The sequence below is a fragment of the Gigantopelta aegis genome, chromosome 6, assembly GCF_016097555.1.
Source record: "Gigantopelta aegis isolate Gae_Host chromosome 6, Gae_host_genome, whole genome shotgun sequence".
NCBI lineage: Eukaryota > Metazoa > Mollusca > Gastropoda > Neomphalida > Peltospiridae > Gigantopelta > Gigantopelta aegis.
Window position 1 is genome coordinate 62,359,724 of NC_054704.1, and position 144,179 is coordinate 62,503,902.

At 35.6% G+C, this 144,179-nt stretch overlaps 2 protein-coding genes across 5 annotated transcripts; one reads left to right on the forward strand and one right to left on the reverse strand.

Annotated features, from left to right (window-relative positions):
- The first annotated feature begins 14,262 nt into the window (after positions 1–14,262).
- LOC121374047 (protocadherin-9-like) lies at positions 14,263–36,533 on the forward strand. Its single transcript, XM_041500935.1, has 6 exons — positions 14,263–14,399; positions 25,802–28,910; positions 30,939–31,119; positions 32,029–32,076; positions 33,972–34,501; positions 36,296–36,533. The coding sequence occupies exons 2-4, from the start codon at positions 26,253–26,255 to the stop codon at positions 32,052–32,054; spliced, it is 2,865 nt and encodes a 954-aa protein (XP_041356869.1). The 5' UTR covers positions 14,263–14,399; positions 25,802–26,252; the 3' UTR covers positions 32,055–32,076; positions 33,972–34,501; positions 36,296–36,533.
- Positions 36,534–38,029: 1,496 nt separating this feature from the next.
- Positions 38,030–94,199, reverse strand: LOC121374906 (protocadherin-17-like). 4 transcript variants are annotated; one of them, XM_041502034.1, is made up of 6 exons: positions 93,895–94,030; positions 50,938–53,786; positions 45,073–45,252; positions 44,391–44,523; positions 42,044–42,086; positions 40,175–40,312 (listed from the first exon to the last, which is right to left on the reverse strand). In XM_041502034.1, the coding sequence occupies exons 2-5, from the start codon at positions 53,677–53,679 to the stop codon at positions 42,061–42,063; spliced, it is 3,081 nt and encodes a 1,026-aa protein (XP_041357968.1). In that variant the 5' UTR covers positions 53,680–53,786; positions 93,895–94,030; the 3' UTR covers positions 40,175–40,312; positions 42,044–42,060. The 4 variants fall into 4 exon arrangements, with proteins under 4 accessions (XP_041357966.1, XP_041357965.1, XP_041357967.1 ...); XM_041502032.1 differs by lacking the exons at positions 42,044–42,086; positions 93,895–94,030 and adding an exon at positions 94,049–94,199 and having other exon boundaries at positions 38,030–40,312; XM_041502031.1 differs by lacking the exon at positions 42,044–42,086 and having other exon boundaries at positions 38,030–40,312.
- Positions 94,200–144,179: the final 49,980 nt, after the last annotated feature.

Below are 144,179 nucleotides of genomic sequence, written 5' to 3' on the forward strand. Positions count from 1 at the left end.
CATCCATCTATAATCTCTCCCTCCATCCATCCATTTATAATCTCTCCCTCCATCCATCCATCTATAATCTCTACCTCCATCTATCCATCTATAATCTCTCTCTCCATCCATCCATCATCTCACCCTCCATCTATCCATCTGTACATCTATTCATCCATCACTTTTTCCAGCTGCCCATCCATCCATTCTTCCATTTGTCCATCCATCCATTCTTCCATTTTTCCATCCATCCATTCTTCCATTTTTCCATCCATCCATTTATCTCTCCCTCCATCCATCCATCCATCTATAATCTCTACCTCCATCCATCCATCTATAATCTCTCCCTCCATCCATCCATCTATCATCTCACCCTCCATCCATCCATCTGTACATCTATTCATCTATCACTTTTTCCAGCTGCCCATCCATCCATTCTTCCATTTGTCCATCCACCCATTCTTCCATTTGTCCATCCATCCATTCTTCCATCATCTATAATCCTTTTCTCCTTCCCGCCATTCTTCTATCTAGACATTCATCCATTAAGTGATCAATTTATTCATCCATCCATCCATACTTCAATTTGTACATCCATTTTTCTGTCCATCCATCCATCCATCCATCCATCCATCCATCCATCCATCCATCCATCCATCCATCCATCCATCCATCCATCCATCCATCCATCCATCCATCCATCCATCCATCCATCCATCCATCCATCCATCCATCCATCCATCCATCCATCCATCCATTTGTCCATCCATCCATTCTTCCATCATCTATAATCCTTTTTTCCCTCCCTCAATTCTTCTATCTAGACATTCATCCATTAAGTGATCAATTTATCCATCCATCCATACTTCAATTTGTACATCCATCCATCTATTCTTCCATCTGCACATTCATCCATTTTTTTCTGTCCATCCATTTATATGTTGTTCCATCTGTCCCATCCATCCATCCATCCATCCATCCATCCATCCATCCATCCATCCATCCATCCATCCATCCATCCATCCATCCATCCATCCATTCTTCCATCTGTACAGTGTACATCTATTCATCCATTCTTCCATCTGTACATCCATCCATCCATCCATTCTTCCATCTGTACATCCATCCATCCATTCTTCCAACTGTACATCCATCCATTCTTCCATCTGTACATCCATCCATTCTTCCATGTGTACATCTATTCATCCATTCTTCCATCTGTACATCCATCCATCCATCCATTCTTCCATCTGTACATCAATCCAACCATTCTTTCATCCATTCTTCTATCTGTACATCCATTCATCCATCCATCCATTAATCAGATATTTACTAGCACATTTTAATTAAGCTGCTTTACATTCTGTTTATTATTTTTCTCAATATAAGATGTTGGAATAAAATGCTTGTTCAATGCAGAGAATATTGTTATTTCTGTCAAAGCAGCTTTACTAATACAACACCGAATTTTGGTTCAGTTTATCAGTCACGGATGTGACTCACTAGACTCCAGTAAATGACCACAGAGTGACCACAAAGTGACCACAGAGAAGGTTAGTGTTGGCATTCAAACAGCCCCAGCTAAAACCAGTTGTATATGTTAGAAGTGTTTATGTCTTCATCTCTGACATGTGTCTGTGGGGGGATTTAGAGCTGACTTCACAATTTGGATTTGCTCTCTTAGACCGTCATGCTGGGAATCTAATGGATCACAGGCTTGTTAAGCTCTTCTAAAACTTGTTTAGATTTTTAAATATGTTTTGAACAGTGGGGAACATCCTTCCCAGTCATGTTAGTGGAAGTCGGTGGTACTGCATGTGGTTTCGAGTCAACACAGATTATCAGATTATCAAGCCGACATAGTGCATTTAATTAACTCTGAGTTTTCTTCACATTACTTAAAATGAAAAGAAATTATGGCAATTAAGCGTTAATCCTGTTTTTATGCATGTGATTGGTAGATGGTGAAGATAGTAAATGTGGAGTGAACACAAATATGCTCTAGGAAAAAAGGCTATGGAACAACAAATGATGTTAACTGAGAACTAAACACACGGTTAAAACTGGAGAGGTGTGATGTGGAATTCTATATTTCAAAACACATACCTGTATATTTGAAATTCAGAATATTTTACAATTTTTAAATAATTGTATCTGTAGGATATATGTACAGATATTTGTGTTGACCAGATACAGAAATTTATCTAGCAACCACTGTTTCTATTGGCTGCTTATGATGACTGATTAAAACAAAGTCATAAACATATACTAGCAGATTATGACTTGTGACGTCACTCATATGAGTGATGTCACATGCATAGCTACATTACAAAATCACTGATTTTACAATTATACGATTTTATAGGTCATCATACAATTCAGCTGAAATAACAGAAATAATAGATTTTTACCTTAATTTTTATGATCTGGAGGATAAAGATAATAACTAGTTAATGACGTAGAATATTGGCTTTATCCTGTTGAGGTTGAATGAGCTATTCCACTCAGCAAGCCTTGCGGAAATTCCCATTCTTACTTTCACAGGATAAAGCCAATATCCTACATCATAAACTAGTTATTCTCTATGTAAATATGGATGAGACATTCTCAACTTACTTAGTCTAAATTGAAGGATTTATTCATGATATTACAAGGTAAAAGTAGTTCAGTCAATAACAAGGTGTTTTATTTTCCAAACATCTGATCTTCATAAAAAAATAAATGGATATAAAAGCAAATGTTTGTTCAATTTTAATTATATGTACCAGTATGTTCCAGTATGAGAAGTACATATAAAAGATCACTTACTGTTGTTTTGGTTGACGCAGCCTACGTGATGAGAGCGAGCTTCCTTTTTCTTTCTCTTGACCAAGTGTTGTAATGACCCTATCTTAGACACCATCGGTCTACAGGCTGGTAGGTACTGGGTTCGGATCCCAGTCGAGGCATGGGATTTTTAATCCAGATACCGACTCCAAACCCTGAGTGAGTGCTCCGCAAGGCTCCGCAAGGCTCAATGGGTAGGTGTAAACCACTTGCACCGACCAGTGATCCATAACTGGTTCAACAAAGGCCATGGTTTGTGCTATCCTGCCTGTGGGAAGCGCAAATAAAAGATCCCTTGCTGCCAATCGGAAGAGTATCCCATGTAGTGGCGACAGCGGGTTTCCTCTCAAAATCTGTGTGGTCCTTAACCATATGTCTGACGCCATATAACCATAAATAAAATGTGTTGAGTGCGTCGTTAAATAAAACACTTCTTTCTTTCTTTAGACACCAAATAACCATAGTTTAAAATGTGCTCAGGTATTATTAAACACTTCTTTTCTTTCCCTTAGTTTTCAATTAATGATAAAAACATTAATACACTGACTGACATGATGTCTCAGGGCTTGATATTACATGTAATAGCAACCCGCAAAAAGCAAAAAGCCTTCCATTTTGAAGACCTAGTAGGTAAAACAGAAATTCACCCGTTAAAACGACCAAAAAATTGCAGGTCATATTTCAAAAGATAGATGTATGTATGATCATCTATTTAGCTTGTGTTTTTGGTAGCACTAAACCAATTAATTACCAGCTGGGTCAAAGTTCAAAGTGCACCAAAGTCCTGTGATTGGTTATAAATGTGAGTATGTGGGTTGCAAAAAAAATAGTTTCATCTGGGTTAAAAATGTATGCAATTTTATTTGATCTAGTACCACTGTGTCAAGTAGCCTTGTGCTTGGAACATGTATGGGGTACCTGTAAAAAAAAAGGTACTCAAATTTTGTGCGAAACTAGGGGTGTTGTAGAAACATTTGGTTATACCGAAAATTAGCCATGAAAGGTACCATTTTTTGCAGTAGGGGTTGTAGTACTGATATTTATGGGTCATAGTTTGGTTGATTTTTTGCACATAGTGTTTTTAAGCACAAACTTTAACATGGTCTTCTATGGGATTTTAATTGGTATAGTCCAACCTTCTGTTATTTTAATTCTATAATGCTCTAAAATATTCTCAGAGGTCCTATCTTTTCACACACTGTCTGAAACCTTTCCTTCACCCTATGCTGTCTTATTTCCAGCAGGTCATATTTTTTTGTTAGCAGGCCATATTTTTTTTAGTCTGTTATTTAACTAAACTAACAGCATGTCATTTTTTTACTTAGTATTTCAAGCCCTGTGTCTTATGCTATTACACTTGAATAATGAATGTAAACACTGAATCACATCATAATTGTTTGAAAGATCTCTTTTTAATTAAAGCCTGTCAGCTGATGTCTTGTTACTGTGAACAGTATCGGTGGTGGTGAACTGCCAGTTTGTGACTGAACCTTGCCACCAAGCAAACACTTGGTAACCTTCTCCACCATGTGTGGTCACAAAACTGTCACTTTTTTCTTCTTGATGCACGAGTTAATGGATTTGTACTGAGAGGGAGCATCACAATGGCGAAAACACAATAAGCTAAGTTTGTTTGCAAATACATGTCCTTGCAGATTTATTGTCATCACAATTTTGTATGTGGCTGATTAATTTCAGCGTCTATTAAAGTGTCATTTATTTGCAGGCCACACCGGCAGGAGACAGCCACATACAAGAGACCAGTGACATCTCCTCCCTGGCCAGTCAGTGACATGTCAGTCATAGTGGTCGGTCAGCTAAATACATTGTACTGGCTTTATGGCAGCAGGCCTTATCACGATGTCGACAACTCCACCCCTCCCTTTTCACAGCTGTCTTCTGGCCTGGTACTCGCCACTCACACTTAACATTATTAAAATCTGATTTACCAAGTATGTGGTTAATAAAAATCTGTATTTTTGTTCGTTCATTCATTCATTCTCTCGTTCTTTTGTTCTTTCATTCATTCATTCCTTCATTCTTTCATTCATTTGTTCTTTTGTTCATTCATTCATTCATTCATTCTTTCTTTCGTTTGTTCGTTCGTTTGTTCGTTTGTTCGTTCGTTCGTTTGTTCGTTCGTTCGTTCGTTCGTTCGTTCGTTCGTTCGTTCATTCATTCGTTCATTCATTCATTCATTCATTCATTCATTCATTTGTTCGTTCGTTCGTTCGTTCGTTCGTTCGTTCGTTCGTTCGTTCGTTCGTTCGTTCGTTCGTTCGTTCGTTCGTTCGTTTGTTCGTTCGTTCGTTTGTTGGTGAGCAAGAATGTTTGGTGAGCAAGAACTTGATGTAGTGGCCTTACACCTACCCATTGAGTAATAAAATGTTAATCTGGGTACACTACCTGAATGTAACAAATGTTCATAGGATAGAAATTGTGTACAGACTGAGCCCCGAAACGTTTTTTTATAGGAGGTCCACAGAACCACTGGTAAATATTTTACAGCTACATGTATAAACATTTTTAATAAGAGATCCAATGAGAAATATCTTACAATGTACTTTCAGCTGCACTGACACATCCTGGATTAGCAGCATGTATTAAGTTTTCATTATCAGGAACATTATACACAATTTAATTTTAGTAACTGCTGGAATGTTGATACCACATCCCGTTTACTTTGCCAATTATGCTGTCAGCAGAATGTGATAATAAACGTAAAATTTCAATAATAATTCACAGAGTCAGAAATTAAACATGTTGCCATTCACTAGGATTAACATGTCAAACTGGACATTACAACCCAAACTGTTGGAAACATGGGAGGTGACATGAAAATTGTCTTATGGAGAAAGTGAATAACTCTTGTTTGAAAACTGCCAGTGACAAGAAAGGCTTGCCGTGATGACTGGGTTATACAAGACAAGCTGTGAAATGCACTTTATTCCTTGTAAAGAGGAGCTGGGTGATAAACAGCAGCTAACAGTTATCATAGTTATTTAATGTTACCTCATATTTGTTGCTCACACAGGTCACAGTGGGTGGTGTCTTGTGAAAGGAATTCCTCAAAGGTTATGAGTTGAAACTGATACAACAGAGTGTTCTCCTTTCAGTAGGGCGGGACATAGCCCAGTGGTAGAGCGCTCGCTTGATGTGCAATTGGTCTGGGATCGATCCCTGTCGGTGGGCCCATTGGGCTATTTCTTGCTCCAGCCTGTGCACCACGACTGGTATATCAAAGGCCGTGGTATGTGTTATCCTGTCTGTGTGATGGTGCATATAAAAGATCCCTTGCTGCTAATCGAAAAGAGTAGCCCATGAAGTGGCGACAGCGGGTTTCCTCTCTCAATATCTGTGTGGTCCTTAACCATATGTCCAACGCCATATAACTGTAAATAAAATGTGTTGAGTGCGTCGTTAAATAAAACATTTCCTTCCTTCCTTCCTTTCAGTGTGTAGAGTGATGCTATTCATAGCAACATCCTTATCCTTATTAAAAAAAATTTTTTTTTACCCCAACGGGCACTCATAACTCGGGAAATAAAAATCATAATTTCTCACTGTGGATTAGCTGACTTTTTAAGCCTCTAAATACCATCTTAAGAAGAAGGGTCGGCCAATACATGGAGTCAACAAAAAATGTCTAATAAAATAAAATAAAATATTGGTGTGTATGGAAATACAATACTAACTAAAAATTGTCGGTCATTCTAGGCTTCAAAACCTTACCATTGCGTTATTTAACTAGTATTTTTAACAGTCTCTATTAAGTCACATACTAGAGTCCATTTGTTTGTTTAATACACACAATAAAAGTTATTATAGTTTATTTAAGAAATGAAATCAAATTTATTTTAGGTTTATCATGTCAACAATTTCTGGCAAAAGGCACCAATAAATGGTAGAAGTAGTTGTTAGAAAACCACAGTTATTCAGCTGTGATGTTTGCATTCCAGACCCTGGCATCCTAAATGCCCACCTATGATTTAAAAATAAAGAAAGATACAGCTATTTTAGTCTCAAGGAAATTACAAATAGGGTCATAATTATAAAGAGGTCTCATTTGAAATATTTTCAATTAAATGTTTATGTTACTTCCATCATAATATACCCAAAAATCCAAAATGTGTCCCTAAACTGCATTTTAGGTGCATTATTGACAATGTTCACACCCATACAAACTACACCCATGTGGGAGTTGGTGAAAATGATGCATATATTTATAGAAAGTTTGCTGAAGGTTTAGCTATTAAATTTTTCACAAAAGCAGCTTATTTGAAAATCACCCAAACTGGTTGCACCCCACTTTTGTCTTAAGTGAAACCCGTGCATGAATACCGAGCCTCATAATTACAATCAAACAGTTTGTACTCCTGGTGAAAAATCAAATGTAATTTTTAAAAATAACTCCTTGACGATCATTAAGTCTTTCTATGACTGCTGATATTTTGTCCTCAATTGCAGATTTAATTCCAATTCTTAACATTTCCATTGTGGTGGAGGTGGTGGATGGGACGGCCTAGGGAAATGAATTAAAAATGGGGCGGACCTTCCCGTCTACTCTCCTCCGATATAAATACCAGATTAACCAGACATATTTTATTGTAATTATTCTACTTTTTACGTAACATTTTTTATAAACACTTTTTATTTTTTTATTATTATTTTTTTTATTATTATTATTTTTTTTTTTTTACTAACACTCTCCCCACCCCTCTCGTTGTGAGCGTTATTGAACATTAAATTGATATAAGAACGTTAATTCCCGACATCTGACCTGACAGTCATTTGTGGGCATACATACATACATACAGATTTAATTGGTTAGAACTAATGATTTTTACTTACCATCATTGTTTATTCTACAATTACTAATAAATGATTAACTTTTAACATTATTATTAGTAAGTATGTTTTAAGTTTAATTCTAAGAATTGTCTGTTATTTCTTTTATGTTCATTGGGGTATATAACAAAATAAAATCATACGAAAACTGTGTGAATAGGTTTTGTGGATGTTTTTTGTTCATACCCAGATGAATGTAAAAGAAATAACAGACAATCCTTAAAATTAAATTTAAAACATACTTACTAATAATAACATAATAAGTTCATATTTTATTTTGATATATTTTTGGTCCATAAACAATAATGCTCAGTAAGACAAAATGCTCAGTAAGACAAAGACCAATATAAAATGACAAGTTGGATCAATTCGGCCGCAAATCAGATTCTGTTTACCAAGATTCAGGGAGACAATCAACTGCCTATTATAAAAAAAAAACCCACTGCCATGAAGGTGGCCCCAAGGTACCACGGGTGCCCCACCTGGTGGCAAAAGGAGAGGATTTACGAGCCTCACACCGCTTACCCATATTAAATAATCCACCTTTTCGGTTTCTTTGTAAAAAGCAACTCCAAAACGGTACCGTAATTGGAGTAGGATCCACAGATAACTAAAGTATCCCAATAACCATTTGTATTATAACCTAATACACCCTCCCCTCCACTATACATTGGTAGGGGTAGTATGGGTCAGTGTGATCATAACTCCATGTTGTGTCTCCCCAAAATCTCGTATACCCCAATCAAATCTCCCCGCTGCAACAAATCAACTATTTAATACAATTCAAAATATTCTCATTTTACATTCATGATACTGAAGGACCAATAGTTCTTTACTGTTTTCGTTTTGAAATGTCCATACGGTACCATATATGAAGAACAGGTCATTAAGCACATATGATGAACAAGTCATTAACTATCGCACCAATAAATCATCCTTCACCAAATCAATTGTCATTAAAGACCGTCGCTCAACTGGTTCTGTCTTTATAATGTCCACAGTCTTTATTGGCGAATTCTTCACAATTCAACTCTTTCCGGAGCTGAAAATATATTGTAAACAATTCAGCTGTACCACAATTTTAATAAAAAGGTAAAATAGAGTGACTAAAGTATGAGTTTAATTATAGCCAAACGGGATGGGTGGGTGGGTGTCGACTGAAAACAAGCGTGTTGTAACCTTGGCTCAGTTGAAGAAAGGACGTGGCAGCTTGTGATAAGTCAAGACGTAAACTTGCCCACAGGTGGTATAATACAGTGTATGATGATGTAAAAACAACCATGAGAACGAATTAATTAAAAACTACATTAATTTCAATTATCAGGTATCGCTGCTAATTGCTATTATTTCATGTGTTAAATACAATTTAACATTACAAATTAACAAGATAGCTATAATATTAAAGGTTTTAATAACCAAATATCAATCTATAACTGTTGTCTGATGATACCATATCACCAACTCCCCACAACATGATGTCAGATACATGATACCCATAATGTCATATATACAGCACAAATAATATTATTTTAATCAAAGTAAATTGATATATAGGGGAATTTCAAATTTTTACAAGTATAATTTCTTCTTTTTGTATTTAACAGTTGTCAAATCTGTAAACTTGTGATCTCAAAATTTAGAATTAGTATACTTAATCCTGTTTAAGAACCAGAAACAGTTCAAGAAACACAATTGGTGGAAAGAAACAGTTTTGGAAGACACAAATGTTCTTATATCATAAGTGATGCCATTTTATTGCCAAAACACTTTAAGCAGATCATTTTCTACTTAGTGGGGCCATTATGTGTTCCTAACCAGTGCTTATCTTCACTCGACTCATTAACTTTGAAACCTATGTTGCTGCTTAACAGTCACTCTGCAGTGTACTTCCAGCCAGCCAGCCTGTAATTAGGAAGACTTTGGTAACAAGAGACCATCTAATGGTTACAGTAATCACAGTTAACTGCCTTTAACATGCTGCAGCTAATGGTGCTGGACTGTTGGGCAATCCAAGGTGGAAATGGAGAACAATCCCAGGGACCTGCTGTTTGGCGGACACTGATCTGTGTGTAGCCAGATGGATGAGATACAGTTAAAGAGATTTTAATTTTGTTGATTAGAAAGTAGCAGCCGTGTGCCAGTGTGAGTGCTGTGTGGGGAAATCTCCTGTGGGGGGATTCTTGTTAACACTGGGGTGTAGAACACCAGTCCAGCCATGTTATCACATAAACACTGACTGTTATTCCACTTCTCTGTCTTTGATGTTCACAGCAAGTTGACAAATGTTTTATCACAGCATTAGATCCAAATTTAATGTAGACACCTTTTTTTCTTCACTTAAATGAAGTTTATAGATTACATAATACCTAAAATATATATTCAATTCAATCGGGTTTAATTTGTCATGGTATGTTTTGATAAATATTTAAAATTCTAAAAACTTTATAATGTTTTATATTATCACTTTAGCAATAGATAACTAATGAAAGAAAATGTTTCTTAAATGTAAGTACTGTTAACTTTAGTTAAGCATGTTGATCAGTGCACAATTAGGAAATCATAGGATAAACTGGTTATTAGCATAAATTTGACATGCACTGGGGCTATGCAATTAAGTGGATTTGACTGTAGTTTCAAAATAGATTCAGTACCTCATGTCTTTCTTTGTATATATTTGTTTCATAAATATAGTTTCTAAAAATCTGTTATAGTAAAATGTAATCTCTGGCTATTTTCTGTAAAGATATGTAACTTACATGTACAATTCACAAACATTTATAATACTTATTCGCAATGTTATATATCCAATTTACAACTTCTGTAATATTTGTCAGTTTAATTTCTCATCACTCTTTAAATCAGTTATCAGTATAGTAAAATGTAATTTCTGGGTATTTTCTGTAAAGATATGTAACTTACATGTGCATTTCACAAACATTTATAACATTGTAAGTGTTAGATCCAATTCACAACTCACGTAATATTAATTTTGTCAGTTTAATTTCTCACCACTCTTTATTATTACTTTGTTAGAAAGTTAACTCATGTACAGTGTATTTTTGGAATACTTTTCTTCCAACATTAATGACCGTTTGACAGAAAGGTGCAGTAAACAAGTCTGATCTTCCAGTGATGGTGTGCGCTATGCCCAACATTCCCTGCTGCTTTATAGGCTGTGACAAATCACCAGACCCAATAAAGGGAGAAAATAACGACGAAAAGTGAATTGTGTTTTCATCATAACTGATACAATTTTAATGATGTGTGCACTATAAAGTGTCTGAAGTGAGGCTACCTGCTGGTAGATGGTGTCGGTGCAAATGGAAGTTTATTGCTTTCCCAGTTTAATATGATAAAAAAACTTCATTTCTTTAAATACACAATGTCAGAATACTTCATTTAGAAAATGGAATGCCTCATTTAGTGAAGTGTAATGTATACAATTGGCTGAAAATGTACATTGACATCCATGAGGATTTTGATTTATGTTGAGAGTTATTGTTCTTTTCAGACTAATAACTTATAGTAGAATAGACTGGTTTCCACTTAGTGTCACAATACCTTTGTCCACCAGCATCTTATCAGTCATGCTTTCCTTTGGTTTGTGATGGATTTTTTCTTGTTTTTTTTTTCTTTTTGAAAAGAGAACTATTTGATGTGGTACCATTTACATCTACATGAACCAACTCAACTAAGTATATTGCTATAATGTGAAAGTAAGTAAAATAATATAAATGATAACAGTATATTGTAGTTTTTAAAAATTAAATTATAACTATTGGCGTTTTAAGTGTAAAATAAATGTAAGTTCCTTTATATTAGTTGCATTGTCTGTGTTTTTCTTGTTCCAGCCAGTGCACCATGACTGATATATCAAAGGCTGTGGTATGTGCTGTCCTATCTGTGGGATTGTGCATATAAAAGATCTCTTACTACTAATGGGGAAAATGTAGCGAGTTTTCTCTCTAAGACTATATTATGAAAAAATTACCAAGAGCCAATGATTAATATGTTGTTTTGTTTTGGTTTTGTTTAACAACACCACTAGAGCACATTGATTTCAATTATTAATAAATCAATGTGCTCTTGTGGTGTTGTTACACTTTAACTTTTGATTGTCTGTGTATAAGTTTTACAGTGCAGCACATACCATGGTCTTTAGTTACTGACTGAAATAATCTCACCAAGTGAGATATTGTGAGCAAGATCTTTTTTTATGATCAATGTTTTTTATTCTGACAATGTTTATATTATTTTAAGCGTTTAATAAATATATTAAAGTATGAACATATCTGTATTAATAATATTAAAAATAATACATAATTATATACTGCCAGTCTTTGAAGTTGAAAATTATAGGGGTTTTTTTGTTTTATTTTTCATAATAATATTGTTGATGCTAGTTTCAATTTGGAATAATTCTTTATACAACTGGTACAGATAATATGTTTAGTGCAATCATTTATTTAATTTAAAATTATTTAAAAATTACTATGTATAAACAAAAGTTATATAAATGACAGTTTCAATTCTTCTGTGTAAGAAATGGAATCTTCTAAATTATTCAATACATCTGTGAACAATAATCAAAGCCAAAAAATCATATTCAGTACTATCTGGGAGTATCCCTATCTATCACAGAGCCCTTTCTAACCTAAAATACTTAGGAGATTGTGGGGATGGGGAGTGAAAAGAGAATCGGCAACCAAATATAACAATTTATCACCTTTTTTTTTATTTACCCTAACACCCCTTTTTACATATTGGCCTGTACCACATCAAATAAGCTAAACTAATAATAAAAAAGTGTAATTGTTTAATTAAGAGTTTTATGACTTTGATGTGATAAGACAGCTGATTGGTGTGTTGTGTCACTTGCTTCCTGTGCTGGGTGACATAGTATATGACCTGCCACTGGTCAACCTGCTGCTAGCTCTGTAAGCTGATTGGCCGACAGTTGTTATCTCTGTAAGCTGATTGGCTGACAGATGTTATCTCTATAATCTGGTTGGCTGGCAGGGTATTATGGCCTGGTGGATCTACCTGTAATGCTATTAGTGAATTAGTATAATGAAGTAAGTGATAGGGCTGTGTGCTTTATGGCTGTCTGATTACTCTGTGTTGACATGCTGTTGTTTCTAAAGATCACACAGATATAGATAACACTGTACCTAGACAGTGAATGATATCTCTGTTAATTGTACACTCTACAGAAAATAAAAGTACACACACTTTACTTATAGCACTTATCTGCAGTTTCATGATATAACATCGTGAATATTGTCTATTAATTTGGGGTTTTACTTACAGTGAAACCTGATGTTATTGACATGTCTGCACGAGAGGAAAACTTAACTAACAATAACTTAGTAGCTCTAACCCCTAACAACTTGCTGTTAAAGGGGAGGCAGGGGGTGGGGGGGGATGTAGCTCAGTAGTAGAATATTTGTCCGATATGTGATGGGTTGCAGGATCAATGATCCTCAGTGCAGTCTAGCTTTTTCCTATAAATTTCTCGACTGGTACATCAAAGGCTGTGGTATGTGCTATCCTGTCTATTGGATGGTACATATACAAGAATCCTTGCTGCTAATCGAAAAAGAGTAGCCCATGAAGTGGTGACAGCAGGTTTCCTCCCTCAATATCTGTGTGGTCCTTAACCATATATCCAACACCATATAAAAGTAAATAAAATGTGTTGAGTGCGTCGTTAAATAAACCATTTTCTTCCTTCCTTCCTTTTCCTATAAAGCCAGGATAAAGACTGATACATCAAATGGTGTGGTATGTATTGTCCTGCCTATCGAAAAATACATATACTAGTGATGAAATGTAGAAATAACCAAACATTAAACTCCAAATAACTATAGTTTAAAATGTGCTGTTTTGTCATGGATAATGTCATATTATTCATCTTTCCTTTATATTAATCACCATCTCATTCTCTGGAAAATATCTTAATTGGATGTCTAACAGCCACTGATTAACAAATATAAAGGGGGTGAATTTCATGTTTTAATAATATAATAAACATATTTAATTTCAGGCAGTACAAAATATATTTCAATACTTCATATGCTTTGCATACATGTATATGTAATCAGCAAACTTTGCTGATTTAAAAAATCTAATGCTGACTTTTTTTAATGAAAATATTTCTGTTAGCACATATGTAAGATGATAAATGGCTATAAAGTAACTGTAAAATGGGACAGAACACACACTGCACACTATAGTTTGGTTGCCCATTTTATTGGCGTCCGTTATGACCTTTATTTGCCAGGTTTGTCTGTGCTGTGTTGTTCTCCATAGCCCATAGCCGTGACGGCCAAGTGAACATTTCACCTGCTAGCTGGACATGTTGCCACCATCACAATCCCACCCCTTAGGCATCTCTCTCTCTCTCATCCCTGCTGTCAACGGCTGTCAATCATCCGCCTAGACAGTTGATTATCATTCATTCCATTCGACTCCTGCCCATCCATCAGTGAAAGAAAGTGTGGCTCTGTGGCTAGGTGGGTGTGACTTATCATGAAATGGGTGTGTCTTTGGCAGTCACTTTTGTCTGTCTTTTCATGTGACAGAAGAGTGAGAAAAAGTGTTTGATAGTAAAGCTTGGCAGATGGGTTAAGATTTTGAGCGGATTTGGTAGTTTTATATCTGGTCTGGTGTTGTATTTTGACATTAGTGGATTATCTTACTATAAGGTGTTTCAACTGGGAAAGGCACTGAAGCAAGAAGGAAGGGTGAGTGAAAAACGTGGCTAGTTACACTTGTTGATTAAAGTTCTCATTAGCATACTCAATGTGCATAATTAATAATGCAGATTTGATGGATAAATTATTTAAATTATTACTGTATAATGCAAATGTAGTTTTACACATATATTTTGCATTAATTTTTAGTTCTCTAATAGTAATACATAACACTGGCGTAGGAAATGGGGGTGGGGGGCAAGGGGGCATGTGCCCCCCACTTTTCAGATAATTTGCTTTATAATAGTGTAAAAATGTGTAAATATAAAAGTGTGCCCCCTACTTTTTGGTACCTTCCTATGCCACTGCATAAATTTTTTTATCATTAGAAATTTAATATTTAAAACTAAAACTAGTGAAGGAAGGAAATGTTTTATTTAACAACACACTCAACACATTTTATTTACGGTTATATGGCATCAGACATATGGTCAAGAACCACACAGATATTGAGAGAGAAAACCTGTCACCACTTCATGGGCTACTCTTTTTGATTAGCAGCAAGGGATCTTTTATATGCACCATCCCACACCGGATAGTACATACCACACCCTTTGTTACACCAATTGTGGAGCACTGGCTGGAACGAGAAATAGCCCAATGGGTCCACTGACGGGGATCGATCCTAGACCGATCGTGCATCAAGCAAACGCTTTACCACTGGGCTACATCCCACCCCCTAAAACTAGAGATTAAATGAAATAAGTTTTAAAATGTATGACTTTTTTTATGCATTTATTTAATCATCCATATATATGTTCATTAATACATGCAGCCATGCATGCATGCATGCATTCATCCATCCATCCATCCATCCAACCATGCATGCATGCATCCATCCATCCATGCATCCAACCATCCATGCATCCATGCATGCATCCAGTCCAAATAAATGTTAAAGGGATGGTCCTGTCCATTGTAAGATATTTCCAACAGTATTTTTTGGTGCCTTAAACTACATATTAAATACATTTTTGTGTTCTGAATACCAGTGTCTGTGTAAGTTTGTGGTCACGTTCTAGTGTTTTTAGCAGTCACTTTTCATTAATATATATATTTTTCATACACACAAAATTATTGCAAGGCAAAATCCAGTTTGGGCTTCTGCAAATAGTATGATGACAACAAACATATGGTTTATACAGACACTGGTACTCTAACCATTAAACTAATGTAAATATGTCATTTCAGTCTCTGTTAGTTGGAAACATCTTACAATGGAAGCAAACTGAGCACACTCCATTTAATTAATTAATGTTTGTATTATTATTATTATTATTATTATCATCATTTCTTTTACATGTTTTAAAGTCTAAGCTATATTATTTTAGTGAACCACCAACCAGAATAGATTAAGATACACTGATCTATCTGATTAAAACATTGTTTTATTTTATAATACAATATATGTTTAGGCAACTGCTATTAGAAATTATATTAAGAATTTATGTTCTGGTTTTAAAGAAATAAAGAATATTATATGTTTAAAATGTGATTGAACAAATTGGTGTAACTGTCACAAAATTACTTATTTACACCTTTGCACTTTAGTAGACATTTTTTCACTGGCATAAACAAATATCAAGAGACACTATGCAAATTACTGGGTTTGCAAAACAACAAAGCCATGGCAATTACTTTTTGCATTCTTACATGTACAGCATTTCTGACTGGAGGTGTTCCGTACACATTCTTCTAAGATGTTTGTTATAACAAAGCAGTTGACAACTTACAGAAATGGGGTGAAATCTATGTTCTTACTGGCTATTCAGACTGACAGCAAAACTAAATATATTTATTATAGAAAGATTACTCATGGATGTTTGTTATAACAAAACAGTTGACCACTTTCAGAAATGGGGTGAAATCTATGTTCTTACTAGCTATTCAGACTGTGACAGCAAAACTAAATATATTTATTATAGAAAGATTACTCATGGATGTTTGTTATAACAAAACAGTTGACCACTTTCAGAAATGGGGTGAAATCTATGTTCTTACTAGCTATTCAGACTGTGACAGCAAAACTAAATATATTTATTATACAAAAATTACTCACGGATGTTTGTTATAACAAAACAGTTGACCACTTTCAGAAATGGGGTGAAATCTATGTTCTTACTGGCTATTCAGACTGTGTCAGCAAAACTAAATATATTTATTATAGAAAGATTACTCATGGATGTTTGTTATAACAAAACAGTTGACAACTTACAGAAATGGGGTGAAATCTATGTTCTTACTGGCTATTCAGACTGTGTCAGCAAAACTAAATATATTTATTATAGAAAGATTACTCATGGATGTTTGTTATAACAAAGCAGTTGACAACTTACAGAAATGGGGTGAAATCTATGTTCTTACTGGCTATTCAGACTGACAGCAAAACTAAATATATTTATTATAGAAAGATTACTCATGGATGTTTGTTATAACAAAGCAGTTGACCACTTACAGAAATGGGGTGAAATCTATGTTCTTACTAGCTATTCAGACTGTGACAGCAAAACTAAATATATTTATTATACAAAAATTACTCACGGATGTTTGTTATAACAAAACAGTTGACCACTTTCAGAAATGGGGTGAAATCTATGTTCTTACTAGCTATTCAGACTGTGTCAGCAAAACTAAATATATTTATTATAGAAAGATTACTCATGGATGTTTGTTATAACAAAACAGTTGACCACTTTCAGAAATGGGGTGAAATCTATGTTCTTACTGGCTATTCAGACTGTGTCAGCAAAACTAAATATATTTATTATACAAAGATTACTCATGGATGTGTAACCCTTAAACAGAGTGACTAAAGATTACTGAGGTTATACAGTGCACTGTCTATAAATTGACATCTCTAAAGATAGGAATCTAAACCATACATTTCTGGTTTTATACACCTATAGTTCGTTTGAGTTAAGAGGGAACCAATGAATTGGCCTGTAACACCATAATGAATAACATGAAAACTCATGTAGAAACATATTATTAAGTTATAAACCAAACCAACTCACATATTATTTTTAGAAAAAAAAACAAAAAAACATTTGTTAACAAATTACCATCACATTTCATAGGATAAATCTCCCTATTTGACACAGGTTTGAAGGTAACTGATTACCTGACTAGGTAAAGCATACACAATTCTACCTTCAGTATCTATTAAATAGTTACATTTCTGCCTACTGTTGCTGTTTCAGCATTTTGTCTTTACCCCTGTATTAAAAAAGAGATTTAATCTACACAATTTGATGGTAATTTGTTTAAAACTTTTTATTGACATATAGAGATGTTTTGTTAAAAGTATTATGGGAGTTCAGTGTTCGATATTAACGGTATTCTAGTATCCTGGGGATACCAGAATTTAATTTTGGATACCAGACTTCAAGAACCCAGTATCCCACCGGGATACCATATACAGTTCTTGGTTTTTTTAATCCTGCATTTTAATTTTTTATTGAAACAGTGAAAGTCGTCATTTACTGGTGAAGTTAAGTAACAGTATTACTCAGTCTAATGATATGCTGTAACAATATCTCCCCCAACTCGTACTCAGTCTAATGCTGGGAACTGTTAAATCACTATTGTTCTTGTTGGATGTTTCCTCCCTTCAAATTTTATTTGAGATATTGATCTGCAGAAAATTGATACAGGTAGGTTTATCATTAGTAATGTCAGAAACACTTATTGATTACTGCTAAATATTAATTTATGTCAATATTACGCAAAAATAGATGCAGCAAATCTTTTTGCCAATTCTGTTTGATTGCGAATTTCACGAATTCTGCGATTTTGATTGTGGTGTAGCAATAGATTGGGAACGAGGACGGTGTCGTCCAAATTTGTTATGATGTTATTTATGAATTTCATTTAAGTGGGATACTAAATTCTCAGGTGGGATACCAGATTTTGAATTGTTAGTATCCAACTAGGATACTGCCCAAAACTTTTAATCTCGAACACTGGAGTTAGTATGGGTTTGAAAGTTAATAATATGTTTTTATATTAATTTTGGCATTATTCATTATAGAATTACATTCCCTTTTCAAGCAAACAGCTGACTATTAGTTGGGTTATGATACCATGAAAGGTTGTCCAAAACTATAATCTGTGTAAACCAGATTGTTTTATAACAGAAACAAAAATTGTCCAATCTACCTTTTATTTTATCATAAAAAGACCCACTTTTTATTATTTGTTTTGTTTTTTTGCCTTCATTATATATTGTCTATTACCATAGCTTTTGAAAACAGTTTTACAAATATTGATGTAGCATATCCAAAATTATAATATCTTCCAAATATATTATTACTATTATTACTATCTACTAAAATCTGAGGTGTTTATGTGGTCTAGATATTAGAACCACTAAAGAGTCGCCTGTCTAACTTTTGTTAATGTGATACCTAAAAAGATATTGTCAGCTGGTAACATTCGTAATGCCCAGTATTACTACATGTAATTGTCATTGAAAATCAGATAACTTGTTATTCAAAATAACAAACAGTTGAAATTAGATAATGGATAACTCTATAGTGCTTTCTTTTACTGTTGCTGATTTCCTGTTATATTGACTCTTCTGCTTGTAAAACTAAAATTGCAACAGTTAAACCACAGATCACTATATACAGTATGGTTATCCACTAATTATTAATAGCAAAGCCTTCACATTTTTATCATTATTGATAATATTCAACTTATTTTCTTCAAACTTGGAAATATTGGATCTATGAATGTTATTATGCTGTTATTATAGTCTATACAAAACAAAACAACAACAAACAAACAAAAAACCAAACCCTAAACAAACCCCCACCTCATGCACTGGGTGTAAATTAAGTTTTAAATTTCTTTATAAATGCAAGTTTATTAAACAATTTTACTAATTATAAATTTTTGCAATTAACACTAGATTCACTGACTTGGAAAGTTCATTACTAATTTGCCACAGAAGACACTGATTGTTGAGTGAGGCATGAAACAGACGATGGAAGAGTGAAACGAGAGCTGTAATAATTAAATAGTTGTCATTTCATCTGCAACAATTCACTGGCAGAGAAATGAAATTGGTTTCTGCCAGCTGAGTCCACTGACTAATGATTTCATCTGTTTGATTGTTACTGATATCTAGAGAGATTTTTAGTCTAAATGAATATTTATAACTTACTCTTTACAAACCTGATAACTTGAAGTCGCTGACGCTAGTTTCAACCCGTGAAAATGGACACTAAGTTTGGTTAATCTACAATCTACCTGTAACATAGTTAGATAAAGTTACAATAGAGTTAAACACCAGTCTGCATCTCTGTGACCCTGAAATGGTGAAATACCCTTAAAAATAGACTAAAACTTAACTCTGTAACTTTTACTTGTCAGACGCATGAAATATGCATTTTGTGATATCCAAAACACTGGGATGACCAGAAACATTTTGGTTGTATGGAAGTGGATAATCTAAACAATAAAATGTAAGTATAGTATGATTTCAGTTATCAAAGACGGCTCTAATAGTTAACAACATGCCACAGTGTTTAAAAACTAGGGTCTTTTTTTTTTATTTGTTATAAAGATAAATGCAAAAATGTAATATGTAAAAAAGTTATATATTATTTTACAATCCTGATTGTCAAAAATACAGTGCTGTTTAATAATAAAGAACTAGAAAGTCTCCCCCACCATTAACAAGAAGACTCTGTCTCATCCTTTAAGACTATAAGAGTGGAGAGAGTTGATACGTTTCAGACAGTGACTGATATATTTGGTGATACACTTGGTGACGTGATGACATGGAGTCACTGCTTCTCCCCCTGTCTCCCACAAAGCTGGTGGACACAAATGGAGCATATGTTGGAGGAAACTCAAGTCGAAACACTACCCAAACCACACAGTGGTCGAATGATTAGGCATCATTATACTATCTTCTTTCTCTGTCCATGAGAGGAACCAGCATTTCAGGACATCAGATATGATTGATACGCAAAGTCACAGGTAATTGTAAGTCGTGCTGCCTTTTGTGGTCACTGGCACTTTTTGAAATGTGCGCACGCCTTGAGATTTCATCAGAGAACGCCAGACAATCAGAGTTTGTGTGCTATCACCACAATCAAGTCTAGAAGGTTGTGTTACCTGATATACGTTTTACTAGCATTTATTCTTTAAACTTTGCTGATTTTGGAATGAATCTTCTTTCTTTACACAAAAGCCTCCCTGGAGGTAAAATATTAGTAAGAACTTCAGCAAATTTCCATGCTCTTTGTTATAAAATTGTTGTTGTCATATTTTTCACAGTCATTTTGTAGAAATTCTTGAAAATAAAAATATTTCTTACAGAAATTTTACATATATCACAAAGGTATTACAAACCAGTTGGCTAATAGCTACAAGTTTATGATGTAACCACTGAAATATAGCATATGTTGAACTTGCAAAATACAAATTTTGTAAGTAACCAAATAACATTTCTTAGCCAGCACAAACTATTTTTAAAAACCTGTAAAATATAAATACTCATAATTTTACAACTGGTAAAAAAGAAATCCATAAAATTATATAGTTTAGCAAACAAGTTTATAATGGTAAATGTATTCCATTCCATTGCAATGTCATACTAAATATATAAAGTAAAATTATTAACAAAATTATTATTTTATAAAAATTAACTTTAGTAATATTAAAATTGTATTTGTTTAGAATCAGAATAATATATGTAGATAAAACATAACATTGTATACACTGGAATTCAGCATATTAAAAAACAAATATTTTCAGTAGCTATGAAAATTAATGAATGAGATAAGCTATTGGGTGTCATTCTAAAGGTGGAATACCTAAACTATGTGTACTTATAATAGTTATTAATTCTCTTATTTTAACAAATCAATGTATTTTCAACAACTAACAGTAAACTAATCTCAAACTAGTGTTTTTAATTTAATATATACATTGCTAGTGTGGTCTGATAACTTGATGACCAGAAACATCACCTCATTCTTGAGTCATGTCATCAGAACACTATACACTTTGACACACAGTATGACTTCTGAAGACGTTTTTTTTCACTATATTTAACAATTATGGGTTTAGAATTTCCCTCTCTTTGGATACATTCTTTTGTATATTTATTGCCCTGGAATATATATAAAACCGAACAAAAAGTTGAAAAAGTCATTTTTTCTGCTTCATTTGTGTCTTGAAAACAAATAAGACACACTTTATAGCCAGTTTGTGTCACACTTGTCTTCACTGTGAAAGGAAAATCCTTTACTACAGGATTAGCAGTTCAATAAAATCAGGCAGAGGTCTAGATAATTGAGGTCCTGTCTTGCCCTCCATCATTGTCCTGGATCCCAGAGGATAATGTGCAGCTCCTGAAGGCATCATTTAAAACATGCTTTCGGGTGATATGGGGAAGTCTTCAGTTGGGAGCAAGTCTACTGTTAAATTTGTTATTTGAGACCATCTTAATTGATTGGCTTCATAAACACGATTTTGTAAAGCTGAGTCATTTCACTTGAGCAAGTCTGTCCTCCATCTGAGAAGTGGTGTCTTTGAATCTACAGTTAATTGCAACAGTCAAACATTGGTCGGATGGAAACCTTTAATGCTCCACAATAGACCGAAAAATGTTGATCCCTTAGGCTTAAATCAAGATACATGAATATCCTAAAAACATTTTTTTTTTTTTCTTTTTTTTTTTTACTTTATACAAATACTGTGGTCAGATGTTAAAAATAAAATAAAAACATTTCTCATTAAATTATGTGTCTAGTAAGCACTTTTATTTAATTCTAAATTAATATGACTCCTTCTGGTAAAGCACTCGCTTGATGTGTGGTTGGTCTGGGATCGATCCCCATCGGTGGGCCCATTGGGTTATTTCTCATTCCAGCCAGTACACCACGACTGGTATATCAGAGGCTGTGGTATGTGCTATGCTATCTGTGGGATGGTGCATATAAAAGATCCCTTGCTACTAATGGAAAAAAATGTAGCAGGTTTCCTCTCTATGACTATGTCAAAATGACGATATGTTTGACATCCAATAGCTGATGATTAATAAATCAATGTGCTCTAGTGGTGTCGTTAAACAACACACTTTTATTTCCTTTAGTTTTTCAATTTATTTAACTGTTTTAAGTTAAGCAGATTTGAGATATCATGGTCATGTTAACTTAGAATATGTACCCAAACAGAATAAAGGTATTGTTATTTAAATTAATCATGAATAGTAACATGTAAGTTTCATTTAAAAACATATTCAAAGACTGTAAAATATTTCTTTGCAAGCAAATTCCTCACCTCTATCCTGTAATCACCCTACATATCGGCAAGTTATGATGACTAGAATATATTTCTTTATTTTCAGTCACTAACCATAATATAACTTTTTGGACTCAGCTACTTTTACCCTTGTTATGATTAGCAAAGAAATCTTGATCTTTCACTTTATAATATAGACAAAAAATGTGATGTTAAAATGTAATAACCATATAAACCTTTAATAATAAGATATTTAGTATTATAACATATGGTGTATAGATATTCTGAGTGGCAAGGATACAGGCAACAACTTATGCAATCAATACAAGGGGACCTACCCCTCTATAAAATGGTAAAGTTGTGAAATAAATGAATATTGCAGGATATATAAAATACTTGGTTCTGTCTTAAGATATTGATTTTATCTTGCTCAGGGTAGTACTAAACCAAATAACTTCTGGCTGGGTCAAAGTTCGAGGTGCAACAAACTTTTGATAGAGAAGTTAATATCACAAGTCTTGTGGTTAGTGATAAATGTGAGTGTGTTGGTTGTAACACAAATCGCTTCATCTGGACAAAGAATGTATGCAATTTTATTTCATCTAGTACCACTGTGTCAAGTAGCCTTGTGCTTCAAACATGTTTGGGGTACCTGTAAAAAATAAAGTAGTAAATTTTTGTGCACTACCCATTATATCTGAAATGAGCAGCTTCACCCCCCATTTTTTCTGATTCACTTTAAGGGTGAGGGATGGTTTCAGTAATATTTATATTGATAATGTTTATGTCGATTGATATGCTGCAGGTAGGAGATTTAGCCACACGTTACTATTGTCATTACTATTGTCGTCTATACACCCTCAATCATTCTAACCTTTACAGGATAAAACTAACATTTAAAGACAGTAACCAGTTATTCTCTATCCTTTACCTCAGTTTCATGTTTAGATGCTATTAATTAATATAGATTGTTTGTTATTAAGTTGAAATCCCAGTATTCCCGGTAAGCAAGGTGTGTCTGTTATCATACTCAACAATTGTGTGTTTGGCTGGAGAGTGAGTGGGTGGTAAGAAAAGGTTGACTGTCAAGTATTTTGTCAATGTAGGCACATTTTTAAACTCCACAGTCATAGTTTGAGGTTGGAAATGAATCTGCAAGCATATGACAAATGTAAAAGCTTAAAGGGGGTGTTCATGTAATCTGTGTGTTTATATCATATAATCATTAAATACTACTTTATGGCGTGCTATTCCTATTTTTGTAAATATTTTGATGACAGAGGCCATTGTTTGGCTATAAAAGCTGTAATGCCCTCTGAAGGAGAAACAGGGAGGGTACAAGTGGTAAAATGGAAAGCAAATAATGCTCATGTCTGGCCTTTCAGTTTCTAGCATTCAAACTTGTTTGCTAAGGAGGGAAATGGCTGCTAAATATTTTTGCAAATATGTATGATGGCTAGCAGTGTCACACTGAGGGCTCACGGCTCACGACTCATCGCCAGTGCAGTGTTTACTAGAAGAAGAATACTGACTTTATTTCAGTGACTACAGACAGGGGGTGGGGTGGGGTGGGGTGGGTGTGGAGTGTAGGGGGTATAACAGAGAAACAGCATGAATCTATTTATTTAAGCAGTTGGTTGTTTGATGAAATAATTAAAACACAGTGTGACATCACTTGACATCATCACTTGAGGTTAGCAAAAATATTATTTAGAGTATATAAAAAAGTGAAGATACTTTATGATATAAAGTAAAAATAACAAAAATTTAGAATGTAACAGATTATATTGGTTGACAGTTTTTCTTATACCTGTACATGTATTTTGTACTTCGCCCATAGCTTACTTATTGTATACAAGATATGTAAACCTTTAATGGATTTTAAAATTCACTGGACATCATTAAAAATTCACTTGCCCAATTTTAACTGCTGATAAAATAAAAATCACTAAATAAAAATATGTAACTTTTTAATGTATGTTTTGTATACTATCTGAGATCACGTTTAATCAGTCAGTCGATTTACACAACAGACTAGGCATACTTTATGGTTTGTATAGAAAAATGTAAAAATCAGTTTAAAATGAAGTTACTTACTACAGCACTTACTTATTAACAGCATTAAACAAATTAATGTTATGTCACTTATAAATGAGTAATAATATATATTTATTTACATAGGAACTCCTCCCCCTCATCAATTTTATAGCAAAAAGTGTATTACAGTTTAAGAGTCGGATACTTCTAACTACAAAAAGTGTATTACAGTTTAAGAGTCGGATACTTCTAACTACAAAACGTGTATTACAGTTTAAGAGTCGGATACTTCTAACTACAAAACGTGTATTACAGTTTAAGAGTCGGATACTTCTAACTACAAAACGTGTATTACAGTTTAAGAGTCGGATACTTCTAACTACAAAACGTGTATTACAGTTTAAGAGTCGGATACTTCTAACTACAAAACGTGTATTACAGTTTAAGAGTCGGATACTTCTAACTACAAATGGCTATTTCTCGCTCTAGCCAGTGCACCACAACTGGTATATCAAAGGCTGTGGTATGTGCTATCCTGTCTATGGGATGGTGCATATAAAAGATCCCTTGCTGCTAATTGGAAAGAATAGCCCATGAAGTGGTGACAAAAGGTTTCCTCCCTCAATATCTGTGTGGTCCTTAACCATATGTCTGACGCCACATAACCGTAAACCATAAACCATAACCATGTATTGAGTGCATCGTTAAATAAAACATTTCCTTCCTTTCTTCTAACCACAAATGAGTAATAAAGTGACAAACAAAAGAGGGACCTTTACTTAAATTGTTTATTTTATAAAAAATTTTTTAACAAGTCTTGCAATTTATGTGATATTTTAGAAATAAAATAAATAATTTACACACTTAAAGTTTTGCAAACGTAAATGGTGACATGCAACTTTTGTTAACTGACATATTGAATAATATTATGACTCTTGTACAATTTAAACATTTAGAAATAAATATGATTTAAAAACTGGACTGTTTGACTGCACCATTAGCAGAACAATGTGAATGCCGATAGGAGCCACATGGTAATAACTAGGGTCAACAGTGGACATCATGTGTTTACTCCTCTTGTTGTTCTCTGTTTGCAGGTCTTCATCCAGCCAGCCAGTCACAGCACAGACACTTTAGGTATTAAAAGCGTCTTCTTCGAGGACCCGTCCGTATGTTTGGCAGTCGCTGAGCTCACAAACCTGACACAAACCACAGACTGAGGCGCAGTGATCGAATTGAGATGCCTTCCTTAGACATGCTGCTTAAACAAGTCATTCCGTCCAAACAGAGTTATTCAAGATTCTGAAAACGTTTTAGGGGTTTGAAATTTGTAGGAAGTTGCTTGAGTAAATTTGAACAGACAGACAGACATAACCCTGACATTGAAAAACAAAACAAGCATTTAGTTGTTTGTACCTAATGAGCTTTCTAAATTGAGAAAGGTGATGTAAACCAACTGAACTGCAAACTTGTGATTTCTTATGCAAATATTAGATGTAAAACTACTATACTGAACAAGGTGGTGTCTTTTTGTGAGCATTTGTGAAAATGGCTTCAGTTTTGTACCTAGCAATATTTTACTCACATTACGTTCTGCTGACAATGGGAGAAAATGCCAGTTTAACTTACCATTTAATAGAAGAACAACCTGTGGGGACATTTATTGGAAATGTGGCTATAGACAGTAAGCTCTATAGCACATTTAGTCAAGATGAACTTGACAACTTGAAGTATGCAATTTTCACTCAAACAAACCACATTGCACAAAAATTTTCCATAGATGAAAGCAAAGGAACAATAAAGACTGCTGAAGTTTTGGACAGAGAGGTGGAGTGTGAGTTTGAAGTTAACTGTAGACTTAGTTTTGATGTTGGTGTGTATTTCAAAGATACTGTCACAAATACATATGATCTCAATAAAATCATTCGTGTACATAATATTCTTGAAGATATAAATGACAATGCACCATATTTTCCACACAGTGAGGTAACTTTGAGTGTTCCAGAATCAGTTTCCATTAATCACGTGCTTCTAACAAGTGGTGCCATTGACCTAGACACAGGACCAAATAATTCAGTCCAAATCTATGACCTTCAACCAAAGGACAGTTTCTTTGACCTCAAAGTAATATCAAACCCGGATGGTAGCTCAGATCTGGGGATTGTGGTAAAACATCTTCTTGACAGAGAAGAACAGAACATGTTTCAAGTGGTTATATTGGCTCGTGATGGAGGAACTGAGGCAAAGTCTGGAACAGTGACTATTAACATTGAAGTGACTGATGTTAATGATAACAGACCAGTGTTTAATAAATCAGTATTCAACATCACTGTTTTTGAAGACATTCCAATCGGAAAACAAATATTAAAACTTTCAGCTTCAGATGCAGATAACAACTTAAATGGGAAGATTTCTTTTCACTTTAGTTCAAGAACATCAGAGAAAGTGAAGAGATTATTCCATATTAATGAGACTTCAGGGGAGCTGTATTCTCTGAAGTATTTGGATTTTGAACATGACAGAAAGTATCAGTTTCTTGTGGAGGTGAAAGATTTTGGGAGCCCATCTCTGTCTTCACAAGCATCAGTGACTGTCAATGTGGCTGATGCCAATGATAATGCACCTCAGATTATTGTCTCATTGCCAAACACAGGAAGAGAGGTTTCTGAAAATGCTGCTCTTGACACATTCATTGTCCATGTTTCAGTTTCAGATGCTGATAGTGGGAGAAATGGGGAGGTCTCTTGCAATATTTCTGACAATCATTTTAAGCTGGTAAAGTTTTCTGATTTTAACTATTACAAAATCTTAATCCAAAAAGAATTGGATTATGAAAGGCTGCATATTCACAACATCACAATAATGTGTAAAGATAGTGGTGAAAAACCACTGTACAATTCTTCACACTTCCTCGTCAGAGTTCTTGACATCAATGACAATGCCCCAATGTTTGTAAGTGATGTTTTGACTGGACATGTGATGGAAAACAACAAGATTGGTGATCTTGTCATGACTCTTTCTGCCCTGGACCTCGATGGAGATGAAAACAATAACATCATTTATCAGATTGCCAGTGACAATGCTTCTCAGTTTACTCTTGATCAGTTTACAGGACAAATTTCTGCTCTAACAGTTTTTGACCATGAAATGATTTCATATTTTGAGTTCATCATCACAGCAAGTGATTCTGGGACACCATCACTAACTTCAACAGCAACAGTTGTTGTGACTGTTTCTGACCAAAATGACAATCCACCAAAGTTTGTTGTACCTCACTTTTATTTGAGTGTCATTGAAAATCAGCCATCTTATGTTATTGTTGGCAAACTGAATGCAACAGATAGGGACTCTGTTGATAACTTCCGCTTCTCATTTTATAAGTCTTCTGATATGGTAAAATATTTTACCATTGATGCTCTAACTGGCTTGATGAAGACTACACAGAGTCTGTCCAGTGTTGTACAAAGTGATTACCATTTCAGAGTAATTGTCACTGACCCTGAAGTACCATCATTCTCTGATGTTGCTAATGTTACAGTTCATGTGACGAAAGACATAAACAATCCTCCAAGCATCACCTTCCCAAACAACGACACAATATATGTTCCCTTTGACAGATCAGTTGGCAGCGTTATCACTGTGATGAGGGCGGTAGATGATGACAAATCACCCACTGCCACTTTAACATTCACCATTGAACAAGGAAACTACAACAATCTGTTCTTCATGAGCCTGACATCCGGGGAGCTAGTTATTGGCAGGGAGATGACATCAGATGATGTTGGTACCTACAAGTTGGTTCTTGCTGCTCACGATAGCGGCATTCCTCCACATTCATCATATGCTGTTTTGTATGTGACTGTAACCATGGAACCGATGAGCACAGAATACAACCAGAATGTGATGATTGTCATCACTCTGGTCTGTGTGACAATTGCAGTCAGTTTAGCCATCCTGCTGGCCATCTGCCTCATGAAGAAAGTTGACAGTGAAAAAGAAAAGTGTCTGAGGGGTAAAGATGGCACGGACACCATGTACACTGCTGATGATGCTGAGAAAGCCCTAACACCCCCTGATGAATGTATCAGTGATCTGTACAAAGAAAAACCACAGAAACCAGAAGACAGTGACTTATATAAAGACCTGTCACAGACAAGAGATGCCAACATGCTCACACCAGAAAAGAATGGCTCAAACATTTTTGTGGTAAGTTTTTGTAAAACTAAAAAGTTTGACAAACTGATTTAAAACAAGTCATAATATAAAGGCTTGTTATAAAACAAAACAATAATTACTTTTGTCATATAGTAAATGAAGAGATTATGCGCAAAAAACAGTAAACGCCATTTTACCAAAAAACCAACTTCTATTATTCCTCAGTTCCAGGTGTTATGTTCTGATTTTCATACTCGTTTTTCTGAAATTCTGTCCTTTGTTTACTTTATTTATTTCAACTTAAGATCACCCATTGTGGACGTGATATGTTTTACACTGAAAGCATTAAAAAAAAAAAAATCTTTTGCCGAAAATTACTAAAATGGATTTATTGGTTTTTGCATCTGAACTCTTCAAATGTATATTAGAGACAGTATTTCTATTGAAGTACATTCTTGATCACAGATCATTGTTAGAAGGTTTGTATTATATTTGTTATTGCTTAAAATCCATGTCATAAAATGATTACTATTATTTCTTTATCTCAGTCAGAGCAATTGTTTTACTTTAAATCTTTTGTTAGTGTGTAGCTGTCTTCATTAATTATAGAGACTAATTAAAGCACACATTAAAAACACCTAATGCTCCAAGTATCTATTTAAAGCTTTTGACCATGTACGGTTTCCTTTGAAAAACCAGTGTTTCCTCCTTTTAACATTGTTGCTAATCCAAGAACTGAAAGAGATTTGTCCTTCTGTTTGCTTGTCAACTGAAAGAGTTAAACTTCAAGTTAAACTTCAGTTTGGGAAGGACAGCTTATTTGCTTAGATTTTGACTCACCACCATTTCTAACTTGTTTTAATTGGTTGTAAACGCTAATCATACATTGGTAGCGGAAAACCTCGGTTCCGTATTTGTCAAGGATTTTCCTTCTTGTTTGGCTAAAGGTATATGAGGGTCGTGGCATAGCTCACCATAAACAGGCGCGAGCTGTAAGTTGGTGCAGAGAAATTGAGAACAAATATCATGAAGTCACCACAGTTAATCTTTGTCCTTGGCCGAAGAGATAAATCCTTTGTGAAGACAATAGTAAACTAACATAATCCTTAAAGTGTGAAAGAATTTTATTGTATCAATTTTGGTAATGTTTTACAGAGTGATTTGCTTTGATCCTATTGCTATTTTGTCCACATTTGTTTATTTTTGAAATGTTTCCGATTCTCTCGTCCTGTGTCTCAACAATAAGATGATTATATGAAAGCTAGCGTCATAACAATATCACTCTGTGTGGTGCTTGAAAAGAATCCACCAAATTTCAGCTTGGCAATGGAGTTATCAGAAAAAATGCTCCTGTGTTAATGACATGTCAATTTTCTATCCTTTGTATGAAGAATTCTAACCTTCAGGAAATGAAAACTATGTGTATTTCCTTCCTAATGATATTTTTTTTGGGTCTAAAAATAGAAAATATCACAGTTTGAGTTATGCTGTTTATAGCCATTTGACATCAGTTTTGTAATGTTTTTCTTTTTTACAATTTTAATTATGATTAAAATAACAATTATTATTACTTGAATTTGTAATATGCACAGGCATGAATACATAAATACGTATGTACATACATGCATAGTATATGTGCATTAAAATTTGTTTATTACAAAGATACACACTTTTATAATAATAATACAATCTTTATTTATAAAAGGTAGCTCAATTAGTTCTAGACTATCCTACCCTGAGGCCTTCTTAATAATTGTATTATTAGTAATTGACCTTCCATGCTGATACTTTAAGCAGTTATGATAATTTAGAATATATAAGGGGAGGGTGGGTTGGGGGGGGGGGGGATTTTGGCCAGTAGGACAGATTTGACTGTATATTTTGTTTTGGTTTTGCAAATATAAAATTATTATTATTATTTTTTTAAATATTATTCTTAAAAATTTAATAGAAATTGTCCTGTCTCTTTGTTGTATTTTAGAACATTTGTTTTCCTTGGAAATTTGTTTTATAACAATAAGGAATTAACTAGTTTTTATGTTTATAAAATTAAATTTTCAATATATAATTTTTGTTCAGAAGCCCAACATGTTAACTGATGTGAAGACGAGTAATACAAAGCTGTGTTACTCTCCACGGAAACTCGTCCAGTTTGCTGACGAAGTCATGTTCACGAGGGATGACTCCCTGGATGACGTCCACAGTGAGACAGACAGTGGTCAGGGTGGCAGTGACATCATGGTGCAACACAGTGACTCGGGTGAGTCTTGAGGCAGTTTATGCCCTTAAAAATGCATATACTGCTCATTTACTGATATATTAAAAATATATACTGCTCAGTTACATTAAAAATAAATCATTCTCATTTATTGATACATTAAAGACATATCATTCTCATTTACTGATACATTAAAAACATAATTTTCAGTTACTGATACATTACAAATATATTCTCATTCACGGATACATTAAAAACATTATTCTCATTTACTGATATATTAAAAACATATCATTCTCATTTACTGATACATTAAAAACATATTCTCATTTAATGATACATTCAAACTATATTACTCTCATTTACTGATACATTCAAAATATATCATTCTAATTTACTGATAAATTAAAAATATATCATTCCAATTTACTGATAAATTAAAAATATATATATTGTATGTGTGTATGATAATTTAAATTACTTTAGACAGTGCAATACATTGTCCATATTGCTTTAAAACAAGTTATAATCAAAGAGATCAACCATACTTTAAAGTTAAAATCAACTACTTTTAATATGTCCAACATGATATCAATAGTGCACAGCCCAAAATTCAAACATGCTGTCAAAAATGAAATTACTATACACTGTATCACAGGAACTGTATTATAATAGCCATAATTCATATGTCCATTTATTTATATTTCTTCACTATTAACGTCATCACAAAAAAACACCTAGAATTAAAAAAATGTGTGGATTTGTAGTTTTTATTTGTATTTTAAAAAAATTGTATAAAACAAAGATCACTTGTATAGTGAAACAAAAAAAAATGAGATTGTAAAATATATTCAACAGACTGAGTTACTGATAAAAGACGTTCATTAACAGCAGCCTACACTAATCAATATTTGACTGTCATCTGAGTAAGAGGTTTTATTTGTTTTACAGTTGTGAGCAGTGCAAGTTATGTGTAACCCGGAGAAGGACACCCTACAGGTGAGTGTGTCCCAAGTTGTGTGTATTTGAGTGATTGTGTGACACAACTCCATTACTACCGGATACAGGCAACTGTCAGTGAACACTGTAATTACTTTGCCTTTCAACTCAGCCGTATTATCATCACTCCACTTTTCACTCCAGTTACTGCCAATGCCTCTGTTAGTCAGCCATGGCTTTTCTTGTTATCTCTTTACATCCTTTGATGTACTTTGATAATGTAGTTTAATAACCAGTGATCATTCATGCATAAAATATTTTAATTCTATAGACCAAAAATACATTTTTAAATGTAGTTGTAATGGATTTCTGCTTATTTGGGTTTTTGGTGATAACAACCACCGGCCTCGGTGACGTCGTGGTTAAGCCATCGGACATAAGACTGGCAGGTACTGGGTTCGCAGCCCGGTACCAGCTCTCATCCAGAGTGAGTTTTAACGACTCAGTGGGTAGGTGTAAAGCCACTACACCCTCTTGTCTCTCACTAACCACTAACAATTAACAACTAACACCACTGTCCTGGACAGACAGTCCAGATAGCTGAGGCATGTGTGCCCAGAACAGCATGCTTGAACCTTAATTGGATATAAGCACGAAAATAAGTTGCAATGAAATGAAATGATAATGACCACTAGTAAACTATTTATTTGCATGAAACTGTATTTATTACATAAATTTATTTTGAATACTACTTTTTACAGAGTAAATAAACCATTTTGACCCATTCTGTGATTCCCCGATAAAGCATTATTATTCTATTGGTAGAGTGCTCGCCTGAGGTGCTTTTGTCATAGGCTTGAACTCAAGCTCCGGCTGGGTTTTCACATTTCAACCAGTCCCCGACAACTGGTGTATTAAAGGCCATGGTATGTGATGTCCTGTCTGTGGGAAGGTGCATATACATAACGATCCCTTGCTGCTAACAGCAAAATGTAGCAAGTTTCCTCTAAAAACTACGTGTCTGAATTACCAAATGTTTGACATCCAAAAGGCAAAGATTAATAAATCAATGTGCCCTAGTTATGTCATTAATACAATAAACCTTTTAATACTGCCAATATTTTTTTTTAAATCTAAACTATTAAAGGGACAGACCCTAGTTTCAACCTGTTAAAATTAACACTAAGTTGAGTTAATCTACAAACCTGTAACACATTTAGATGAAGTTACATTGAGTGAAACATGAGTCTGTGACTCTGAAATGGTGAAATACCCTCTAAAAATAGACTCTATAACTGTTATTTCTCAGACGCACATGGGTTTTTAAAAATATGAGAAATACATTTTGTGATATTAAAAACATCAGGATGACCAAAAACACTTCGAATGTACGGAAATTGATAATCAAAACAATAAAATCTAGGGTATGTCCCTTTAACTGGGAATAATCATTCACAATAATTGAGACAATTTAAAGAATCATGGTAGAAACAAGTCTATCAATATCCATTGTAGTCATTGTCTAATTAAAACTTTTGTTTGTTTTGTTTAATGACACCACTAGAGCACAGTGATTTATTAATCATTGGCTATTGGACATCAAGCATTTGGTAATTTTGACATATATTCTTAGAGAGGAAACCAGCTACAATTTTCCATTACCGTAGTAGCAAAGGATCTTTTATATGCACCATCCCACAGACAGGATAGCACATACCACAGCTTTTTATATACCAGTTGTGGTGCACTGGATGGAATGAGAAATAGCACATTGGGCCCACCATTGGGGATCAATTTTATAGACCAACAGTGCATCGAGCACTTTACCACTGGGTTACATCTTGACCCTCATTGTCTAATTATGTCACTATATTAATATTATACTGACACAATATATTAATACATATGTATACATTTTAATTAATATTCATGCCTTTTTTCTTTTTTTTCCACAGAATGCTTGTTGGTGTTTAAGGATAATCATGTGATATATAAACTCTCTGAAGATCTCCTCTGTGCCAAATTGTTATCTATCAAACTAGTTACTTTTTAGTCATGTGTACTTTGACTATATTTTGTGGATAAAGTTACAAATGGATCCAGTCAAATGGGAAAAAAAAAAAATTGAATTGAATTGTTATTCAAGGACAAACATTTGAATAAATGTTCATCAAGGAGAGTTTAAAATGAGTGTCATGTTCTAAATGGATCCTTCTGGAAAAAGAAACTTCTGAACAGATTTATCCTAAAGACATATTCTGAACTGTCTTTTTTGAATGGATCCTTCCTGAAGAAACTTTTTAATGGATCCTTCCATACAAAATAAAAGTTCTAAATGGATTGTTCCTGAAGAAGGATGTTCAAACTGGTTTCTTCCTCAATAAGAAGTGTCTGGCAGTTCTGAAGTTATTCATGGTGCCTCTCCACAAGTTCCAGTGCTAAAATTCCAGTGCTATCTACATATGTATCTGTGGATGAATTACTGGTAGGTTCACAAAATAATGTGGTGTATTAAAGCTTCAAAATCTAATACATTTTAAATATTAAAGCATTAGTAATCTATCAAATTTGAATTCCTTGCTTACGTTTTTTTTTGGTTTATTTTTTTTTTTTTTTTTTTGCTGCTAAATATTCTTTTAACCCATTTAAGAACTTGCCTTCTGAATCATGTTATTCAACCTTTTAGCTAACTTGACTACCAACAGTGCGAGCCCCGAATACAATTGGTGAGCTGTCTAAGAGTTGAAAATGGAAGTGTCATTTATGTATATAGATTATAAAAGCCAATGATATCTGTTGAAAGCATAAACTTGAGTTTAATAAAACCGTAGTTATGTTTGTATTTTGCATTAGTAAAAAATATAGAATGGGGATGTGACTTTGCAGCTTTAAAGTAGATATGGACAACTGTAAAATAAAATAAGCAAAACAAGGAGAATGATATGCATTTTTGTACATCTTTTTATCTTTACCATGTTTTTAATTCTAATATGTTCACTTATATCTGCTCTCTAAACTGTTAGTAAACAAAACTAAAGTCCGAACCATATTGTTAACAACTACGATAAATTACTCTCCTACCTTTAATTACCATTAAGATTCCCCTGACATTTTGTCCAGACACAAACTGTGAAAAAACCCCAGTACAGTGACATGTTCTACATATGAGACTTCAATGATGTCACCGATATCGACTTCGCTGAGATTGCATAGGGCAAAATACATGCAGTTTTCTACCATTTTGCTTGTTTATGGAATACTCTTCAAGAGGGTTGGGTTGATATGACGTAATCTAACCATGTTATGACATGTGTTAAGGTATCATGCACTCAACATGACGTCAGATTAATTATGTTATATACTTAAGGAGTACACATTTAAACCCTCTTGAAGAGTATTCCACAAAAAAGCAAAATGGCACACAGTGAAAAATTGTATATGTTTTGTCCTAGAAGATCTTAACAAAAGTTAATATAGGTGATATGGTTTTAGTCTAATATGTGGAATCCATGTGAATGTATAATGCCTTTTTCACGATTTATGTTTGGACAAAAAGTGGAAAAAATCTAACAGTAAGTAAAGGTAGGAGAGGATTTTATTGTAGTTGTTAACAATTTGGTTTGGACTTTAATTCTCAATGTAGGATTTCTGAAAGTGTTTAATGATGTTTAATCTATAGTTACTTATTAGTAACAAGAATGATAAGCAAAAATACTACATTTAATATTTTGTTCTAGATCGCATTTTGGAAAAGACAAACTTCATGACAATAAAAAAAAAAAACCCTGCTATGACAATAGTCCCCTAGATGGCATTTTGGAAAATACAAACTTCATGACAATAAAAAACAAAACCCTGCTATGACAATAGTCCCCTAGATGGCATTTTGGAAAAGACAAACTTCATGACAATAAAAAACAAAACCCTACTATGACAATAGTCCCCTAGATGGCATTTTGGAAAATACAAACTTCATGACAATAAAAAACAAAACCCTGCTATGACAATAGTCCCCTAGATGGCATTTTGGAAAATACAAATTTCATGAAAATAAAAAACCAAAACCCTGCTATGACAATAGTCCCTTAAAACATAATGAAATGCTTTAACAGCTAGTTGAGTAGGTTGTATCTCAATACGTAAAGTGAGGTTTTGTATCTGACATGTGAAAGGGTTCTCTCGTCAATTTCACCTATTGCACTGGGCTACTTATCATGTTTACCCAGGACAACATGATTGCCATAATGGTTTCTTATGACATATTCTATATATTTTTCAGAAATGGTGTCTTTGTGATAAATGGCCAGTCATATTATAATGCCTGAGGAATTCTAAGACTACAGTGTTGTGTGTAATCATCTACCAGTTACAGCCAGTTGACATTTCTAACAACCAAGACCAGCCATGTGATATCATCTATGACAGGATGTGCAATAACCGGCAAGGAGACACACAGCATCCTGTGAACCCAAATTCTTGTTGAATACTTTGAATAATTAAATAATTGTGTATATACATCCTGGACGGTTATTAGTTTGTTTTCTTATATGCACAACCAAAACAAGTGATTTGTGCAGTTAATTTTGTTTCTGCAAAACTTCAGAGTAGATGGTAGTTGTTTGTTTAAGTATGTGTGTGTGTGTGTGCAGGGTTTCTAGATGATAGCTCCACTCCCACAGCTAGTGATATTTGATGTTTGGCTAGTAAATTTGGCTTGAATCTTCCAAGAGAGGATAGCACATACCATAGCCTGCAATATATGTCGTGGGGCACTGGTTGGGTTGGGGAAAAAAACCAGTCAGCCAGACAATCATTCTACTGAGGTAGAATCTTCATGGTTGGGATGGGAAAAACCTAGCTCAAGGACAATCAACCCTACACACATCTAATCTCAAATAACTGCTCTAACACAGGAACCTTGCCACCGAGCTACATCTGGTACCTTGGGGATCCATAATGCCCATATCATTCTTACTGTGGCTATATGGTTAGGCACTTCTACTTTCTTCTTCTTCACCCATATATTTCCCTTACTGTAATGGTTAAACATGATATATATGAAGTACACAATTACCAACAACCAAATACTTCCTCACTCAACCAACAACCAAATACTCCTAACTCAACCAACCACTCAAATACTCCTCCCTCAACCACCCACTCAAATACTCCTCACTCAACCAACCACTCAAATACTAAACTGAAGAGCTAACATTCATTTTATATACATGCTCCCACCAGGATTCCCCATTTGTTCTACCATCATTTGGCCAAATGATCTCTAATATACTTTCAAGCCAAGTTTGTTGAAAATATTGACATAAAATCTTCTATAGTTTAACAAATGATTTGTTTTTGAGCAGACACTAGAAAGCCATGTGATCATCAAGTTGGGAGTGAGGTTGTTATGAAAATCAGTGGTATTTATAATCCTCTCCACATTACATTTATAAGGCTCTTGAGAATTTCACCATTATTCATAGTATCTGAATATCTGATGCCTCAACAAATTTAAGAATTTTAAGTATTTAGAAACACTGAGCTTGACAAAAGGGTACATCTTCAAGAGATCACGACTTGTACCACAATTATTATAAAAACAATCTTCAGGTTTTCAAAAGATGAGACTGCCAATTGATACACTACATCAATATGAAGAATGTCTCAAGAAGTGAAAATATCATACACAGTGAAAATCATCTAACTGAACACCTTTGAAACCAAGTAAAAAAATTGGTTTTAAGGGCTATCTGTTTAAATAGGTTATGTTCTGTGCTGATATTTTAAAAGGGATTGAAAAATTTCCAGTTTGAGGGAATTCCAGTTTATAGAGGTTTTTCTGTATGATAGAATTTCAAAGTGTTGTACACACTTGTGACCAGTCAAGAGTTGGAGCAGACAAATATATTCTTGACCTACATAGCATCCACTGGGCATTTAACAGCAATAGAACAATTAGTTCAATATATCTGCCACCTAAGTCACAGCAAGTCAATTAAAATATAAACAAGAATTCATTTAAAATTATTTATTATGGACAAATTTACAATGCATTACAGCTTTTTATCACTGAGTGCTGAGCAGACACAAAAGACAATTGGTGATTTAATCACCTAGTACATACATTTACACATTAAATGATATATACATTTGTTTTTATAACACATCCCTGAGAATTAGTAACAAATATTTTGCTGTTTATAAGAATGTGTAGAATGCATTAATGTCAATAAAAAGATACACGTTTCACGAATAAACAAATCTAAACCAAATTTAACACATTTGTTTTTCTATAAAAATTATACTTTAGTTTGCATAAAATGTTTTTGTTTTTCCATATCTGAAGTAAGTTTCCATAATTATCTTTAAATAAAAAATATTTAAGCATTATCTTTTTAATAAAGTTTAAAACAAGTTCAAAAGTCAATTCTCCATTGTAATAAAATATGTGAAAGTTTTGAAACCAACTTAAAAAACATTTTATTAAAACAACTTAACTTACAATTTAAAAATACCTCATTCATTGAACAAGTGCATCTGACCAAAAGGGTATAAAACTAATGCAACATATGTACAGTAACAAACAAAACACATGTACACACTTTAGCACCATTCATGCATTGCATAATTTAACATACATTTGTAACATTTGTAAAATAAGTGATAGATATTATCCCCATAGTGTAAGGCTATGTATAGTTGTTATCCCCCTTTAAGGATATCCATCAGAGTTCAAGGGCTACTCTGTACTTCACTAAGTATTATATCATTTTACACACCACTGAGCCAAAAATCTTATGGAAATACCTTCAAATAGTAAAAGATATAAAAATGCTGGAAAGGTAAAAAAAAATAATAAAAAAAAGTTTTATGATGGAATGTTTCTAAAACAATAAAACGTTACAAACATATGACACCTTTCGAAACAAATTCATCAACATCACATATCACAGTCATTGTGGTTTATTTATGCATTATTAAAATATTATTCAACCATTAACAGATTGGAAATATAATTTACATATAAATGTTAATGACTAGATAAAAATGTGCTACGTTTGTAAATATAATGAACAATCAATCAACTTACTGTCTTAAAAATAATTTCCTATTATTATAACTGAATATTTCATCATTCTAAACCTAATACCCAATCTTTAACATAATCCCAGAAACAAATATGCTTACTTTTAGCCTTCATCAGCAAGTAAAGATAGGACAAATAAAATTAACTTTAAGATGTTAGTGGTACATTTGTATGTGTAGTACTACTGCTAGAACAGCTAATAACAAAATTAATAATTAATATTCATAGGTGGGCTATTAAAAATACAACCAAAAACTCCCAGTGAATTTATTAAAAACTGTAGGTCAATAAATATTGGATCTGTTTCACAGTATTATTAGGTATAAGTAATAACGCTATTCAAATTCACTATTTGAATTTTATTCCATCATATATGACTGGCCAATCCTTAGTCCTAATTCAAAATGCATTTGAAATGAGTGAAATTTACAAGCTGATAAATCTGAACATTGGACAGAAATTGAAAAATAATATTTTTATTCAGTTAAACCGTAGATAAACCGTAGATAACAGTATTTTAACTTGAATAATTTATTGTTGGAAAATAAGAAACAGTAAGTATTGTTGATATAGATTCACAATTTTACTACCATCTAATACTGACGAAGGCAAAATACAAACTTATTAAATAACAAACCATTAATGGCAAAGTTTAGAAAATGTTTTTACACTTTGCGATAAATGATCATACAATAACATCATTAAAAAAGAGCTGATCGATTTCATTACATAAATCCTCAGCATTAATTGTGTAGCTGCCTGAGGTGGTTGTCCTGTCATCCTCCTGGTCCAGATTGGCTCCTGGACTTTCGCTCAGTGTGTCCATGTCGACCAGAGAGTACCGCAATCCCGGTGTGCTCTGCTTGGTCGTTTCGGCCAGGACACTCTGGCACCGATAGTCTGTGGATGGAATTCTCTGAGAGTTGCACTGATGTGGTGTCATTGCAGCATTCCGCAACGGTCTACTTGAATAGTTTCCGGAGTAGGTCCGCTTCTTGAGTTTTGTGTCCACTACAGTGTTAGCTGTGACACTGTCGTCACTGAAGCTAATGTTGCGGTGGTACTGGTCTAACGCAGACTGAGGACTGGACTCCGACTGAAGACTCAACTGCGATGCCGTACTCTGGCTGCAGTTAGGACTCTTCACCAGATTGGACAGTTTCTTTGAGAAGCCTAGAAAACCTTTGCAGGTGCGAGTCTTTGTAGTTCCTGAAAACAAAATGTTAATTATTTATAATTCAGTTTCACCGAAAATCATTCTATATACTACTGTAGTGTTATCAATGAATTTTGTATTTCTCATAACCAAAAGAATCATACATTTTAATTGAATGCTAAACTAATCCAATGGTCCCCATCCTTTCAAATTGTGTTTATTAAATGTATTATATATGAGTTTGCACATATACACCAATAACCCATGAGACCCACATGCACACAGTGAAAACTTTTAAATTTCAAAAGCTTCACATTTATCAAGGAACATTTCACTTTTAAAATTTATATCAAAGATGGCTGTTAATCTATTTTAGAATTGTGTGGTAATCTCTGAAACTTGAGTAACAAATCATGAAGCAAAATGTTCATTTATATTCCTATATTTAGTGTTTACCAAGTCAAATACCAAGCTGTCACATACATTTAAAATAATATTGATAAACAGAAAACACACAATAACCAGCAGCCAGTCTTCACAATACTATGGAGAAGGCCAAGTAAGTTGTACAACTCGTGCCTAATCAATTTGTTCTTTTTAAAAAGCAATAAAATAGGTTTCAGTCAATCAATAAATACTGTAAAATATATGGTAGCGTTGTTTATTTATTATGCATCAGCTCAAGAATTGTCATGATACTATTTCTAGGACAAACATAATACTATGTTGCTATGCATTCAGTTTACACATGAAGCATTAATCAACACTGCACAGTATGATACATATTTATTAATGTCTGAACAGTTGAGGCTGTTGGTGTTACTCAGTACAATACTGAAGTTATATCAAAATATATTCAATTTGTCCATCTGTTAATATAACAATTGCTAGTATGTTACTATTAGTATGTTTAAGTTAAAAATAGTTAAGAGATTCTTGAAGATCATATTTTAATCTTATAAGGCCCGATAAAGAATCCATGAATTCACATGAGCTATTTTTAGAAATGGATATTATCCACTTAATTTAGAAAATTTGTTTCTAATTTTACTTATTGTTCATACTTACCTAGTTGTAAGTAAGTTGAATAAGACTAATTTATATTACATGTATTTCCCAATGACATTTAATGCTATATTTTAAAAATAGATTTTTTGAAACTAAATCTTTTTTTTGAATATACAATAATTCCTTCGAAATGTCTCACTTACAAACTAACTTAATGAATACATAAATAATCTGGATGTATCATTCATGATTAATCTTGTTCTTGAATAATATTTTAAAATTTAAAACAAAAATTTATTTACTAAATTTTTTACTTTTTAAAATGGACATTCATAGATGTAACTATAAACCATAAACCAATTAAGTTTTACTAATCTAGTACTTGCAGTTAGTGAGACTAGGAGCTACACAACACAATTTAATGTTGGAGCTTTTTCAAGGTCAGACAAAAATGATAGTATGCAAAAAAAAAGTTTTTATTTCAGCAATATTAGTCTTATTGAAAGACTATCATTCTAAACTAATAACCAGAAACCGATCTAAACACAAAAAGTGACACCAAAGAATTGTAACTAAATGTTTATATAGTGCTATACATCCAATAATATTAAAATACATTTGTGTATTATGAATATCAGTGGCAAACAAAAAGAGAAAAAACCCACTCAAATGAAAAAAATCAGTTGCTACACAGTAAGGCAAATGTGAGATTTTAAAATAAAATGAATCATGAAGGTGATGGTGAAGACACAGCAAATCACAGACACTGAACTCACCAACAGCCTCCTTGACCTCAAACATTAGTACCTCTGCTGGCAACTGTTTGGGAAATGACATAATACAGGGATAAAAATTATCTTTGTTTTAACCAGAATTTTTTTTTAAGCATACAGCAATTTAATACCATGTTATTTAACAGTGATAAAGATGGATTTTTTATTTGAAGATGAACATTAAATGAGGTAATAGAAACTAACTACCTTTATGCATATCTGAAATGAAAATGCAATTCCTGTTCAAACATTTTAATTATTGCTAAATTTAACAAACAAAAAATTGGTTTCTTAAACAATATCTAACTTTCAAAACAGGATATCTTATAGGAAAGTCAAGAGTATGATGAAAATTAATAAAACATTCTCTTTACTATATCAGCACAGCAATTTCATCTGATGCATTAAAGCACAGGAAATATTAACCACTTCTCAAATTATCAGCAATATTCAGTTTTATGCAAACATTATGATGCTCCAAGCAGAATATGAATTCCGAAGTAACAGCTATGAAAAAGGTCAATGCACAATTAAAAGAAAACCTCTAAGATTCATTAAAAGATGAAGCATTATGTCAACAAGGACACTAAAAGCTGACCAGTGACTTTCTGTGTGGTTGGACAGGCGTGAATGTTGAAAAGAACAGTTTGAAAGGCCTGCCAGGGAGAATCTCATTACGTTCACCCTTGACCAACCACCATGATCAACTCTTAATCCCAGGTCTAATTATACTGGCTGTGAGATTAATCTTCCAAATTAACTATTAATGAAAAAGTCAGACTAGGGAATCGTTTTATTCAATGTCAAGGGAGATCAAAACATGCAGTAATCTTATTTCCGAGTAGAAAGTTTCTTGATGTAACCAACAAAGAAAATAAGATGAGCAGCATATTTATCTTGACATCACATCTAAAAATAGGTTGTCAAAGTAACTATATTGAAAAATGAATATTAAATCAATGTATATAAATCATATAGACCAAGTGATATCATTGGAATGTGTTTCCATTTCCACATTAACAGTGTTTAACAAAACTGCTTTGTACAGGAGGAGGAGAGGGAGGAAGAGGGAATGTAGCTCAATGACAGCATTATGGTAGTAGGATCAGACGTCTATAGACTGGCTTTTTTTTTTAACAGTTCCAACTAAGGCTTATTCAAAATTTGGACAATAGGGCAATCCATAGGAAGTTTCACACACCATGCAGACACTAATAAAGTAATTTAATTACTTATAGACATTATGTTAAAATCAAGAGTTAAAAACTGACATTTATTGATATTTCGAATTGCATCTGATGAAAAAAACACTTTAGAACAGAAAACAAAACAATTGTGTAGATATATTATCTCAAATGATTTATCACGGTTTAGTTGTAAGACTTGTTTTAAACTTGCTGAAGCCTGCTGTTGTGAGACTTATTTTACCACTATATGTAACACCCACATGAATCATGGCGTGGTACTGCATGTTGTATTTTACCGCTATATACCCGTAACACCCACCTGAACCATGGCATGGTATTTGATTTTGTGACTTATTTTACCGGTATATGCCTGTGACCACCACCTTAATCATGGCGTGGTATTGCATATTATAGACTTATTTTACCGGTACATGCCTGTGACCACCACCTTAATCATGGCGTGGTATTGCATATTATAGACTTATTTTACCGGTATATGCCTGTGACCACCACCTTAATCATGGCGTGGTATTGCATATTATAGACTTATTTTACCGGTATATGCCTGTGACCACCACCTTAATCATGGCGTGGTATTGCATATTATAGACTTATTTTACCGGTATATGCCTGTGACCACCACCTTAATCATGGCGTGGTATTGCATATTATAGACTTATTTTATCGGTATATGCCTGTGACCACCACCTTAATCATGGCGTGGTATTGTATATTATAGACTTATTTTACCGGTATATGCCTGTGACCACCACCTTAATCATGGCGTGGTATTGCATATTATAGACTTATTTTACCGGTATATGCCTGTGACCACCACCTTAATCATGGCGTGGTATTGCATATTATAGACTTATTTTATCGGTATATGCCTGTGACCACCACCTTAATCATGGCGTGGTATTGTATATTATAGACTTATTTTACCGGTATATGCCTGTGACCACCACCTTAATCATGGCGTGGTATTGCATATTATAGACTTATTTTACCGGTATATGCCTGTGACCACCACCTTAATCATGGCGTGGTATTGCATATTATAGACTTATTTTACCGGTATATGCCTGTGACCACCACCTTAATCATGGCGTGGTATTGCATATTATAGACTTATTTTATCGGTATATGCCCGTGACACCCACCTGAATCATGGCGTGGTATTGCAGAACCTTGGCCGCCATGCTGTTCATCTTCATTGCTTCCATGTCCACTGTCTGTGGTGTCTGCCCCTCCAGACAACTCACTTGTTGTGTCTTCTGGTCGTTTCACGGTTACCTAAAATAAAAAATTCTAGGCATTAGAATGTCTTGCCTATAAATTGTTCTGCCATAAAAAAGAAATATTATAAAAGATTATATTAGAAAATGCATGATTAACCTAGTTACATGTATACATATATATTTTTTAACCACACAGAATTATGGCTATTTGGTACTTTCCTATAAACAAGACAGTAGATACCATACCCTTTGATGTACCAACCATGACGCACTGGTAAAACTACAATAAAGTCCACGAGCCTGATCAATCCCACATGCACCTCACATCAGGCGAGTGCTCTACCAATGAGCTACATCCTTGAACCAGACTCCATCCCTTGTTCCAGCTGAATGAAAATGCTACCAACATTATAGCAGCACTGATGTTTTTGTATCTTACTTACAGTAATAAAGGTTTACAGAACATTATATGTTTAACCGACAGTTAAAATGATGCATTCTCAAATTTTCACTGGTAAGTGCCACATTGGTAAGACAACAACTGTTTAACTATATAGCCCACTCTTATAAAAAAACAAAAACAAAAAAACAACAAAATTATTACATTTGAAGTGGCCAACCACTGTGTGGTATTGGGATACTTGTGCATGTCACGAGTGAGGCCCCTCTCAGTGGCCAGTCTCTGTATATCTTGCTTCTTGTTGTCATAGAATCCCATCTTCAGCTGAATGTGCTCTGGGGTACACGTGTTGTTTGTCAGCACAGAGCTACAAGCCTGAGGTGTCTAAAATAAAACATCATCATCATATTAAATACAATATCTTATTGTTTAACAGCTAGTCCATTACAGGCAGTGTGACATTTGGAATAAGAACAACACCTGCAATCAACACCCATAACAAATAATCATTTGAGGGCTTAAAATTCACCACCATAATATCTTTTCAAGTAATTTGTTAAAAAATATTTTAAATGTTCTATAGTCACTAAGAATAAGACTTATAAATGGGTCAATAAACTACAAACATTTTTTTCCCATTTCATTCCCAGGAGTTTAACATTTCACATCAATGGCTTCTCATTCCACTTGATATTAATTATTAATGTTAATTGAGTAAACTATGATGAAAGTGAAGCCTGTTCTGTTACCAGTTATAACGCAAGCTGTTGTACAATGGTGATCAGTATATAATGTGGCCCACCTCCCCAAAAGCTGTGTATCCAACAGATGGCAAACCCTTCATTGTGTGCAAAATCTTGTCATTTAACAATTATATTATGCAGTTTGTCATCATAATGGGCTTGAAGCACATGTTATTGCATTTCTAGATGAGCTTCATTTCCATTATACAGGCCTGAGTCAGTGGTAAAGTGCTTGACTGTAGCATGGTCGGTCTAGGATAGATATCCATTGTCAGGCCCATTGGACCACGACTGGTGTATCAAAGGTTGTGGTATGTGCTATCCTGTCTGTGGGATGGTGCATATAAAAGATCCCTCGTTACTAATGAGAAAATGGAGAGTTTCATCTCTAAAACTATATGTCAAAATTATCAATGTTTAACATCCAATAGCCGATGATTAATAAATCAATGTGCTATAGTGGTGTCGTTAAAGTAACTTAAAGTCCAATATTCATTTTAAGTTATTTTTTAAATTAAAAAAAATCATTAAATTATTTATTTTACTAAAAGCCAAATAACGTTTTAATACCATCAAGTTCATTAAATATTTTATAAAAGATTTTTTCAAATACTTAAAATATTTTAACAATTTATGTATTCATTTTGAAAACATCACTGAGCTAAGATTTAAACAATTCTTTTTCATCTCTAAATGTTTTTCTTTAAAAAATAGAAAATTAAGGAGTACCTTTTAAAAAAGAAGATGATTTACTATATAGCTTTTTAAGAGGATGTAAAATATGTTTCAAACAAATTCCGTCACACTTTTGCGATTAGCGCAAGTTGACAATAGTGTTAGTGTGAGAATCTGGCTTGTTGGGAGTGAAGCTGGCGGATTAAGTGAGACCCGCATCTTTGTTTGGGAGTGATTTGTTGCTCGGTGTGATGTTTGTGTCACAACAAAACAATGTGTACACAGCAGTAGAATGGGAAATGTTGAAACATGACATAGCACCGACAAGTAAGTTCAATCTAACATGGTAATAAGGCAAACTGTCACAACATCTGTGTCAACAGGAACCACCATGTGTCATATTGACAACTGTAGTACACTTCCAACAGCTAAAACATGTTGGTTTAAATTTTAATGTCATATTCAACAGCCAAGTGCATAACATTGGTCATAAAGAGAGAGAAAGAATATAATGCACTTAAACACCAATTAAAAAGAATAATGTTACATATACCAGTATACATATATGTGAAGGGTCCAAAAGAATAACCTACAATGTCCACTTTTGACATTTGTTGATTATATTCTCTAACCTATATTTAGAGTATGTACTTTTTAATTGCAAACTACTCCAGTAATATAACATGTTATTCACACGGTATAAGCATATTTAAAATATATTTAATAAGGAATGCCATGCTATTGTGTCAAAATAGATCACATGGGCAAATTTCAACATGAATTAGTTATATACACCTCACTTTCGGTCCAGTTAATTATTATAGAAAGTCGTAAATAATGAAATGAAAATAATGTGGAGTCATTGTAAACCAGACGTCATATTATCAAAAACATAAAATACAACACTGAAATAACGTGTGATGTCCAACTGACATGTATGTCATGGTCAGAATAACACCAAATAAAAACCTAGATAATTATAGTTGGCCATTAAGGGCTGTTGGCATTATTACAGAGCTGTAAACTTTAAAATTCAATTATTTAAAAATATCAAAAATTTGACATAGTAGTTTATTATATCCATAATTATCAACATCTGTCAAGAGCATAGAGCACTCTTTTTTGGATCCCCCTGCTAACCAAAACTGAGTTTAAGAACTTCAGTGGTACAGTTTGCACTAAATGAAAGAATGCTACCTGAAATGCATATATAATCAATGGAAATTGAACTAAGGTTTGAAGTTAACAGACTATTATCATGTTTTATTACAAAATGCATAATGGAAATATGTAATAATTTTAATTTATTTTGTAATAATATTTACTTGTTAAATTTTCACTTTGCTTGATGAACACACGGTAGCAGTCTTATCTTTGCGATGATTATATTACTGATGGTGTAATGCTTTTCATTCCAGAAAATCAATGGTGATTTCACCACTGCACTTAAACCACACAGGTTTTAATGTCTTGTATAACGATTTCAGCATTACATCATCACTAACGAATAGCTATAAAATTCCCATTGAGTTTTATATTGATCATCCATCCATAATGTAGTACAAAAAATAGTTCCCAGCATGTGGCCACTGACATTTACGAATTGGTGGAAAAGATGTCTGACAACTCTTGGAATATGGCAAGAAATATAACATTTAAAGAAAGCATACACTGGTCCTTAAACGCCCCCCTCCCCCACCCAAGCATACAGTTAACATATTCAACAAAATGTTCATAATATTTTATGGACAACCCTTTGATAATCTTAAGACAGCATCAAAATCAAGGTTTGAAATGCATTTAGCTTTCATCTTGAAGCATTTAACATTTATTCAGACTAACAAATTAGTATGTCGACATTAAGATGACTAATCATACATGTATTAAATAATAATTAAAAAAAACCCATTTAAATTTATATCAAATTAAGAGTATAGTTTATATCAATATATTCAATGCCATCCAAAATTATAAATTATACAAAGGAGCATGCCTCGGACTGTAGGTATGCTTTTAGTTATTTTGAAAAGATTATATTCCCCACTTCCAATATTTTTCATATATCAGTAGTCGATAACTACAGAAAAATTACATTATTTGAAACATCTTTCCAGGAGAAAGTAACTTATAAATAAATTACTTTGCAAAATGCTTTACCTAACTTGGCAACCTCATAGTTCTACATTGATGAATGTATTAGCATCTAACTACATGTATTCAGGGTTTACCATGAACCCATGACCTGAGAAAATAAACAATGTTTTGTCCACATATGTGTTTTAAAAATAATTACATAATAAATATTATTTAATATATTTACGTCTGTCTTGAGGCATGGGTCTTAACCCATGATGTAGCCACATGTGTTATACAATCCACTTACATATTTGTAGTAAGTACTGTACATTTCAGTACTCGTAAAAGCCAGTATGCTCAAGTTGTATTGACCTCATGTCCACAGGACAAACATTTCTTTAATAAATGAAATAAGCTAATCATGTAGTATTATGTTTGACACTAAGCTCTGTAACAATCTCACGAAATGATGACCACATGGCAATATGGCTCTCACAGTGTTCATGAAAATACAAGTAGTACATGTATATTGATAGTAATACACTTCATTACATATATATATATATATATATATATATATATATGTCTATTGTATGGTAGGATAGGTATCAGTATTTAAGACACTTGTTAATAGCTGTGAAAACATATCCATGCTATTATGTACTGATCTGTTATACCATTAACAGTTGGGTCATTCCATGTCAAATCAACAATGAAACTTTACAGTTATGCAGTTATTGGTGTGGACTTCATAGACAAAAACGATTATGTGTGTGTAGTGAATGTAAGACATTGGTTTAGAGTCTGGAAAATGGGTGCTCGTGAAATAAACTTGCATTTTTGACATTTTTCATTTGTATCCAGTCTGATGACTGAAAAGCACCAGTCTGCTACAAATCAGTCCTTCTTAGTGCCCATGCAAACTTTCAGGGCTCTAAGTCTATCATGTCCTGAGATAATAGGTCTTGAAATATAGCAGGGAAATTACAGTGGCCATTTTTCAGATAAATTTAACTCATACCATAGTTAGGAAAATGTCAGTTACTTCAAAGAAAGAAAGAAATGTTTTATTTAATGACGCAATCAACACATTTTATTTACGGTTATATGGCGTGAGACATATGGTTACGGACCACACAGATTTTGAGAGAAAGCCCGCTGTCGCCACTTCATGAGCTACTCTTTCCGATTAGCAGCAAGGGATCTTTTATTTGCGCTTCCAACAGGCAGGATAGCACAAACCATGGCCTTTGTTGAACCAGTTATGGATCACTGGTCGGTGCAAGTGGTTTACACCTACCCATTGAGCCTTGCGGAGCACTCACTCAGGGTTTGGAGTCGGTATCTGGATTAAAAATCACATGCCTCGACTGGGATCCGAACCCAGTACCTACCAGCCTGTAGACTGATGGCCTAACCACGATGCCACCGAGGCCGGTGTCAGTTACTTCAAAGCTATTTGAAATACAGAACTCAAACTTGAGATTTGTTCATGTGGATAGCTGAGGCATGTTTGGTACAAATTTCAAGTGAATCTGAGACCAAAGTGCGTGGGCCATTTGTTGATTTGACATGGAATGACCCAGTTTTTAGACAGAATTTAAATGAGTTTTGTTTCTTAAATCAAAGAAAATTTCAAATAAACTAATGGAAATTCAAATATAAACTTCAGATAATTGAAGACAATAGAGAACATATGGACAGTACTCAGTTACAGGAAACAAAGCAGAAGATGAAGGAAGGAAGGAAATGTTTTATTTAACGACGCACTCAATACATTTTATTTACGGTTATATGGTGTCAGACATATGGTTATGGACCACACAGATATATAGAGAGGAAATCCGCTGGCGTCACTTCATGGGCTACTCTTTTCAATTAGCAGCAAGGGATCTTTTATATACATCATCTCACAGATGGGATAACACATACCACGGCCTTTGATATACCAGTTGTAGTGCACTGGCTGGAATGTGAAATAGCCCAATGGGCCCACCGACGGGGATCGATCACAGACCGACCGCGCATCAAGCGAGCACTACACCACTGAGCTAATGTATGTGCCGCCCAAGCAGAAGATGAAGAAAGATCTCTAAGTAAATAGCTAGGTTTCATGTATACACAACAAGTTACCATCGCAAAACATACAACATTTACAACAGAGAATTTAAACACTTGTCAGCATAGTTCTTCTGCTCAGTTTACCTGCTATGTCTCTATTGACCCTTTCAATTTTATCTCTGTGATGTTGTAAGTTTAACAATTGTACGGTAAACATTTCAGTAGCAAACTTAATTTATCATGACTGAAAGACATGGACCATGTTAGGAAGTGGAATTACTTACATAACATTTATCAGTTTCAATTGTAATATGTTTATCATTTTCAAAAACTCAAGTCTAAATTTACATAAACTTGGTTTGTTTTATTTAACGACACCACTCGAGCATATTTATTTATTAATCAATGTCAAACATTTGGTAACTTAGGCATTTAGTCTTAGCGAGAAAACCCGCTACATTTTTCCATTAGTAGCAAGGATCTTTTATACCTGAACTGGTCAAAAGATACTTACTGAGGGTGATTTGTTGTCAATGGATGAATAATGAGTGAGATTCTTGAATGTAGAGAAAGAAGATCCATTGGTGAGCTCAGTTGTATCCAGTGGTTCTGAATCTTCATCAACATGAAAACTCAGTTCCCGTTTTATTTTTTTCTTAAGTTGCTCTACCTCATTGTCGTACTTAGAGTCTGGGCTTCCACAAACTGATGATCCTGAATTTGAACCATCTTCCACACAGACTTTCTGACTTTCAACAATTTTAGCTTTTAATGCCTTACGTCGGTCACGATCAGCCTTTTTGATAATGCATATCGTAATAAAGACAGCAACACAAAGAATAATGGTGACACATATGAGAGAGATCACTATGACAATATACTGTTGGGAATCCTCCGATGTCCCTGCCACCAACTCTGTATTGTTTCCACGTGACACTATAACATTCAGCCTGCTGTAAGTTGTGTGCTGGGGTTTCCCCGAATCATGAGCAGCCACCACCAGATTATACACGCCCATGTTGTCTGATGTTAATTCCTTAGCTACTATCATTTCTCCTGATATCAAATTCAAAAAGAATAAATTTTTCTCATTCCCTTGTTCAATAGTAAATGTCAGTTTCTCTTTGTCGACAATGTCAAGGTCCTCTGCGACCAGTGTAGTGATGATTGTGCCAACTGGCTGGTGGTATGCTATGTAAACCGAATCATTCACAGTGCTAGGAAATATAAATGATGGAGAATTGTCATTTACATCTAAAATTGTCACTGTAACACTAGCATGGTCAATGAATAATGGATTACCGGTGTTGAATGGATCCGTTACAATGACATTAAACATAAACTTTTTGCGATCTTCCCGATTCAACTGATAGACAGTTCTGAGAACACCCGTTGTACTTTCCAAAGAAAAAACCTGAGAAAGATCAGTTTGAGGAGAGAACCTAAACTGAGAAATGATCTCTTCATCTTCATCAGATACATTCAGTTTAGCAACGAATGAACCAACTGGTTTATTTTCATAAACATACAGTTGATAGTGGGGCATAGTAAACCTAGGTGGGTTGTCATTCTCATCATCAACCACAACTTCTACCGTTGCCGTGGAACTCAGTGATGATATTGTTGCATCTCTGGCTATTACCACAAACTGCAAATATGGTGTCCTTTCACGATCAATCATTTTTATTACTGAGACCTCACCTGTAGGTGAAACTGAAAAATCCGAGTCCAACTCATCAATCATGGAAAATATGTTATCCCTGTTACCAGGCCCATCCTTATCAGCTGCAGTCAAGGTCAGAAAAACAAAGCCCACATTTGTATTCTCCATAACGTGAGCTGAAATAACTTCTTTCAAAAACACTGGTGGATTGTCATTTTCATCCTGAACTCGCACAACAAATGTCGTAGAATTAAACCGTGGGATGTCACCTTGATCTCTACATGTCACGTTGACCAAGTGAGAAACTGACTCCTCAAAGTCCAAACTCTTATTAAGAATTATTTTATAGTTATTGAAGTCTGAAAACCTTTCTAGCCTAAAATGGTCATCTGCAATGCTACAACTGACTATCCCATTTTCACCACCATCTGCATCAAACACAGAAACATGGGCAATAAATGTTCCCACTTCTGCCGACTCAATTATGTTTTGCTCACTTGGAGGAAGGGTTATGATAATCTGTGGAGCATTGTCATTAACATCTTCAACAGTGACTGTAACTGCTGCCTGTGAGGAGCGTGGTGGTGATCCCGAATCTGAAACTTCTACAAGAAATCTGAACATTCTATCTTCTTCATAATCAATCAGCTTAATGGGATACAGATCACCAGTTCTTTCATCAATTTTTAAGTATGCTTTAATCCGCTTAGAAGTACGTGAACTGAACCTGAAGGAAATATCTCCATTGAGTTCTGAATCTTGGTCATGAGCTTCCAGCTTAAGAATGGAAACATTCAGTGGAGCATTTTCAACAATGGTGACATTAAATGTAGACTTACTAAACACAGGATCATTGTCATTCACATCGGTGACCATAACAGTGATTCTCACTGTACCAGATTTTGGAATAGGTTGTCCACCATCCTTAGCTACAACAGTTAGTACAAATGTCCTACGAGTCTCATAATCTAACTTATATTTAACTTCAAGGCCCAAGGCTGTGCTTCCATCAGGATTTTTCATAACTTTGAGTCCAAACATGCCATCTTTAGGTATGAGTTGGTAACTCTGAACAGAATTTGTTTCTCCTGTGTCATTATCATATGCTGCACTGGTTGACAGAATGTGATTGATCGGAACTGATTCAGGAACTGTCAGTGTGATGGCTTCACTTGGAAACTGTGGAGCATGGTCATTGATGTCTTCAATTGTTATCTTCAAGCGTAATATTTGTTTCATGTCTGGATGAGATGTGTTCAGATGAAGTAAATATACCCCAACATCTAAACTCAAAATACACTGCCGTTTCAACAAACACAGAGATTCACGATCCAGTCGTTCTGAATTTCTCAGCGTGCTGGTCACTTTATCAATCGTGAATTTCTTTGTGACTTCATTCTCCAGCATGAAATCATACCTCAGTCTCTGAAAGTCATCTGCTGTATATATAGAATACAACTTGCTGTCACGGGCAATGTTTCCAATGAACGATTCAGCAGCTTCCTCCTCTTTCACTGTGTATTCAAGATTTGCTCCATCTCCAGAAATAAATTGTAATCCACACATCAACAACCAAAAGCACAGAGGGCTCATTTTGAACAGCTTATCGATGTAGATCCTATCTTGGAATTAAGCAGTATTCACAGCCAGTCAGTTTTTACCATTTCTAACCCAGTCTTCCACCAACTTTTCAAATAGACCTGAAAATAAAAAATTAAACATGTCTAAATTGAAACAAAGCTTAATAGACATACATGTATATTAGAATAAATGCTTAAGAAAATACACTTTTACATTGGTTTTAAAAAGAATTTATCTCGGTCAAATAGTGTTTTTCAAAAGATATAATATATAGTTATCAATAAAGTTATATTTTAAAAAAATGCTGCTAGAATACAATTTGTAAGCAACTACATACTTGCTGTTTAGGTCCACAGAAACATTCACACCTCACCATTCAATTCCTGTCAATCAGCTTAATTTGCTACAAATGTCCAGTTGCCTTAAAGTAACTAAACCACTGTAAAGTACTGGCCAAGCTTCTGTGACAAAGAGAAAATGAGTTATGAAAGACTTTTGTACAGCTGGTGACAAACAGCACCTCACACAACTCACTCAGTTCTTCGACCACATGACACCAGCTTTCACATCCAACTGACCAGTGTCCACTGGCCACAAGCACTGGGCCATGCAGTGCTTATGATAAGCGGGAACCAACAGTCTGTCCCGACTGTCAATCCCTAAAGAACATTAACCATCAAAATGAAATTAGTGAACATCTTCAAATGATCATTGATTGCTTATCAAATCATTGAGTAACAGGCATCAGTTATGTAATGTTTTTCTTAAGCTTATTCTGTGAATTCCACGCTACTGTAACACCACTCGAAAGTAAATTAATGTTTAATTTCAGCTTAACAGCTGAATGTGTACGAACATGCCTCAGTAATATTTCATAAACCTAAAAGCAATTTAGGAAGGACATAAAAATGAGGAGTGCCTTCCTAACTGTATAGAAGATTAAGCTGGTAAAACTCTGCCTGAAGGACTTCAGATTAAAACATACAATGGACACTTCTGCATTCCAACAAAAGAATATAGCCCACAATTAATCACAGTCTTATTTCACTGCCACTTAACATGCTTCATTTGTGGTAGGTATAAGGTCTAACAAAAACATATTTCACTACAAAGTGGCTTACTTTTACTTACTGTAAAGCTACTCTGTCTTATACATACCACGATCAAAGATCATACAATTTCATGTCTCGTGTTTGTAATATATTATTACAGTTAACCTATGAAAGTCATTGCCTTTTAGTAACTCTAGTGCCATTCAAAACAAGCTTTTTATAGGCCTACATCACTATAATAATAAACTTGATTATAATTGTGTAATATTTACACTAATGCTTACTGCAGCATTCTTTGCTTTCAGTACAAAACGGTTCATGTTGTAGTATTTGTACCGAGACACAAATTTGGATCATATATAGAGATTATTGGAATGAACTGTTCTGTTCTGCCAGAATCAAACTCTTTTTTTAGAAAATAAAATATATTTTAATGCCAAGATTATTTATATCTGTATTCTTTTTTAAACAATTCTTGGAACAAAATAAAGTTTGTTTTGTTTAATGACACCACTAGAGCACATTGATTAATCAATCATCAGCTACTGGATGTCTTAAAAGAGGAAAAACGCTACATTTTTCCAGTAGTAGCAATGGATCTTTTATATGCACTTTCCCACAGACAGGAAAGCACATACCACAGCCTTTGACCAGGTGTGGTGCACTTGTTGGAACAAAAGAAAAAACCATGAGTTGAATGGATCCACTGAGGTGGTTTGATCCTACAATGCAAGCACCTCAAGCGAGCACTCAACCGACTGAGCTAAATCCCGCCCCTAGAACAAAATACAAACAAAACACTGAATAATGAATGTTACACTGTGCAATTCTCACTACAAACTAAGTTTGAGAAAACATGTATCATTTTGATAGATATACATGGTATCATAATCAAATCATAAATTATAGTTTCATTTCCAAAAAGAAAAAGAAACTGACTAATTAAAGAATAATGTTTCCTTGATAACATAAGTAATACTAGATTGAAATTCACAGCATAAAGCATTAAAACATTATGGTACACAATACAGATCAAACACATCTAATAATCACATTAATGACAATGTACGTATATGTATGTGTGTATTGGTGCATGTCTTTAGTTTTGTATATTATTGATACTCAAAACTAACCTAAAATTAGAAAACCAAGTTTATTTTATTTAAAGGCATACTTTTTGTTGAAAGAAAAGCCTTTGAATGGACAAGACAACTGACCAGTGGCCAGATGAACTTTTAGCACAGCGACACAATTGTAATATTCCATAATTGTAGAGTGCCTAGAGCTAGTCTTGCCCTGGGTTACAATCCCTGGTAACATTTGCCATATTTTCAGCATCATTACCCCCTGATCCCACCAATAATTACTCTCTAATTAACGTCACCAACAGCCCACACTTGAAAATGCCTGCAAAATAAAATCGGCTAAACTTGAGAAATTGAAGCAATCGACCACAAGAAGAACAGCTGAAAAATTTCACACTTGACTTGGCAGGAACTAGCAATTAAAGTGTTAGTTTTACCACAATATCAAGTGTTTTGCCATAGCAGCAGCATCCTTTTGTATGAGAGATAAAAATCACCTTGCAACAAGAATCCACCTTCTGAATGGTTTCAATGCCACTCAGTATGAGGTACTGATACATTATCAGGTTTAATTTTTAATGAGAAACTTTTAATGGCCAACTTAAGAAAGCTGTATAGGTGAACTAACATGTACTGAATTATTGTACTAAGAATCCTAAATGCACCTGGTATGTCATTTGTACTGTGCAGGTGGGACATAGCTTGATGGTAGAGTGCTTGCCTGATGTGTCATCATTTTAGATCCAATCTAGTTGATACTCACTGAGATATTTCTCATTCCAGCCAGTGCTCTACAACTGATGTAACGTAGGTTGTGGTATGTACTATCCTGTCTGTTGCATGGTGCATATAAAAGATCTCTTTCTGCTAATCCAAAAGAGTAGCCCATGGAGTGACGGCAGTCTCTTTTCTCTTATCTGTATGGTCCTTAGCCACACATCCAAATTCCATATAATTGTGTCGAGTGTGATGCTGAAGAAAACATTTTATCCTCTTCTTTACGGAATTAGTTCACACAGAAAAATACTTTCTTATTCAGTATTAAAAAAGAAAACCACATAATTGGCATGCATGTCATAGATAACCTGTTTTACAATCAACTACAGATGGTTCATTCAAAAACAATTTCATATGACTATGAAAAATACTTAGAAATAATGGATTGTCAAATATGAGGGCCAGTAAATCTTTTGGGGAGGACAAGTACTAATAACTTGGAATTATCTGGCCTCATAACTTGTAAGCATACATGTAGCTCTTGAAAAAATCTATTATTATTTACATTTCCTTGGAAACATTGTCATATTGATTTTTTCCCATGACAAAGTGTCTTTGAAAAACTGATCAGTAATCGAGTTACTATGGAAACAAATACACATACATGTGCAAAAAAGATGAGTTCAATCTACTAAAACATTGACTGTTGCAACTAACATGGAATAAGAGAATCGATGAAATTAAACCAGCAAGTTACAATCCTCCATGTTAACTGAGAAGAATGAGCCACTGAAGCCTGAAGTAATCTGTCATGTAATTTATATGTTTGGAAGTTCTAGTTTTACACATCACTCATTCAACCAGCATTAGAGTAAAGATAAAGTGTGTCAAAATTAGCTCCGACATTAATTATGGATAAGACCATTAATCTTTATTGAAATTTTTTACCATCCACATTAGTGTACCTAATTGCAATATGATCCATTTGGGTAAAAGATACTGAAGGTAGTATTAAACCAAATGACTTCCGGCTGGGTTAAAGTTTGAGGTGCACCCAACGTTTGATAGAGAAGTTAACACCACAAGTCTTCTGATTGGTGATAAATGTGAGTGTGTTGGTTGTGAAAAACAAATTAGATTTATCTGGGTAAAAAAAGTAAAACAAAAGTAAGTAATTTTGTTTCATCTAGTACCACTGTGTCAAGTAGCCTTGTACCTGTGAAAAACAAGAGTACTCAATTTTGTGCGGAATTAGGGTATTCATAGATGCTACCCATTATCTGTGAAATGAGCAGCTTGATCCCCAATTTTTTCTGATTCACTTTAAGGGTACCGGGTGGTAGTTATTTATATCTGTGGTGTTTATGTTGATTACAGGAGATGTAAGCTACTGTTACTATTGTTGTCTATGGGATTTTTAAATTAAAAAACCCCCAAACTGTTATTGTCCCCAGAAACATAAGCAAGGTCAAGGTTGGGGCCGTGAATCATTGCTGTACATGGTATTAATGTATATACATAAATGATACATAATTAAAGCTATACACTCATATATAATGCACTTATTAAATAATTTATGTATGCATATGCCCGCACAATATGCATGTGCGTGCATTCATGCGAGCGAGAGAGAGAGAGAGAGAGAGAGAGAGAGAGAGAGAGAGAGAGAGAGAGAGAGAGAGAGAGAGAGAGAGAGAGAGAGAGAGAGAGAGAGAGAGAGAGAGAGCGACAGAGACAGAGACAGAGAGACAGATAGACAGACAGACACAGAGAGACAGAGAGAGACAGAGAGAGACAGATAGACAGACAGACATGTGGAGTAACAGGGATGAAGCTGAAAATAAACAAAAGGGAATACAAAGGGCCCGAGCCCTATGCATAAATGCATAGTATTCAATATTAAGATGAAACAGATAGGCTTGTTAAGCCACATACGCCTTACATAACTGAAGGTGAAATGTTCGGAAACTAGGAAAAGGACTACTAGAAATAGAAATAAAGAGCGAGAGAAGGGAAAAAAACTTTCTTGAAAGATAGAAAGAAAGAAAGAAATGTTTTATTTAACGACGCACTCAACACATTTTATTTACGGTTATATGGCGTCAGACATATGGTTAAGGACCACACAGATTTTGAGAGGAAACCCGCTGTTGCCACTACATGGGCTACTCTTCCGATTAGCAGCAAGGGATCTTTTATTTGCGCTTCCCACAGGCAGGATAGCACAAACCATGGCCTTTGTTGAACCAGTTATGGATCACTGGTCGGTGCAAGTGGTTTACACCTACCCACTGAGCCTTGCGGAGCACTCACCCAGGGTTTGAAGTCGGTATCTGGATTAAAAATCCCATGCCTCAACCTCATCCCAGCCTGCTGATCACTGGGTTTTTTTATTGTCTGCTCAAAAACAAATAATTTGTTAAGTACAGAAGATTTTATGTCTTATTTTCGACCAACTTGGCTATATGTTACTGTTGTCATCTATGGGATTTGAGTTGGTAGTATGTACCCTGAAGAGTGTTGCTTGACTAACTATTATCACTGCTGGTCCATTTTAATATCGTTTTATCAACCTTAGATTTTACTACTGGTAAATACATATCTGTCTCATGAGACTATCTGCAATGTGAATGCATGTACATGCTTTATCAATTGTATTTTATTAACAAAATCATTAATTACTGATATAGATGGAATTTGTTTATTTGTAAGGATGAGACATTAAATGGATTTCTTAATACACAGCTATTGGTGAGAACATCATTATTTTTGATAACACATACTTTTTAACATGTACGTTTGTTAACAATTTCAACACATACGACTGGCTGCTCCTAGGTGATGACCAAGTCAACAATGCCATACATCCAATGAAAAAATAGCATGATCAACATCAATTATACTGTGACGTTTGTGACACATAAGTTAGCTACAAGTGCAAGGGCTATAAATAACTTTTAGTAATTTAGTAATTTGCTTAAAACCTGGTTTTTGAGGATATGTAAGAAATAGAATACTATATTTGTGTCCATTAGATACCATTTATCTTACAACTCATTGCTTAAAAATGTATCCAACTTGCTTTCGCGTGTTCAATACATTTTAAAAATGGTATCTATAACAGCCTCTCATGTAGTATTCTCTATTTATAAACATAATTTTGATAGTAAATACTGAAATGACGGGGATCAATCTGAGATTGACCATGCATCAAGCCAGAGTACACTGAGTACACTGGTAATGTTCACACTAAGAAGAGGAATCCTATTAAATGTGTATGGCAGATGTGAGCGTGACATAAGACCACTTCATCTTTCCTGCATAGCCTCCCAGGACTGGCTTGACAGAATGAAGCTTGTTCACAACCATACCATTCCAATTATCTGTCCAAGTTGAAAACATATATTGATTAAAATGATGGTTAAAATCAAGGATCTCCAACACTGACATGAGTCAAATTCAAAGTAGCCTTGGCAGCAAAATCTGCAGTAATGCCAACATGACTGGGTACCCAACACAATTTAACATTCATATTGACAATGGATAAAAATATACGTTCATGTCACCATCCGAGATGGGGGTTGTTCCAAGTTCAGGTATTGTAAAGGATGGAGACAAGACAGCAAGTCTGTAAAACTAATATATTTGGATGCACATGAATCTTTAATATCTTCCAGGATTTTAACAATAGCCCAAATTATTACAGTAAAAATGGTTGCTGAATCGGGCCATCTCAAGAACATGTTTAAAGTTAAAGTTTCTTTTTGTGACACTAGAGCACATTGATTTATTAATCATTGGCCACTGGATGTCAAATATTTGGTAATTCTGACATCAGACGAGCACTTTACCACTGGGCTACTAAATCATTAATTTTTCTCAAAAAGTTACTATGAAATTAATAATATAATGTATGTGATGAAGAAACATAACCCACAATTTCAGTATTCAGTGAACTTCAAGCCAGGCACAAATGTGTATGGATAAATTACACAAAGCCAAAAGACCTATAGAACACTTATGAATGAACATTTATGTTTATTTAATACACATTATAAAGTGGTTTGTGTGGACAGGATCTAAGCAGATCACACATGTTGTGTCAACCACAATGGCAAACTGGACAAACAAGAGAAATAGTTGAGAAACCCAGCACACACATCCAATAACAGATCGCAGGCCGAGGATTAAAGCAACAGCATAGTATCACTAAATGATTAAAATCTCCTGTCACTTGACACAAAGTCAATACTGCCTTCAAAGCATAACTCTCTCCAACTCATTTTGAACCCTAGTACCTAGATATACTAAAATGTGCCAGTATTAATTATAAAAGTGTATCCTCCCAGTCTCCTCAGGTGTTAATAATTCTACAAACTTATCCGTAAAATTCAATATCACAGCCATAAAAAGAATTTATTCATTGTGCAATGTTTGCAACATTGTTAAAAACTTAAAGAGTCAATGATGACAATACTATAAATACCTAGCAGCATAAATAGGTACAGTAATAAAGAAAGTAAATTAGGTGCTGTATCCATATTATACATTTAATTCAAAGTTATTATCAAATGGATTGTTATAATGAAGAATCCCTATATATAACGTACAATACTTAGCTCAGTGGTAAACCACACACCTTCACAGGATTGATCCTACCAACACAAATGCTTATAATTGCTTGAAAAGTTTAAATTTAAAGTATACTAGTACACAGGGTTCAATATGAACCTGTGTTATTGTTGTGTAATTGTTCTGTGTATGAGAGCCTCTCACAGAAGTAAGGTAATTCCCACAGGCCTTGTGATTTAAAAAATATATACATGCAGGTGGCCTAAAAACAGACAACCTAAATTGTCGTTTTCGGATCCAGGTGGGCTGTTTTTAACCGACTGTTCACAAGTAATTTTCATTTGATATTTCCCATTTTACCTAATGTCTTTTTTTGCATCTACACTTGTACAATTTTCACATAGTTGCTTTTCTGTATAAATCTTACATCAATGAGTTCAGGATGGTTAAGTAGAGGAGGTGAGTTGTTAAAAATACCACCGGACATGTTATCAAAGGTTAATTAATACTTCAATTTCCACAGTGATTTAAATAAATACTAGTATTAACAGCCTATATAGAGATATTTCCCTACATTACACAATGTTTAAAGATGCTGTCAATATTTCAATAATTTGTTTTATGAAGATATTAAAAGAAATGTAAAAATTAGCTATATTAAGCTTTCTAAGAAGTATGAGAGAACATAAAGAATACTATCACTCTGGTAAAGTCAGGACAGATTTTTACCCTATCTATACCAATGCACCATGACTGATATATCAAAGGCCATGGTATGTGCTGTCCTGTTAAAATGCATATAAAAGATCCCCTGTGGAAAAATAGTGGGTTTTCTCTAAAACAATATATTAAAATTTTCAAATAATGTCATCCAAGAGCCAATGATTAATAAATCAATGTTATCTAGTGGTGTCGTCAAACAAAACAAACTAACTTAACTGACAGAATTAAATAAATGAGGAGTTTGTCCGAGTGAAATGAGTCATCTAACAGAGATACTGACTTGCTGAGGAAAATAATCTACTGTAAATCAACATTAGCACTATAGATGGAGACTGGAAGCTTCTAGGCTTCTGTTGACTGCAATCTACCACTTGTTTGCTGTGGCAGATCTTGTTACCATGCACAATCACATGCTTTGATTAGAAAGATAACATACCACCATTCATATTTACAGAGGAAGAAATGCTATTATCACTTTTATGCTAGGTAGAACTAAAGTTACCTTTCTATAAAAAATGCAGCATACATTCATAATCATAACTAATATTTTACATGAATAATAATTGAAGTTTAAAAAAAGAAGCTTGCAAACAGTGTTTGCAAGTAGACATTTTTGTAAAGGTTATTTTGCTACCATACAGTACGTTTACATGGGTCAAGTTGTTTACATTTCTGGCAGACTTTAATATGTAATATTAAATCAATTTAAAAAGAGAATATGTGATGTTAAATACTAAAATTAGTAAAATGTTAATAAAATATAAAATTTAAAACTGGAAGTATTAAAGAAATGACCATTAAGTCGGTAACATCAAAACATGCTTAAATTAGCTTCATTTTAACAATCAAGACATTTTAATCATATGAATGGTACTTCATTTGCTTCCAACAACCTCCCTCTTGTTAAACATAAAGCATGCCAACAAAAACATCGCATGTGGTGAAAATCGGGGACATCAAACACAGACAAGTGGCTTAAGCTATACCCACATTACATTTCAAATCCGTTACTTTGATAAAGCCCGTCTCATTACTGAACCCAAGCCTACACTCAAACAGCAGGTGTTAAAGGTTGCGAAATTTGACGCCACCATTGAAAGTGGACTCAACCCCACGACACGCCATGCTCCTTGGGAGGATCTAATGAGGGGCATAGTAACAAATATCAAACATAATTGCAGTGTTCAGTGGCTGGACCTCGGCTGTGATGCTGTCAGCCGCGCTGGAACCACTCCCTTCACATGGTCCTCCCCTCCGGTCACCACTGTTACAGCCGTCTTAACAAGTGACAAAGGGCTAAACCGACAAATGATTCTTGTTAATGAGAATACGGCCAAGACAAAGTGTCATTAACCACACAGCTGTAGAAGCAGCTTTATTAATATATATTTATATTAATATTCCTGCAGAAATTTATTATCCTCTCTCTAATATAAAGCAGTCCGAAAACAATATGCCCAGCAGAATTCTAGCATAGTATTAACACAATATATTATTAATCAATCTGAAATCTTGACAATAATCTTTTTAGTAATATTCAATCATTTTTGTTCCAAAGAGACAAATTATCATGATGAAAATGGAAATTTGTTTAATTGACACCTTAGCAAGTGAGTTGTTTTTTTAAACTCCGGCTATTTCGTGTCCAACATAATTATTTCAATATTTTGACGAAATTGACAGAAAATCTGCCACAACATCATAGGCAACTCCTACTGATCAAGTATCAAGGGATCTTTTATATGGCCTACCCCAGACAAGACTCCTACAATCTCTCCATTACACCTTAAATGAGCCCTCTACATTAAGCTACATCCCGCCCCTGGTGAAAATTACCAACAAGACTTAATATGTACATAGATTTGTTTCAGTATGCTGCAAAAACTACACACATTTACCAGGAGTCACAATACACAAATGAATCCAATTAGTTTCCTGTCCTTTAAAGCCTAGAATTAGTCACAATTTTATTAAAAAAACCCCCACACAAAATGCACATAAAAGCAAGATTATTCCTCAAACAATTCCTATTTATATAATTGTTTGTTGATTTATTTAGTACTAGTACTTCATTAATGCACTCAAATATGTCCATACAGAAGACAGCTACATGTACTGATAGAATACCAATCGCGAGAACAAGCTATGGACAAATGTATATATACATATAGCACATATAATAATCACATGACCGACTAGCTAAACATTGAATTGAACTCATTTAGTGGTCACTTGATTTGACAAGCAAACTTCCTTTGGCCAATCATGTTACACATGACATCAAATAGCTGATGTTTTTGTGGAAAAAATCTTTATGGCAAATAAATTTTTTAATAGTATATATTATATTTGTGAATACAATTATGCAAGAGAAGTATTACTTCAGAATTTCAATAACTGTATATAAAAATAAATTCACTTGTTCATACCAATAGTTATAAAAAACCCTAATAAATTGCCTTGAAAATGTAAACTTACCATAATTACTATATTTTGACTTGAAAGTGTAAACTTACCATAATCAACATGCCATCATTCACTCTTATTAAAACTCAACAGTAATTCTCTGAGTGTGTCCTTCATGCTTTCTCTGAATATGCTATTCCATTTTAATCACATTAAAATTCTGCATATACTTTGATCCATGTATCTGCTTTCTAAAATGTCTATCCTCATAGGAAACATCTTACTGTCTCCAGAATGTCACCTGCGGGGTGTACTTTTTTCAACATCTTACTGTCTCCAGAATGTCACCTGCGGGGTGTACTTTTTTCAACATCTTACTGTCTCCAGAATGTCACCTGCGGGGTGTACTTTTTTCAACATCTTACTGTCTCCAGAATGTCACCTGCGGGGTGTACTTTTTTCAACATCTTACTGTCTCCAGAATGTCACCTGCGGGGTGTACTTTTTTCAACATCTTACTGTCTCCAGAATGTCACCTGCGGGGTGTACTTTTTTCAACATGACTAGCAATGATATATTATCAACAGAAGTACTTCATGAATGGGAAATCTGAGATAACTTTTATATACGTAAATGTAATAAAAATACAGTCGTGTAAACAATATCGTACAATACAATAGTGTTCAAGCCAAGACTTGCATTCATGCTTCACAAGTTCTCAAAAGATCCTCGACTACCTAAACCTACGCATCCTGTAAGGCTAAAAACAATATTCCTCGAGAGATTGCAGGGGGTAAATAATATGGTTTGTTTGACGTGTACAGTGGTGTCAGATTCAAATGTTTGCAACAATTTTAGAAGATTGTTTACAAATCATTTGGATTTGTTAAAGGTGGTGAATAAAATATACAAATTTATATTATAAAACTGCATCCAATGAAAGTGTATAAGCAGTGAGTTTTACAAAACAGGAGCCAACTCCTACAAATGCTGTCAAATATCCACTTTTTGCAGTCCAAGGTATAAACATAATGATACCAAGTGCAAAACTAAGAAATCAATGAGGCTTGCACAGCAATGGCAGCCACCCACCTACCAGTGTTTGCAAGATGATTTATGAAGTAACCACAGAATGTCTTGTAAATCAACACTCGTTTTTGCAGATAGAGCTGCACACAAATATGAACCAGGTCAATTATTTTCTAAAAGCATATACCCCATTAAAAAAATAACAATGACAGATTTATGGACAACACTAATGGACTCTCTTGGGTTTTATTTCATACAGATCATCAATTTAGTTGTTTTTATACTTCTACTGAGGTCCTAAATTATTAATAAATGTACTGTTTTACTCATTCCCCCACAAGGTGCATATTTATATGAATATTTTAATTTTAGCACTATCAACTGTGAGTAAAATCAAATATGTATTAAACAACAAGCCTAAAACACAATGGTTATCAGGGGTACCAGACTTCTGTTCCCAAGCCAGTTTACCCCAAGTGTTGGTTTGCCCCTTTTCCCAATATTATGGCAGGTATTAATTAAAGATAATTTTGGTGGAGGCTCTTTGTTAATTTTATTTGTTTTTTTGTTATATGTGTGTGTGCATGTGTGCATGTGTGTTGTCTGGTTGGTTGGTTGTTTGTTTGCGATAAGGATCAAACAAATGGGAACAGATCAGTGTGTTAAATATTAAAATTAGAAATATATTAATACCATAAATATCATAGCTAATACAAAAGATTTAATTAAATTGGTTTTAAATGTTAATATTGTAACTAAACCAAATTAAGGTTGATGATTTTATGACAATACTATTATGTAATCAGCTAACCACCGAGATGATGTGGCCTCTTATTTGTGTAGTTGATATTCGCTATACCCTTCTTTAATAGCGTGATTAACAAATGAGGTCAATTCTGGTAATTAGTAATTAATCAGCAAGATGGTAATCACATCTGAAAATGCATGCAATGATTACAGTTAACTATTAAATTATGCACAGCAGTTTGGATAGCCTAGATCAAAGGACTTTTGACTTCCATAGCACCTGTTGTGCCATGGCAGTAGTGGACAATCTTTCATTCCAGCTCATTAAAATTGCATTGCATATACATGTATTATATATTTATATTTTATTTAAGTAAGGTTCCCCCCAAAAAATTTGGTCTCTGGTCAGACCAAAGTTACAGAACAGTGTTCGCAATTAAAATAATTGGGCAGTATCCCAGTTAGATACTAACATTTCAAAATTTGGTAAATGAACTTCATAAATAACATGGTCACAAACTTGGACAACACTGTTCTTGTTCCAAGTCCATTTCAACGCTGCAATCGCAATCATGGAATTCGTGAAATTTGCAATCAAACGGAATCTATTTTTGAATGATACTAACAAATGAATATTTAGCAGTAATTTGTAAGTTATTCTGACATTATTAATGATAAAACTACCTGTATCAATTTTCTGCAGATGTGGAATTAATATCTCAAATAAAACCCAACAAAAACAATAGCGACTTAGCGGTTCCCAGTCTATTGCTATGTCGCTATTGCTCCAGTGTAGCATTAGACTGGGTAGAGTTGGTGGGGATATTGTCATGGCATAGCATTAGACTGGGTACGAGCTCCAAAATACTGATACATAACTTCACCAGTAAATGACGACTTTCATTGTTTAGCGAAAAATAAAAACTCAGGAAAAAAATATTTTTTTTTAGGCCAATATGGTATCCTGGGGGGATACTGGGTTCCTGAAGTCTGGTATCCAAATTAAATTCTGGTATCCCCAGGATATCGTTAATCTCGACCACTTCAGAATTGATGCAGCTTTGTTTTCTTTCTTTTTTTAAAGCATGGATTGCACAGAAAAGGTGGATATATTTGATACTAAAATAAGGGGCATATTTAAATTGAAATCAGAATGCACATCCCACCCTCTACTTAACCCAGTCGGGATGCTGGTGCTTGCTTGCACTTTCCAACGTGGGCAGTCCCCTCCTCCCACCCACCCCAAACGTTTCCTGTCCTGGATGGCAGAGCTGGACCATGGCAGCTGACACCTGCACCCATGACAGGCGTGCCTACAACAGCTTGTTCAAAATGTGCACACTAAACCCCATAACCTGACCTGACCTAATTAGATGGCTACAGGTAAAATAAGAAAAGTAAAAGAATATTTGTTTGGTTTAAACAATATTTTTTTGCCATTCACAAACAGTAATAGCCTGGGAATTTGCCAACAGGTGTTAGCCTATAATATTATTAAGGCCTCTACCAAGATTTTACAAGTAATAAAATAAAACAATGGTTACAACTTGTTACAAATTTACTAACCGAGGGGAAATAGAAGTTAGAAAAGGTAAAGAGGATGAACAGTTTATTATTTTTACCATTATAAATTATTTAGAATTTGATGTCAAAAGAGAGAGAAAGAATGTGAATGGTTAATTAATCTCAAAATGTTTGTTATTTATAATGAAGTTATCGACAGATTTGAATGTAGCATTACTTTCTAGGAGTCTAAGGTTTGGATCACCAAATAGTAAAATGTTACAATTAAGTTTATGGTAATCTGACAAATGGGTATTTCGAACTACATTATATAGTGGACAAGTGTAAGAAGTGTTCAGTGTCTTCAGTTGGGTGACCACAAGCACAAGATGGATTGTCTCATATATCGTGCAAATTTTTGATAATATAAGTTGCTATTGCCCAAATACAGTATTTGTTTAACTATGCTTATTTGGTGCCTAGGATATAGAGAATGACCGTTAGTTATAAGATATTAACCTTATTCCACAAAGACTAGAATGGTGAATGTGCGAGACTAAGACTTGTAACATTCACCAAATGTTCAACCTAATCAGAATAAAGCTGAAATCTTAAGACAGTAACCACTTATTTTATTTAACATATCACTATTACTATGTACACTGATATGGAAAACGTTTATTTTGTTTAATGACATTGCTAAACACAAGATACAATGATCAGATAAATTTCTAGATTTTTAATCAGACCAAAAATATAGCTTTCTTTTTGGATAAAACTACTTTTGCCTCAGTTATTGATCAACTAAAGGAAACTTATCCTTTGACCTTACAATGTAAACAATGCAATGTTAAAATATTATAATAATAAATAACTTTAGTAATAAAAAATACTTTAATATTAATCAGTCTCATTCAGAGTCTTGCATGTGTACAATTTTCTACCTTAAATTGGTAATAAAATATAATAATTATCTTTTGTCCTGATGATATATTGAGAATGTATTTTCAAAATGTAAGGGAATGCCTAGGCTTTTGCCTGTTGGGCCAATACTGACCACTACCACTGGTAATAAAAGTATTTCTTCAACAAATATTTATGTGTACATTAATTAAAACAGTCATTCTACTTCTTAAAACTGCCAGCCATTAAGAAATGAAAAGTAACCTGATCAAGAAGTATAAATGTGATAAAGTATGACTTACTGCTGGTGTATTTCTCATCCCACCAAGCCACACTGACCGGTAGACAACAAATGACAGCCACCAAAAGCCGGTGTTATGACAGCTCACTTCCTAGCTGTGCAATATGAGCATTATCTCACAGCAGCACTCAGTCTGTGTGACATATGGTGTTCAGTCAAGGTGTGCTGTCCAACACAAGCCTTATCAGCACAGCTCTGTGGGGCGTGATGCGGCCAATTTGCCTAATTACAGATACAGTCAAAGCCTGTTTAGGTCACAATGGCTACTCAAGGATTAAAGGCTCAGACAATATTTACACAAGCACTGTAAGAAAGGAAGTCTGAAGAAGCTATACTTTTGTTGCCAATATGAAGTCACTAAATTAGTGAATAAAGGTGCACAAACATTTGATAATGAGCTTTTTTTAGAGATGAAAATTAATTAAGTCACATATATGTAATTGTTTGGGTTTTTTTTGCTACATTATTTTTAAAAACGTTTTCTGGATCACAAATATCATTACATTTTTCTTTTTTAACCTATAATAGATTTTTCCCCTTGTCAATGTTTACTTAAACTAGTATAAATTATTATATTGGTGTGTGTGTGCTTTAGTCTGCAACAGGTCCAGGAATTGCGTTTATTTCTACATCTTAATGGTAATATTTTCTGCAAATGTTAACCAACAGGAATGATCATCTGGTTTTTACCACAAGGGGGCTGGACATAGTCCAGCATTTGCTTGGTATGCGGTTGATCCAAGATCGATCCCCGACATTTGGCCATTTCTCGTTCCAGCCAGTGCATCACAACTGGTATTACAAAGGCTGTGATATGTGTTATCCTGTCTGTGGGATGGTGCATATCAAAGATCCCTAGCTACTAATGGAAATATATTGTGGGTTTCCTCTCTTAAAAAGACTATTTGTCAAAATTACCAAATGTTTTACATTCAATAGTCAATGATTAATAAATCAATGTGCTTTAATGGTGTCGTTAAACAAAACAAACAAACTTAAACATTTTTCCCTATTATTTATAGCCAGTCATTTCTGAACCGTGCATTGCATTTTGGGAATAATATATTTGTAGCATATTTCTTTCTTTTTAAAGAGCACTATGAAACAAGTCATTTGGTGCACTTAATACCACATTTATTAAAGTTTATTTAGTTTATTAAAATCCATACACATGTAATAACACTATATTTATATTTCAAGGCATGAGCACTTTGAAAAGATTATGTATTTCTATGGAGATTTAGCCATATACTACTGTACTAAAATGTCTCGTATTCAATATTGTATTTGTTGGCATTCACAAGTAATTGAAAACTAAATGTTGTAGTAATGTATTAGCCCATATCAGTAATGGTTTACGTTTAAATAGCAGCATCTGTTCTTTTCTACTGTTTCCAAGCTGTTTCACACCAAACTGTGTCATGTCAGCCATGTTATGATACCATAATAATGCTGTAGTGAGAAGCACCCAATAATAATCAATAGGCCCCTGTATACCAGGTGTTGCCAAACTAGCTGCACAAATATACAAAAAGAACCTTCATAATACATGTCAGCAAACTGCATTGCAGAAACCAGGATGTAGTGGATGCATGTAATTGTGTTGTGCTGGCGATTGTAAAAAAGCTTTATGAACAAACTGGGAGAGAAAGCCTGTAGCTAGCTGGGAGCCTGGTTGTAGTGGATGTATTTAATAGTGTAGTGCTGGGCGATTTTCACAAAAAGCTTTATGAACAAACTGGGAGAAGGGCTCTAGCTAGCTGGGAGCCTGGTTGTAGTGGATGTATTTAATAGTGTAGTGCTGGGCGATTTTCACAAAAAGCTTTATGAACAAACTGGGAGAGAAAGCCTGTAGCTAGCTGGGAGCCTGGTTGTAGTGGATGTATTTAATAGTGTAGTGCTGGGCGATTTTCACAAAAAGCTTTATGAACAAACTGGGAGAAGGGCTCTAGCTAGCTGGGAGCCTGGTTGTAGTGGATGTATTTAATAGTGTAGTGCTGGGCGATTTTCACAAAAAGCTTTATGAACAAACTGGGAGAGAAAGCCTGTAGCTAGCTGGGAGCCTGGTTGTAGTGGATGTATTTAATAGTGTAGTGCTGGGCGATTTTCACAAAAAGCTTTATGAACAAACTGGGAGAAGGGCTCTAGCTAGCTGGGAGCCTGGTTGTAGTGGATGTATTTAATAGTGTAGTGCTGGGCGATTTTCACAAAAAGCTTTATGAACAAACTGGGAGAGAAAGCCTGTAGCTAGCTGGGAGCCTGGTTGTAGTGGATGTATTTAATAGTGTAGTGCTGGGCGATTTTCACAAAAAGCTTTATGAACAAACTTGGAGAAGGGCTCTGGGAGACAGGTTTTTGTGGAATCCACTTTTTATGTCTTGTTTAATAAATATACACTATGCTCATAAAGATAACTAACTTTAAAACAAACACCCAAAAATGTAAGAAATTAGACTGAATTTTCACCGTATTGAAAATTCTCTTAGAATATTTGTCAATAAAAAGAAAGACATGTTTTATTTAACGACACACTCAACACATTTTATTTACGTTATATGGCGTTAGACATATGGTTAAGGACCACACAGATATTGAGAGAGGAAACCTGCTGTCGCCACTTCATGGGCTACTCTTTCCAATTAGCAGCAAGGGATCTTTTATATGCACCATTCTCACAGACAGGGTAGTTCATACCACAGCCTTTGATATACCAGTCATGGTGCACTGGCTGGAATGAGAAATAGCCCAATGGACTCACCGATGGGGATCGATCCCAGATGGATCATACAGCGAGTGAACGCTGTACCACTGGGCTATGACCTGCTCCTAGCTATAATAGCGCCATCTATACCAAAAATAATGCTGCACTGCCTCATATTTGTCCCGGGTTGAGTTTTCGGCTATCCTGAGGCGGAACCCGAGACAGATATGCTCGAAACCTCCGTGGTATACGAGCATGATCAAAAGTCACACATACACACACTCTGCCTCATATAATACTATTGTGATGTACCCTGACATTCTGAGTCCAAATGAGGTCATTTGAAAGTTGAAGTCATTAAAGTGGTCTTAGAAAATGTGACGGATAGCATTTAAGATAAAAAAAAAATTACATGAAAAAAACTAAACAAAAACATATCACCACATCTATTCTGGAACTTTGGTCTGATCAGAGACAGACTATATATTTTTTGCCATTGCCCCACAATTAAAATCACATTTAAAGTAAATATACTCTGGTTAAGTGCAACTATTGTTAAAGCAACTATTGTTAGTTTAATTGATTAATCCACTTGGAGACTTAAAACTTGGAAATCTTTTCCTATTGTGAAACCCTGCTTATAATTTAAAGAATACTATACACTCAAATCCCAATTCAGCCGAAATATCCACTTTTTGATGTTTAAATCATTTATATTAATTTTAAAATAGTTTGTATATGAATTAAAAAACGTTACACTACAGGTATATAGCAAATGACCAAACAGTTATACGGATGAGCTAATGCAGCTAGCATGTGCTTGTTTATACAGTTAATACAATCTATAATATTACTAAATTTTGGTTACATAGTAAATATCAACTATAAGAAAATAACAAAGCTATTTTTATTGATAGTGATTCAGATGTAAATTTTTTAAAAGGATATTTTAATGTTGTATATAACAATTATATAAAAAAATCTGACATTAAATTCACTTTAAATAAAACAGTTTCTCTAAAATATATATAAAAAAAATACTTATTATTATACACATTTATAACACAAGAAACGTGTTATTAAAACAAAATATACATTTACAAAAAAGTTGGCCCTCAAAATACAGAATGACTGGAATGACCACCTTAACATGAGAGAAAGGACTACTATAGTAGCAGATATATGGCTCAGATATATGAACATAGGAGGAGTGAAATATGTGAAGTGATGAACGTGCAGGGGTTAACAAGCACACGATCATGTCAAGTAAACGCAATTCTGATGAGCTGAAGACCAAACAAGTTAATCCAGGGTAAAGTGTTATCACTGGGTTATCCATCTCCCAGCCATTTAATATTCTGTATGCCAGAGGTGCTTTCACATGGAATCTTTAAAACTAAATAAGCAGACAATTAAGATAATAGCTTCCCTGAAATTGGAGTCTGCTATTCATATTTGTCTTTAAGCTTTGTAATAAAGTCTAAGAGGACAGGCATGCTAGAATGTTAAACTTTTAAACATATCAATATCATTTTGTTCCCTATCCATATAAACACAACACGAGCACCATCTGTGTTTAATCACACAGGACTGGGCTTTGATGTCTGCAGGTGACTTCCAAAATTACAGGGTGTGTGTTGGATGTGTGTAACATGGTGTACCCGTTATTTAGTCTGTGTAGAAAATGTATAGCGTTGCAAAATGAAGCAAGTTCCCTACATTAAAATGCTCGATAATAGCTAGAAAGTTACAATAACAGAACAAGGTAGTTAAGAGCATCAAAAAGCACTCAAGTGGTATTTAAGGTTGGCATAGCCACTTCTTGTGTAGAGAAATGGCAACAACCGTTGTGTATAATTCATGTTGGTAATGAGAAAACAAAGGTGTCAGAAGATAAGGAGATACACAAACATGAAGTGTACTAACAAGAAACATAAGGGAAGGAAGAAGAATTCTCATTTAACTTAAATCACTAAAACAAACTGGTTACATAAATTTTCACAATAACCACAAGTTACGCAGGTAAAGGCTTAAACAAGGGTAATTCCCTCTACCATGGCTCAGTCATGCCTTGATCTTTGATGTGATGTCATGAAAGGAAGCCCATGGCCGTTTCCCAACTTTACCACTTCATTACAGGCAATTAGCTGTAACAGGTTCACAAAAATGTCACATATTAGGTTACAAAAGTCAACACCTATGTAATATTACAAAGGACTAATAATTAGCCATTATGGTTTACATAAATCTCTAAAGAAAAATTAGTTTTAAAATGTGAAAAAACAGAACTGTTTTACATGAAATTTCTTTTAATTATTTCTACCTGTATACCATTACTATTCTTGTATTTTAATTCTTAACATTTTACTGAGCTATTTATTTAAATTATAAATCATGTTGGATACTCATACAAGTACCAAAGTATCATGTAAACACATACCCAAATACATATTTTTAAATCCAGTATTCACATACTCCCACTATATATTCTTGATTATAACACATCTGGACACAATACTGCATTCTAATTTTAAAATCCAGTATTCACATACTCCCACTATATATTCTTGATTTATAACACATTTGGACACAATATTGCATTCTAATTTTAAAATCCTCCAAAAATACTCAATTTCTATAGCCCATTTTATAGCATGTTTATTATATTTGCCCAGCGGAAGCCAGAGTCATCAGGGTACTTAAATAAAGCCATAAAAGCACTCTGCAAGCAAAATAGACTCCTCTGGCAATGTGCCTAATGAGTGTGAACCCACTAATGAGATAGTGTAGTTAATTAAGTGGTCTGGATGACCACTGGACACATCCTTCAGACAGTTGGATTAACACCAGTCTGGATCCAGCACACACAGAGAATGTTTGAGACAACCAGCTGTAAACAATTCAAATCTCAAGTTGTGATTAATTCAAATAAAAACTTTGAAAGGAACTTGTTAGATACTGAAAGGCACTACAAAATGATTCTTTAAGTGCTGTTTACATAATAAAATCTCAGGAAGTTTGAATAAACCTGGCCTTCTAAACAGCAAAGGATCTTTTACATATGCTACTAGCTAACAAGTTTCTTGTCAGCTGGTGTTTTTCCAGTTGTCAAATCATTTTAAAAGTTACAACTTGTTTTTCGCACCTAAATAAATAATATATATGGTTTTGACCTACAAAATAAATAATATGAATAGTTATAAACTACAAAATTGACAAAAATAGAACTATTTAACTGAATATGTTTGTGCCGTGTGTGTCAACCTTAGCCGAGTGTCAGCAGATGACATCAGGTGAAATAAATCAAGTATATGGCAAATAGATTTAACAGATTTCATTTTGCACATTTCATGACTGTGCTGTATCACTCCATAAATAGCTGTTGATCTATTATCATGTCATCTGTGATATCTATTCCATCTTCAGTGAGATGCCATCAACCGTACAGGTATCCACAATCCACACACATTAAGCACAGGTGAGAAAATGGATGTGACATGCCTCTGAAACTGGCACTGGGTAATGTTTCACTGCTTGCAATGTTCAAATGTACATCACGAAACAGTCCACTGCGAACACTTGAGAAGTTCATGTCTTGATCAAGAGGATCACGAACCTCAGGCTAAACGTCCAGCAGCACATCCCAGCAATGTTTGATGGATCTCTGGGATTACTGACAGAGATTTTATTAGGAAAACAAAGGCTGTTTCTGTATTAAATTAGGTAACATGACATGGCTGCTTGGGGGTTTAATCCCACACCTACATGTTTATCATTTTCCATCAGTGTCTGTGTCTAGTTAGTGCCACAGAAGTCTGTACAAGTAGTCTCCAAGTGACAAAGCTTAACTTGTCGAGTGTTTTCCCAGGCATGCCAGTTGAACAGATGCACCACTAGGTAGACACTAGAATGAAATGGTCATTTTTAACACAGGATGCCCATCTGTCTTTTTCCAAGACAAGTGAAGGTTTGCATATTAAAAGATGTACATGAGCCTGTACTATCCTGATTCACACACAATTATTTTGCTTTAAAAACTTTTAATTCTGGCTTAATTGTAGTCTGACATTCTGCTTTATTAGTTAACACATTTAACAGTCTAAAAACCCTTAAATAATATTTTCAAATGTTGATGTAACTGATATGGTTCAGCTGTTATTCAAGAATATTTTTATTTATTTAATGATGCACTCAACACATTTTATTTACAGTTATATGGCGTCAGACATATATATGGTTAAGGACCACACAGATATTGAGAGAGGAAACCAGCTGTCACCACTTCATGGGCTACTCTTTTTGATTAGTTTCAAGGAATTTTTTATCCCACAGACAGGATAGTACATACCACAGCCTTTGATATACCAGTCGTGGTGCACTGGCTGGAATGAGAACAGCCCAATGGACCCACCAAGAATTAACTGTGAAATGAAAAATTGGGTGCACTTCGATGTTTGACCAACTGTGGTGGTGAGATCTAGCTCAGTTGGTAAAGCATTCGCATGAGGTGTTTTGGTTGTAAAATCGAACTCCTCTGTGGACCCATTCTGATTAACAAATGTCTGACATCCAATAGCTGATGATTAATAAATCAATGTGCTCTAGTGGTGTCATTAAACAAAAAAAAACTTAACTTTCTGACCAGCTGAGATACTATTTGGTATACTGTTACCTTCTGGAATTTAATGAAGATGTTGTCCTAGCAGATTTTAAAACATCTGAACTCGGAGAAGACATACCGACACCTAGAGTCTCTCACCCCTTAACAAATATAGTACCATCATCATTCTGGCTTTAGAATAGTCAGACCTTCGTAGACAACACATCATGCATCCAAACAATCTGGATTACATTTTAAACTGTTTTAAGACTTACAAACAATTACAGGTTGCTTCCATTACCATTTTATTATCAAACAAGGCTCATTTAATTGTCTGTGAAGAGCAGTAGTTCTATCTTGCTAAATACATATGAACTTAGGAAATGAACATATTTCTTAAACAAAATACACCTAAAGGCTTACTTGGCGATTCAGTTAAAGCAATTAGAACATGGTTTCAGGCATTGGTGTCCAACATATACCCTAAGGTAGCTGTCAGCCAAACTGTCTGCCACCAGCATGCCTTGTGTGCAGGCCTGTCATTTATGGCTTTATTTTATGGGATCAGCTTACAATGGAATTACAAAGGAACAAGGAAATACATCTTATTTAGGGATTTATAATGTAAATATTTCTGTTGTGACAATTTTCCTCCACTGATTTCTTTTCTTGTCTGGTCAGAGGCCACAGCTAGAGGTAATGGAGGCTATAAACATGATGTCAAAACAAGCATTCTGAAAGTACTGCTAAAGAAATACATGTCTCCTACTGGCCCAACAAATTTTCACATCTCCTAAGTTGATGGGTCATAACTCTGCAAAAAATGGGGATACCGCCATTAAATTCAAACTTTATCTTTAACAGTATTAGCTAAATGATGAAGCTAAACACAACATTTCTGAAAATTTGTTTGTATCTCCTAAGTTCAAAGGCCATAGCACTGTCAAAAATGGGTAAATTGCTAAGAAAGTCAAACTTATCTGTAACATTACTTGATAAAAGTATACACAAAATGTTAGGTCAATATCTTGATGCACAGTGAAAAAAATGTCCAGAAAACTATATGTGGGACAGACAGACAGATGGACAGACAAAGACATACAGACAAAGGACTGAGATAACACCTATAGTCCACTCAAGTCGGACCATTAAGGGACTAATAACAATGATTACTCAAAACAAGCCCAAAATGGAATACATGTATATAAAATAAAAAGACACCTTAAATATAATAATCATGACGTTAATTCTTCCAAAGAACATTTCAGTTAAAAAAGGTACCACAATTTAGTGGGTTCCTTTTAAAATTCAAGGGATGGGGGAAATAGGGACTGGTAAGGGTGCTGAGATACGTAATTAAAAAAAGAAGTTTTACTGCCGTGATTCTATAGTTACTATAATTATTTCAAGGTCATTCACATTGATTGAAAATAGTTTGTTTTGTTTTGTTTATCAACACCACTAGATCACATTAATTAATCATTGGCTATTGGATGTCAAACATTTGGTAATTCTGACTCTTAATCATCAGAGGAAACCCGCTATATTTTTCCTAATGCAGTAAGAGATCTTTTATATGCACCATCCCACAGACAGGATAGCACATATCACGGCCTTTGATATACCAGTTGTGGTGCACTGGCTGGAACAAGAAATAGCCCAGTGGGTCCACCAACGGGGATCAAGCCCAAACCGACCGCGCATCAAGCGAGTGCTTTACCACTGGGCTAAGTCCCGCCCCTGCACACTGATGAGGATAAACATGTAGTTTGACCTAACAGTATCTAGTCTAGTTCATCCCAGTGTATATTGATTTCGCCATTTTTACCTACATGTAGATCAATTATGCTATGTGGGTAATTTTCGTTACTAATGAATGTTAATAGCTGGTATCATTAGCAGTCAATTGTTTCCATTATGACCTCTACCATAATGTTTTTCTTGACAAACTCTAGGAGCTATAACACAGCTGAGTATAGTGAAATAAAAAACAACAACCCCATAACAGTTAATTTGGTGCACAACAAAGAATGCATTTTATCAAGAAATGCTTTTTTAATAACAGTTATCCAAAAGAGTTTGTATATTACTGCATGCATACATGCACACAGGCAGACCGTGACATACACCTCAAACTTGAAATACAAACTTTGAATACCGGTATTTGAAAATAAAAAGGTATCCAATTTATATAGGTAAAATATGCTTGAGCAAAATGATTTGTATACACGTGGGAGAGAACCAATTTAGGCTGGTAACAGGAAGGTGTAAAGTGTCATTAGAGACGAAAATGTTGAATGGTAAGGATTGCCAAATGGGAGTGGATATGAAAGATAGGTAAAGAAAAAATATATGAAAACATAAGGTGTGTCATATTATAATTTCTATTAAAGGGACAGATCCTAGTTTCTAAACATAAATACATATTTTTCACTGTTAGTGCTGTTTTTTGATAACTGAAACCAGTCATTACTAAAATGTTATTGTTTAGATTATCCATTTCTGTACATCTGAAGTGTGTCTGGTCATCCTGGTGTCTTTAATATTGCAAACTACTGTTTCGTGTTTTTAAAAACGCACATGCATCCGAGAAAAAACCGGTTATGGAGTAGAGTACAAGTCTGTTTTTAAGGGTATTTTACTGTGTCAATGTTGCAGGCTAGTTTCACTCTGTTGTAACAGTTTTGTCCATTTTCACATGCTGAAACTAGCGTCTGCCCCTTTAAGGTCATACATTCCATAGTTACTTATTTTGTTATCATTCACTGCAATATCTTCATTTTCTATATCAGTATCATGTACCTTTGTTTAAACTACCAGCCATACTTTCTGAAAACAAAGGACCTTCTTGGTCAGAATCATACATACCCCCTTCCATTTCGATAATCCATTTTATCGATGCAATGTCATATATAAATGTAACAGACTATAAATTTAGCATTGTAATACGCTGATCGATTCTTCTTAAGACAATTGCACAGAAAGTTAAACAATATCATGAGACTGGTAACAAGTCTACAGAAACTGAAACAATAACTTGACATCAATAATAGACACATTTTCATCAATTTTAGACATTTGATGTGCGTCAAGACATCAATATATGTACAATAAATTTATTGGATACACCAAGTGCTCTAGGTTATCTTTAAAAAAAAACTTTGGTCTGTTTATTGGCAGCAGGCTAAGTCATTGATTTTCTATTGATCATGCTTTATACCATGGAAAACAGCAAGCTTGTGAAACATGACAAATGTTGTATCACTCAAAATGGTATTGTTAAGACATGCTCGATACTAGGTATTATACTTACTGCCCAGTAATTGATTTAAGCAACCATATCAAGAATGATAAAACATGGGAAAATACACATGCAGTAACTAACAATCACCAAATATTTGATTATTGAAAATTCCATTAAAAATCTACTTTTACCAGGTAATTAACTCAGTGGTGTAATGGATGTGATGGACAAGTAAAATCCATTATTGTCAACTTAAAAGAGATCCAAACAGATTTCAAAATAAATTATAAAATAAATTATAACTCAAATAACAGTGTTAATAGCTATAATCATCTAAACATGTTCGCATGTTAGTAAAATTATTATGTTATTACATGTTCAAATAAAGTAATATTTAATATTTTACTTGAACCCATTGAACCAACTGGACCGCTGAATAAACTACTGATAATTTATTTTCTTAATCTGTAATGAATCTTGCCAAAAGGAAGATTTGTATTAGGCTGTACCACTAATTAACTCTTACCTGGGATATTCCATCTCAGATTAATATTTTAATGCACAATGTGACATATCATTATCTTTCCCGAAACCCAATACTTTCTCATTTTCTTTCCTAAACCTCTAAACAAAAACTGTGCATGATCAAACCAAAAAGGTAAACTGAAAACAAAGAATCAATTTTTGAAAATGACATCCCCAAACCTCAGCATGATTAATATGCTTTGGCCTTGGAATAATAACAACAGTAACCGATATAGGACATCAGGACCTAACAATGCCGATCAGTGGATAGTCCAGGCTGTAACCACCAGGTATCCAGCTACCTTCTCCAGCGATGTATGATTGATGATTCATTAGATCAACCAAGATTACCAGGATATATTGCATTAATAATTGACAACATAAGACAACACCAACATGGAGGAATTAAGCCTGAAATAGACAGGTATAATTTTACATGGTCAGCTATAACAAGTCGGGACACTGTCTCCAAAAATTATACATGTAGCATATTATATGAAATATTCATACAGAATTAACCTTTAGTTAAAGAAGAAAGTTAAAATGAGTTAGAAAACATGAACTTCACATATTGCTTAGCAATTGCACTAGTAATGGCTGAACAGGTTTCATCAATGTGCAAAAAACTGAAATGAATATATATTTTTATATTTATAAATAACTCTGGGGTTTTTTTGTTTAAAAATACAAATTCTTGTTAATACATTTTATTTTATGGAATTTGATTTCAAAATAATTGTTCTGAAAGCATTTTCACTTTTTAAAAAACCAAAGCTATATTAAGTACTCTGCAGTTTCTCTCCTAATTAATCCCTTCTTTTAATCTATCCCTAGCCACCAAGTGAAATAAAGCTAAAATAATTACCTAAATTAAACATAAGAATTGTGTAATTTGCAGATTAATATCAGAAGATCTAACTGTAAAAATTAAACAACTACATTGTGCAGACTTTTGGCAGATTTTGTTTAGTCCAAGACTCCAATGACAGCCAACATACAGATCTTGTTTGACCTCTGACCTCCTAACCGATAAGGGTGGACAATCTGGACAAGAATTCCATCAGCTATTGTGATAATGTGACCATCATGACAATATCGGCAACCATCCTCTGTCTGAGCGATGATGAATCACTCTTTGATGTTGTCAGAATAGAAAAACATTCTTGAGGACATTTGACAACAGACTTCTTGTGCGAGAGGGTTGTTTTCAAGCAGAACAATACTTTCCCACCCAATTTGACAATATCACCATCTAACAATGGAAAATCAAAGGCCAGTGCAAGACCTGGCAATTAACCGATGATGGATAGAGAAATTATTGGTTGACTTCCAGCCGAGGTGAGCCATGACATAAGACTGAAGAATGGACCTGCAGACCCCTGGTCACCAGCTGCCCACGAGAAGTACATCTTAAAGCAGTAACCCTTAATTTGCATAGAAAATCCATCCAATATTAAAGCCATCAATATATGTTGTGGTGACAATAATATTTCCGCCGTCAGTATGATAGTAATTATATTGTATATAAATGTCCAGTCCTCACTACAAGGGGTAATATTTTTGCCATTAGCTGCAGATGGTGTGCTGATAGGATCACAGATTGGTGTTATATGGACAATACCTATTTAAATACTGGTAAATAATGATGCCTCCTGTACTAATTTAAAAACTCATAAACAGTCATTTGGAATTATTTTACAGATCTAAACATTAATGATATAAATTAGTAAAAATTTAAGTATATTATTTGCTTTCTTAGTGGTAATACTGGTGAATGTTCAATAAATAAAAGTTGACAATACAGGTATATTACTGGTAATGCATATAATAACTATAGTTCATCCCACAGGTAACAGCTTTTTTTATACTATAGAATTTACTACAAGTTATTTATTTCTGAGTCAATTGTTTTGTAACTTGCACACAAAAAATAGTTGGATTTTTTATTTTTCAAAACACTTACTTTTCTTCTTACATCAACACAAACTAAAAATATTAAAAAAAAAAAAAAATGTGTATGAGGATGGGATGCACTACAGTAATCAACATCAAGTCTAGGTTCTTTTTTAACAGCTAGTACTGAATTACCTAATGAACAATTTGCTGTAGATTAGCTCATAAACTGCAGTGATGCAGTTTAAGTGTGTTTTAACTACATATCTATTATTCTAATTTCTGGGATAGTTAATATTGCAAGTACATGTACAATCCTAATTAGTTATTCAAAAATCATTTATTTCACTTTTAAATAAGCACTGAGATGGACATCCATAGATCCATTGTTCTTGGACTTAGTTTGTGAGAAACACAAACACGTAACATTGAGCTAAAATTTTAAATTTTAAAATAAAACTCCCAATCAACATGCATTGTGAAATTTTATTGGTATAGAAATTGTAAGAAATGGAACATAACACAAAAACAATGTTGGAGCTAAATGAAAAAGTTGTCACCATTGCCATTGTGAGAAATATAAAACATATGGATTTTTCCATGTCAAATCAACAAATATTTGAGGTCGCCCATGCAAACCTGCCTCAGTTATCCACACAAACAAATCTCAAGTTTGAGCTCTGTATTTCAAATAGTTTTAAAGTAATGGACATTTTCCTAACTATGGTAAGAGTTAAATTTAACTGAAAAATGGTCACCGTAATTTTCCTGCTATATTTCAAGACCTATTATCTCAGGACATAATGGACTTAAAGCCCCGACATTTTGCATGGGCACTAAAGAGGTTTATAACAGACTGGTGCTTTTCCGTCATCTGAATGACTGGATACAAATGAAAAATGTCGAAAATGCAAGTTTATTTCACGAGCACCCATTTTCCAGACTCTAAAACAATGTCACCGGCCTCGGTGGTGTCATGGTAAGGCCATCAGTCTACAGGCTGGTAGGTACTGGGTTCGGATCCCAGTCGAGGCATGGGATTAAATGTTTTTTCGTGGGAAGCGCAAATAAAAGATCCCTTGCTGCTAATCGGAAAGAGTAGCCCATGTAGTGGCAACAGCGGGTTTCCTCTCAAAATCTGTGTGGTCCTTAACTATATGTCTGACGCCATATAACCGTAAATAAAATGTGTTGAGTACGTCGTTAAATAAAACATTTCTTTCTTTCTTTCTAAAACCGTCTTACATTCACTACACATACATAACATTTTTTGTCTATGAAGTCCACCCCAATCACTGTATAACTGTAAAGTTTTATATCTATGTACATTTTCAATGACATAAAACCTAATGTGGGTTAACTTCAAAAATCCGGAAACTGAGCTCAATTTATAGCTAATGTGATGTAGTTTGTGTGTGCCAAATTTCATCATCTATATAGAAGCCCTTCTGGGAAAATTATTCTTTCAATTGTGCATGACTTCAGCATATGCAAAGCATTTCTGAGGATTATAATATATAACCAGTTACATTGTTAATATATTTGCTCATTATAAAGCAGCCACATTTCAGTTATTTTGCTACTTATATAGATTTAAGATTAGTAATTGTTTACAGGATGAAATATTTTCTTCAGTAACACCAAAAACATAAGCTCATTTAACCCCTTTGAGTTGGAATCAGTGAAGTATTTTTACTACTGCATGTATAGTATGACTACGAGTACAAAAAAATTGTTTAGAAACCTCACAAACTGAAAGTATACATTAGGATATTTCCCAAGACAACATGTCCAAATATTCCAGATTGACATTGGTGAAATGTGTTGTTTTTTTGTTACCAAGAACATTAGAAGTTAGTGATTAATATCATTTGGCAAGTATGGTTACATGTTTACCTCCTTGTACTTATGGATCTGAAGACAATGAATGTCATCAAACTAAGTTCTGTAGAAAACCATAAGCAAATCCATATCACCAAATATGTCTTCTTCCAGAAATCATGTTGTGATCCCAGGAAGGTTCACAATACATCTTGACTAAGGGTCTTAAAAAACTTACAGTGAAAGACACTGAAACACTGAATGACACTGAAGGGATTTCTTTAAAGCCAGGTCAAAAACTTTGTTACAACTGTCATAAAATGTTGAACATTCTGGAAAATGACACTGAATGTGAAGGTTATCAGGAGATGAACAAGCATTTGAGATAGATCTACTAACAGTAATAAATAAGGATGTTAGAAATCAAAAACCAGTACTGCCTGTCAGCTGGAAACAGTGTGAAATTGGAAAGTATGTTGCCTGTCTCTATGATGGAAAGTGGTGGGTTGGTCATATATGAGATATATCCGAGGAACATGAAAATTTTCAAATTTCATTCATGCATCTTCATGGTCCAGCAAGATCATTTCATTGGCCAGAAAGAGAAGACATCTGCTACCTGTCACTCCAGTGTATTCTCTGCCTACTAAATGCACCAACCACAACAAATGGCTGCCAGAATTGTCTGGATAAAATGGATGAAAGATCTATAACAAACTGTTTCTAAGGATGAATTGCTGGTAACTTAATAAAGACTACATGACACTCTTACATGGTACTAAATACATACATATACATCCATTCATTCATCCTTTCATATAATACTGCATACACACATGCAAGCATTAATGCACGTGCACGCGCACACACACACACACACACACACACACACACACACACACACACACACACACACACACACAATCCATTATATTTCTGAAATGTCATAAGTTTTACAATGAGAAAATATTTTAATAATGCAACTAGTTATACCCTCAGAAATGCTTTACGGATGCTGAAATCATGCATAATTGAAAAACATATTTCCCAAGAAGGGCTTCTATATAGATGATGACATTTGGCACACACAAACTACATCACACTGGCTATAAATTGAGCTAAGTTTCAGGATTTTTGAAGTTGACCCACACTGGGTTTTTTGTCATCGAAAATGTTCCCAATCTGACATTTGTCTGACTTCGGAAGGGTGTTATTCCATAACTAAACTGCACATAGATATAACACTTTACAGTTATACAGTGATTGGGGTGGACTTCATAGAAAGAAAATGTTATGTGTGTAAGACATTGTTTTAGAGTCTGGAAAATGGGTGCTCGTGAAATAAACTTGCATTTTTGACATTTTTCATTTGTATTCAGTCATTCAGTATGATGACGGAAAAGCACCAGTCTGTTATAAACCTCTTTAGTGCTCATGCAAAATTTCAGGGCTCTAAGTCCATTATGTCCTGAGATAATAGGTCTTGAAATATAGCAGGAAAATGTCCATTACTTCAAAACTATTTGAAATACAGAACTCAAACTTGACATTTGTTCATGTGGATAACTGAGGCATGTTTGGTACAAATTTGTTGATTTGACATAGAATGACTCATATCTCACCTTTTTACTTCATCAAGCCAAGATAAACTTATCAACAAATCATCTGATGGCCCAATACATTTTGTGACAGTTGATTACAAAAAAGCCATTCTTGATTATAAATCACAAAATGGACAGACTTCTCTATACCTTAGACTTTTTTTCATCTAATATCAATATTATATAAACTCTGTAAGGGTTATTTCATATGCACCACCCTACAGACAGGGTAGTACATACCACAGCCTTTGATGTACCAGTCGTGGTGCACTGGCTGAAGCGAGAAATAGCCTAATGGGTCAACTGACAGGGATCGATCCCAAACTGACTGCGCATCCAAGCGAGCGCTTTCCCAGTGGGCTACTTCTTGCCTCCATAATACACAGATTCAATAATGACTATTATATTATTATTATTACTGGTTTTATAGTTTTATGGAAGAGAAAATAAGAGGCATTGTCCATAAAATCTACTGCATCTCAGGAGAATGTGTTGTTACTTACCGTATTGTTCCTATTTGTAGCGCCTGGACGCGATGCAAAACACAAAGGGGGCGCGCTAATTAAGAGTACTAGACCACGTTTCGTAATACGTGTGAAAAATCCTCGTATCAAACTGTCAATGTGTCTGGCTCGCTGAGACATCAAAAGCTTTGCCGCCGAGTCACTCCACCAGTGACGTTTCTTGTACACAAATTATTGTCATTTGATTCCAGTTTTAAGTTTAGTTAAAGTTAAATTGTTGACATTTGACTCCAGTTTGCAGTTTGCAGTTTAGTTAAAGTTATCATTTACCCGTTTTTTAAACAGTGTTACGGTGTCGGTGTAAATACCTACCGGTACGTTTGTACTTCCGGTTTTGAACAGCGTTAACGGAGTGTCGTGCGTTCATTCTGCGTGGAGATAACCGCGACATACATTTGATAAACGACATGTGTGACATACTGTTCGCCCATACTAGTGTCGCAGTGCTTCACCTGTTTGGATTTTATTTGTTTACCGATTATAATCATTGCAAGTCGGCAGTCAGGTAAGCCAGTTTTACTATTTTACGGGTACCGTCTCATGATACATTCTCGTGATCATAGGGGGCGCTTATATTAGAGGAGGCGCTACAAATAGGAACAATACGGTAAGTTATATATCAGTCCTTTATTAACTAGAGGTAAGAACAGTGAACTAAAAAACACAAATATTGGAAAATATATTAGCAATATGGTTACAAGAGAGAAATAACAACTCAGGCAAGATCCTATCAATACAGCATGTACTGGAACCTCATGATGTGAGCTGGGGACAACACAGCATTAACATACATCTTCAGTGTACACCAAGTTTGAAAACTGTGTTGGCATTAATATTTAATACTCTCTCATACTGCAGATACTCAACTGAATCACCCCTATTCAAATAGACCAATGTTTTCCCAAGATACACAGAATTAACATTTAAAATATCCAGATCAATCTAGTATGGTTGGTGGTACAGTTACCAACACAAATACAGCAACAGACAAACAAGGAACATTGCTCACTAACACCAACAGTGTTATGTCAAACATTGTAACAGATCCTAAATCTAAAATCTTTTAAATTAGCCTTTCACACAACACTACAACAATATTCATCTATTAAGAGCTAAAAAAAAAAAGAAGAGTTTAAAAAAGTACAACAGTGATATCACTTGAGATGACTGTATCAGTATAAAAAATGTGTCACATTAATAATAAATACCTTTTCAACACTATTTACAGCAGGCGTCAACAGGCACTGCACACACATGAAGCTGAAACTTTTAATCCTTTTTTTTCTTCATGGAAATGAGCATGTTCTTTGTTCCAGTACTTATAAAGTTACAATGTCCTTTCAATTCTGATGTAACACGATTATGTATGAATAAAAGATGACAAACTTTAACAGTCTCTTTATAAACACCCTTTATGGTTGAACATCACCTCTTCCGAAATGCTATATCAATTAGTAAAGAGATATTTTGAAAGTACATTTTTATAATTAGCTACATGATGCCTACAAAATGCATCTGCCAAGCATGTTTCCGTTTCAGATGTCTGTCCCACAAGCAAATCAATGATATGACACAAAAAAGCAGCAGACCGTAACCGCTTGATGAGAGTGTTTGAAAGACGAGTTTCTGTAACAGCCAGCTGCTTTACACCCAACGTTTATCATCACATTTAGTACACAACTCAGTCCTATCCATAAAGCACCTGAATGTAAATAGAAGACCTTTCAACAACAAAGACCTTTTCACTGAAGAATAACACGTACTGTACAAAGATTTAAAAAACCCATTTCTAACCAGTTGCCATACAACATAAAAAATCAACAGGTTCAAGCCTTTTATACGTTTAGTACCAGTACAATGTATATGTATTAATCAGTCACTGTTAAGAAATTAAAAACCAAAAACTTGTGTTATTATCATAATATGCATTCAGTTTTGTTTCATTTAAAAACATCATGAGAAATATTTGAATTCGACCAGCAGTGTGTATCTTTTGAATGTGTATTTTATTAAACATACACACAATTAGAAATGGGGTAAAGGTGACACCGATGATCCAGCTTATAACACTAGTCCTACTAAAATACTATATGTTAACAAAATACATGCAGTTACTTAAAATTGCATTGTTTTTTCATGTCTTCCGAGTTGTCGACAACTTCTATGGGGTAGTTAATATTGCAGGTACACGTACAATCATTACAGATATTCAGAAATCATTTATTTCATATAGTAATGATAATGAATTAAACTTATTTTATTTGCCAACTTGATTTTGCTTGGTGATGTCTCAAAACCAACCTTTAACTGGCATAGGTGATCCAATATTACGTTAACAATTAATATTTTCTTATACTTCTACAACAATTTACTTCAAACGCTTTTATCAAAGACAATCATTTTGAAATCAGCTGCCAAGTTTTATGATGCACCAATTCATTTTTGAAATATCTACAAGTCCAGATGCATGATATGGACCAAGCAGTTCACAGTGCCAACATTGCTGTGATACATGTGCATATATATGCATGAAAATACAAGTAAATAAAGTTTAGTTTTTATCATTTTGTTGACCAAGACAATTGGTCTCAGAAACACTAAGTCATCCAACATTAACATTTCTTACTGTAACATGTCATATATTTACAAGATAAAAAGGGTTGTTGCCAACAGATAGTTCTTTCTTTTGAAAATTCAGCACCTAATGATCAATGGCCTTATGATGTAAACATTTCATTGACATATAGAACCTCTTTGCTTTCTTCCTCCTTACAACAGTGTAAGCCTGCTGCTTTAATTAGCACTATAGGTAGTACTAAACCAAATAACTTCTGGCTGGGTCAAAGTGCGAGGTGCACCGAACTTTTAATAGAGAAGTGAACACCACAAGTCCTGTGATTGGTTATAAATGTGTGTGTGTTGGTTGTAAAAAAATAATAGTTTCATCTGGGTAAAAAAAAATTGCAATTTTATTTCATCTAGTACCAATGTGTCAAGTAGCCTTGTGCTTGAAACATGTATGGGGTACCTGTAAAAAAAAGTACTCGAATTTTGTGCGAAACTAGGGTAGTCATAGACGCTACCCGTTATCTCAGAAACGAGCAGCTTGACCCCCATTTTTTTTCTGATTCATTTTAAGTGTAAGGGGTAGTAGTATTTATATCCGTGGCGTTTATATTGGTTGATACATTGCAGGTAGGAGTTTTAGCCACATATGTTACTATTGTCGTCTATGGGATTTGATTTGGTAGTATACACCCTATAGACAGCTATAGAAAACTATATGGTAACTTAACTGATAACAACATTTTGCTTTCAAAAAAGGGCAATTTTTTTTATGAAACCACACAGAATTAGTTGCATGATTTCAGAGCTGCATTTTTTTGTTTCAGTCCACATATAGGCTATTGGTAAAAATGGCAATGATCAATGGGGAAAACAGCAAAGAAAATGAAGTTTGCATCTCATTTTCTTACATGAGCCTTTTCAGACTGACATTGCTGCTATGATATAAAAGAGTTATGAAAGCAATTGTTGTCAAAATTCTGCCTAAAGATTTTTAAATTATTAAACTTGAGGACTTAGATGCTGGTATGGATAAATAATCAGAGAAAGTACATAATTTGTTGCCACATGCTACAGACTGAGTAGTGACAAAAATAAAGCATTTATATCACTTCCAAAACAACAACTATTCCATGTGGAGTGAAGCCAGTATCCTCTGAAATCAAGCAACTGATTTGATGCAGATATATAACCTGATTATACATGCTCATGGTGAGGTTTATTGTGTGTGTGTGTATACATTGTTAGAACACCTGTCGTTGGGTGTGCACTTTCAAAATAGATTTTTTTTGGCAAAAACCCTTTCATTGACATTTGTATCCTTTAAATATATAGCTATTTATAGTAGTATTATAAGTATAACTGGATACATATAGTAGTAACTAATATACTAGTGGAAAAAAGTAACTGTGTAACCTAAAAAATCGGATGAAAATAAAACCGCTCAATATTTTAGCCTGATGTTTTGTACATGTTACCAGTGAACGCACCGCCACACAATAGCTGGGTCAATGCCGTATTTGCACGTGCAGTTTTGCTTCTGGGACATGAACATGTTTTTCCCATTTTTTTCTCCCAACATGTTACTTTTCAAGTTTTTGTCGACTTTTCAACTGTCGGGTCATTGCATGCCAACCGGGGGTACAGAAAAGCAGGTTATTTCTGTTGAAAATTGTAGCAGAGCAATGCCCAGGCTAAACGAAAATGACCGCCTTCACGCAATTGGCATGATCCAGGCTGGTATGCACCATCGCGCTGTCGCTACGCAATTTGGTGTACACATAAACATTATTCAGGCTTTGTGGAGACGTTATCAACATGTTGGTAATGTCAGAGACCAACAACGTGCAGGCCGTCCACGCGTGATGTCAAAACAGCAGGACAACCACATCAGACTCGTGCACCTCGGGAATCGATTCCAAACGGCAAGTCTGACAGCGCGGACCATTCCTGGATTGCGTGCCATTAATCCCAGAACTGTACGGAATCGATTACGTGAACATGGTATCCGTCCGCGACGCCCGGCTGTCCGTTCAGTTTTGCTAAGACGTCATCGTGTAGCACGTTTGGCTTGGTGTAGAAGACACTTGCACTTTAATCACCGTGACTGGGCGGGTATACTGTTTACGGACGAGTCCAGGTTTCACTTGGACAGCAGTGACGGCCGTTCAAGAGTGTATCGTCGTGTTGGAGAACGTTTTAGTGACGCCTGTGTTGTGGAGCGACGTGCATTTGGCGGAGGCAGTGTCATGGTTTGGGGTGGCATCACGTCAACTGGACGAACACCTCTTGTGGTCATCGATGGCAATTTGAACGCTGTACGCTACCGTGACGACATTATTCAGGCTCACGTCATCCCATTTGTGCAAGGACAGCAACGTCACATCACGCTTCAGCATGACAATGCTAGACCTCACGTCGCCCGGGTGGTAATGGATTTTCTAGCACAGCAGAACATCGATGTGTTGCAGTGGCCTGCGGTTTCACCCGATCTTGCACCAATCGAGCACGTCTGGGATGAGATGCAACGTCGTGTACGTGCACTGCCTAACCAGCCGCTGACGTTGAGAGCGCTTGGTCAGACGTTAGTACAGATCTGGAACGGCATTCCCCAGGCATTCTTCAACAATTTGGTAGGCATCAACGCAAACGGTGGCCATACACGCTATTAACTTTGTGAACTGTTTTTTTACCCCCCATGTCTTTCATCCCCAATACCGATGAAATGACGGATGCTGTGACATTTTAAATGAATTGACGTTTTGCTTAATTGCCTAATAAATAATGCTATATGATCATTTTATCGTTTTATGTCTTGAAATTATTTTTTTATCAACATGATAACCATACAGTGTTACTTTTTTCCACTAGTATATTTTCATGAGCTAAGTTGATGTTGGGCAAATTACATTGTTGCTGAGACAAATTGTCATGGTTAATGAAGTGCATACTTATTACAGAGAGACAGAATATAGGAATGGTTATAAAAATCAATTCCAGTTCTTACCTAAACATCATTCATTGCCTATTTGAGTAAGGTTCGCAATATAGACTTGGTCTATATGATGCAGTATTATTTTCCAGACTGGTGCACTCCATCAGCTTAAGAATTTTTATTTTACATTGTACTTTAGATAATTTTACCACAAATGGATTAAAACCTATTCATCACATGGTCATTCTTTGTTGTTGCAGCTATATTGGTAATCATCTTGGATTCAGTAGATAAAAATTATTTTTATTAGAGAGTTAACACAATAGGTGAATTTCTTGTATACTAAAACCCTGCATTTGACCCTGCATTTGAAGAATTATTATTATCTTCTTTTTTTTCTTTTTAATTTGTGTGTGTGTGTGTGTGTGTGCGCGCGCGTGTGTGCGTGTGCAAATAAAATAGAAGCCAGAATACAGCAACTTCTTACGACTATTTTTGTGGCCATCCAGGATTTAAATGATTGTGCAATATTTCAGTTAGCAGAAGGTTGTTATTAATGAATTTGTTCACCAACACAAAAATCATGCTTAGTTGATGTAAAATGAAAATAAATGCAATATTCCTGTTCTAGCTGCTATAGTCAGGGCCACCATGGATTATATGATGTCTTAAGTAGCTGGTGGTAGTTCAAACTGAATTCCTCGTCCTTGACCTAAGTTTTTCACGGGTAATTGCAAGTATCAGAGATATTGCCAGTTCTCTTTTGGCAGCCATCTTGAATATTGAAAAATGCCAAAAACTGCTAAGTTTGCACTGTTCAGATCCACAATCCGTACCTCCAAAAACAACAAAGAACAGTTGTGGATACTAAACTGCAAGCTTCATGCAGTTTCCTGCCACCAAACGAACTCTTTATTTGGTTATTATAGGCGACCATTTTGATGTTCATCTTGGATTCAATGATGGTACAATGTTCCAGTTAGCAAGAGGTTAATTAATATAAATGCAATTTATTACCACTAAAGTCAAAACACATGGCTTAAGTGAGAAATAGCAGTTTTCATATTTTGTCAGCCAATGTGATACATTTTAATTTGACATTAACTAATAATGACCTTTAAAAGTGGAAAGCTCCATAATAAATATTCTTTATGGTTTTAAAGTACAATTATGCTCAGTTTTGTGTTTTAAAACTGCTTTTCTAGTGTCTAAATTTGACCTTGCTCTCTAAAATTGGGTGGCCCCCTATCAAAACAATTGTGTGCTGATAATCTACAAACGTGCTATATAATGGTGTTTTGGGCCAACGTGTCACAATATCACCCAAATTTGGACCTAAACCACTCCACTATAATGAGGGGATTTAAAGACTTCAATTTATATTGAATGTATGCTCCACATCAATTATTTATTACAGTAATGCATAATTATGCAGACATGTATATTGCCCAAGCAGGTACAAGACATAAGATATACCATATATTCTTAACCTATCTGATAACAGATCAGGTGTCTTAATTGTACTGTAGATTATCAAATAACAATTGCCTGTAGGAACACAGAACATGTCTACACCAGTACAGAAATGAATAAGTGCCAACCAAGTGAAGCAAAACCAGACACCTTTTGTAAACTGCCATCAGGGTATACTGTGTAGCTAAGACTGTTAATAAAATATGAGCAGTTACTTATATTCACAATTTATTAATGGCTTAGATTTCCACATCTGGTATAGATCTTCTTTGTACACCTTTATGACGGCCTTTGTGAGAAATGTGCCAAACACTGAGTATGTTAATTTTATGATAAAACAGACCACTGGCAACTGGATCATCTGGAGCAGAATTGGGCCTAGAATGTCCTTCAAATGTCTTTAGACAAGTGTATTAAAACTGTGATTTGACCATCACATAAATGCTATTTGTAATCACATTACTTACATTTTTCACAGGCATGTATGGTGGCATAGAATGGCCATAATATATAGCGACATAATTTACCTCAGCATATCAACAGAACATGTTATTTCTTGCTTTATATTGATATAACCAGTGTTAACAAAACTTTCACTTTCATGCCATTTTTGTTTGTATGTTTCTGAAATATATTATCATATCAACATTTTGTAATGAATGATTGTATGATTACATTATGATGACATACCGATATAAAATTCAGTGTATATAATGTGTCATTCTGACACATGTAGTCTACTAAAGCAGTTAATAGTGTGTGTATTGTAATTTGTATTGTTCTTCAAAGGAACACATATTTTGGCATAAACTGCAACATTTAAAAACCATATAAACAAATAATGTTTTGTGGATTTAATTTAAATAATTTTCAAAATTTGTAAGAAGATTATTGAAATGGATTTATGTCTGTTACTATAAATTGATTATCCTTATTAACTGGGTCTTTCTTTATCAATATTTAATAAATAAGTGGAAAAAAAACCCAATTGATTATACTGTGGTATATTTCACTAATAAGTATGTGACAATTTCTTATTCAGATATCATATCATAGATAGATAATAAAACAATTGTAAGCTTAAACAAACATCCAGTGGTTTACAAGTTACAATACCATCAGTAGCCAAATTATTTTGATAAAAATGGGATACAAAATATATTGGCCAAATAATTTTAATGTAGCCACACAGAAAATACTGTAAATTTATGAATACAACCTAAACCACACCTATCCAGGTTGAGTCCCGAGTTGACAAACACCTGGCAACATCAGTTCAAAATTTTACTAAATAACTATTCTCCTACCTGTAATAAAATCCTGTATGAGATTTGCAATGACAGAAACAGTGTTCGTATACCATTATTAGACATGACACAGCTACACAGTCATCTCTGTGATTTTTAAATGACACTAGTCATTCTAGAAGAACAAAACGCAATGTGGGTGAACAAGACACACCTGAATGATGTTCACCTCCAATGATCACCCGAAGCTCGATAATAGATGTTTTCTGTAAATTTCAATCATTATACGTGAATGCCACTCGCTGTACTGTCTTCTCGCTTGAACAGATGCCGCACGCCAGCCACCAATAGCCAGTTGATGCAGTAGATTTTCCCAGACTCACCCAGTTCACTCAATTATTTAATGTCCGATAATTGTAATGTTTTTTGTGTGCAGTAAATACTGTGATGCTTTGCAAGCAGCTGGTAGGACTTCCGGTGCGTACTGTGTTGTGGTTGTCAAGGAACAGACCTCAGTAAAGACAACACATTTCACTACTGTTGTTTCCTCATAGACATCATAGATATGAAACACATTCGTGTAACAGCGAAATCAATGTCTATCAGCATATATGGTTAATAATTAAGAATACAATGTCAAAGGCCAACACATTAAAGATGTTGATTTGTTTACCTCACAGAAGAATAACACATACAAAATCTATTCCACAAGTTTTTGTGAAACAGCATCTTTATTCGGAAAGATTTCTACCATTTACCCCCCCCCCCCTCCATTATACTGATACATGTATAAACAGGGAACCTCACCCTAATCCAAAAACTAACCCTAACATTAACTCTAACCCTAAATCTACATGTAGAATTAACCCTAACCCTAACCTTAAATCTAAATGTTACTCCTAACCCAAAAATTAACCCTAACCCAAGACTTAAAATAACCACAACCCTAACAATAGGGGACAGGGGTAACAGTTGGATATTTTACCCTTTATTCTCCCAGTTTAATTAATTAAAAATAAGTAGTGGGGTTTTCAGTGATGTTAGCTATTTTCCTGTTATTATAAAAAGTTACGTAACTGAAACATTTTCATTCGTCAGTTTTACATGTTAGTATAGAATTATTTATTATAGTATAGTTAAAGTTTATTCTGTTTAATAACACCACTAGAGTACATTTATTAAATGGCAGCTATTTGAATGTCACAAATGGTAATTATGACATGATATTTTTGTACTTATACATCCGGTAGCTGGTAGTGGGATGTGAACCCGGTACCTATTAGCCTGATGGCATAACCACTACACCACTGAGGCTGGTAGCATGTGAGATACAACTGCAATGCCTTAAATTTTGCTGTACTATAGCAGTTAATGATAGTACAAGATCCTACCTCAATCAAATAATGTGGGAAACAAAAATTAATTTCATATCAATTAGTTGGTTTTCTACCAAGTAATATAACTGTAATGTTCATGAATTTTCCCACATTAAATGTAATACGATTAAGATTTGTAAATACATGTACAGAGCATCTGTACAGACATGGACAAGCAGTACTGCAAACTGGCTAATTTAATGGTCATATGTATTAACGTTACTGAGACTAATTTACAATGCTTACAATCATTCTAATCAAAACTAATGTATACGATAATTGTTATCAAGACTAAAACACATGTATGATTCTGATTGGTTATTAATAAAGCGCACTTAGTTTTGTGCGCTATTATAATGAATGAGCGTGTTGGCGTTTAGTGTCTAGTGACAATTAGCAATGGCGCATACGGATATATAACAATATGGCCATAGAATTTAATGTGCACATGTATTCAGAACAAGCTGTTGTAGCACACGCCTGTCATGGGCACGGGTGTCAACTTTCGCCAGTTCCTCCATCCAGGAAAGGAAAGGCTATATTAATTTACTTCAGTGCTTATATCCACGTAATGTTCAAAAACACTGTACTGGATACACCTCAATTGTCCAGGACAGCAGGTCAACTGTTAGTGGTCAATGAAAGAGAAATTTAGTAGGAGCCAGTATTGGAATGCAAACCAAATGTTTTTGGCAGGATTACATGATGAAGAGGACCAAGGTTCTTGATACTGAAACAATTTTTTTTTTTAAAGTCCTTATACCTCTTGACAAACACACAAAACTCAAAGTGATTTACAACAGGTTTGCATTATTTCTCCGACAATACATGCAGATTAACTACACCTGGTTCCACACCCATGGATATGCATTTGTTAGATATTTTGTTTCTAATTAAACTTCCAATTCATTGTACTCTGTCCATTATACCTGAACCTTGAAATAACATCAAATAAACCTGCTGCCGGAAAGAGAAGAACATTACATTAGCAACTATGTATTGTCATTTTATATCACAAAGTGCAGCCTGTCTGTTGTTATAGTTACTAATAATTATTTAATTAACTTTGATCCATCTTTATGGCTGTTGTACACGCAATTCTTCAGTCAGGAAAACCATAAACTGCCAGTGGACTAGTTATCAAACATTAGAGTAGGAAATAGTTTCTGAATTTACTCGATTCTAGCATTAATAACATATTAGTCAATTTCACAATCTAATAAGAAAAATAATTATTTGTACTGTACATGCTCAATGATAAATATTTATTTAATTTAAATGAAAGATATCTTTTTAGTTAAAATTTATGTATATAAAAATATATATATTATTTGACTATTTGACAAAGCGATAAATGATTAAACTTCATATATAAATATCATATCTATAGTCTAAACTGTATATAATGACTACTCAAGTGACCTGTCAAAAGTGGCCAATATGGACAGGTGGCTGTTATATACAGGTAAATAAAACACATATGGAAAGAGTTTACGATGAAAGCTACTATTAAACTTATATGCATAAGTGTCAACAGTCGTCATAAAACTATAAAATGTTTGGGGTCTAGACTGAAGAGCTAACTTTATAGGGGGCAAGGTAGAGCAATCCTCCACTTGAAAATATATTTTAAACAAATTCTTGGGGGACAAAGGTTCAACCTGTGATAGCACCTAACTGAAGCAATTTCATTAGACACTGCCGATTAGAATTTAATTATCATCAACATTAAATAAAGTTGATATTTTCTCACCTGTCATATGCTTATGATCTTGACAAACAGTTCAATAGTTGTGAGGTCCCTAGTCTTAATGCGACAAGAACAGAACAAATGACCATCTCTGAAAAATCCCTCAGATATGTCCATCTGTTTACAAACTGACAATTCCGGATGTGACACCATGCCCCATGTGGTCAACATCCATAAATACCAGTGTTAAAATACTATCATTAACCTTTGTACATGGTAACAAATAAGCCCTGCTGTCGATCAGTTAGAAGTCAAGGGGGACACTTTATATATAATAGTAAAATTAAGACTCTTCATTTATTGTCAGGTTACTGCTGATTGCAAACGACATCTTCCCTGGCTTGATGGTCAACCCGTCAGAGATGTCAACCACTATCGGCCAGTCATCTTCACCCTCTGTGGCATCCTGCTACTTGCCCAGCAAGCACTTCTAAATGAGCAATCTACACATTGAAAATCTGGGACGTGCAGTCAATGGAAATTTCTAGATAAAGACATTAAAGTTGGACATTAAGACTTTTGATTTCTCTTGTAGGGAGACATATTGTGTTCATGGGTAGTAAGCACAGCATGGGGCTTGGAGTGTTGCTTTACCTGAAACTGAAAGTGGATGGATACAGCTGACAGACTCAAAAGGTAGGGCGAAGTCGTAAACTGCGTCCAACAAGCCATTGTGGATCCTTCAAAGTTGTAACAGGGCATTCACAGGTTGTAAAGGTGAGAATGGAAGCCACCCTTTGACATATTTACTGTATACAAATGGTAGATAAAAACATTCTGATTACCTTTCAAGCTAGGAGTAACCTTGTGTAAGATGTCAGCCTTTATAGTCAATAGGTGCACATAAAAAAGACATTTCTTGAGTTGTGTGTGATGGAGTGAGAGACAGAAGCAATAATAAAATGGTAGCCGTGTGAAAGATACAATGAAGGTGCCATATAACCTTCATCTAATATAAAACATTTTCCATCCCCATCAACTGAATGTTCTTTTTTACCCAAAAATACAACTTGCCTTAAAATCTGATGAACCTTTTAAAGAACACGCACAGCTGTAAAAACGTATACAGTTAGTATTGTACAAAAATTTAATCAAACAATAATAGAGCATACAATAGTGAAATAAGACCTGGTAAATATCATATTCATAGCAAAACAATCGATTCTGTAAACCAAATTATGTGCACTTGTTTTTAGATATTGCCAAAAACAAAAGTAAAGTAAAGTTTGTTTTATTTAACGACGCCGCTAGAGCACATTGATTTTTTATCTTATCATCGGCTATTGGACGTCAAACATATGGTCATTCTGACACTGTTTTTAGAGGAAACCCGCTGTCGCCACATAGGCTACTCTTTTTACGACAGGCAGCAAGGGATCTTTTATTTGCGCTTCCCACAGGCAGGATAGCACAAACCATGGCCTTTGTTGAACCAGTTATGGATCACTGGTCGGTGCAAGTGGTTTACACCTACCCATTGAGCCTTGCGGAGCACTCACTCAGGGTTTTAGAGTCGGTATCTCGATTAAAAATCCCATGCCTCTACTGGGATCCGAACCCAGTACCTACCAGCCTGTAGACCGATGGCCTGCCACGACGCCACCGAGGCCGGTGCCAAAAACAAGTAATTTGTGTTTCAGAAAGATTATTTGCCAGTTTTTAATTAGTACTGTCATGTATAAATGTTTAAGATATGACCCGGTCATGAGTTTGGTGCCATCATAAGATGTTCACTTAATGAGGCTTTTTAACAACTAGAATTACACTTCAAATAAATGTTCTTGTTTAGAACATCAGTGTCTCTATATCCAGTATGTTTCTTAAACTTAAAACTTCTTTTTATTTCTTAATATATATATATATATTTTAGTAGATGAGAAGTGTTTCAGTTGTAACTGTTTAGCTATACCGGTATAGTGAAAAGATCGCTCTCCACACTTACATATTAATCTGGTTTAGTTATATCGGTTTAGTTAAACTAGTTTAAAGTTTAAGTATGAATGCAGCTATATAAGTCAACATATACTTTTCCATTTTAATTTTATTTTGCTATTATTGGGACTCATTGAAGGCTGTGGTATGTGCTTTCCTGTCTGTAGGAAAGTGCATATAAAACATCCCTTGCAAAGTCAGAGGTTGTGCCCATGACAGGCCTGAGTTAACAATTCTCCATGGAAGCATGCCAAAAATTACCCACATCCACATCCATTTTTAAGTGAATTTTATTTACATTTTTTCGAAGACCATAATGAACAATAAACTGTTTACCACATGGCCGTAACTAAAGGACAGTGAGATTTCAGCAAATCCAATGTTTAAACACATACCGTCTAATCAGTGTTTATAATACCACTTTTAGGTTCCTCAAAACTACATCACCAATCTGTGATTATTAAACTCAATTTCAGCCACAAATAATCAATATAGTAAATTAGTTTAATACTGATGTTAACACCTGCCATTCCATCTGCCCTGGTAAAAAAAATAAAACCATTAACAAGTAATAACCTTATGTCAAAATTTGCATTAATAGGTCTTCATCTTCCCTGGAGCAGAACACTTAATTCCTTGCCTACATGCATTATCTATGGGAATAATTTTGACAAAATATTGCTTGTGTATACCTGTACAAGTGATAAAATGACATCAAGAGGCAATCAAAAAGCAGTCAAGTGAGTCGGTTTCTACATTACCTCGTCTGTTGTACAGTAAAACCGAGAGATGCTGGATGACAACAGAATGCCTGAAGACTTTCATCAGACTAAGTGTTACAAGTTCTTGCCCATCCTTATTAACCTGACACTGCTAGGTCGTCAAACGACGAGAGATCATAATCATGGATATGAACTTTTTGATCCATTCCACATTTCAAGCATTAAAGATGAGATGGATTTAAACAAATATTTAAATAACAATGATTTTAGTTAATTTCAGAAGTAACCCATCTAGTTTTAATGACTGTTTTCCCTGTATATAATTATCTCTGCACCAGTAACTAGATTACTTAACTTTTCAAAATTATAAATATAATTTGAAAAACATGAATGCACATTTAACAACTATTTTTATAAATGTGGTAACTGGACAAAATAATCACGTTTGTGGGATAAAATTATTTGCTCTATACAAACATACAGAACTACTGTATTTACAAAATTAAAAGAGTCGGCTCACAACTTATAAAATATTATATAAGCCAACCTTAATGGTGTGTTGAATTCCAGACGAAAGACATGCAGAAAGTAAAACTTTCTTGAATTAAATACAAGAAAACTAATATAAGAGTGGAAGTAAACAGACAATGGAAATAAAAGTATAGCTTGTGTACTGTACAGACATACACTAGACTAATCCATGTCTTTAATACTGTACTTGTAATCAACAGAGTGATAACTTAATATTCTACTAATAATCAATAGTGTGATAACTCTTAATATTCTAATAATAATCAATAGAGTGGTAACTCTTAATATTCTACTAATAATCAATAGTGTGATAACTCTTAATACTCTTACTAATAATCAATAGTGTGGGAATCAGTAGAGTGATAACTCTTAATACTGTACTTGGGAATCAATAAAGTGGTAACTCTTAATATTCCACTAATAGTGTGGGAATCAGTAGAGTGATAACTCTTAATACTGTACTTGGAATCAATAGAGTGGTAACTCTTAATACTGTACTTGGAATCAATAGAGTGGTAACTCTTAATATTCTACTAATAATCAATAGAGTGATGACTCTTAATACTCAACTAATAATCAATAGTGTGCTAACACTTATCAACTCAGTGTATTATGTCTCACAATCAACATTATCATTGTACGATAAATGCAAGTCAAACAAGAGGTAAACAGCCTTCAAGTATTGGACAGTTCAACAATCTTCCCAGTCATATGCAAGTCACACCCGTTAAAGAGCCCAAACCATGAGGAAATTAATTGCTATTTAATCCTGGGGGCACATTTTCTTCTCACAATCAACCAGATTTCCACTAAATTATCACTAGTTACTCGAGATGAAAACTGATCCCAGCAAACCCATTGAAGAGGAAAATGAACACACTGGAGATGAAATGGAATATGATTTTACATCCATGTTTGCGACACTTGTCACGGACTCGGGAAGTGCTGCATACCTGCCTAAGGTATCGCTCATTATTACCTGTATTTACAAACTCTGACCTGTGTCTGTTGGTTCAACGGAGAACAGATAGCATTTCAGCACGCTGAATAAGCCCTGCCCATAGCATCACTTCAAACATTATTGGGAACCTGTCATACATTTGGCAATCAGCTTTGGTCACTGAGGATGAAATTTAACACACAAAAGTTAACATGGAAATATGCCAGCTGCTGCCCTCCACAAATATTCTAGTTGAAATCCCATCAGTTGTACTGAAGGTGAAATGATAAGATTTTTCGCTTCAAGAGATGGTCAAACTGATCAGAAATATTTTGATTTTGGCCTGCGGATCTTGATGATGCTGCGTGAGACTTCTTCTGGCCATTGCTTACAATCAACATAAAATTATTTAAATGTTAATTAGCATAACTAAAAGTTAAATCAATGTTCCAAATCAGATATTAAACCAATGGAAATAGAAGCTGAAAAAATATTTTGAAACCATTTAGAACCACCTACAGTTTGTATCCATAATCATAGACAAAACTAGAGCAGAATTTAGCCCAGTCACCAGAAAGTTCACCTGAAATATTTGAACTTCCTCAGTGGACCTATTGGGCTTTCTCCATCCCAACCAGTGCTCCATAACTAGTATATTAAAGACTGTTGTATGTGCCATCTGGTCTGTGAGAAACTGCATCTAAAAGATCCCTTGCTGCTAATGTAAAAATGTAGGGGGTTTCTTTGGAAAATTGTCAAAATTACAAACTATAAAATAACCAAATACAATAGCTGATGATTAATTAATTAATGTGCTCTAGTGGTGTAAATATAAACAAACTATAAAAGAATATTCAAAAACATTGTGCATAACTATGCTTTCAACATTTGGACCCTGACATTACAACTTACTCTTGATATGTAATTCAAGTTGTTCATAAACCAGAATATATGAATGCAAATAGCCATTACTCTGAAATAACATTAGATACATTTTTAGAACTGCTATTTCATGGTGTCAAACATTATTTCAACACTTAGTCGAGAAACACAGAAAACCTGATATCACATAAGCTACTCCTTCCAAAAGAAGCAATAAAATTTTTATATGCATTTTCCCATGGACAGGAAAGTACATGCCATGGCACTTAATGGATAGATGGATGGAACAGGAAAAAGCCTAAGTCCATCGAGGGCAATTATAAAGTAAAGTAAAGTTTGTTTTATTTAACGACGCCACAAGAGCGCATTGATTTTTTATCTTATCATCGGCTATTGGACATCAAACATATGGTCATTCTGACACTGTTTTTAGAGGAAACCCGCTGTCGCCACATAGGCTACTCTTTTATGACAGGCAGCAACGGATCTTTTATTTGCACTTCCCACAGGCAGGTTAGCACAAACCATGGCCTTTGTTGAACCAGTTATGGATCACTGGTCGGTGCAAGTGGTTTACACCTACCCAATGAGCCTTGTGGAGCACTCACTCAGGGTTTGGAGTCGGTATCTGGATTAAAAATCCCATGCCTCGACTGGGGTCCGAACCCAGTACCTACCAGCCTGTAGACCGATGGCCTAACCACGATGCCACCGAGGCCAGTCAACCAATGCTCTATGACTGGTATATTAAAGACTGCTGTATGTGCCGTCTGGCCTGTGAGAAACTGCATGAACAATACCAGAATATATGAATGCAAATAGCCATTACTCAGAAATAACATTAGATACATTTTTAGAACTGCTATTTCATGGTGTTGAACATTATTATTTCAACATTTCAATCGAGACACATAAAAAACCTGATATCACATAAGCTACTCCTTCCAAAAGAAGCAAGGAATCCTTTATATGCATTTTCCCCACAGATAGGAAAGTACATGCCATGGCACTTGACGTACCAGTCAATGAGATGAGACAGGACGAAACCCCAAGTCCATCAAGGGGAATTGATGCTACAACCCATTGCACCCTAGGCAAGCGTTCTGCTTCATGACCGCTATACCATTTGAAGAAAGATAACATGAGTATATTGTGTCATATGCCTTGCAAGCAACAAAAGCCTTTACTTGCATCAACCTTGTTAAAAGCTATATTTTACAGCAAGCCAAACAATATCAGTTTCTTACAAAAGATTAAATCATATCTTTTGCATCTAATCTAGATTGGTTATAATTATATTCTGGCCTGGAATATCAGTTTCAGTGTGTGTCAACAAAAGGATGGAATTGTTACCCTTGCAGAGCTCTTTAGTTAAAAAATATAATTTGTGTTGGAAGGATTTTAAATGACTAAGACCAATTATGTTCACCATTTCAAAAATCAGTAAATCTTGCTTAAGAATTCATCTGTAATAAATGCATTAAAAACAACATTTGAGTATTTGTCTTACAACAGATGGCACGATAAATCAACATGGTGAATTATTTCGTCACAAGACTGATATCATGATACAATGCAAAGTGTGGTGAACTCTCCATGGCACAATTTTATAACAATTGCATATGTATTATATATTTTCGGAACATGAAATTACCCAAAACAGTGTTAGTGAATATATCTTTTAAATTATTTAAGAAGGTACAGAAGTTTAAACATAATGGGCCGAAATTTACAAAGCCTGTTTTTCTTAAACGCAGGTGTTTAAGCATAGTAAATGTATGTAGTTACAAACGCAGGTGTTTAAGCATTGTAAATCTATGTAGTTACAGGCATGTAAGTCTAAAACAGGCTTTGTAAATTCGGCCCAATGAGTTTTATTTTAACCAATTAAACTTTTAATGTTAATCTTGTTGATAAATGATATGCTGTTTGTAGTGCGAGTGTATAAATTTAAAAAAAAAAAAGAATTAGCTTGGTATAAATCCTATACAACTGTCTATTTTAAGTCCTGAAAATTTTATATTTTTTTAATGACCCATTTATTAGTTGCCTCATGAAGAATGGCCTATAAATGTCAAAGTATTTCTTATTTTCCACAAATGAAAATCACTAATAGCTCTTACCGTATGTTAATTATTTGAGAAACTCCAGCTTTGTATATCAGTATTCCATTTCCAATAAAATCTCCTAGCATCAAAACATAATGACGTCAGTAGATGGCAGAGACTGTTTCACTGTTATTTTAGAGCACTGTACAACTTTTATTTGTCAACAGATCACTATGAAATCCAGTATAAAACTGAAAGTTGAATGGATCTGCCATTTTAACAATATAAGGATAAAACTGCTGTGGGAACTGAACGGGTTTCATACCAAATGTGATTCCTCCCCATTAACACAGCAGACTATAGAAATAATTGTCAACTATTTTCATTGAAGGTTAATTAATATTCATGAAATGGAAGACATGGTGTGAAAAAAGAAACAAGAAAATTGTTTAAATGATTAATACCAGTTACCAGATTTCAGAATAAACACGGGCAAACCTATTATTAGTATCGTATACAGTTTTGCTAATAATGATGACGATGCAGTTGTTATTTTAGCTAAGTGGACTGCCATAACCAATGTACATGGTATTTAAATCAGCAATAAAACTTGCAATAACATCTCCAAAATGTTATTTTGAGTATAATTTTTTCTGACCCCAACCCCAATAATATTTTGATGGAAAAAAGTTCAACTTATAAGCAAAGACATGAACTAGCCTACAAATGAATAAACTGTTGGTCCTATATTAAAACTAGCATCAATCTGTAGAGCCATATATCTAACCTACATGAAGCAAACAGAAGCAATCAAACCATGATAATTAATTCATAATAGTAGTAATACTCATCACTAACTAAAACCCATTTACATATATGATAAGTTCTAAATTTGAATTTTTTTCTTCTACAAATTAAATTCAAGTGAAATTCACATTTTCCAAACATGAAATGTACTCAAATGTAACTACAGTAAAGGAAAGAAAATATAAATGAACACATAACCAACTTAAACAGAGAAAAACACTAATAATTGGTATTTGAGAAAAAAATGGTTTATTTAACGACGCATACTCAACACATTTTATTTACTGTTATATGGCATCGGACATATGGTTAAGGACCACATAGATAATGAGGGAGGAAACCCGCTGTCGCCACTTCATAGGCTACTCTTTTCGATTAGCAGCAAGGGATCTTTTATATGCACCATCCCATACAGGATAGCACATACCACGGCCTTTGATATACCAGTCGTGGTGCACTGGCTGGAGTGAGAAATAGCTTAATGGGCCCACTGACAGGGATCAATCCCAAACCGACCGCACATCAAGCGAGCGCTTTACCACTGGGCTACATCTCGCCCCCATTATTTGTGAGTACAGTAATTAATTTGCCTGACATTATGTGCATGCTGTACAAGCATGGGTCTCATCAACACCCATTTCCCTGCCTGGGAATGAAGCTTATCTCTCTGTTAATGTCTGCTAGTGATTGCTTTATTCCCAGACAATGGGTCAAACTGACGGAATCTTCAACAAATGCAGATAATGGGAGATAACCAAGGCCTGGTTCCTGGTCTTAACTGGCAAATACTCCAAGAAAGAGATTACTGAGGAAGGTTATCAATGAAAAATTGTCCAATTTATTTGACATTTTAGCTTTAGTCAAAGGTTATCTGTGTTTATGGAGTTGGAAACGTTCTTGGTAGTTGTTTAATATCATTAAGAAAGAAGAATGATTTCCAATGAATATTAGCATTCTGGACTTTAGAAATTTTAATACATGAGCAATTCAACAAATCTGAATATTTAAAATAACCTAAAACATCAACATTCAACATACGAGATGAACCAATTAGTATTTAAATTATAATTTTACTTCATTTGTGCCATGAGTGGACATTAGATACCATTTATTTTATGTTGTTTGAAAACATCTAACGAGTGAAAAGAGTGAAAACAAATTGAATACACTTTTAAATGAGTTTCAAGATAAATTGTATCTAACAGACATGAACATAGTATTTTATTTCCAACATGTCCTCAAAAATCTGGTTTAAAATTGATTTAAACATCATTTATAGTAGAAGTGCATCATAGAGAAATCAGTTTCAAGTTGACTTATTCATCAAACAATCTGAGGCCAGATGTTCAAACTTAGTTAGATTAACCACTGGTCAACAGAAATTTTCAAAACCAGTGCAAATAACTGACAATTTAAGGTTGAAACTTAATTTAGAATATCCAAAGGTATCCATACATAATCAAATCTAAAGTTTATTTTGTATTTGTGCAAAAACAATTAAAAGGAACATATTAGACTAACCCAGGATTAATTTTAACTATGCTTTGAACAACCAGGCCCTGGTTAAACTCCGCTCCACTGGTCTTACTTGTGGATCTGACAGATTTTTATGTATATATTAATTAATATCAATTAAAAGAGTCTTATTCAAAGAGTAAACAAACTAAGACATACAGATGTTTACTGTATTATTACTGTTAAAGAATGAAATGATAAAGACAATGAGGGCACTGGCAGGAAGGTCAAGTCAATTTTCTACTGGGAGAAGCTGTCAACCTTCACCAGCGTTTCTTTCATCTAAACTATTTTATGATACAAATTATAGACACATTAGCTATCCTGTAGCTCTCAGCTTGGTACATAATAACAGGTTATCCCCAGGAGTCCGGGCCGTATTACCTCCAACACAAGCCAAGCATCTAAGTCGACCCCGCCCACACCCGACCGGGATCAGTGATCAGCTCTTCTGATAGGACTATCCATAACGAAAAGAGATAAATCAAGTGGAATAGCCACACTGAAGTCATTATCAGGGGTGATAATCTCAGCCAGGTAAATTAATCCGGTGATGTCCACCAGATCCTGTCATCAGAAATCCCTTCGACAGGTGTGTTGGGTTTCAGTGTAGAACATGGCCAAGACACACAGTGCCAACTATTAAAACATTCAATAATTTAAATTAACAAGCATTTTGAGAGTACTGCTAAAGCAATACCTGTCCCTTACCAGGCTCAACAAATTTTCATATCTCCTAAATTCAATGGCCATAACTCTGTCAAAAATGAGTAAATCGCAATGACTTAAACTTTATGTGTAACAATACATGATAAAAATATACACCAAATTTCAGCTCAATATCTCAAGGCATTGTGCAAAAACATCTGGAAAACTAATTTTCTTATTTTTTAAGTTCAAGGACCATAACTCTATGGGTAAATCACACTGAAAGTCAATCTTGATCTTAAACGGTACATAATAAAGTTATACCTTGATAAAATGTCAGCTCAATATTTCAAGGCACTGTGACAAAACAATCAGAAAACAAATTTTCATATCTCCTAAGTGCAAAGGCCATAATTCTTGTCAAAAATGGGTAAATTGCCATGAAAGTAAAACCTGATCTGTAATAGTACACAATAAAACTATAAACAAAATTTCAGCTGAATATGTCAAGGCATTGTGAAAAATATCCTCTTTTTTTCCCCTCTGTATATCCTAGATGTAAATTCAAGGGCCATAACTGTCAAAAATGCATAAATCGGCATGGAAGCAAAACCTGATCTGTAACAGTTCATGACAAAACTACACATAAAATAAATAAATAAATAAAATAATAATAATAATAATAATAATAATAATAATAATTAAAAATCCACTCTGTCATAGCCAGGTACTGACAAAAAGTGTTGCTATAAATATAATTAAAAATCCAATTTAAGCCGACAACACCTCTCACTTGTGAACAAAACAATGCCTACATTGATGAACATGACTGCCAGGGTGGTGGGTGGGCAACTGTCTGGGGAAGGATCAGCTGGGTTGCTAAAATTGTCCCCATGTCATGAGAGAAACAAGATCTGGTATCTGTTAAGAAATGAAACACTGGACTCCACGTTCTACCACTGCAGGTGCTTTAGGTCATAGTTACATCCTCAGGGACATCCAGTACATATTCACATCATGCTAGGGTTGATAATGGTTACCGTCAACAGGAAACCATAGTACATATAGAGTGGCCAGCTTGGTCTCAAGACCTTAGTCCTATTGAACTTGTGTGGCACATGTTACAGGTAGTTATTTCACACAAGATCTAGAAGTTATACTTTTAGAGTAATGGAACTTAAATGTCAGACTGCTGTTGTGACCAGAGGTTAATGCTCATAATACTGACATCGTTGTGTATCAGACAGATAGGAGAGTATATGTAATACATGTACTTTCTTTTAATTAAGATTTGTTTTTCAGGATGTTTTTCAACACAAGTCTCCTGCTTTCTCTTGACTAAAGGTTGTCAAGTTTAGACTATGAATGAAATAAAGAGGTCAATGATTGCATTTCTTGTTCTTTGTTAACAAAAAAACCCAATAAATGTCAAAGGAAACAATGTATGACATGTACATTTATAGTCCATCCCATCATTCTATAAAAATGTGGGTTTTTTGTAAATAATTTCAGTTTAGTTTTACGTAAGAAGAAAAGCAAATGTTTTTTGGAAATATCCCCCCCCCCCCATATAAAAAAAATTATGTGCAATTTACAAATCAATAGGCTCAGAAATAAATAAATTCTAGTAAATTCCATAGTATTAAAAAAGGTATTCCCTGTGGAACGGACTATAGCAATTTATATGAAATGCTATTAAAGTACTAATCAAAATTATACCCAAGTGATTTTCCAGTCTTATATATTATTTATGAAAATCCCTGGAATAAAAACCATAAAAATATGTCAGTATTATCATGACCTGTTATGGTATTCAAACAACCGGTACAAAAAATGACTATAAATTATCTGTTATAGATAGAAATATGAAATATATTTACAATTTTACTGCAAAACATATGTAATTTGAAACAGACTATAACACCCAGGTTGATATTGATAGCAGAAATAATACACCTGTCCTTTCCAATACAATAAAGTTCAATATACTGCTTTGTCAGATTAAGATTTGAACAAATTATTTATTAGCACATTGATTATATGGATACAACAGAAGTCATTTTATTTTAGTTATTTGATTTAATATGCTGGACTGCTATATATTCTTACACTTAGTACTTGTGATTTCACCTGTCAGGTGTAATCAATATCAACCTGTGTGTTATAGTACATTTCAAATTACATATTTTTTTCAGTAAAATTGTAAATACATCTCATATTTCTGTCTACAACAGGTCATTTATTGTCATTTTTTGTACCAGTTATTTGAATACCACAACAGGTCATAATAATACTGACACATTTTTATGGTTTTATTCCAGAGATTTTCATAAATAATATATAAGACTGGAAAATCACCTGGGTATAATTTTGATTAGTACTTTAGTTAAAATACTACAGTTGCATCTTGGTTATCATGTGTGTTAATCATACTAAATTTTGACTCCTAACATACTCTTTTTGACTCCCGTTTTTCATTTGTGGGAGTCACACTGACAATCTCAAACCTTACACGATGTTTGATATCACGACATATTAATCCTTGGAATAAAATTTGCCGTACTATCACTAACCCTGACCCTAAACCTAAGCCTGAATGAACTGAATGCTGGAACGTTCTGAAGTCTTGCCGAAATGGGTCCCTCAACGAAACAGGGCAACGGGTGATAATACACTTTCTTGGGCAATTAAATAAGTGATAATGATTTGTGATAATATGCCTATAAAATACTTAGCTGTTTAACTTTATTGTTGATAAAAAGATTATGAATTGTGAAGGAAAACTTCACAAATTAACAAGCAGACAGCATATGATGACGCGAACGGTGCTTGAGAAATTAGGGACACGTTATATTCGCGTCAAATCGACGACATGCAAGTTTTACTAGTTTTCATATTATACGCGAGTTAATTATGAGAAACTATACCAAACTAACTGTATACAAATAATTCGAATCAATGCAGCTATTAGCTTACCTTACTCTCAAAAAGGAGACATGAATGAAGAAGTGACAGGAACGAGCAATAAATAAACTGCACGTGCTTGGTCGGTTTTGCGCGTGCTTAACACGGTCACGTGTCTCATTCTTTTGAGTCATCGAAAATTAACCTGCGGAATGAAAAATTAAATGAAATTTAATAATGGTATTTTGGGGGAAATGGTGGTCACTGGAAAAAAAATTATGTGCTTCAGATGCGAATTCAGTTCAATCCACGGAGGTGCAGGCGCGTATGCAGGAGTGAGTTTTGTGGGTCAAACCCCACCCACGACTCGAGCAAATTTTCTCCTATTTTTGGCCCCTTCTCAGCAAAAATTCTTTTTTTTTTAAATACATTTTCCGGAAGAGCATATCTCGACCCCCCATAAATGTAGCCAGCTACAGTCTCGAGCCTCCCCCCACCCCCGCTAAAATCGCTGACCACGCTCCTTAGGTGGTGCTTAGGATGCAGCTCCTCCCTCGAACTTACTGCTCCAAAGTCCTGTGTTTAATGCTGGGGCAGAGAATATGGGGGATATAAAGGGAAAAGGGCACATAAACCAATTCATGAAAATGACAACCCAGTGAATTATTTATTTATTTATTTATTTTGTTTTAAAGCCAGAGAAAAGAGGAATTTGAATATATTTAGGTGGAACGGGTCCTCCAGGTCCTCCCATGGTCCCATCTCTGGTGTAACGTATGACTATAGAGTTTTAAAAGTTACAGTTTGCTTTGTTTAACGACACCACTAGAGCATACTGTCTGTTGGATATCAAACATTTGATATTCTGACACCCATTTTTGGCATTACAAGCTAGATCTAATGACAACGTTTTATAGACTATATCTATAATTGGTTTACTATTTAACGTTTACTATTTAACTGTTCAAATACAGCTTCAAAATTGTCCAACTCACAAACGGCCTACCCTAAATTTGGTAGCGCTTGTCCATGTTGCCTCAAGTGCTTGAACCCACATGGTGGATCCTTTCTCTGATTCAATGGACCCTACCCCATCCCAACCAGTGCCTACAACTGGTGTATCAAAGGCCGTGGTGTCCACAAAGAAGGCTATCTTTACGACATTCAAAACATACATTAAAGTTTGTTTTGCTTTACGTCACCACTAGAGAACATTAATTTGTTAATCGTCAGCTATTGGATGTCAAACATTGATAATTTAGACATAGTCTTAGAGAGGAAACGCACTACATTTTTCCATTGGAATGGAATGGAAAATTGTTTAACGTGCACATTCAGAGCAAACTGTTGTAGCGGACGCCTGTCTTGGGCACAAGTACCGGCCTCAGCCAGGACAAATTTTTTCATTAGTAACAAGGGATCTTTTATATATATATATATATATATATATATATATATATATATATATATATATATATATATATATATATATATGCACTTTCCCACAGACAGGATAACACACACCGCAGCCGTTGATATACCAGTCGTGGTGCACCTGCTAAACACGCATTATGTGACATCACTATAGTACTTGACAGTATTGCGTGTAAAGTCGCATCAAAGTAAACCTTTCTGCGATATGAGATTAACAACAAAAAATCAAGCTGTTATGTATGTAACCTTAATAAAATATTCCTTACACGCCCGTTGATGAGAACATTATTGTTTACACATGTACGTGTGTTAACAATTTCAAGACATACGACTGGCTGCTCCTATGTGATGACCAGGTCACCAATGCCATACACCCAATGAAAAAAACAGCATGATCGAAATCGGTTATACTGTGCCATATAGTTAGCCTGACAATCATTGTCTGTGACACGTAAGTTAGCTACAAATACAAGTCGAAAAAGATGTTAAAATGTGGGGGCAACTGTTCTCCTAGTGTTGGAGCAAAAATTCAAATTCGGGCAAAGATAATACAGATGTAGCAAAATGTGTTAACTTGATACTCTTTTTACCACGTATTTCCATCATTCTACCCTCAAAATCAGTTGTAATCGATGTGAAAATGCGTAGTGATTTGTTTGCAATCCTATATAGCTTTTTGGTAGTAATGCTAATATGAATAAATGTTGTTATGCAGATTCGGGCATTTTCGTTTAATTTGGGCAAAAGCCAGCTTTCGCCCAGGGCTACAAAAATGGGAGCCCGTATGCCTATACAAACAAATAGTTTTTATTACATAAAAGAATATGATTCAAAGCATAAATTGAAAATGTTTTGTTAAAAGTCACTCTATTGTTCACCTTTTGAAAAACTTATTTATCTTTTATTGTTTCCGCATTCTGTTATCTATTAAATAATAATTATTAGTCTACAAGACGCAAACGGTAAGAAATTATACATGAACAAAAGGGCATGTTTGCCAGTGTGTAATGGCTAAACAAGTATCGTGGCAGACTGCCAGGTCTAACTAGCAGCAGTCACACATCTTTGAATACACTACCTTTCAGTGTTCATGGGTCCGGTGTAGCCTATATACAATGAAACTCCTCTAAACCAGACACCCTTGGAACCAAGCAAAAAGTCCGGTTACAAGAGGTATCTGGTTTAGAGAGGTTCTCTTCCATACAGATATTCAGAAAGGGGCCGCGAAAAACGTCCTGTTTTGAGAGAATTCCGGTTTACAGAGGGTCCAGTTTTGCAAGGTTTCACTATATAAATAAGTTCGGTGCTAGTCTTACTTCAAGTCGCCTTGCAAATAATCCACAACTTCACACAGATATATTATACGATTAATGACGATGCATTGGAGCATGTACCTGGGGTTTTTTCAACTTATTTAAAACAATGACTGTATATTGTAACTGGCCAATACATGTATAGGCCTACATATTGCGACCGTTATAGTAAGTTCAACTGTCCACTGAACAGAAAAAAATAGTTGTTGCTACAGCAGGTTCAACCATTAATTTTGGTCATAAACTAGTGGCCGCTGGCCGCATTGAACAGGTGTATGTTATATACAGGTAAAATAAAGAAGGAAATGCAGTGGGCGGGATTTATGGTGACCGTTATACAAAGGTGGCCGTTAGAACGGTCTCAACTGTATATATATAAAGAAGAACAAAACGGTCGTTCCACAGAGGCAAGGAGTCTCCTATATAGTTGCACGCATACAAGTAAAGAAAGACAACTCGATTTTAATAAAGGCGCAAAGTTAAGGGACATTGTAAAATCAAAGACGGACTAAATTAATGTTTAACAACACCCCAGCAAAAAAACACACAACAACAAAAAACAACAAAAAAAACAAAAACAACAAACCACCATATCGGCTATTGGGCGTCAAAAAAGGTAAGTATATGAATGTATGAATATGATTTACATTAACATACACACACGCGCGCGCGCACGCTTATAAATAATATATTCCAGTTTTTACTCTATGATTTGTGTATTATATAATCTTTCAATCCTGTCATAAGCGTACGAGACGGGGGCGGAGTCAACTGTACCCTAGTGCTGGAGCAAAAGCTCAAATTCGACAAAAAAAATGATGCAGATATTCAAGCATAATGTGCTAACGTGAGACCTTTTTAAAAAAAATTATTATTATATTCTTTTTTTTGCATTTTCCCCGCCATTTTCACAATATACAAGTATTATAGTGCCACACATACATTTACACATTGCACAAAAAGTAGAATATAAGCCAATACACACTTAAGAGTTTTTTGATGGAATTTTAAATTAAATGATTATAAAATCACAATTATATAATTTGAATTTGGGAATTAATAAAAGTAGTTAGGACACTGCGCAAACTTTTAAAGGGAGGCAAGCCATGTAATTACACATGACAATTAAACAAAAAGAGACCTGTAATAAGACTATTTGCTGTACTTGAGTATACAAAGTTCTTGAATTACCAGTATTTCGAAGAAGCCATTATACACAGCCACAATGTGGTTATTCAATTATTAAAAAAAAAATGTTTTGTGATGGTATTAGTACAGTAATGTGTATTAATAGGTAAACGTCATTCAAAGATATTTTCTTAAGGCAAAGACATACAAACATCCATATTATGTATTTGTATATACAGGAAACAAGTGCAAACGAAAATGTATTTAATATATACATGCATATATAAATGTTCTGTTAGTACAGTAATAGCAAACTCGGGACAGTCTTTTAATAGTGTGTATTTTTAGAAATAGGACACTTCAAACGGGTGAGGGGGTGGAGGTGGCGGGTGTCATAGGACCACATGTGACCTGCCTCTGGATCCGCCAATGAATACAACAAGCATTCTGAGAGTACTGCTAAAGCAATACATGCCCCCTATCAGGACCAACACATTTTAGTGTCTCCTGAATTCTCCATAACTGTGAAAAATGGGTAAATCGCCATGAAAGTTAAATTTGATCCGTAACAGTACATGATAAAGTTATATACAAAATTTCATCTCAATATCTCAAGGCACTGTAAAAAAAAAATGTTAATTCGGAAAAACAAATGTTCATATCTCCTACGTTGAAGGGCCGTAACTGTGAAAAATGAGTAATTTGCCATGAAACGTTAAACACAAAATTTCAGCTAAAACGTTAAACTTGATATGTAACAGAACATAATTAAGCTATACACAAAATTTCAGCTAAATTATGATAAATTAATGCTTGGTTTAGTTTGTTGTTTTTCTAATGATTAACCAGCCTAGTGAAATCACACAAGTTACTGCAAAAGGAACATAATACACGTGTAAAACTTACATATGCCACACCCACAAGCACCCCTGTCTTATAAAGTTGAAGTTTGTCTCTTTGTTAAAGTTTGTTTGTGAATGAATGAATGAATGAATGAATGAATGAATGTTTAACGACATCCCAGCACGAAAAATACATCGGCTATTGGGTGTCAACTATAGTAATGCAAACAAATAAAGTGATGCTCAACATCAATATAAAAATTCAAGATTTAAATAAAAACAGTGTAAAGAACTGTGCAAAAATACAAATATCACAGATAAATACCGACTTTTACTCAAAATTTCAATTGTTCTGTATTGGTCATTCTCAAAGAGAATGTTACACCCCTGTACCACGGTGAGGTTACAGCACGCGCAGGGGTTCTCAAAGAGAATGTTACACCCCTGTACCACGGTGAGGTTACAGCACGCGCAGGGGTTCTCAAAGAGAATGTTACACCCCTGCACCACGGTGAGGTTACAGCACGCGCAGCGGTTCTCAAAGAGAATGTTACACCCCTGCACCACGGTGAGGTTACAGCACGCGCAGGGGTTCTCAAAGAGAATGTTACACCCCTGCACCACGGTGAGGTTACAGCACGCGCAGCGGTTCTCAAAGAGAATGTTACACCCCTGCACCACGGTGAGGTTACAGCACGCGCAGCGGTGTTTGCGAATTAGGCCCTATAGCTTAGCTTAGTAACTCGTTTAACGTGTCCATATACCACTAGGGTTTCGAACACGCCTATCCCGAGTCCGGCTTCCGAGGGCCCTATAGGTAGTTATGCACTCAAGGTGATCTTAACGCCAACATCACTTCGTAAAACGGGGCTTGTAAAACTTTAAAAGTCTAGACTTTAGCAGTTTCCAAATTTGTGAATTTCAGATCGAACCCGATACACCTCATGCACCACTACATGTTACATCCCCTAACCCCTTCCCTACACATATAAAACACATCTGATTAAATTACTTTAGTATGTGCGATTGTTTTAAAGGGACTTACATGAGTTTTCAGCCATTATAAGATGTTTCCGACCAACTGTAGTCAAACAACAACATTAAAAATTAAAATTACACACATTTTCTTGATTAGAATACCACTGTCTGTATATCCAATGTATTTGCGGTCATGTGCTTATGTTTACAGAAATACATTTTCATTTTACGTAGTAATATATATATATATATATATATATATATATATATATATATATATATATATATATATATATATGCTTCATACGTACAAATTATTGGATTGTACACTCCGTATTTGGACTACTACAAACATTAAGGCGACAACAAACACATTGATATTCTAAACAAAAAAATAGTTTAATATGCAATTCTAGTCACTTAAAAAGGCTCTGTTAGTGGAAAACGTCTTATAATGGAAGCATTCTTGAAAACTTTCATTGTACAAAGAAACTACCGTTTATGTCTTACACATACATTTTATGAAAAATAGGCTTCGTACATTCGACCCACGTATGTTTTATGCAATTGCAAAGCGTCAAAAACCACTGACCCAATCTGTTAGGGATTTTTGTTTCACTCTGAATATTCGACATTACTTGATCAATGGGAAATAACTGCAACTAGATGCGAATTAACGCAGACTATTTTAAAAGACTGAACCTACTATACTAACAAAAAAAAAGTTTAGTTTTGTTCGACGACACCACTAGAACAGATTAATTTATTAATCATTAGCCACTGGATGTCAAACATTTGGTAATTATTTGCTTTTATATGCACCATCCTACAGACCACGGCCTTTGGTATACCATTCGTGGTGCACTGGCTGGGACGAGAAATATCCCAATGGGCCCACCGACGGGGATCGATCTCACACCGACCGCGCATCAAGCAAACGCTTTTACCACTGGGCTATGTCCAGTCTTATGCGAATCAATACATACATACTATTATGGACTACAGTACACGGTTCGTGTCATTTCTATTACTGAATTATAAATGAAAATTAAAGAACTTCATTTCCGTTGATCTACATCAAATGGAGGAAAGTCTATCTCGATATCCTCTGCGAGTTTATGTTCCTTAGCTAAAACGGACAAAGTTATTAATATGTTTTAAATTTATAGCTACGTATCAATAATTAAAGTTATATTTTGTTTGTCAGTTTAGTAGCCTAACTATACTACTATGCCTTTAAAATGAAAGAAGTGTTTTATTTAACGACGCACTTTTAAATTTATAGCTACGTAACGTGTGTAATATGAATGTTTATTACACCGCTGTGAGAGAGAGAGAGAGATCAACGTAAACACTATTAACACGAGTAAATAACTGAAATTATTTTGGAAAGCGACCTCATCGATCTTTGTTTTAGCTTTTCTTAACCACTGTTTGGCATACGAAATTACATCACCCTGCACATACTAGTAACGACAATGTAACGCGTTGTACATATAATAATATATAGGCTACTATTTTACTCGTTTTGGTAAGACACTGTGTGTTTTTGACCGCACAGTACTCACTCTTGTTATATCGAGGTAGGGTCGGGTACACTTTCCCAATGCCCATATCCACTGAAGGTTCCAACCTCAGACTTCGCCAGTTGCTAGATACGGGGACGAAGGGAGAAGGTGGTGTTGGAGGTAGTGATGGTGGTGGTGATGGTAAGTTTTAGCTGGGCAGAATTTGGAATGAACAATTAGTAGAAAGCCAAAGTAGACATGCGATGTCAGAAAAGAAAATTAAGAGGCCAACAAATCAGTTTGATTGCTCGCCCGAAAAGAATGAAGGTGATTTGAACAATTTAGATGGGCTGCTAAAATCAATTATTTTAGACTATTTATAAAAAACTAAACATAAAATTTTAAATGAAAAACAACAAGTTAAAAGTATGAAAAAGCCAAATCCGAAGGAAAAGATGTAAGTTGGTGGCAGGTTAAGAGGTATCGGTGTCATCCTGAAGTTGGGGAGAATCTCCGACAACTTATAGGACTCGATTAAGAGATTATATTCCTCTCCATCCATGATTTGCAGCATCCTGTCGATGGTATGATTGCCCAGCGTTGAGTTGAGCTACGCCTGTCTGTATGTACCATCCACCCGGACCGTCAACAGGAGACGACTCAGCTCTCGATTGGGCTTGTTAGTAATCTCAGCGCAGTTCTCTCCCTTCGTGGCTTCTCCCAATTTCGTTGAAAATGGAGTTGCCTAACCGGCCTCGGTGGCGCAGTGGTCAAGCCGTCGGACTACAGGCTGGTAAGTACAGGGTTCGAAGCCCGGTACCGGCTCTAACACAGAGCGGGCCCTCTTCTCTTTCACTAACCACTAACCAACTGACAACTAACCCACTGTCCTGGACAGACAGCCCAGATAGCTGAGGTGTGCGCCCAGGACAGCGTGCTTGAACCTTAATTGGATATGAGCACAAAAATAAGTTGAAATAAAATGAAATGAACAATAATATTTTGGAGCCAAATTGGTCATGGCGACGTTCCAAGACTGAATTTGGAGGCGGCCATTGTTCGGCAGCTGTCTTGGTCCACGGGGAAGTCGCCTTCTTTTTATGGGTCTTCTGGACTCAATTTCACTGTTACAGCTAGCAAGAACCCGAAGAGACAGTGAAGGCTAAGGCTTCGCTCTGGCCGGAGTGTCGACGTTGATAACTTGTGGCTCTATCGTTCGGCGGGCGACAGGCCTGACAGGCTGGGCCAGAGGCGACGATGCAGAATGGGTCGCCGCCGATTTTGAACCCCATATGCCGCCCATGGCGCACGATTCCTCTCCCGAATTCTCTGCGTCTTCTTGGTTGGTGCACCATAAACGAGCATGACCGTCCCCTTGCTTCCATTGTAGCTGACACGAACTCAGTGAGCGTCCCCAATGATTTAATCATCCCCACCCCCCAGGACGGAGGGGCAGGCCGAGAGAGCAGAGAGCTGCGCCCGACTTCATATCTAATCAAACTCAGAATGCAGTCGTTTTATTGTATTCAACTTATTTTTGTGCCTATATCCAATTAAGGTTCAAGCACGCTGTCCTGGGCACACACACCTCAGCTATCTGAACCGTCTGTGAAGGGCAATATGTCAGTGGTTAGTTGTTAGTGGTTAGTGAAAGACAAGTCGGTGTAGTGGTCTTACATCTATACATTAAGTCTTTACAAATCGCACTGGGTGGGAGCCAGTACCTACCAGCCTTATGTCCGATGGCTTAACCACGACACCACAGAGGCCAGTCAGTCGTTATGATATAAGCGGTGACTAAATAGAACTTATTGGAATGTGTAAACTGATGGTGAACGTTTTGGAAGAAAGGAAATGTTTTATTTAACGACGCACTCAACACATTTTATTTACGGTTATATGGCGTCAGAATAACATTATACGTGTGTAATATGAATGTTTATTACACCGCTGTGAGAGAGAGAGAGAGATCAACGTAAACACTATTAACACGAGTAAATAACTGAAATTATTTTGGAAAGCGACCTCATCGATCTTTGTTTTAGCTTTTCTTAACCACTGTTTGGCATACGAAATTACATCACCCTGCACATACTAGTAATGACAATGTAACGCGTTGTACATATAATAATATATAGGCTACTATTTTACTACTGTGTGTTTTTGACCGCACAGTACTCACTCTTGTTATATCGAGGTAGGGTCGGGTACACTTTCCCAATGCCCATATCCACTGAAGGTTCCAACCTCAGACTTCGCCAGTTGCTAGATACGGGGACGAAGGGAGAAGGTGGTGTTGGAGGTAGTGATGGTGGTGGTGATGGTAAGTTTTAGCTGGGCAGAATTTGGAATGAACAATTAGTAGAAAGCCAAAGTAGACATGCGATGTCAGAAAAGAAAATTAAGAGGCCAACAAATCAGTTTGATTGCTCGCCCGAAAAGAATGAAGGTGATTTGAACAATTTAGATGGGCTGCTAAAATCAATTATTTTAGACTATTTATAAAAAACTAAACATAAAATTTTAAATGAAAAACAACAAGTTAAAAGTATGAAAAAGCCAAATCCGAAGGAAAAGATGTAAGTTGGTGGCAGGTTAAGAGGTATCGGTGTCATCCTGAAGTTGGGGAGAATCTCCGACAACTTATAGGACTCGATTAAGAGATTATATTCCTCTCCATCCATGATTTGCAGCATCCTGTCGATGGTATGATTGCCCAGCGTTGAGTTGAGCTACGCCTGTCTGTATGTACCATCCACCCGGACCGTCAACAGGAGACGACTCAGCTCTCGATTGGGCTTGTTAGTAATCTCAGCGCAGTTCTCTCCCTTCGTGGCTTCTCCCAATTTCGTTGAAAATGGAGTTGCCTAACCGGCCTCGGTGGCGCAGTGGTCAAGCCGTCGGACTACAGGCTGGTAAGTACAGGGTTCGAAGCCCGGTACCGGCTCTAACACAGAGCGGGCCCTCTTCTCTTTCACTAACCACTAACCAACTGACAACTAACCCACTGTCCTGGACAGACAGCCCAGATAGCTGAGGTGTGCGCCCAGGACAGCGTGCTTGAACCTTAATTGGATATGAGCACAAAAATAAGTTGAAATAAAATGAAATGAACAATAATATTTTGGAGCCAAATTGGTCATGGCGACGTTCCAAGACTGAATTTGGAGGCGGCCATTGTTCGGCAGCTGTCTTGGTCCACGGGGAAGTCGCCTTCTTTTTATGGGTCTTCTGGACTCAATTTCACTGTTACAGCTAGCAAGAACCCGAAGAGACAGTGAAGGCTAAGGCTTCGCTCTGGCCGGAGTGTCGACGTTGATAACTTGTGGCTCTATCGTTCGGCGGGCGACAGGCCTGACAGGCTGGGCCAGAGGCGACGATGCAGAATGGGTCGCCGCCGATTTTGAACCCCATATGCCGCCCATGGCGCACGATTCCTCTCCCGAATTCTCTGCGTCTTCTTGGTTGGTGCACCATAAACGAGCATGACCGTCCCCTTGCTTCCATTGTAGCTGACACGAACTCAGTGAGCGTCCCCAATGATTTAATCATCCCCACCCCCCAGGACGGAGGGGCAGGCCGAGAGAGCAGAGAGCTGCGCCCGACTTCATATCTAATCAAACTCAGAATGCAGTCGTTTTATTGTATTCAACTTATTTTTGTGCCTATATCCAATTAAGGTTCAAGCACGCTGTCCTGGGCACACACACCTCAGCTATCTGAACCGTCTGTGAAGGGCAATATGTCAGTGGTTAGTTGTTAGTGGTTAGTGAAAGACAAGTCGGTGTAGTGGTCTTACATCTATACATTAAGTCTTTACAAATCGCACTGGGTGGGAGCCAGTACCTACCAGCCTTATGTCCGATGGCTTAACCACGACACCACAGAGGCCAGTCAGTCGTTATGATATAAGCGGTGACTAAATAGAACTTATTGGAATGTGTAAACTGATGGTGAACGTTTTGGAAGAAAGGAAATGTTTTATTTAACGACGCACTCAACACATTTTATTTACGGTTATATGGCGTCAGAATAACATTATACGTGTGTAATATGAATGTTTATTACACCGCTGTGAGAGAGAGAGAGAGAGATCAACGTAAACACTATTAACACGAGTAAATAACTGAAATTATTTTGGAAAGCGACCTCATCGATCTTTGTTTTAGCTTTTCTTAACCACTGTTTGGCATACGAAATTACATCACCCTGCACATACTAGTAACGACAATGTAACGCGTTGTACATATAATAATATATAGGCTACTATTTTACTACTGTGTGTTTTTGACCGCACAGTACTCACTCTTGTTATATCGAGGTAGGGTCGGGTACACTTTCCCAATGCCCATATCCACTGAAGGTTCCAACCTCAGACTTCGCCAGTTGCTAGATACGGGGACGAAGGGAGAAGGTGGTGTTGGAGGTAGTGATGGTGGTGGTGATGGTAAGTTTTAGCTGGGCAGAATTTGGAATGAACAATTAGTAGAAAGCCAAAGTAGACATGCGATGTCAGAAAAGAAAATTAAGAGGCCAACAAATCAGTTTGATTGCTCGCCCGAAAAGAATGAAGGTGATTTGAACAATTTAGATGGGCTGCTAAAATCAATTATTTTAGACTATTTATAAAAAACTAAACATAAAATTTTAAATGAAAAACAACAAGTTAAAAGTATGAAAAAGCCAAATCCGAAGGAAAAGATGTAAGTTGGTGGCAGGTTAAGAGGTATCGGTGTCATCCTGAAGTTGGGGAGAATCTCCGACAACTTATAGGACTCGATTAAGAGATTATATTCCTCTCCATCCATGATTTGCAGCATCCTGTCGATGGTATGATTGCCCAGCGTTGAGTTGAGCTACGCCTGTCTGTATGTACCATCCACCCGGACCGTCAACAGGAGACGACTCAGCTCTCGATTGGGCTTGTTAGTAATCTCAGCGCAGTTCTCTCCCTTCGTGGCTTCTCCCAATTTCGTTGAAAATGGAGTTGCCTAACCGGCCTCGGTGGCGCAGTGGTCAAGCCGTCGGACTACAGGCTGGTAAGTACAGGGTTCGAAGCCCGGTACCGGCTCTAACACAGAGCGGGCCCTCTTCTCTTTCACTAACCACTAACCAACTGACAACTAACCCACTGTCCTGGACAGACAGCCCAGATAGCTGAGGTGTGCGCCCAGGACAGCGTGCTTGAACCTTAATTGGATATGAGCACAAAAATAAGTTGAAATAAAATGAAATGAACAATAATATTTTGGAGCCAAATTGGTCATGGCGACGTTCCAAGACTGAATTTGGAGGCGGCCATTGTTCGGCAGCTGTCTTGGTCCACGGGGAAGTCGCCTTCTTTTTATGGGTCTTCTGGACTCAATTTCACTGTTACAGCTAGCAAGAACCCGAAGAGACAGTGAAGGCTAAGGCTTCGCTCTGGCCGGAGTGTCGACGTTGATAACTTGTGGCTCTATCGTTCGGCGGGCGACAGGCCTGACAGGCTGGGCCAGAGGCGACGATGCAGAATGGGTCGCCGCCGATTTTGAACCCCATATGCCGCCCATGGCGCACGATTCCTCTCCCGAATTCTCTGCGTCTTCTTGGTTGGTGCACCATAAACGAGCATGACCGTCCCCTTGCTTCCATTGTAGCTGACACGAACTCAGTGAGCGTCCCCAATGATTTAATCATCCCCACCCCCCAGGACGGAGGGGCAGGCCGAGAGAGCAGAGAGCTGCGCCCGACTTCATATCTAATCAAACTCAGAATGCAGTCGTTTTATTGTATTCAACTTATTTTTGTGCCTATATCCAATTAAGGTTCAAGCACGCTGTCCTGGGCACACACACCTCAGCTATCTGAACCGTCTGTGAAGGGCAATATGTCAGTGGTTAGTTGTTAGTGGTTAGTGAAAGACAAGTCGGTGTAGTGGTCTTACATCTATACATTAAGTCTTTACAAATCGCACTGGGTGGGAGCCAGTACCTACCAGCCTTATGTCCGATGGCTTAACCACGACACCACAGAGGCCAGTCAGTCGTTATGATATAAGCGGTGACTAAATAGAACTTATTGGAATGTGTAAACTGATGGTGAACGTTTTGGAAGAAAGGAAATGTTTTATTTAACGACGCACTCAACACATTTTATTTACGGTTATATGGCGTCAGAATAACATTATACGTGTGTAATATGAATGTTTATTACACCGCTGTGAGAGAGAGAGAGAGAGATCAACGTAAACACTATTAACACGAGTAAATAACTGAAATTATTTTGGAAAGCGACCTCATCGATCTTTGTTTTAGCTTTTCTTAACCACTGTTTGGCATACGAAATTACATCACCCTGCACATACTAGTAACGACAATGTAACGCGTTGTACATATAATAATATATAGGCTACTATTTTACTACTGTGTGTTTTTGACCGCACAGTACTCACTCTTGTTATATCGAGGTAGGGTCGGGTACACTTTCCCAATGCCCATATCCACTGAAGGTTCCAACCTCAGACTTCGCCAGTTGCTAGATACGGGGACGAAGGGAGAAGGTGGTGTTGGAGGTAGTGATGGTGGTGGTGATGGTAAGTTTTAGCTGGGCAGAATTTGGAATGAACAATTAGTAGAAAGCCAAAGTAGACATGCGATGTCAGAAAAGAAAATTAAGAGGCCAACAAATCAGTTTGATTGCTCGCCCGAAAAGAATGAAGGTGATTTGAACAATTTAGATGGGCTGCTAAAATCAATTATTTTAGACTATTTATAAAAAACTAAACATAAAATTTTAAATGAAAAACAACAAGTTAAAAGTATGAAAAAGCCAAATCCGAAGGAAAAGATGTAAGTTGGTGGCAGGTTAAGAGGTATCGGTGTCATCCTGAAGTTGGGGAGAATCTCCGACAACTTATAGGACTCGATGAAGAGATTATATTCCTCTCCATCCATGATTTGCAGCATCCTGTCGATGGTATGATTGCCCAGCGTTGAGTTGAGCTACGCCTGTCTGTATGTACCATCCACCCGGACCGTCAACAGGAGACGACTCAGCTCTCGATTGGGCTTGTTAGTAATCTCAGCGCAGTTCTCTCCCTTCGTGGCTTCTCCCAATTTCGTTGAAAATGGAGTTGCCTAACCGGCCTCGGTGGCGCAGTGGTCAAGCCGTCGGACTACAGGCTGGTAAGTACAGGGTTCGAAGCCCGGTACCGGCTCTAACACAGAGCGGGCCCTCTTCTCTTTCACTAACCACTAACCAACTGACAACTAACCCACTGTCCTGGACAGACAGCCCAGATAGCTGAGGTGTGCCATTGGTTAGTTCTCGGCCAACTTTAAAAAAAAAAAAAGTGTTTAGTTTACTTTTTGTCCTAATAGCTTTTCAAAATTGTTCCACTCACCTGAAATTTGTTTTGGCTGAGCAGTCAATTCCTTTTGTTTGGCATGTAGCCTAATGCTTGTTCCGTTGTCTTAACATTGTGGTTGGAGACGTCAGAAATAGACGTAACAGTAACAGTCAAAATGGACATACTTACTTACTTACTTACTTACTTACTTATCCTCTTAGTACCTTGTGGCACATAACGCCCGCACAACATCTCTCCAAACTACTCTGTCTTGGGCTTTCTTTGCTCCCGTACCCCATGTCAGTCCAGCATTCACTAGTTCTTCCTCCATTGTCAGACGCCATGTGGTTTTTGTTTTGCCTCTTTTCCTTTTTCCTACACAGATACGCTATTACATGTATATATACATTATATACGTCGTAATCGGACCGGGAATGGAGAGGAGGTAAGGGAGCGTTTGACCTCTTCAAAAAAATGCTCTTTTAGTGTTGAAGTACCGTTCAGAAAACACAGTTATATTATAATCTGCAGATATTCGTCTTGTAGACCGAGGATGATCTTCCACTTTTGCTTATTTTATAATATCTGTTCGAAGTTCAGCGGTTACCAGTAATCTTAATCTAGTGACATAATGAAGTTATTGAATATTGCATGTGCTATCCGAAATTATACTGTGCCGTGTTGTCTGTTTACGTTTGCAATGCTAATTAGATTTTTAGAGTACTATTTATTTTTCTGAATGTGTAACACACCATTGTCTTTTGCCGCCCGCCCTCCCCCTTCCATACGTAGCCCCAATACGGTTTCGAATATATTAGATTTGTTAGTCGTGCTCCGTCTGGATCGACATTTTCTCCACTAACCGCAGCGGCGAACAAGTTCACTTGAGGTTAACAAAGCAAACTTACACATAATTTGATTGTTCACTTGGCGTAAGTTAATCAAATTTTGTGTCAACATTTATCTTCTGATTTAAAGAAAATAAATTTGTGCATGAAGCATCATGCGTGAGAAATACGAAATCTATAATTACAACATTTAGTCCTTTCTCTCGTGTAGATTAGAAATTCCTGGCCTGACTGCTAGGACTGGTGAAGTGTCATATTAACATGCTCAAAGTGCCCAGGACACTGACATCATTTCACTTGGCTCTGTTGAAAGGGGAAGATGCAGACATAACTGACCGAAGTAGAACGGATTATGCAGTAAACGTTTCAATTGAAGAGAATCGTAATCATTGTTAGTTACTTTTTTTTTTCTCTAATTAAACTATTTAATTATACAACTATGTTTCTTATTACCCAAGGCATGAACATTTAAAGCCTTTTTTAACAGGTTAAAACCAAACTCATGACAAAACCCTCTATTGGTTTTTTTGACAAATGGATTTAATAACGGTTAATTTATGTCCTGACAGATTTAAAAAGGACACACAATAGACAAATGTGATTCCTTTTCTGAACATTCTTATATATTAATGACTCCAATCAGAGCGCCAAAACATGTCCATATTAAACATACTCTGAATCTTTACCAAAACATGTCCATATAAAACATGCTGTGAATCTTTACCAAAACATGTCCAGAAGAAACATGCCGTGAATCTTTACCAAAACATGTCCAGATGAAACATGCCGCGAATCTTTACCAAAACATGTCAAGATGAAACATGCCCTGAATCTTTACCAAAAAATGTCACTGTGAAATATGTTCTGAATCTTTACCAAAACATGTCTATATGAAACATACTCTGAATCTTTACCAAGACATGTCCATATCAAACATAGCCTGAATCTTTACCAAAACATGTCTATGTGAAACATACTCTGAATCTTTACCGAAATATGTCCATATGAAATATATTCTGTCTTTACCAGTAATTTACCAAGACATTAATAAACAACATCCAAATATACCAATAAATTACATTGCCATTCCTGGACAAACCATCTCACTGGGTTAAAGTTCCAAATGTACCAAACTTTAAACGGTGCAAGAATTATAGTCACGGCTGTCATTGGTGAAATATGTGACTGAACCTGTTGTCACACGAGTCGTTTTATCTGGACAGTATGTTCCTTTAATTTGATTTCAACTAGTATCAATGTATCAGGTATTTTTCTACTTGAAATATGTGCGGCTTCCTACTGAAATTAAGATCTGTTTACCCTCTGTCTGAACTTGTATTGTCTTCTTTCAAGTAGACTAAGTTCGCTAGCTGAGACGATGCGCATATTATGAATCAACCAACCCACAGCTATATATGTGTATATATTGGAATGTACGTGGACTGTTCGCGTCTGTCTGTGATCCTCAGTGTTTTTATAATTTATTTGACATGTTTCTTCAATGGATTCTCCACCCTGATGATCGTGTTTCACAACTCTGGACATCAGCTAGATGGCGTCTGGACCTCGTCGTTTATACACAGTATCTAAAGTGTCAAAAGATATTGTCAATGCACATAGTAACAGCCGATTATAACCTATTAGTGTATGTTCGTAATATGCAAGATAACATTTAGTATTATAACTAATAACTGACAGCCATATATTTCATTTTTTTTCAACTTATTTTCGTGCTTATATCCAATTAAGGTTCAAGCACGCTGTCCTGGGCACACACCTCAGCTATCTGAGCTGTCTGTCCAGGACAGTGGGTTAGTTGTTAGTTGTTAGTTGAAAGAAGAGGGTGTAGTGGTTTTACACCTACCCGTTGAGTCGTTAAAACTCGCTCTGGGTGGGAGCCGGTACCGGGTTGCGAACCCAGTACCTACCAGCCGTATGTCCGATGGCTTAACCACGACGCCACCAAGGCCATACAGACGTGTTTGCTTCACACCAGTACCAATTCGTTTAGAATGCTAGAAAGCGACAGTAGATATAATCACCAGAAACGTTGCTTACCCAAAGACGCATCTGTGTACAAAACAAAGACCATGGAAATTTATATAAAGGCTTGAAAATGAAGCAAAATTAAACTTTAAAATATTTCACTATCAATACTGAGAACATGGCTGAAAAATTAAATGTTTTCTTTAAACCCAAGTATGACGAATGGAAAACGTATATGTAAAAGAAATCGAACAATGGCTTTTTTAAAATTGTAAATTTAATAAATATATTTGAAGATTTTGCATATTAATTTAGCTGTTGCATTTTTATTTTAAACAACTCAGTAACAGAAAAAGTTCATAATGAAATTTAAACTACACGATCGATTTTCTGAAAATGCCCTTTGGATTGGCTACGATGGACTAGTTAAAATTATCAAAAGACACAAAGCGACAGAACTTGAAAAGCCCACAGGACCAATAGAACTCGTTTCCTGTTGCAATGGAAGGGCAATGACAAGGTTCACTGCCGATGTATACGAGTTAACGGAAGTTCTCGTAATAAATGGACGACTCGTCTAGAGACCAACTCACCCGGGGGATAACGCCATTCACCAATCTAGCAACGTGACGACTTCTTCACCGATGTAATTGTGCGTCCATTCTTTAACAGACGTTTCGTATATTCCGCTCACCAAATATTCCTTGTGCGTGACTCGTGGGCTCGTTTTTCAAAATAAGAACTTTATCAAAGCAACCTTTTCTGTGATGAATAATTTTATCATCAGTTTAACTAAGTCAAGCAGAAGTTTGACAACTTTAATTTACTCATTAACCCCCCCACCCTCGCTATTTGACATGTATGAGTTTGAATATGCAGTTTTTGTATGTTTAGCGTACATACACAAAGCTATCCACTCCAAACTAACATTAACACAAGACTGTGGAATCAACTTATGTAAATAAAAATGGGCAGTTTTGTTTAACCGATTAAATCATGGTCATACATTCACCCCAATACATAATTTGTTTAAGAACTGCAATCATAAGTAGGGCAATCATAGTCATAAATTCACCTCAATACAATTTTTGTTTAAGTAGGGCAAACATAGTCATACATTCACCTCAATACAATTTTGTTTAAGTGGGGCAAACATAGTCATACATTAACCTCAATACAATTTTGTTTAACAAGTGCAATCATAGTCATACATTAACCTCAATACAATTTTGTTTAAGTATGGCAATCATAGTCATACATTCACCTCAATATAATTTTGTTTAAGTATGGCAATCATAGTCATACATTCACCTCAATACAATTTTGTTTAAGTATGACAATCATAGTCATACATTCACCTCAATACAATTTTGTTTAAGTATGGCAATCATAATCATACATTCACCTCAATACAATTTTGTTTGAGTATGGCAATCATAGTCATGCATTCACCCTAATAATATTTTGTTTAAGTAGGGCAATCGGTTATATATTCACCTCAATATAATTTTGTTTAAGTTGTGCAATCATACTCTCAATACAAATTTGTTTTAAGTGGTTCAATCATAGTAATACATTCACCTCAGTACATATTAAACAAATTTAAGTGGTATAATAATAGTCATATATTCACATCAGTACATTTTTAGTTACGTGGTTCAATCATAGTCATACATTCACCTCAGTACTATTTTATGTAAGTGGTACAATAAGTCATACATTCACCTCAGTACATTTTGTATTTAAGTGGTTCAATCATAGTCATACATTCACATCAGTACATTTTTATTTACGTGGTTCAATCATAGTCATACATTCACCTCAGTACATTTTTATTTAAGTGGTTCAATCAGTCATACATTCACATCAGTATATTTTTATTTAAGTGATTTAATTATAGTCATACATTCACACCAGTACTATTTTATTAGCGGCTGTTGGGTGTATACTAAATGCAGTCATGACCTAGAACATGAAAGAAGATACGCACTGCCATAGTGTGCACGACATTTCATACACACGTGGGACACTGGTCTAGACCACGAACACGCCCATCAGGTCTACCAAGGCAGCTGACTTACAACGTCTTCCACCTCAATAGGCGCATTACCACACGAGGAATACTGTTTTTTTAGAAAATCGAAAGATTTTTGGCATAAAGAAAATTTGATAAAACTTGGATCTTTCAATACATCATGTAGTCGTTTGCTCTCTGAGCTTTGATGTCCTATTGCAGTAGCATGACGTTATCTTAATCAATTTTGTTTCATTTTCAAAATCTGTTGCCCCTTTAACGAACTAAATCAACGACATATTCATTCCATGAAGCGATTATCGACGAGCGCCATGAAAAATAACATCATCACGAAGAAAATAATCAATCAAATATGCGCCAAACCAGACACTGGTGGGCGAAACCCAACAGTTACCTCACCACGGGCCATTCTTATACAGTGTGATGTATCATCACAGACGTGAGGAACAAAATGAAAATGATGGAGGGAAAAACCATGCTCGAATACACACGTTTCAACGCATGCGTGCACAGTAAGAAAAATAAAAAAGATAGAGAGGAAAATAAAGACGGCGGAAATGGGAATGTTAACCCTGCGACACTATATTCGTAGCTTTTTAAAACGTTGCTTTTAGCTAAACTGAACGGTAATGCAGTTAAGTGTCATGCACCCAGCGATGCGAAGGACATTCTGTAAACCTTCATTAATGGAAGATGGTAATTAAGTAAGACAACAAAACAATCAACACGAATATTTCATCCATTCATTTCAACTTAGTTTCGTGCTTATAATCCAATTAGGGTTCAAGCACGCTGTCCTGGGCACACACCTCAGCTATCTGGGCTGTCTGTCCAGGAAAGTGGGTTAGTTGTTAATTGTTAGGGGGAGAGAGAGAGAGAGAGAGAGAGAGAGAGAGAGAGAGAGAGAGAGAGAGAGAGAGAGAGAGACAAGAGGGTATAGTAGTCTTACACCTACCCACTGAGTCGTTAAAACTCGTTCTGAGTGGGAGCCGGTACCAGGCTGTGAACCCAGTGCCTACCAGCCTTATGTCCGATAGCTTAACCACGACACCACGGAGGCTGGTGAACACGAATAAAGCATGAATCTGATTCGCCATTGTTACATAAATATATTAAGACTACCCCATGCTTTCTGGAATTTTAATAACGCATGTTTATCCAGATTATTTAAACAAACCGTTTAGTGGATTTATTAAACATGATATTACTGTAGTAAAGATTAATTCCGGATGCATGACACTAGAGAACAGAATTTCCTCTCTCTTATGAGAAAGATTCCGAACAATGTGTTCTAGTCGGCATGTTCATCGGCCATAAAAAAAAAAAAAATGTTTTATTTAACGACGCACTCAACACATTTTATTTACGGTTATATGGCGTCAGACATATGATTAAGGACCACACAGATTTGGAGAGGAAACCCGCTGTCGCCACATAGGCTACTCTTTTACGACAGGCAGCAAGGGATCTTTTATTTGCGCTTCCCACAGGCAGGATAGCACAAACCATGGCCTTTGTTGAACCAGTTATGGATCACTGGTCGGTGCAAGTGGTTTACACCTACCCATTGAGCCTTGCGGAGAACTCACTCAGGGTTTGGAGTCGGTATCTGAATTAAAAATCCCATGCCTCGACTGGGATCCGAACCCAGTACCTACCAGCCTGTAGACCGATGGCCTGCCACGACGCCACCGAGGACGGTCATCGGCCATAAATACCACTGAGCAAGGGTGGGATTTAGCTCAGTCAGTATTGCTCGCTTAACGTGCTTGCGTCGCAGAATCGAACCACCTCGGTGGATCCATTCAACTGATTTAGTTTTTCTCGTTCCAACCAGTGCACCATAACTGGTCAAAGGCCGTGGTATGTGCTTTCCTGTCTGGGAAAGTGCATATAAAAGATCCCTTGCTGCATTAGGAAAAATATAGCGGGTTTCCTCTGATGACTACGTGTCAGAATTACCAAATTTTTGACATCCAATAGCCGAGGATTAATTAATCAATGTGTCCTAGTGGTGTCATTAAATAAAACAAACTTTAACTTTTCCATTGAGTAAGCTTGAGGATGTGAATAAATGACGTGCAAACAGACCATAGTGAGTTATATGGGTTAACCGAAGCAGAACCCTTTGAGTGATGGGTCGTAGGATCGACTGACGGACTCGGAGTTTCCACGTCTCGACAAGTTCCCCACGATTGATATTTCAAAGATTATGGTATGTCCTGTTCTGTACAGGAAAGACACAATTGTATTTGAAAAGGTTTGTTTTGTTCAACGACACCACTAGCTCACTCAGCAATTAGACATGAAAGATTTGATAATTATGATACAATGTACGTAGTCTTATTTTTTCTATTAGTACTAAGGGATCTTTTATTTGCATTGTCCCACCGACACCAGCCTCGGTGGCGTCGTGGCAGGCCATCGGTCTACAGGCTGGTAGGTACTGGGTTCGGATCCCAGTTGAGGCATGGGATTTTTAATCCAGATACCGACTCCAAACCCTGAGTGAGTGTTCCGCAAGGCTCAATGGGTAGGTGTAAACCACTTGCACCGACCAGTGATCCATAACTGGTTCAACAAAGGCCATGGTTTGTGCTATCCTGCCTGTGGGAAGCGCAAATAAAAGATCCCTTGCTGCCAATCGGAAGAGTAGCCCATGTAGTGGCGACAGCGGGTTTCCTCTCAAAATCTGTGTGGTCCTGAACCATATGTCTGACGCCATATAACCGTAAATAAAATGTGTTGAGTGCGTCGTTAAATAAAACACTTCTTTCTTTTTTTTGTCCCACCGACAAGACAGCACATATAACGGCGAACGTTTGTACATGAAAGAGCTCCTGCTGTTTTTCGGTAGTAGTAATAGTCAGTCTCTCTCTCTCTCTCTCTCTCTCTCTCTCTCTCTCTCTCTCTCTCTCTCTCTCTCTCTCTCTCTCTTTCCCTCCCCCCCCCCCGCCATCTCCCCCCCCCCCCCTCTCTCTGGTGTCGTTAAACCAATATGATTTTTTTTTTTTTTAGCCAAGTACCTATATATACTGTTTATATTACCTCAAGAAAGTTGCCTACCGTTGAGCTACGTCTAAAAATTAAAGATGTGGCTCTTTGAGCCGGCAAATTCGTAATCTTAATTTTATTTATGGAATATCTGACATCCTTCGGCACAAGAAATATTTTAAGCTACCAGCCCAGACTGCATCTGGTTTGATAGATTACCGACAGAAGTCCGTTTTCCTTGCCTACTATTTATCTTGCTTTGCCTGTCCACTTCACTGGTACCTATTGGTATCAGCAGTCCGTCGTTCTGCAAGAATACCAGTATAGACAGTGGAATTCTACACCTGGAGGTTTTTTTACACGCTTAACAATCGTGTATTTGATTACCTGGCACAGACATTTATAGCGATTTATAGCATTTTTCTTAAATCCTCAAGTTTCCTGTGTGTGTGTGTGTGTGTGTGTGTGTGTGTATGTGGACACGCAAAGAAAGGTGTGTCACATCTGCCCACGGAGTGCCACACCACTGATTTATGATCAATGTATTTGAATGGAATCTCATACAATAACAACGATTAATGAGCAAATACGATCTGGCAAAACGGTTTAGTATAAATAGATACGATACTCAAAGAATGGTTTTAAGATATATATATATATATATATATATATATATATATATATATATATATACATGTATATATACTGACACAATGAAAACGCAAAACAGATATTTTTCAATATTTTGTTGTGATTAATAAAAACTATATTTATTGGACTTAAAATAACAATTTATGGGAGGAAGCCATTGACTGGGTTTTAATCCTGGTTTTGTTCTCGTTACACATACAACAGAAGAAACACACAAAATGGTGTGAAATGCGTTCACTACATGCTCAATCATGCTGCATGCAATGCACGTGAAATGCCAGTATGTGGACACATAAAAGTCACGTAACGGTGTCATATTCCTCGTCACAAAGGGATCGAGCGTTGGGCATGGTTCAAGGGGGGACTTCGCAAAGCCAAGTTGCTAGGACCTTCAGAGTCCATCCATCAACTATTGGATGACTTGTTGAACGTCATCAACAGACAGTCTGTGATCGACCTCGACCTGGTCAACGTCCCGTTACGACCCCACGCCAAGATCAGCAGATTCGACGACACCACCTTCGTGACCGGTTCAGAACTGCGACGATGACAGCAAGTAACACGATAGGACGTCATGGAAGGCCTATCCATCCGATGATGGTCATCCGTCGACTCAGAACGGCTGGACAACGGTAACATCATGACACCGCGACATCGTGCTGCGAGACTACAGTTTGCTCTCCAGAATGGTAATCATCCACCAGTCTTTTACCGGAGCATTGTTTTCTCAGATGAGTCCCGTTTCTCTGTCTCCTTTGCCGATGGAAGAGCACGTGTGTACAGGAGACTCCATGAACGGTACGTTGACGGATGTGTGAGGGAACGTGATCGGTTTGGCGGTGGTTGTCTGTCGTATGGGAGTCAATCAACTGTGATTTCAGAAGTGATCTCATCATTGTCCACGATGCCCTTACAGCCCAGCGTTATGTTGACGTTATTCTAAGACCAGTTCTCCAGCCACTGTTGCGCCGTCACCGAAGACCAGGAGGTCCACTTCTGTTTCAACAAGACAATGCCCGTCCACATACTGCAAGAATTACCCAGGCATTCCTGCAACAAGCCGGTATCACCGTTATGAACTGGCCCGCCGTTTCACCGGATTTGAACCCAATTGAACACATGTGGGATGAGTTAGGACGTCGTGTACGTCACCGCCAGCCACCACCGCGTAACGTCGCTGAGCTTGCACAGGCGTTGCAGGAGGAGTGGAGGAACATTCCTGTGGCTTATTTGAGATGTTTGTACCAATCCTTTCCCCGTCGTCTTCACGCATGCTCACGGGCCAATGGTGGACACACCAGATACTGAACTTTATGGAGGGGGGATGGGGGGGGGGGGGGGGGGGGGGGGGGCTCTGACTTTGAAGAATTTTTAGGGAGGTTCTGCAATTCATAAAAAATCGCAGTTGCAGGGATTTCCATGGAAACACGTATGAATGAAATGGCTGCCATTTAAACTTCTAAATAAAAACCGTTTGGTGAGGGATGACCACCGCTCGCACAAGTAGGACAAATTAAATTATGTACGCTCTCCATTTAAATACTTGTATAATATCTCTGTCAAATACTTACAGTTCGTTGCTAAATAATAATAATAATAATAATAATAATAATAATATACTCTTCTTCTTTTTTTCTAGTCAAGAAAAAGAAAACAGAAGTTTTTATTTGTTTACAGTCATCCTGCTAGTTTTATAAATCAATGGTACATTCATTGTATGTTAGGGTTTAATAGAGCTCTTTAGAATTTATTTTATCACTTAATCGCAGACAGGAAGTGCACACCCTCAAAACCCTCTAAATCTTCCCTTGCATATTTTAACAATTACAACTTTCAAAAGGTCACCTTCGGCTTAAGTCTATATATATATTTAGAGGAAGTAACGATTATAATCATTCGTAATTGTATTCATTCTACCTCCGTTTCTTTTGTCATCACAAATCAAATGGAGATGCCAGACATTGAAAATGATTAATGAAGTTAGATCGAACAAACATTTATCTATATACGATATTAAATATTATTGATTTTAAAATACCAGGAATAGATACAAACTTTGTATGTGTGTATTATATATATATTTTAAAACTGATGTATCTGTTTCAATATTAAATTATGAAGTTGATATTGACAAAAACAATCGACAGAGCTACCCTAACAGAAAGTACCAAAAATTACCATCTATAGCCAATGAATGAGCTACTGACATTTCTTATGAGACAGCATTTGTTTCTGATTTGTTTTTGACTTGAATGCGATAAATTGAAGAATCTTTGTTGAAATATATACAAATATATACATTAACAGCTTTTCCACGGGTGTGATGGATTATGGTGTCACTAAGAGGCTGCAGAGAGAATTGAAGAAAGCCAGTCTGAATAATTGAAACACGATTTCGTCACACCTGAAGCCACAAATGTTGGCTATTGTTACTTTTAATAATTATTTAGCGAACAAAATTATGGTCAAGAACATTTTATGGAAGACAGTATCTGCTACCTGAAATCCTCACCCCTAGCATGTCCGTCCGCTAGCAACGGCCGTGCTATATATTATGTAAGAGAATAATATTCAAATGTTTACACACTATTCTATCTTAGCTACCGTCTGCAAATAAAGATGCAGTAGTTTGCCACCGTATTCAGCAGTGCCATGTGAAGCAGGATAGTCTCGTCCTATATACTACGGGTCAGTCATATACATGTACTATATTACCGGATTTCGGAGAACGTTTAGGGACGTCTTCAAATAAGTGGCTTGGCAATAGAGATGGCCGCTTCAGCAGGTTCACTGTATGTATTGATCTGGTGTTTCTGCAGGTCTTTTGCACGTCCACAAGACTAGATCAAAGTTAACCAGTGCTGTTACAGCACTTGTTCTAACAAGCCGCTAACCAGCACGGAAAAACAATCTCGGCTAGCTAAGGCTTGTACCAGTAATGTGTTATGTGCCTGTGCACAGCAGTGAACTTCTAATCACGAACCGTTTGACAATCTGTGCGATAGTTATCAGTCACGGCATTGTACACTTTGTATTTTAGTTTTCAAGCAACCAGATATAATAATATGGCGGCTAAACGTAATGCATTACATCTGTTTAACGTACAATAAGACTCCGCGCTGAAGAAATCTGATCTAAATCGTGGACAATGAAGAGCAATATAAACTCGCAACAATTGCTTTATGGGTGGACTTTTGGGAAAGATTGCTCCATATCCAGACTGTGGCTGTTCGGATAATTTTCTGTTTGGCGTTAAAATGTAATTAATTTCCCCAACTAAGCTTGACAGTCTATAATTACATGATGAACTTAGACCATTAACGCACGGAAGATACAATGGCGGGAATCAATAAGAAAGGCTCCGCGTAGGGCAATCAAGGTGATATGGTTCAGTCGTTACGGGTTGGAAGATGTCCACTTTGAACCGAATGACCCGTCTTAGACGTGGTGCTTAGCTTACGCCAACAGTCTGATGTCAAACCCAATTCTTCAACTTCGCACTTAAAGCGGTCAGTCTGATCATATTAATATTAACGATCGTTAACACTTATTTACATAAAACTGCCTGTATTACTTCCCCATTACATTATGCTAACAGGTGTAGCTAATCAGTTTTGTTGCTGGGCAGCAATGCCACTAGGCATAAGATTAACAAAAGCAAATGCAGTTTTGGATTTCAAAACTAGAAATAATGGCCCAATCAATGTCGTTTGACATTTAACATTTAATAGGCATGTGCACATAAATTGAACTTGTTCTGTCTCACTATGCGAATGTTACATTGGAATTATGACAGCGAGAGAGAGAGAGAGAGAGAGAGAGAGAGAGAGAGAGAGAGAGAGAGAGAGAGAGAGAGAGAGAGAGAGAGAGAGAGAGAGAGAGAGAGAGATAGTAAGAAAGAGAGACAGACACAGAGAGAGAGATAGTAAGAAAGAGAGGCAGAGACAGACAGACAGACAGAGACACACATAGAGAGAGACAGAGAGAGACACACACAGAGACAGAGACACACACAGAGAGAGAGAGAGTAAGAAAGAGAGACAGAGACAAACATACAGAGACAGACATACAGAGAGACAGAGAGAGAGAGACAGACAAACAGAACGATAGAAAGCAAGAGAGAAAGAGAGACAGAAAGAGACAGAGACACAGAGAGAGACAGAGAACGATATATATATATATATATATATATATATATATATATATATATATATATAGAGAGAGAGAGAGAGAGAGAGAGAGAGAGAGAGAGAGAGAGACAGAGACAGAGACAGAGACGGACAGAGATAGAGACAGAGACAGAGAACGAGCGTCAAACGACTGGGACCAGTATTTAATATTGTAAACAATGATACCGTATTGCTCAACGCATATAGCCAATTTCAAGACATATATTAAATGTGTATTCCTCACCATGAAGGTTTTGTAATCAACATACATTATTATATTATTTTCCTGTTCTCTGTAAAGACGACAGTGAATAATAAAGTGCTTCGTATCTTCCAAGTGAAGTCCACACAGCTAAACAGGATCATAAGAAATAAAACGAAAGAACCAGATTTGTGCATTTTGCTTTAATTTGATTATAATTATAATTTATTTCGACAGTAGTTATAAAAGCACATAACACATTATCCAGACGGACATAAAATACGAACGGTCAGGAAAATATAACGATATTTATGTGGCCATCATCAGTATTGATAAAAATTAACGTCTCCGATGGGAATTCATAAAGACGAAGCAATTAGTCGAGCGCCTGAATGTGGTCAATACAATACAATAGAAACCTTAAGCCTTGCAGTCAAACAAAACAAAAATCTTTATGTCTCATGGCGACAAGAGTTGTGAAAAACCATTAAACAATCTTCTGTTTCTAATTTTTTCTTTTTTATGAGACGTTTTCACAAACAATAGTAAAGATATTTGCTATACAGTCCAGTTTAGCTGTCAGACGAACGACGTGTTTTAATGTACAGCCATTCGAGTCGTGTTATACATATTTGCTATACAGTCCAGTAGTTGTCAGAAAAACGACGGGTTTTAATGTACAGCCATTCGGGTCGTGTTATAAATATTTGCTATACAGTCCAGTAGTTGTCAGACAAACGACGTGTTTTAATGTACAACCATTCGGGTCGTGTTGTAGATATTTGCTATACAGTCCAGTAGTTGTCAGATAAACGACGTGTTTTAATGTACAGCCATTCGAGTCGTGTTATAGATATTTGCTATACAGTCCAGTAGTTGTCAGACAAACGACATGTTTTAACGTACAGCCATTCGAGTCGTGTTATAGATATTTGCTATACAGTCCAGTAGTTGTCAGACAAACGACGTGTTTTAGCGTACAGACATTCGGATCGTGTTATAGATATTTGCTATACAGTCCAGTAGTTGTCAGGTAAACGATGTGTTTTCACGTACAGCCATTCGAGTCGGGTTATAGATATTTGCTATACAGTCCAGTAGTTGTCAGATAAACGACGTGTTTTAATGTACAGTCATTCGGGTTGCGTTATTGCAGCTGTCTGGCAGCACAGAGAAGAATCTCTCCTCTCTTCTCTTTTCTCGCCATTATAGTTTTATTATTGCACGTTGTTTTAAGTACGTCCATTAACAACCCGGTATCATGATGTGTTCGTTATACGTATCTGCAATATTAGTTTTGTTAATAGCACCAATTAAACTGGAGGGGCAAATCTTGATGCGCGGTCGGTTTGGGATCGATCCTCGTAGGTGGGCCATTAAGCTATTTTATCGTTCCAGCCAGTACACCACGACTGGTATATTAAAGGCCGTGTCTATCCATTTGTATTCCCTTGCTGCTAAGGCAAAATTATTTATAACGTTTCCCACTAGGCTATATGTCAAATAACCAAAGATTGACATCCAATAGCCGATGATTAATAAATCTATGTGCTCTAGGGTTCTTATTTTTTCAATTAAACTGGAATTTCGGTATACATGTATAATACACGCACCGCTATGTAAAAAAAACCGCTATTTTGACTACCAATTCTTAAAGATTAAAAACGAGATTGCCCCAAGACTGTCATGTCAGGATATATCACGGAATATATCTACGCACTGCCCATGTCGCTTGTATTCCCACTAGGCATAAGATTGCTACATCATAGACATGTCACGAGCAGATTTGTCAGGATAAATATCTAATGTCGCTTGTATTCCCCATCATTGAGCAATATAAATTCAAATTCACATAAGCCAATATTAAATCTATACCAAACATCCATTTTATACTCAACCAACTAACAAAACAGCTTATGCATTTATGGCCATATAATTATTTTTTACACATAGTCATATGAGAGGAAGGACTTGTGGGTGGCAGCCCCACGACTGGCAAAAACTGTATTAGACGGACAAAGACAGAACTTTAAATTTAAAAATAGCAAGAGATATTCCTTTTGCCCACCCGGCAAAATGCCATCTCATACGCCTATATACTGTTCTCTCTCTCTCTCTCTCTCTCTCTCTCTCTCTCTCTCTCTCTCTCTCTCTCTCTCTCTCTCTCTCTTAAACATATGTCTGACGCCATATAACCGTAAATAAAATGTGTTTAGTGCGTCGTTAAATAAAACATCTTTTTTCCCCATATAACTGTAAATAAAATGTGTTGAGTGTGCGTCGTTAAATAAAACAATTCGATCCTTCCTTCTCTCTCTGTCTGTCTGTCTCTCTCTCTCTCTCTCTCTCTCTCTCTCTCTCTCTCTCTCTCTCTCTCTCTCTCTCTCTCTCTCTCTCTCACAACAACTCTCAGCTTCTACAACAACAACAAAACAAATAATTGTAATAATGCTAGAAGAGGTTATATAATTTTAGCTACAGTTAAAACACGGATCTGAAACTAATGTTGAGCAGTGTACAATCCAAGGCCACTGCAAGTGCACCTGCTGAGGATGGTGCGAAGGCTGCGTGAGAGGAATGATTTGTCACAGGTGTTAATAACGAGCAGAACCTTTCATGTGACAACCGTGAGCCATGTAAGAACGCACCACAACAATAGATCAATTATTGATAAGCAGTAAGTCCGCATTAATTACACTTGCCGCTGACTTGCCTCCAGCCACAAATTAGTAAATCTTCTCTTGCTTTTGTAACATGACAACTACACCAGCACGACTGAAAAGTAATCGCAAAATAAGTGCTGATTACGTTTTCAATCATAGCGGTTGAATTTTACTTGTTCTGATTTAATGTACAAACTTTATATATATATATATGTAAAACCTTATCAGTTAAATGTTTTGGTTTCTGAAAATATGTATATATAAATATTTCATGAAAGAAAAACAACTATATAGATTAATGACAAAATTATAGAAGCCAAAATTTACTCCACCAAATTTCTATTAGTAAGAAATGAAACTACCCAAAGGCTAAACCTTTGGTCTTAAGTTTTTAGTGCTGATGTCTGCTCATCGCAACTTCTATTCGGAATTAAACAATATTTTTTAAATTAAAAAAACACACAAAACAAAGGAGAAAATTCCAAAGACATAACTTTATAAGATATTTCAAATACTACTATTAACTGACTGTTACTCATGCATATCAATTTCATGACTCATATACACGACTAAGCCACAACTGACACTGCGTCATCCATGCTTAACTTTCTGTCTTTTTGATTATACTAATTAGTGTACAGGTCAGCTGCAGAGAAACCCAAAAGTGATCAAGTGGATGTACTTTTGATTGTGTGCACTGTAGGTATCCCGGGGGTGTTATCATCACAGTGCGGCACGCGCGTGTCCGCGACACGGAGGAAGAGGTCCTGACAACCGAGGTCAGCCACCACGGCAGGGGTCGGCAGGGGGCGCGCATCATCACTGACCCGCCGAGGTCATCCACTACGGCTGGGGTCTGCAGGGGGCACGCATCGCCACTGACCCGTCTCATATCGCATGATTATTTTTGTTGGAGACTCGCGGTGAAACGTCAAGGGTCAGTTCGGTAATGCATATCACTAAAAAGAAGATCCTCTTTAGATCAAGTTTAGCCGTTTGCGCATTTGTTTTGCATGCTCATCGTAATTACACTCGCTTTGATTTATCGCAATTATAACAAGAACATACGCAGAAGGCTGGCGTCAAATTCTGACAGTAAAACATTGATGTAAATATTCGGCTCTCACTAAAAACATATCGCTGAACTGAAATAGTAAGGCATGGGGAATGTCAGTGATTTATAAAATAGTTTCAAGGTACATAACACTGACTTGTGGGATATTTAATCCATTTCTGTAAGTGACTATGGAATATCGCATTTAATCTATTTCTGTAACTGACTATGTGATATCGCACTTAATCCATTTCTGTAACTGACTATGCAATATCACACTTAATCTATTTCTGTAACTGACTATGGAATATCGCATTTAATCCATTTCAGTAACTGACTATGGAATATTGCATTTAATCCATTTCTGTAACTGACTATGTGATATCGCAAGAGACATGTTAATGCCTATAGATTAGTATAACGGGAGTATTCAGATGTATGATTATTAATATATGGACAAGTGAAAAGAACAGGTCACTAACTCACAGAACACCCCTAGGAACATATAACTAACCTCTAGGTAACCTGTTATTCATTATGACCAGCTTATGAGATGTTGCAAGATACATAATTTTATCATAAGTAACAAATAAAATATTACAAGAGATTAAATATAACTGATGTGCAATATCCTGTGATGGACAGTGTGTAATAAAGATGGTTGTACAAATAAGAATAATTATGTAAAGTTTCAGCTGACAAACCTGTGTTAACTAATTCGTTATGAAAAAAATAGCAGGTCAACATATCGAACTGTTAAAGCAAATCAATTCCACGTTGGACTGAGGTCACTCCCCTTTCTTTGTGTACCATGGGATGTCCGCAGGAAGAAAAGCTCCAAAAGTGCAGACTGCATTAACACAAGCGAATTCACATCCAGATGGACAAAATACCCATTCAGACCCATAAAGTATTAACAATAACTTTATTCCCTTTTTGTCTCCACACTTTTTGTCCTTTCGTGAAAATTAAGAACGCTTTTAGTCAAATCCACTTCATATTAAAAGTTCAGGTCAAAAATTGACGAAATGACCCGCACTCCAATACGGATTAACATAACGACCCCCCGAGGACAGTAATTTAGAGAAAAATCAAATTGGTCAGCTCTAGCTGGAAACTCATTAACGTAAGATTAGTGGATTATCAAGTGGTTGAAATTAAAACCAACCGAGTGTAATACTCGTGTCGAAACAAAGACAAACTTAGTTACACGGCAGTTGCTGGTGCACGTGGCACTCGAACAAAGAGTGGTCACTTTGAGTCACGTAGACCACTTTAATAATCATTACAATGGGCGGGTTATCCAGTTGGAATATATTAGGCATTGCATCGACTTCTTCTAATCACTAAGCTGTAACAAAGACTGGACGAATGTGAACCGGTCTCGGTGGCGCAGTGGTAAGCCGTCGGACTACAGGCTGGTAGGTACAGGATTCGCAGCCCAGTACCGGCGCCAACCCAAACAATAGTAAACAATTTTATGCCAAATTTTAAAAACGGAAAAAGTCAAATAGTGTTATACCATTGAACATTTTCTTTGAACATTTTAAATCAATAGCCTGTACTGAAGAGCGGGAAAATTTTAATAATACTGAAACTTTTAAGACCAATGATGATTGTATTTATGAAGAATTAGATAACAGAAATTGAAACAGCCATAGAGAATCTGAAACGTGATAAAGCTCATGGACCGGATCGAATTCTCAACGAATATTTCATTGAATGTAAAATATATTTTCTACCCATGTTATATAAAATCTTTAATTGTATTTTAAGTACTGGATACTTCCCAGAAGGCTGGTCTATTCCTATTTTTAAGAAAGTAGATCAATCCGACCCTAATAATTATCGTGGAATTTACCTTTTGAGTTGCCTAGGGAAATTGTTTACAAATATATTAAATCAAAGACTGCTTGTGTGGTCATCTACTTATAATATTATCAGTGATGCACAGTTTGGTTTTCAGCCAGGACGTAGTACAGTAGACGCCATTTTCGCACTACATTCCATTATTACACAATCTTTGTCTGCAAAGAACAGATTATACTGTGCATTTATTGATTTTAAAAAAGCATTCAACTTTATCGACCGCCAGAAATTATGGTGCAAACTGTCAAACGTTGGTATTAAGGGAAAACTGCTATCAGTTATCTATTCCCTGTATCTTAATGCTCAGAGTTGTATTCGTATTGATGGCTTCCGTTCAGAATATTTTATTAACAACTTAGGTTTAATGCAAGGCGAAGTATTATCTCCCATCCTGTTTGCATTATATGTTAACGATTATGAAATAATTTTATTGAGAAAGGATGTGTGCCATTTGAATGTAAAAATATTAGTCTTTTTCTATTGATGTATGCCGATGATTTGATGCTTTTGTCGGAGTCAGTGCAAGGCCTGCAACATATGTTAGACAGTTTATTTGATTATTCAGATGAATGGGGAATGGAAGTTAATATTACTAAAACTAAGATCATGATTTTCAGGAATGGTGGGATAATTAGTAGTTCAGTAAAATGGATTTATAACGGTAAAATATTAGAATTGGTTGATAGTTTTTCGTATTTAGGATTTATTATACATTATAATAATAAATTCACAGTTGCAGTGAAACACTTAGCACACTAAGGCAGAAAAGCTTTATTTGCCTTGCATTCTAAAACAAAACCTTTGAAGTTAAATATTGAAACATTGTTATCATTGTTTGACTGTTATATCACATGTATTGTATGTTATGCTTCAGAAGTGTGGGGATCTCATAAAGGAGATATTATTGAAAGAGTACATCTTAATTTTTGTAAAAAAAAACTGCTTGGGGTTAAACGATCTACTAATAATTCTATGGTGTATGCTGAACTCGGCCGCCTCCCATCACGCACTAAAAGAGTATTTAACATGATAAAGTACTGGTCTAAGCTCCTGAACACAGATAACTGCATTATCAGAAATTTTTATTTAAATTTGTATGATTGTGCTGAAAATAAAAATAAAAACAACTGGGCATATCAAATAAAACACGAACTAAATATGTTAGGATTTGGTGGTTTATATCCCACCAACAGCTAGACCCAATACATTTAACACTCATTAAACAGAGAATAATAGACCAATCCCAACAAGCCATTCGAGCTAAAATCTCAGATTCCACTAAATGCACA

Excerpts from the sequence above, each read along its gene's own strand:
- LOC121374906 (XM_041502032.1), bottom strand. The coding sequence starts at position 53,679 with ATGAGCCCTCTGTGCTTTTGGTTGTTGATGTGTGGATTACAATTTATT. Across the intron at positions 45,253-50,937 it reads TTGACAACAAATCACCCTCA|ACACCTCAGGCTTGTAGCTC; the intron begins GTAAGTATCTTT and ends GTTTTATTTTAG. Across the intron at positions 44,524-45,072 it reads AGTGGTTGGCCACTTCAAAT|GTAACCGTGAAACGACCAGA; the intron begins GTAATAATTTTG and ends TTTTTATTTTAG.
- LOC121374047 (XM_041500935.1), top strand. The coding sequence starts at position 26,253 with ATGGCTTCAGTTTTGTACCTAGCAATATTTTACTCACATTACGTTCTG. Across the intron at positions 28,911-30,938 it reads ATGGCTCAAACATTTTTGTG|AAGCCCAACATGTTAACTGA; the intron begins GTAAGTTTTTGT and ends ATTTTTGTTCAG. Across the intron at positions 31,120-32,028 it reads GGTGCAACACAGTGACTCGG|TTGTGAGCAGTGCAAGTTAT; the intron begins GTGAGTCTTGAG and ends TTTGTTTTACAG.